This window comes from Taudactylus pleione, unplaced genomic scaffold (genome assembly GCF_031769625.1).
Source record: "Taudactylus pleione unplaced genomic scaffold, aTauple2 ptg000959l, whole genome shotgun sequence".
NCBI classification, from domain to species: domain Eukaryota; kingdom Metazoa; phylum Chordata; class Amphibia; order Anura; family Myobatrachidae; genus Taudactylus; species Taudactylus pleione.
In genome coordinates, this window is record NW_028285360.1 from 4,105,910 (window position 1) to 4,250,088 (window position 144,179).

A 144,179-nucleotide genomic window follows, 5' to 3' on the forward strand; every position below is an offset into this window, starting at 1 on the left:
AGTTCCCCATGCAATGGATTTCCATGTGACACGACTGGTAAAGAACGCTACCTTACCTATCCATACTGCAACCTCGTAAAGGAGACTATGGATAGAAGGATTGAAGCTTGCCTGAAATCTATATACTCTCTTACAGCAGCTATTACTCGTCCTGCCAGGGTTACGGCCTGGGTGGCAAAAGTCATTGAGAGTTGGGCAGAGGCTCCTAGAAGATACATTTCCCTCTGATGCTTCAAGGGAACAGCTGTACTACACATCTCACACTAGAGATACAGCCGCCTATTTAGGAGAGTTGGCTTTTAATACTGGTCTCCTAGCTTCCAAGGCATCTGTTACTTTCATGGTAGCCCGCCGTATTGTTTGGCTTCGCTCATGGAAGGAAGATTTGGTCTCTAAAAAGGCTTTGGGGTCTCTGCCTTATTCTGAGGAGTGTTACAAGTCGCCAGTGTGATTTGTCACATTCCAACACTTCGTTTATCTCTCTTACCACTTCCGCCTGCCGTGCGGGAAATGTGTCAACTGTTGCTAGGCAATCGGGACGCTGGCTGACATCACGTATTACTGGGAACACAGGATGATTGTTCGTGGCTCTGATTGGTTCTTCACATTTTTTTATGCCTAGCAGCGTCCTCACTGTTTACCAGCTATAGCGTCACCAACACGTATTTTCCTGTTCCTGTTGTACCAGCCACATCACGGCTCACCTAGCCGCACCACGATCATTCCAGGCCGCAGCAAAAACTACCGGCTTTACCAGCCACATCACCGCTCACCTAGCCGCACCACGATCATTCCAGGCCGTAGCAAAAACTACCAGCTGTACAGCTGCATCACGGTCACTCCAGGCCGCATTCATATTACCAGCTGTACCAGCCGCATCAATGCTCACCTATTCGCACCAATGTCACTCCAGGCCGCATCTAAACCACCGGCTGTACCAGCCACAAATACGGCTCAGTCGCACCACGGTCATTCTAGGCCGCATCAATATTACCGACTATGAGCCACATTACGGCTCACCAAGCCACATCATTCACTCCATCACAGCGGACTAAATCGTATCGCGGCATTAGCCGCATTCCAGCTCTCATCACCATCTCCTGACTCCTAAGTGCACCTAGGCATTACCATCAATACCTGTTCACCTATTACTCCTTTTTATTTTGTGTCACGTTAACCCTGGTCTTCCTAGGACATCTGTGTAAACCTCTGCTACCCCGAGTTGAAGTCGAGGTGGCCACCTAAGTACCGGTGGATGTATTCAGTTCTAAGGGAATAGTTGGTGGCTGTTATTGGCAGAAGATCTCGCTTTTAAGGTTCCAAGGATTTACAGAGAATTTTAGGAGACCGTAACAGGGAGATCCTGTTTGCCCAGAGTTGGACAAAATTGTGACTACCTTGGCAGCTTCCAAGACAGCGTTCTTGCCCTCTGCATCTACTACGAAGCTTCGGATGTCATCCTTTCAGCTCCAAGGAAAAGTGTAAGGTCCGTCCATTCCACGGCAGTCTGCATCCACTAAGGCCTCCAAGCCTAGGACCAAGCAGACCTGGGCTACTAGACATCCACCTACCAAATCTGAGGACTCCCAGTTCTGGCGACAGACCACCTCCGATGCCTAGGTAAAAGTGGTCTCCTGAGGGGTTTCCCACCCCCCTCCCTCGCAGTTCTTTTGCACAGGACCCAAGCAAATTCCTGCTCCTCCAGAAGCCCTAAAACATAAGAGTGGCTGCGCGGTCAAATCATATTACAAAGAGAATAGATTCCAATAAATGTAATTTATTGAATAAAAAAATATAAATCTTCACAAAATTGTAAAATTATGATACATGAACATAAACAAAATTAAATACATCTCTCTATAATGAGGATATAGTGAATTGCGTGCTGTATTTAGAAAAAAATAAAACACAAAAAAACAATAGATTAAGAAGAATAATTCATATAAAACTGATCATATTCTCAATATTGAGCTGGAAAATGAAGGCAACAAATGTTGCAATCGTAATTTGTTCATATGAAAGAAGTGCAAATTGCACTATGTAGTAGTTCCACACTCTCTGTAGCCAGATGTGTTGTTTAAATAGGGGACATGTTGAATAGAATGTGGAGATTCAATTTCTTGTTGTGGAGAATGATTGATTATATTTTAGGTACCTGGTATATTTGCAGCCAAAATCACGAGATTCATATTCACTGCAAAACTGGACTACCAGCTCCAGGTACCTATAATATAATATAATCATAATCATGCAGGGGACTGGTCTCTCAATCCAGAAGTCTTTCAGCTACTGATGGACAAATGGGGTCTACTGGACGTGGACCTCATGGCCTCAGGACACAACCACAAGCTTCCAGTGTATGGGGCCAGGATGAGGAACCCCGATGCAGCCTTCGTGGATGCATTATCTGTGAGGTGGACCTATGTGGTGTACCTCTTTCCTCCAGTCTCCCTTCTGCTTTGGGTTCTTCGGAAGTTCAAGCAAGAGGGGGCACGGTCCTGTTGGTAGCTCCGGCTTGGCCCAAACACCATTGGCACTCCAATTTTTCAGAGTCTCTCCATAGACTTTCCTCTACAACCAGACCTGTTGTCTCAGGGTCCCTGTCTACGTCTGGACCTGGCCTGTCTGTCTTTGATGGCTTGGGTCTTGAGACATCCCTCCCAGACCATGCTCAGAGCGTGTAAACCGGCCTCTGCCAGGATTTTTCTCAGGGTGTGGCATACATATTTCTAGTGGTGTGCTACTAGAAACTATGACCCTCAGGTTTTTAGGGATTCTAGAATACTTGCCTTTCTTCAAGCTGGATTGGATCTCTGACTCTGCTAGCCTCTCTGGTTCCAGCGCAGAATTGCTCCTCTCTGATGGTCACACCTTCCTGCAAGGTGTTCTACAAATAAAACCTCCCTTTGTCCCTCCTGTGGCACCGTGGGATTTGTCTGTGGTTCTCCACACACTTCAGTAGATATCAAATGGCTCACTGCAAAGACTGTTTGTTCTGGCTATAGAATCTGCCCGTAGGGTATCTCATTTAAAGGCGCTTTCCTGTCTCTCCCCATTTCTAATTTTCATCCGGACAACTATGCAAGGCGGCCACGTGATCACCTGTCCACACCTTTCTTAGGTACTATGCCTTTTATACATTTGCCTCTCAGGATGCTTCCTTCAGGCGCCGGGTTCTATCAGCTCAGGAGCGTCCCCGTCCTTGAACAACTGCTTTGGGACATCCCCATTGTGTCCCTGTGGAGCCCTATGTACCCTGAAGAAGAAAAGGAGAGTTATGGTAAAACGTACCCTTGTTAACTCTTTCTTCAAAGTCCATAGGGTCCACAGGGCACTCGCCCTGATGTACCTGGCCTCTATGGGTTTTTCTCTTGGTCACTTGTTTCCTTCTCTGTGTGAGTGTGATTCTTCAGTGTACCAGTCTTCCTTCTCTCCTATCCTGCTCCTGCCTTGGGCTTGTTAACAAAACTGAGTTGCCCTCAGGCTGTGAGCGGGGTACAGGGGGAAGGACCGGAGCATCTTGGGATAGAATAAAGATTTGCTGTTGGTGTCCGGTCTTCCAAGTACCACCTACACCCCATTGTCTCCCTGTGGACCATATGGTCTTCGAAGATAGAGAGTTAACAAGGGTAAATTTTACCATAACTCTCTCTTTATTTTATTGATTTTGTCAGAACATCTAAAATGACAGAGCAAATAACAATACAACAGTAAGTGCACAGAGAAACTACGTTATCATGCAAAATAACAATACTAATAGTATTAATGGGGTGCACCTCTTCTTATTTGCTATAGAAGAGAATGCCAAAAAGTGAGAAACTTCTTTAACTGCTTTCCAAAAATCTCTCTCTCGTGATTCCCCTACACTAGCGAAACAACATTCCCTACGGTACTTTAGACACAAATATATTTACTACTGCTCAACTTTTAGAATTGAAAGTATATAAATCAATGTGTCCAGTGGTTAAAAGTATTAAATGTTTTTTGTTTCGTTTTTTTCACTTTGTCCATTATTTTTGCAGGGAGTCATAAAACAATAATCACTAGGAATTACTCCGCTGGTAAGTATTGCGGTCACGTTGCAAAAGGGGACATGTTTACTATCTGTGTAATCAGCTGCATTGGCTCCGGCAGCTTACTTCCAGTGGACAATCTGAGCAACCATAGGCTTGCTTAAATGGTTGATGGTCTTTGTATGCAAGCAGTGGATCACAGATGCCACCGTTGGGAGTCTCTCCTGGCAGCTGCAGCAATGGCATATTTTGCAGTACCATTACATATGGATACGCAGGGCGATAGGATTAGAGTTCACCTCTGAATTAGGCTCTATGTATGGAATCTCAAATGTAAGACCTCAAAATGTAATATAATGTACATGAGACAAATCTAAATGAAGAATACAGAATGAATGACGCAGTGATGTAAAAAACAACTCAGGAAAAGGACCTTTGGAGTTATAAGTCAGGGGATATAAAGGTAAGAATTAATGGGGTAAGCATCTATAGTTAAAAGAGAATATTAAATTAAAAACAACCCCTGACCTGCAAAAACCACAGCACCCAAATGAAAAATACACGAAATAAATGCAGAATAAGTGCGTCTGCAGGTTCATTTCTGCCATGAAATTCAATGTTTTAAAATGTTTACAGCAAAACAGGTTATTCTGTTCTTGTGGAGGGCAGTGATCCATGTTGGCAAAGGACTACCGGTGACGGGCATTATCATAGTGTGGAGAAGGGAATTAGACAAGCAGGATAGTACAGTCTTCTTCAATAGCACAGAGTAGTGTTTTGGGACTCCTGTAAAACTGATGAGGAAGATTAAGGCCCGTATTCAATTTGAAGCGTTAAGTCCGGATCTGCGTTAAGTTACCGCTGATGACTTCATTATCGCCTGTTTTGGTTTTACCCCTATTCAATATGAAAGACTTTCCGCCTAGGCAGAAAGTCAATGCAATGTAATAGGCGGTAAAGTATCGCCTATGAATGGCAGGTGGAAAAAAGTGCAGAATTGGGGTTTTGGGGTGCAACGTTTCGGGAACCCCCGTGCAGCCTTCAGACAGTCCCCCAAAGGTAATCTGTGTCAAAAAAAAAATTGAAATTGAATACGGGGTAAAGCGTGCACGCGCGCGATACTTTAACGCCTACAAAACAGGCGAAGTCGGCGATAAGTCCAGGACTGCGTTAACTTAACGCGGCTCGGCTCAAATTGAATACGGCTCTAAGTGCTTCTGGAATAGGTGAAATGTGCATGTATTTTTGCTAATTTTTCCTTGCTCCACATAGATGTGTGCAGGAAACTTAACAAAGGTTTTTTACAGTACTAAGCAGTAATGTGTGCAGCTGGACATGGTGACTGCACATTGCCGAAAATTAAAACCCCCTAAGTGTATTCATCTGCTGTGTTTATTTTAGTTTTAATGCATACACCAATACAGTACATGCTCTTTTTTATGCTTACGACTTTAATATTCCTGATGTATAAATTACATGTTTTCATATGTCCTTAGTTGCTAAACAAATCTGCTCTGGCAGCATGCTGCTCATAGTGCTAGAGTTTTCAACTTCCAATGTAGGACACACCGCTGAGTGGCAATAGATACGCCCATAGGTGGAGCAAGACACACCCCCTCGGAAGCGCAAAAGTAGGTAAGTATGGTTTTAATTAATATTTGGTTTAAACCATTGGCAGCTCCAGAGGTGGGGCTGCAGTACAGTCCAAAATTCAAATAGTGGAGTGATACCAACTGCCATTGAGTCCCAGCCAGTGATGTTTGGCAGCAGTTGGGGTGACAGTTGGTGTGTCTCCCCTATTTGAATTTTGGACCACACTGCAGCCCACCTCTGGTGCCGCCACTGGTTCAAACTGCGTTGACCGTATACAGGAGTGAAATAAAAATATTTACAGAATTTTATTTCATGCTCCAACACAGTCCTTAGACTAAATAAAAGTGAGGATGTAACCTTAATGAAGTTCTAACTCAAATACCAATTCCTGTAGTATGATGCAATTTGCTTTCTCAAAATAACAGTATTCAGGTAGCATGGCATATAACTGCAAATATCCACTGATCACCACATGTTTTGCTCAAAATAAAATGTCTATATATACTGTGCATTTACAAGACAGGAAATGTTACCTTTTTCTTATATCAGCAATTTTGGAAATGCAACATAGGGTAGTTACTAGTCAGAAGCCTTTTATAATATTTTTGGTTGGAAAGTGTTAAATCGTGAGTGAAGTTCTCACTGTTCATATAATATTTATCTTGCCTAGTACAGAGTTGTGAATATGTGATGTGAATCCTTCCTTATCTGGCCCATCAATTATTTACCTGCCAGGTAAGGAAGATCTGCTCACAAATATACTTGCTATTTCGCCTGCTTATATTTCCAAGACTTATGTAATTTAATGTATACTATGCAGATAAATAACCATCTTTGTGTCTTCATTTTAGTTTTCCAAGACTTATCCCAGATGTTACACTGAAAATCTTTAATGAAGTACGTGATTTCCACAATGATCTTCACTCATTCTAATAAAGCCATAAGAATCCCATAGATACTTCATAGGCTGTGGGAAGAGTGAAAGTGAAATGCACTCATTATATACACTGACTAAAAGATGTAGGGGTAAAATGACTAAACATTGGATTTTCAGGGATTGAAAACTGATGGGTATCGCAGCAGACTGACAGTGGGTTCTAGGTCCAAAATACAACACTTACCTAAGGTCGTTGTGACCTACCATTGATCCCTATCACCTCCCACACTCTGACCAATCAGAGTGCTCCCATTCATTTCATGGCAGTGTCTGCTAGTGACTTGTCATTAGCTATGGGCTTTCTATGGGGCCCATTTATTAATGATCATGTTTTAGACTTGATAATTAAACTTACTTAAGAAATTCTGTAGCTATTGGATATATTAAAGATCACATGCAGGACAGGGGCTCCGATAGTAACCTATTCCAGTGATGTGTAAAGTGATCGCCGATGCGATCACTTTACTTTGGGCCTCATTCAGAGATGGACGCTAATGCAGCTGCGAAAATATGCTAATGTCTGCAAAAATCACCAGAGCATAGAGATGCCCACTGCTGCCTTCGTACCTGCGTGCGACGAAGTATACCTGTGTAAATAGCAGTAACATCGCTGCACATCGGCGGCCATCTTACCCCAGCATCAAGTCTGACCAGCTGCAGCCTTGGGAGCTATCCTGACACACAGAGCTGCGTATGCACTCTCAGTGGCTAATTTACACTTTGGATGCAGCTGCTGCATATACATGTTACTAACTTGGACGCCTCCTCCAAGCATAATGCTGCGATTTGTCGAATGTGTTACAACACCAGTGAGGGATGGTAAATGTGTTACTACAGAGGTGAAGAAGTGAAATGTGTTAGTACACAGGTGAGGGAGGGGATGCATTACTATACAGGTGAAGGATTAATGTGTTAATAGACTGGAGAGATGGAAATGGAAACAATATCCAAGATCTACCCGGGTGAAACCAGGTACATCAGCTAGTGTACCAATAATTCTCATAGTAATGACTACAGTACTTATCAGTACACAATCATAAATACTTAGCGGTTCACAATTATACCTGGTTACTTAAGCATGGAACGATATAGTCCCATGGATTCCTATATAGTCTCGATATGATTTGGCTCAATTAAAGTTCTCCTTAAATGATGAACCTTCTCTCACAGTCCAGGACATATAGACGTGTGCAGATGCCGGCACAAGGGGTGCCGCTCAGGCACTTCCCCCTCCACTGGCTCATGGGAGGGTAGTCCATAACCCGGCAGAGGAGAAAGTGCCAAAGCAGCACCCCTTGTGCCGATGTCTATGCTGCCCTATGCCAGTACACAATGTAATGTAACATAACTGATAAAGTAGCTTTACTATTTTCAACCCTGGTTGTTTTGGGGATCGTGGTGTGCACAGATGAGCCCTTATTTGGATGTATGGATACATAAGCTCTGTATTTACATAGTTGCAGTGCTGTTATATGTATTAGGAGCAATGGGCCTGATTCAGTACGGATCGCAACTGCGATTGCAATAGCAATTACGCATGCAGTCTCACTGCGAAGATATACTAATCCTCTGCGAACGCTATCCCGTCACAGCACAACATAAGGACACCCACCTTACCTTACACACATCCGTAATACTTAGCAAGACTGTTAAACAATCAATAACATCCAGTGGCGGAACTCCCGGAGACAATGGAGTCATTTGCTGGCGGTCGCACCCCTGCACCCTCCATTTGCCGGGCGCCCGCTGAGTGTGTTACCAGCGGGCGCCCGGCTCCTATCCTCCTGGCGGTAGCCGGAGGACGGAGCTCCCTCCTTCTTCCGGGTCCCGCAGTGTACTATGGGAGTGACGTCATAACGTCACTCCCATAGTGCCGAGGAGCGGACGCCGGGGACGGAGTTCAGGAGTGAGCTCCGTCTTCCGGGTCCTGCAGTGCACTATGGGAGTGACGTAATGACGTCACTCCCATAGTGCCGAGGAGCAGACACCAGGGATGGACGGCAGCAGCACTGGAGCGGGGATAAAGGTAAGTGTCTGTTTGTTTTTTTTGTGTGTGCGCGCGCGGTGGGGGCCATCACTACTGGGGGCAACTACAGGGGCCTCACTACTGGGGGTAACTACAGGGGCCTCACTACTGGGGGTAACTACAGGGGCCTCACTACTGGGGGCAACTACAGGGGCCTCACTACTGGGGGCAACTACAGGGGCCTCACTACTGGGGGCAACTACAGGGGCCTCACTACTGGGGGCAACTACAGGGGCTCACTACTGGGGGCAACTACAGGGGCCTCACTACTGGGGGTAGCTACAGGGGCCTCACTACTGGGGGCAACTACAGGGGCCTACTACTGGGGGCAACTACAGGGGCCTATGCAAAAAAAGAGGGATTCAAACAAACGCGATCCAAATTAAATGGTGCAGCACTGGAACTCTGGTGATTATCACAAATTACTCCAACAATAGTAAAACAAAAAGAAATGTTCCTATGCGCTCCAAATGGGAATAACTTTTACAGAATGTTCGCAGTATTCATGAAAAAAGAAATCCAAAGCAATGAAGCACTTATAATGTCACTGTGCAAACAATCCACTGATACATATAGATGGCCAAAATGTCCAACTGTGAAAACATGTAAATCCAAATCCTCAAAAAGTAATCAGTCACCGTAGGTCTTTTTACTCCAGTAATTTTCGTGTATATTCCTTAAAGGTGGTTTCTCTTTAATGTGGTGACATGTAAGATAAGAAAGAGAATTGCCACCATAGCATAAAATCTTTTTAAATTTTATTAGAATATACAAAGTAGACAAATGGAAGCGTACCTTTTATGACCTTTTGAGAAAGGTACACATTTAACACATATAGGGGTATTATTGTGCTCCCCCTGTAGAGCGTTACCTTTCCTGGTCAGCGTGCGCTTCCCAATATAAAATCACCTAGGTGTTTGTATATTCTAATAAAATTTAAAAAGATTTTATGCTTTGCCACTGATCATTGGTAACAATACATTAATTTGGTTGCACAATAGTGTGTTTGCAGTTATAATACATGCTCTATATGCAAAGCAGCTTGGAAAGAGTTAAACTGCAGTGACATGATACACAGGGGCCTATTTATCATACCTAAACTTTCTCTGGAGGTAATTAGGTTTAGAACTCGAATGTTCTACCTAATTACCGGAGGAATTGATCATTCCTCCTCTCCATAACTATCCCGAAAAGCTGTAATTTTTGCGATGACAGCTTTTCATGAAATAGATAGTTATCCCTGTCTACTCTAATTTACCGCAGCTGGAATCTGTGCTGTACATGCGCTGTTACATCTGTAAAAGCAGCGAATGCGCAGCACTACCTACAGCTGCGGTAATTTTGTGTGCCCCCCCACAACCCCCTCTCCCATCTCCGCTCACCTCCCCCCAGTCCCCGACTTACCTGCCCGCGTAGCAGCCGCCGTCCGCTACGCTGACACATGTTCTACCAGCAGAACACAGTACAGTTTAGAAAGAAGAAAAAAAAAATTTTTTTTTTTCTAAACTTTATTGCTTTCTGTTGGGAGAACACAATGTCAGAGCAGCCACAGGAGCCAGAGGAGGGGACGGAGGAAGACGCCGGGGGACCTGCCCAGCTGAAAGCAGGTAAGTGTTACCTACTATACGCCACCTTACAGTGGCGTATGGTAACACCATCAAATTCCGAAAAGACATAATTTTCGGAATTTGATGAATACCATAATTTCCACACCTGACAGGGTCCCAGTGCAATATGGGATGTCACCTTACCGGAGGACATCACTGAAGCCCGGACCATGCAGGTAAGTGTAATTAGAGGAGAGGGGGGGTCGCGGGGAGGGAAGGGGTGGGTCCGTGATCGTGGGGGTGGGGCTTGGCAACAGCGGTGGTGCTTAGTGCTGGGGGGTAGCAGCGGCGGCCGGTCGGCGCATGTGCAGGGCACTAGGCACTGTATTTTTTGCGAAAATCCCGTGATAAGTGTGCGGAGGGAATTGGCAGGGACAGAGCTTTATCGCAAGCTCTGTCCCTGCAAGGGATTTGTAGTAAATCCCTGTAATATTGCCTGAATTCGCAATGCAAATTTACTGCAATCTGCATTACCAATGGGGATTGTAGTAAATAGAGCCCTTAACCAGGAGATATTAGTGATATCTCCTGTGTTGAGTGTCTTCATGAATACTAAAATAATGTTAATTAAGGAAAATGTCCTTAAAAACTTTATTTTAGTGTTGATGAATAGGCCCCACAGTATTAAGTTTAGACAGTGTGTCCCCTGATAGTATTGTATACTGGTACTAAGGATACTAAGCCCAGTTGTAGAGTGAAACTGGCAGTAAAGTAGAAGGATTCTCATTACTTACCGCTCTCATTCCTCCGTCGGCTCCTGTCAGCGTCTTGACATCCCGCTCCAGCAGCTACGCGCACACTGGCGGGCATGGCTCTGCTCCTCTACTTCGGCGGTAATATCTGTGGGCCGATCACGCGGGACAGCGAAAGCGTTGTGGTAAGGGTTGCCCATCCACTCCAGCGAGTCAGGTGCCTCGAAACAGCGGCTGACTGGAAGTAGCCAGAGCTCACTCCACTGCACAGAGCTGCAGCATCAGTTTAGCTATGTGTTAGGGAGGGTGGGGGGGGATATGGGCATCCGCCACTGTAACTACGATCGTTCAGATATATCCAGGTGTAAGTGGGGAGCACACCAGTGTCCCAGGCAGCATCTCCCATCACTTAGAACAGGACAGAAAAAAAGCTTTCTCTGGAGGAGCGCACTACACAATCAAAAATATTTATTGCACAATTTCTCTCACTAAATCAATGAAACTTTCAGGCAGTGGCTTCCCCTCCTGTTCAGGGCAATCTGGGATGACTGAAGATTTTCTTTCCAATTGGATGCTTGGTCTGGCTGTGGCACTACAAGTTTCTTTAATGCAGTTTGTCTCGCTGGGCACTGTCTTTTGCATGTAGCTCGTCTCCCATACAAGTTTCTTATTTCATGCTTCCACAACCTTATGTATCATTTTATAGCAAATTGTTTTTTATTGAATAATATCAAATCAATACAGACATAAGTGAATGCAAACAAAGGAGAGAAAACATTTTCTAAATTAATAATCTGGAATGAATTTACAGAATATAATTTCGATCAAATCCTAGAAAAAACAAAATTCCTGGTCATAGTAAAAGAAAAAACTCTATAATTGAAAATAGAAATATTGAATATTGGGACATTAATGAGAGACTGTAATATTTTGGGGGAGAGACAGAACAAATGGGTAGAAGGGGGGGAGGCGAAGATACAAAAGCATCCAAAGAGAGAGAGAGAGAGAGAGAGAGAGAGAAAAAAAAAAAAAGGGAGGAATATAAGAAAGAGGAGAGAAAAGAAAAAGAGTTGCTGTATGATTGGAGTATAAACCAAAAATGAGGCTACTACAATTTTTTAATGGGTATATTGGCTCCGTTAGGTCACATAGGGCCTAATCAGGAGATATATATAATTTATACAGGTGTAGGTTGGCTAGAGAGAATGTTTCTATAGGACACAGAGTCCTTAAAGTCCATCCAGCAGGACCAAGTAACCCTAAAGGATTCGTAATCGCCATCCTTATGTATCATTTTGTTGCTGAGTGTCTGCTTAGCTCCACACTCCTGCTGGCACACCTTCCCATGTTGTTGTCGAAGCTGGATTATTGGCTGAGACAAGATCAGTTTAAAATTGAATCGCAACGATGCCATCTTGCGACTGGCCGCAATACGCCATCTTGGAAATGAGATCGCAAGACGCCATTTTGCGAATGGCCGCTCAAGCGCATTTGAGATAAATTCACATTTAAGTACATATGGCGATATTACTATTAGCACCATGCGATTGCATCTTTCACCATTCCTCATATACACATTAATACGCACAATTGCGCTGTTAACTAGTCGAATATTAGCGAATGCATAAGATCCTATATGAAAACGCTGTTTTAGCTTTATGCGCATGCATCTGCTCCAAGTTAACTAGCGTCTTTATATCAAACCCCGCATACTCACACATTACATATCCACACTCCCCCACCTGTACTAACACCCCAGGAGCACACTCCCCCACCATACTAACACCCCAGGAGCACACTCCCCCACCTGTACTAACAACCCAGGAGCACACTCCCCCACCTGTACTAACACCCCAGGAGCACACTCCCCATCTGTTCTAACACCCCAGGAGCACACTCCCCCACCTGTACTAACACCCCAGCAGCACACTCCCCCACCATACTAACACCCCAGGAGCACACTCCCCCACCATACTAACACCCCAGCAGCACACTCCCCCACCATACTAACACCCCAGGAGCACACTCCCCCACCTGTACTAACACCCCAGCAGCACACTCCCCCACCATACTAACACCCCAGGAGCACACTCCTCCACCATACTAACACCCCAGGAGCACACTCCCCCACCTGTACTAACACCCCAGGAGCACACTCCCCACCTGTACTAACACCCCAGGAGCACACTCCCCACCTGTACTAAAACCCAAGCAACACACTCCTCCACCTGTACTAACCCCAGCAGCACACTCCCCCACCTGTACTAACACCCCAGCAGCACACTCCCCCACCTGTACTAACACCCCAGCAGCACACTCCCCCACCTGTACTAACACCCCAGCAGCACACTCCCCCACCTGTACTAACACCCCAGGAGCACACTCCCCCACCTGTACTAACACCCCAGCAGCACACTCCCCCACCTGTACTAACACCCCAGCAGCACACTCCCCCACCTGTACTGACACCCCAGCAGCACACTCCCCCACCTGTACTAACACCCCAGCAGCACACTCCCCCACCTGTACTAACCCCCCAGCAGCACACTCCCCCACCATACTAACCCCCCAGCAGCACACTCCCCCACCATACTAACACCCCAGCAGCACACTCCCCCACCTGTACTAACACCCCAGGCCCACACTCCACCACCTGTACTAACACCCCAGCAGCACACTCCCCCACCATACTGTCGAAGCTGGATAATTGGCAAGATCAGTTTAAAATTGTATCGCAGCGACGCCATCTTGCGACTGGCCGCAAGACGCCATCTTGGAAATGAGATCGCAAGACGCCATTTTGTGAATGGACGCCCAAGTGCCATTTTAGATAAACTCACACTTTAGTACATGTGGCGATATTACTATTAGCATCATGTGATTGCATCTTACACCATTTCTCATACACACATTAACACGCACAATTGCGCAGTTGACATGTCGCATATTAGCGAATACATAAGATCTTTTATGAAAATGCCGAATATTAGCTTCATGCACACGCATCTGCCCCAAGTTAACTAGCGTCTTTACATCACACCGCACAAACTCACACATTACATATCCACATACAAGGTTCCATAAGCTTTAAGGTATAAGATTTAAGTTTGTTCATTTAGTATAAATGCTGTGAAATAAAGATTATTTGGTAACTAAGGTTTTATACATGATAAGTAAGCCGTATTTGGTATTGTACTGATGCGTACTCTTTCAACAGAATTCCGGTATTATCGGTGTGGAGATCGCATCATGCATTCTCAACTTATGGACCGCAGAGACTTCAAGCAACATGTATATTATATGAACAACTGTTAGGATGTTGCATGAGGCGGGAAACCAGAGACCCCCAGTTGTTGGAGGCTGGGTTGGGTCTATTTGAATCAGCCTGTTAAATGCTCTGTAACAGATGCATTCCCCCTTGGGAACCAATGGCATCAGCAACAATCTTCTCTATTGTGTTGTCTATTTCTGGGGGGTATAAATATGTGTGCTCCAACACTGGGTCTTAGTCTTCGTGCTGAATGCTGATTGATGAGGGGTTTCTTGCTGATGCCTAACATCTGGTCCGGAAGCGCTGCGTATGTATACTGTACTTGGGTCTGTATAATTCCTTTGCGCTGAATTGTGTCTGGATAAATAGCGTGTAACTGACTGTACTTTTACTTGAATAATACTTTGTGCTTTGGAACCACAGATTCTAGGTCTGAAGTCTTTACTGTGTGACTGCGTACGCAAATTAGCGTCATCCTTAGAAGGTATAGGCAGCATATTAGAACGTATAGGAAGGAGTGTATAAAGGTTCTAATTCAGTATCGTTAGTTGGGGGCTCGTAGTGAAGTCACTTACCTACTCACATGGCACATACGGTTATCGATATCTCAGCAAAGGGTGGAGTGGCCACATGCAGGGTTTACCTGCAACCGCTTTGTGCTGAAAGATCGCTAACTGTTTTCGTGTGAGCGAAGGAAGCTGACTAGAATCCAGGGACTAGAGAGGAAAAAGTTTGTTTTCCTTTGTTGATAGAACCTAATGTTTAAAGGGGTGCCACAGTATTGAGCACGCGGCTGAGTCTGTTTTGCACACAGTAAAGATGCACTTTTGCGTACGCAGCTAAAAAGTTGTCATACGGTTGTGTGGTAGTCGCATTATTGTGTATGCGACTGGTCGCACAATAGCGTATACGTACTTCCGGTTGTGCTGCCACGTGTTTAAATAAAGCCGTTGAGGTTTACATTTTTCAACTGATATCAATATCTGGGTTAACGTGTACTTTTCTGCGCAGGAAAAAGTATGTAACAGTGAGTATTTGTTGGACAAGGTTAAGGGTATCGTATGATCCTTAAGGGCTAGGTGCAAGGGTTAGTCTAGCTGCTCGGTAAGCAGCTTACCGTTCTATACACAGTAGCAGGTGTACATGTTGTCTTTGTTGTAGAAAGGTGCGTGGAAGTAGCCTACTTAAACTTCCATAGGTGTGGAAGTTGCCTTACTAAATCTTATCCGGGTGTGGAAGTTGCCTTTTTCAAATCTTATCCAGGTGTGTGGGCGCTGCCTTTTAAATCGTCCACAGGTAAGTGAAAGTATCTTGATTGTCTTTCACCAGTTTAAATCTTTATTGAAAAGCATAGGATTTGTCTCAGAATGGGAGCAGCACAAACGGTAGAGATGTTAGACAATGATGTGCTGCTAATGGAAGCGCCGATTGGATCGGCCCGTCGTATTATGCATACTAAGTATGGTACTTATGCGATAAGGTATTGTGATGTATGGTTTAAAATGACGATGAAGAGTGTTAGACCGTTTCCCAGAATTGGTAGTTTTGATAAAAATGTACTAGATAATGTTCGGGATCACATCATTCTGATGCGCTCCCGAGAGAAAAAGGTCAAATGTTATGAATGTTTAAAATTGTGGTAGCATGAAGGGGATGCGTGGCTTAAAAATGCGCAAGCGACGCAAACTAGTGTTGTGAGCGCATTGCCAGAGAATACATCCGCGATGCTAAATAGCAATGCGGGCGAGCCGCAAAATGGCGCGCACGTGCAGCAAGGTAGCGTTGTGGAGAGTATTGCCAGCAGTTCACGCTCACCTCTCCCACATTATGTGGATGGAGGTGCAAGTACAGTTATCAAAAATACCCATAAAAATGTAACAAGCAATTTGTACCCTCTCTTAAGCAACCATAAGGAAAATGCTTATGATGTGGATGATGAGCCTATTGTAATGTCTGCCATTTCCCATGCTGTGCAAATGATAGATGCTGCATCACCACAATCACGAGTGGTGCCGCCATCTCCATTGGTAACAGCAAAGGAAGTGCTAACACCCTCTGCACCCGTAGAGGAAGTTGTTAATACCATACATAGCAGCAACAGATTAAACCCCCAGCCAGGTAACAAGGTCAAAGGTAGCAGCACTACCGGTCTGCATCCCATTCAGACAATAACTGTTCCGATTGGAAATGCAGATGCGAACGGTGTAGTGCCCACGAGAGAAGTAGTAATGCATTGTCCTTGGACAAGAGCAGAACTAAATTCCATCATAAATGATTTCCCCGATCCCAAAAAGGAACTAGCCAAATGTCAAAGATTTTTGAGGAATTTGGGTAGTTCTCATGAACCAAATTATAAAGATTGGCGTGTGGTATTAAGGGCCTGTCTACCACGCAACACCGATGTGACAAAATTTATCACGGACTGTGTATTGGATGGTGATGTTCCCTTAACAGATCAAGTAAACCAAGGTAACATTTCCCGCATTGTAACTCAACTAGGTAAATATTTTCCAGTAGTAGTTACCTGGAACAAAATTTTCACCATTAAGCAAAAGGAGAGTGAATCTGCAGAAAATTATTGTGACCGGGCTCTGCAAGCTATCACCCAGTACACTGGGTTAGAAGATATTAAAGATAGCACTCACCACAGGGGAATGATAGTCACGGTACTCACGGACGGTCTGAAAGACGACTTAAAGACTCATGTTCAGACCTCACAACCTGGCTGGAGGGGACTCACAATAGATACACTCATAGAATCTGCCATAGAACATGATAAAAATATCACAAAGAAGAGAGAGACCCAGAGCGAAAAACTAATGGCTGTCAGTATCCATGCTCTGGAAGGAATGACAATAACATCACAGCCAACTGACACACCTGCACCCACACACACACCTGCACCTGAACAGTTACACGTCCTCACCAATCCCACACCACAGCAAACACATCCTTACCCCACATATCATACACAACCACAGGCCTCATACTACCCACAAACTTCATACCTCCCACATAACTATACTGGATCAGAACCTCTATACACCCCTTCCTATACCTTCTAATGTCCTGCCTATACCTTCTAATATCCTGCCTATACCTTCTGAGGATGACGCTAATTTGCGTACGCAGTCATACCATAAATAAAGACTTAGACGTGGAATCTGTGGTTCCAAAGCACAAGTGTTATTCAGATAAAAGTTCAGACAGTTAGTTACACGCAATTGATCTAGACACAATTTAGGCACAAAAGGAAATTATACAGACCCAAGTACAGTATACATACGCAGCGCTTCCGGACCCGGAGATAGCCATCAGCAAGAGACCCCTAGTCATACAGCGTTCTGCACGAAGACTAAGAACCAGCGTTCGAGCACACATATTCATACCCCCCTCAGAATAAACAGGACAATAGGGAAGTTTGTTGCTGATGTCATTGGTTCCCAGGGGAGAAGCATCTGTTACAGCACATTTAACAGGCTGGTTCAAATAGACTCTCCCTGCCTCTAACAGCTGGGGCTCTTCCTCTTCACGCCCCCTGCAACATTCTAACAGTTGTTCATGAACTATACATTTTGTTGCTTGTAGGCTCTGCGATCCATAACTTTAGTTCGCATGATGTGACCTCCCCACCGATAACACCGGAATACTGTAAAAAGAGTAGGCATCAGTACAAGACCAAACACGACTTGTTTAGCATGTGTAATACCTTAGTTATCAAATACCTTTATTTCTCAGCATTTAAACTAACTGAACCAACTTAAATCATACACTTTAACGCTTATTGAACCTTATGTGTGAATATGTAATGTGTGGGTATTCAGGGTTTGATATAAGGATGCTAGTTAACTTGGGGCAGATACGTGTGCATAAAACAGCGGTTTCATACAAAGTCCTATGCATTCGCTAATATGCGACTAGTTAACAGCGCAATTGTGCGTATTAATGTGTGTATGAGAAATGGTGAAAAATGCAATCGCATGGTGCTAATAGTATCATCGCCACATGTACTAAAATGTGAGTTTATCTAAAATGGCGCTTAGGCGGCCATTTGCAAAATGGCGTCTTGCAATCTCATTTTCAAGATGGCGTCTTGCGGCCAGTCGCAAGATGGCGTCGTCGCGGTTAAATTTTAAACAACTTGTCTCAGCCAATTATTCAGCTTCGACAGACCACCCTTTGATAGCAAACAACATGCTATAACAATCTGCTATTAGAATTTAATTTAGGCTTACATTTACATATTATTTGGTGTTATTATGGGATGGCACAAGGTGGTTCTTAATCCATCAATAATGTGTCTCTGAGTGGGGACATAAAACTACTATTATACGCACACCGCGGATCTTGGAAGATCATGTGAAATTTGTGTGAATGCACCAGTCTTATAAAAGCAGTCTTGAAGGGGAATTGAGACTTTACATTTTCTGAGGTGTTCTTTGAATAACATTTCAATAATACATTCTATGCAAGTCTAAATATAATACATTGAATAATGGTGTTTCCTAGCTCACGGTTGTAATGCAGTTCTGTATTTACCTCGGTATTCATACTGGCCACCATCATGATTTCATTCTTTCGTTTTACTCTATTTCTACATTTTCCACACTTCAACACAATAGGAACACACCGGACACATATGCCAATTATTATGATGACAACTAGTATAAGGATTAAGAACTTGCCTATGCTGGCGATCATTTCAAGGACCCATTCCCCTAGACCTGAGAACCATTTCACTGGGTTCAGCCATGTCACCCATCCTTCTATATTTTCCCCTACTTCAGCCACTGAAGCATTATGGTTCTTGCGAAATTCCCACTTTAGCTGCAGAATTTCATTCATCTTCCGGTCTATCACCTCTTTGGGGTCGCTGGTATCATTGGTGACATAGGTGCAACATTTTACTACAAATTGGGTGGCCAATGTTACACAATACCCTCCAGTAACAGCAGTTAAATAATTCATCACTAGACTGTGTTGTACCAGTTCTTTCTTGTACGCTTGCAATTCTCTCCCTGTATACCTGAATGTGTCATCGTACATCTCGGTGATATTATCTATCAATTTGGCAAGTTCCTGGATGTATCTAAAATTTAATGTACCCCGAGCGATCCTGGAGGGGTCCAATGCAACTAGAACTTGAAAGCCAGTTGTCTCACTAATTAACTGAGTGGCTTTATGTATATCACCAGGTACCATATTTCTTTTGCCTCTGTGTTCATATTGTGTGTGAAGATATGGTGACGGTGTATTTTTATGTATACCCAGCATTTCAACATGTGTGAGGGTCATAACTTCTGGGACTACTCTTCCCAGGTAACACAAACCTTCGGATCTCGGGGAGAGCCATTTATAAGCTTTTCTTCCACAGATGAAATATACATTATCAGGGAGAACATAAGCAATGGTATGCATCATTATCATTAAGCACATTTCCCTTGCAAACAATCCTATTTCTGGTTCTTCCATCTGGTACATGCAAGTTTCTGGCTGTATTATTTTAGCACAATAACCATTTGGCACCTTACCAATAATTTCTTTGGTGGAACTCAATGTATACGATACCTAAAATATTTCCCACCAGACTTAATGGAGCGTAACAGATCATGGTTTATGGACTCATTATCAGCTCTTTGTGAGAAGGTCATCTGCTGATTATTCCCCATCACTTCCCAACTCCCGGGTTTATTGGGGTTGGTTATGTTTAAACACAAAAGTGATCTATCTACTTGGAATTGATAGAGTTTGAAATGAGCTGGTTTGGATAAGAGGAATTTTCCATCCAATGTTTTCCCTTTTTGTAATTCTAAAATTTCCGTGATATTCAGCGGAAATGGCACCAACCCTACATTATGCTGTCCCTGTGGCACATGTGAACACACCCAGCAATCAGTTTGATTTAACACCTTGCCTACCATACTATGATAATCCTCTAGAGGATACCCACCCCAGTACGAATTATATTTAGGTTGGCACCGTTCGATACAGTTCTCATCAACTAGGGACCCACAAAGCTCACAAATACAGGAATCTTCAGACGATAAACCTCCACACCTTCCCCGAGTATCCGGAATGACAGCTCTCTTAACAATAACAGTACTAAGATTGGTCAGACACTCCTCTGATTGGCATTGTACTCCTCCTGATTCCACTCCATCGGCACTGCCATCAGCTCCCGTTTACTCAATCGGTCCCCCGTCACAGACACTGGATATCCCCGGACTGATCAGGATGGTGAACACTCTAAAAGAGAATATGAAAATGAACACAGCAGGCCCGTCCATTGTCACAATAAGAAAAACCTGGTGCGCACCAGTATGCTCTCACCAACTTGCACATACCCTATTTACCCAGATGAGTCAGACCGTGTGCTGCCTCAGCCAGGCTGGGGTAATATGCCTTGGGGGCTACTGGCTTACCATGTCCATCCCTCCAGAGTCCAGAGGACTCTTGCCCACATCCCTTGGACTTCCAAATGGATTTTTCCTGAATTGAACACAAATTTTGCATCTCAATTAATTTCTGCATATCAGTAGTTTGAAATGACATAATTGTTTCAGTTGGAGAAAACATTTTTAACCCTGCTGCCCATTTTGCAGCTTCATCAGCTCTGTTGTTGCCCAGTGACACCGGGTCATCCTCACATGTGTGGGCTTTTCATTTAATTACTGCCACTGCTTTGGGCAGTTGGATTGCTTCTAAAAGATGTTTTATGTGTCGGGAATGTGCAACTGGTGTGCCTGCTGCTGTCATAAAATTTCTCAGACGCCATAGAGCCCCAAAATCGTGCACCACCCCGAACGCATACCTCGAGTCAGTGTAAATGTTAGCAGATTTGCCTGCTGCCAGTTCACATGCTCTAGTCAGTGCTACTAACTCTGCCACCTGGGCTGAGTGAGGAGGACCGAGAGGTTTAGCTTCTATGATGTCTGTGTCATTTACAACAGCATAGCCTGTACATAATTCACCTGTGTCTGTTTGTCTATGACAACTCCCATCCGTATAAAAAGTCACATCCACATTCTCTAAAGGTGTGTCATGTATGTCAGCTCTAGCAGTAAAGGTCTGATTCAGATATGTCATACAATCGTGCGTATCATTATGTCTGCCGAACTCACCTCCCGCCAGCAACTCCACTCCTTCCACCCTTTGTACATCATGTTGTACATATGGTAGGTATGTTGCTGGATTCATCGTACTGCAACGTTTAACAGTAATATTTGCAGGAGCGATTAGAGCTAGTTCCCATTTGGTGAACCAAGCCGAGGAGACGTGTCTGGTTTGAGCTGAGTTCAACAGAGCAGATACAGTATGGGGAGTGTAGACAATCATATCATGGCCCAATACTATGTCCTCACTTTTAGTCACCAATAGAGCGGTAGCTGCTATACTTCTCAAACAGGTGGGGAGTTATCTTGCTTCCATTTCCAATTTGGCACTGTAGTATGCTACAGGCCTACTGGCATCACCATGTTTTTGTGTAAGGACACCTGCAGCACAACCATCGGCTTCCGTACAATACAAATCAAAAGGTTTTTCATAATCAGGTATTCCCAATGCAGGAGCTCTTGTAAGACTATCCTTAAGATTAAGAAAAGCCTGTTCTGATTCCTCTGTGTGTGTATGACACGATCGGGCTTTGAGGAAGAGACTAATTCCTGTAAAGGTAAGGCCAAAATAGAAAAACCTGGTATCCACATTCTACAATATCCACACATTCCCAAGAAGTTACGAAGCTGTTGATTCTGCGGCAGTGTCATGTTTGTATGGCCTGGATTCTATCTGTTGTGAGGTGTCGTAACCCCTGGGTTAGGCAGTGTCCCAAATATTTTACTCTGGATTGGCACAGCTGTAGTTTGCCCTTAGCCACCTTGTGTCCTGTTTGTGAGAGATGAAGTAACAAAAGTTTAGTATCATTCAAACATGACATAAACGAGTCAGAACATAGCAATAAATCATCCACATATTGAATTAGAACACATCCATTGGCAGGTTGAAAAGATTGTAAACAGTTGTGCAATGCCTGGGAGAAGATACTGGGGCTGTCTATGAAACCTTGGGGTAATCGTGTCCATGTGTATTGTAAACCTCTTTATGTAAATGCGAATAGATACTGACAGTCAGGATGGAGAGGCACAGAGAAGAAAGCAGAACAGAGGCCAATGACAGTGAAATGGGTTGCATTTGGTGGGATCTGCATCAAAATGACAGCTGGATTTGGCACTACAGGGAATTGGCTCTCTACTACCTTATTAACACCTCTAAGGTCTTGTACCAGCCTATAACCCCTCCCACCACTCTTCTTTACCGGGAAGATGGGACTGTTGGCTACACTAGCTGTACGGACTAAAATTCCCTGTTGTAATAATCGCTCAATTATTGGAAAAAACCCTAATTCTACCTCCTGTTTTAGTGGGTACTGGGGAATTTTTGGAGCTTGCCTTCCGTTTTTTAAATTTACCATTACTGGACTTACGTTTGCCATTAATCCAGTGTCCTGTCCATCTTTAGTCCAAAGGGAATCTGGAATTAGGGACAACATTTCATCTACCTGTGATGGAGTTTCTTTTAAAACTGTAGAGTGATACATTATCCTTTGAGGAGTGTCTAACATATCCCGCACCTCGTATACACCTCGTCTCTGGGATATCTAAAAATACACCATCAAGGGTGCAATATATAACACACCCCATCTTACATAAGTCTCTGCCCAGTAGGTTAGTAGGAGCCGCAGCAGCCAGGAGAAAAGAATGCCTGGTATGCAATGGCCCAATAGTAACCTCTGTGGACTTTGTTAAAGGATAATGGTCCACTTTACCTGTTACACCCATTGTTGGTACTGTCTCGTTGGTCACCTGCAAATTAACGGGAGATTTTATCACCGAACTAGTCGCCCCTGTGTCTACAAGAAAAGGATATTCAGTACCAGCTACATCAACCATCATGACCGGTTCTTCCCTAGTACTTCCCGTTAACCTGACCATCTGTAGACTACAGGTATGACCTGACCCCTAGCGTTGGCTACCATTCTCCAATAAAGCATTTACGGCTACAATTGGAGCTGGTGCCTGCTGAACATTTGCTGGCCTCTGTGCATATCCCTTATGGGGATATATAGGTCTTTCCTGATGTGGGATCCCTTCTCCTTTTACTGTACAGTTTCTACTTAAGTGTCCTGTTTGTTTACAGTTAGAACATGTTCGTGTTTCGGGTGAAGACATGTGGTGTTGTGAGGTTTACGCAGAGGGTAAAGGTGGTGGATATGGGTAAGGATAGGGAGGGTAAGGGTATTGTGGGGGATAAGAAGTTGGTGGATAGCCTGGGACCTGTGGTTGCATCGGGTTAGTGGGATAGAGTTGTGTTTGTTGTTGAGTGGGGTTAGTGAGAGCACATACTTGTTCAGACGTGAGTGTGTGTGCAAGTGTGTCTGTTGGCTGTGATGTTACCGTCATTCCCTCCAGAGCTTGTATACTGACAGCCATTAGCTTTTTGCTCTGGGCTTCTCTCTTTTTGGAGATGTTTTTATCATGTTCAGTGGCGGTTTCTATGAGGGTATCTATTGTGAGTCCCCGCCAGCCAGGCTGTGAGGTCTGAACCCGAGTTTTTAAACTTTCAGACCGTCCACAAGTACTGTGACTATCATCCCCCGGTGGTGAGTGCTATCTTTAATATCCTCTATCCCAGTGTACTGGGTGATAACTTGCAGAGCCCGATTGCAATAATCTTCTGCAGTCTCACTCTCTTTCTGCTTAATGGTGAAAATTTTGTTCCAGTTAACTACTACTGGAAAATATATACCCAATTGAGTTACAATGCGGGAAATGATACCTTGGTTTACTTGGTCTGATAAGGGAACGTCACCATCCAATACACAATCCGTGATAAATTTTGTCACGTCGGTATTGTGTGGCAGACAGGCCCTTAACACCACACGCCAATCTTTATTAATGGGTTCATGTGAACTACCCAAATTTCTCAAAAATCTTTAACATTTGGCTAATTCCTTTTTGGGATCGGGGAAATCATTTATGATGGAATTTAGTTCTGCTCTTGTCCAAGGACAATGCATTACTACTTCCCTCGTGGGCACTATACCGTTTGCATCTGCATTTCCATTTGGAACAGTTATTGTCCGAATGGGATGCAGACCGGTAGCAGCGCTGCTACCTTTGACCTGATTACCTGGCTGGGGGTTTAGTCTGCTGCTGCTACGTATGGTATGAACAACTTCCTCTACAGGTGCAGAGGGCATTAACACTTCCCTTGCTGTTACCGATGGAGATGGAGGCACCACTCGTGATTGTGGTGATGCAGCATCTATCATCTGCACAGCATGGGAAATGGCAGACATTACAATAGGCTCATCATCCGTATCATGAACATTTTCTTTATAGTTGCTTAAGAGAGGGTACAAGTTGCTTGTTACATTTTTATGGGTATTTTTGGTAACTGTACTTGCACCTCCATCCACATAAGGTGGGGGAGATGAGCGTGAACTGCTGGCAATACTCTCCACGACGCTACCTTGCCGCACGTGCGCGCCATTTTGCGGGTCGCCCGTATTGCAATTCAGCGTCGCGGATGTATTTTCTGGCAATGTGCTCACGACGCTAGTTTGCGTCGTATGCACATTTTTAAGCCACGCATCCCCTTCATGCCGCCACAGTTTTAAACATTCAAAATATTTAACCTTTTTCTCTCGGGAGCGCATCAAACTGATGTGATCCCGGACATTGTCTAACACATTTTTATCAAAACTACCAATTCTGGGAAAGGGTCTAACACTCTTCCTCGTCATAGTAAACCATAAATCACAATACCTTATTGCATAAGTACCGTACTTGGAAAGCATGATACGACGGGCTGATCCGATCGGCGCCTCCATTAGCAGCACATCATTGCCTATCAACTCTACTGTTTGCGTGGCTCCCATTCTGAGACAACTCCTACGCTTTTCAATAAAGATTTAAACCGGTGAAAGACAATCAACACACTTTCACTTACCTGTGGACGATTTAAGTCAGCGGCGCCCACACACCTGGATAAGATTTAGTAAGGCAACTTCTACACCTGGATAAGATTTGAAAAAGGCAACTTCCACACCCGGATAAGATTTAGTAAGGCAACTTCCACACCTATGGAAGCTTAAGTAGGCTACTTCCACGCACCTTTCTACAACAAAGACAACATGTACACCTGCTACTGTGTATAGAACGGTAAAGCTGCTTACCGAGCGGCTAGACTAACCCTTGCACCTAGCCCTTAAAAACCATACGATACCCTTAACTTTGTTCAACAAATATTCACTGTTACACACTTTTTTCCTGCGCAGAAAAATACACGTTAACCCAGATATTGGTAATAGAAAAAAAAATTTAAACCTCAATGGCTTTGTTCAAACACCTGGTAGCACAACCGGAAGTACGTATACGCTATTGTGCGACCAGTCGCATACACAATAATGCGACTACCACACAACCGTATAATGGCTTTTTAACTGTGTACGCAAAAATGCGTCTTTGCTATGCGCAAACCTGTGACTTAGCCATGTACTCAGTACTGCGACACCCCTTTAAACATAAGGTTCTATCAACAGAGGAAAACAAACTTTTTCCTCTCTTGTCCCTGGATTCTAGTCAGCTTCCTTGATTCACATGGAGACGGATAGCGATCTTTCAGCACAAAGCGGTTGCAGGCAAACCCTGCATGTGGCCACTCCACCCTTTGCTGAAATATCGATAAATGTATGTAACGTGTGAGTAGGTAAGTGACTTCACTACGAGCCCCCATCTAACAATACTGGATCAGAAGCTCTATACACACCTTCCTATACCCCTAAATATCCTGCCTATACCTTCTAATATCCTTCCTATACCTTCTTAGGATGACGCTAATTTGCGTGCGCAGTCATACCATAAATTAAGACTTAGACGTGGAATCTGTGGTTCCAAAGCACAAGTGTTATTCAGGTAAAAGTTCAGACAGTTACACGCAATTGATCTAGACACAATTTAGGCGCAAAAGGAAATTATACAGACCCAAGTACAGTATACATACGCAGCGCTTCCGGACCCGGAGTTAGGCATCAGCAAGAGACCCCTAGTCATACAGCCTTCAGCACGAAGACTAAGAACCAGCGTTCAAGCACACATATTTATACCCCCCCAGAATAAACAGGACAATAGGGAAGTCTGTTGCTGATGTCATTGGTTCCCAGGGGAGACGCATCTGTTACAGCACATTTAACAGGCTGGTTCAAATAGACTCTCCCTGCCTCTAACAGCTGGGGATCTTCCTCTTCACGCCCCCTGCGACATTCTAACAGTTGTTCATGAACTATACATTTTGTTGCTTGTAGGCTCTGCGATCCATAACTTTAGTTTGCATGATGCGACCTCCCCACCGATAACACCGGAATACTGTAAAAAGAGTAGGCATCAGTACAAGACCAAATACGACTTGTTTAGCATGTATAATACCTTAGTTATCAAATACCTTTATTTCTCAGCATTTAAACTAACTGAACCAACTTAAATCATACACTTTAAAGCTTATTGAACCTTATGTGTGAATATGTAATTTGTGGGTATTCAGGGTTTGATATAAGGACGCTAGTTAACTTGGGGCAGATACGTGTGCATAAAACTAATAAAACAGCGGTTTCATACAAAGTCCTATGCATTCGCTAATATGCGACTAGTTAACAGCGCAATTGTGCGTATTAATGTGTGTATGACAAATGGTGAAAAATGCAATCGCATGGTGCTAATAGTATCATCACCACATGTACTAAAATGTGAGTTTATCTAAAATGGCGCTTAGGCGGCCATTCGCAAAATGGCGTCTTGCGATCTCATTTTCAAGATGGCGTCTTGCGGCCCGTCGCAAGATGGTGTCGCCGCGGTTAAATTTTAAACTGAACTTGTCTCAGCCAATTATTCAGCTTCGACACACAATACCCTCATTCTTCATATCCTTACCCATACCCACCATCTTTTCCTCTTGCTCAACTCCCACAACTATCCTTTCATCCACCTCGTTCAAAAATTTGTTTTAATTGTCACCAAGTGGGACACATAAGTAAGAACTGCAAAGTGAAGAACACCACACATGAACACGAGTTTCCCATGGGTTCATAGGCAACCCCAGTATCTTCCCCCAGGCCTTATATTACTGTTTACAATCTTTTCAACCTGCCAATGGATCTGTTCTAATATAAAATGGGGACGATTTATTGTTGTATTTAGGTCATGTTTAAATGATATTAAACTGTTGTGCTTTGTCTCTCACTCACAGGACACAAGGTTGCTAAGGATAAACGGCAGCCATGCCAGGCTAAGGTCGAATACTCGGAATATTATCCAACCCAGTGGCCCAGGCATTATTTAGAGCAGTAGCTATTAATAACAAGATTTAATTGCAGGAACCTGTATGCAGATACTATAACCCTAGAATTATTTAAAAAAAATTATAGGGGGACTCATTTTATAGGTGACGTTTCCAAAAACATGTGTAAGGTGATGGGTAATAACACTAAGATTATCCCAGACTGTCTTTTCCTTTAATTGCCCCCCCCTTTGAGATACTGTTCTAACAGGCAGCCTCATGTGAAAATATGATAATGAGGTTACTGTGCAGGGTCTCACGAAGATGAATGAATTGAAAGTGTTATTAACTAATATGTCTAATGCAAACTGTCATGATGTCAAACCTGGAGAATTTGTTATGATCTAAAAAATTTATTTCGCTCAGGTTGTTTGACCGATCGGTGGAAAGGTCCATATCTGACGATACCACATCCTCAAAGGGTGGCCGGGGAAGATACGTGGGTCCATTTCACTCACTATAGGGAGGTTAACCAACCGGTATAGATACAAGGCGAAGACGAGGCCGATAACGTGGACCTGTCGATTGCGAGCTTGTGCCGGAAGGATTAAAAAGGTGACGGTGAGATACCTGAGCTAAAGAAATGTGTAGATCAGTGCTTCCAGCAATGGAGTGGTCTGCTGTGGTCATCCTAGCTCTTTCTTCCAGAGTTTCTGTCGTGATCTGTTTGGGGATACCCAGTTTCTGTGATGGGGGACCTATAAAGGAAATGTGAGCTGATGGCAGTGCTGATGGAGTGGAGTCAGGAGGAGGAGTGCTATACCAAATCAGGGGAGTGTCTGACCAATCTTAGTATTGTAATTGTTATGTTATTTGGGAAGAATACTTCCAGAAGTTATGACCCTCACACATGTTGAAATGCTTGGTATACATAAAAACACACCGTCACCATATCTTCACATGCAATATGAACACAGAGGCAAAAGAAATATGATACCAGCGACCCCAAGGAGGTGATAGACCAAAAGATGGATGAAATTCTGCAGCTAAAATGGGAGTTTCGTAAGAACTATAACGCTTCAGTGGCTGAAGTAGGGGAGAAGATAGAAGGATGGGTTTCATGGCTGAACCCAGTGAAATGGTTCTAAGGTCTAGGGGAATGGGTCCAGGAAGTGATCGCCAGCATAGGCAAATTCTTGATCCTTATACTAATTGTCATCATAATGATTGGCATATGTGTCCGGTGTGTTCCTATTGTGTTGAAGTGTGGAACGTGTAAAAATAGAGTAAAATGAAAGAACGAAACTATGATGGTGGTCAGTAATGACAATATGAATACCGAGGTAAATATAGAACTGCATTAGAACCCTGAACTAGGAAATACCATGATTTAATGTATTATATTTAGACGTGCATAGAATGTATTATTGAAATGTATTTTTTTAACACCCCAGATAATGTAAAGTCTCAATTCCCCTTCAAGACTGCCTTTATAAGACTGGTGCATCCCCACACCTGTCACATGATCTTCCAAGATCCGCGGTGTGCGTATAATAGTAGTTTTATGTCCCCACCCAGGGACACATTATTGATGGATTAAGAACCACCTTGTGCCATCCCATAATAAAACTAAATAGTATATAAATGTAAGCCTAAATTATATTTTAAAATCAGATTGTGATAGCATGTTGTTCGCTATCAAAGGGTGGACTGTCGAAGCTGGATTTTTGGCTGAGACAAGATCAGTTTAAAATTGAATCGCAGTGACGCCATCTTGCGACTGGCCGCAAGACGCCATCTTGGAAATGAGATCGCAAGATGCCATTTTGCGAATGGCCGCCCAAGCACCATTTTAGATAAATTCACATTTAAATACATATGGCGATATTACTATTAGCACCATGCGATTGCATCTTTCACATTCCTCATATACACATTAATACGCACAATTGCGCTGTTAACTAGTCGCATATTAGTGAATGCATAAGATCCTATATGAAAACGCTGTTTATTAGCTTTATGCGCACGCATCTGCTCCAAGTTAACTAGCATCTTTATATCAAACCCCGCATACTCACACATTACATATCCACATACAAGGTTCCATAAGCTTTATGGGATAAGATTTAAGTTTGTTCATTTAGTATAAATGCTGTGAAATAAAGATTATTTGGTAACTAAGGTTTTATACATGATAAGTAAGCCGTGTTTGGTTTTGTACTGATGCGTACTCTTTCAACAGAATTCCGGTATTATCGGTGTGAAGATCGCATCATGCATTCTCAACTTATGGACCGCAGAGACTTCAAGCAACAAAATGTATATTATATGAACAACTGTTAGGATGTTGCATGAGGCGGGAAACCAGAGACCCCCAGTTGTTGGAGGCTGGGTTGGGTCTATTTGAATCAGCCTGTTAAATGCTCTGTAACAGATGCATTCCCCCTTGGGAACCAATGGCATCAGCAACAAACTTCTCTATTGTGTTGTCTATTTCTGGGGGGTATAAATATGTGTGCTCCAACACTGGTTCTTAGTCTTCGTGCTGAATGCTGATTGACGAGGGGTTTCTTGCTGATGCCTAACATCTGGTCCGGAAGCGCTGCGCTGTACTTGGGTCTGTATAATTCCTTTGCGCCGAATTGTGTCTGGATCAATAGCGTGTAACTGACTGTACTTTTACTTGAATAATACTTTGTGCTTTGGAACCACAGATTCTAGGTCTGAAGTTCTAATTCAGTATCGTTATTGTACTCTCTCCTGCAGTGACATCCCCCAACTTTTAAAATATCTCCTCCCCTGGCTTCACACTTATCTATCCTGCAAACTCCTGATACTTATCTCACTTTGGGGCTTATTCCTCAAACCTAAAGTTTTGTTTTTTAGGTAATATTTTACATATTTAAGTAACAGTAGTATTCATTAAAAGACTTAATGCAGGAGATATGACTAATATCTCCTCATTAAGACAGTCTCCGTTAATTTCCACACTCCCCATACTTTAGTATGGATATGTAGATATTATGCAATTCATCAAGTTCCGAAAAAGCATTTTTTTCAGAACTTGTGAGTGATGCTATATGCCACTCCGAGGTGGCGTACAGCAGCCGATACCATACACAAGCTGCCGTATACACGGCAGATTGTGCAGCAGTGGGATCAATTCAGATCCCTCCCAGCTGTTACTTAGCTTCTTGCGGCTGCCGGCTCCTCCAAAAGTCTGCCCTCTGTCTTCTGTTGCAGCAGCCTGATTGGTGCTGGGGACCCGGAGCCTTCCCGGCGTCATTAGGCAGAGTGACTGTAGAATTGGATGGCCAGGAGGGAGCAGACACAAGGGGTGAGCGTTCAGGGAGGGGGAGGGAGCACACACCAGAGGATAGGATGCGGAGAAGACATTTGAGAAAGGATGCGCCGTGGGTGAGGAGCAGGCACCGCGGGAGAGGCTATGGGGAGGGAACAGTCAGGCATCGGGGGAGAAACTATGGGGAGGGAACAGCCAGGCATCGGGGGAGAAACTATGGGGAGGGAACAGCCAGGCATCAGGGGAGAGGCTATGGGGAGGGAACAGCCAGGCATCGGGGGAGAGGCTATGGGGAGGGAGCAGGCACTGGGGGAGAAGATAAACTGCGGGGAGGAAGCAGGCACATGGGGAACTCGTAGCCGCTACTCAGGGACAGGATGCGCTGCAGGAAGGGAGCCGGTACTGGAAGAGAGGATGTGCTGCGGGAAGGAAGCAAGCACCTGGGGAACCCGTAGCCGGTACTGGGGGACAGGATGAGCTGCAGAGTGAGAGCTGGTACTGGGTGAGATGTGCTGCGGGGAGCAAGCAGGCACCTGGGGAACCCATAGCTGATACTGGGGGACAGGTTGAGCTGCAGGGAGAGAGCCGGTACCAGGGGCGAGGATACACTGCAGGGAGGGAGCAGGTACCGGGTGAAAGGATGTGCTGTGGGGAGGGAGCAGGTACCTCAGGAGAGAATGCGCTAAAGGGAGGGAGCAGATACTGAAGGAGAGGATAGAGAGGATACACCAGGGGAGAGAAGATGCGGGAGGGAGCATGGACTCTGAAGAGGATATGGAGGAAGCAGGGGTAATATCTTGCACTTACGAGAAGCTGTCTCCACAAAAAGAGTAGCTTTTTGGAAGTGATCATTTTGTGATGATGAATGCCTCCGAAATTTGCTATGAACTCGATGCAAGTTCAAAACATAATTATCACATTATAATTTTTTCTCATGATGAATATGCCCCTCACTCTGTAACCAGGGTGGGGAGGTGGGGTAGTCCCAGGTAGCTGCAATTTGGACACTGGGAGGCGATACATCGCAATTGCAATTAAAATTGGTACCTGTAATGTGCCAGTAAATATAAGAATGTCTCATCTATTTTTACCACATATTATTAACTGCACACCCACCACCCGAAGGGGGTGTGGGCAGGGCCGGTTCTAGACATTGTGGAGCTCAGGGAGAAAGTTTCCATTTGCGCCCTCCCCAAAACAAAAAAGTTATTACAGCTTTTAGAAAAGAGGCGTGTCCTTGCGGAACACCCCAATTCATCACACTTTGAGGTGTGCCCAGCACTTATGGAGGTGTAAGGTGCTACAGGTGTATATGGATGTTGCTGAGCCTGCCTCCATTACTATTACCAGCAGCAGTTACACCCCCCTTACACCAGTATCAACACTCCTTCCCCATACACCAGCAGCAGTTACACACACCCCACCTTAACAACACCCCACTCCCTTACCAACACCCCAACAGCACACTCCCCCCCTTACCAACACCCCAGCAGCACACACCCCCTCCCCTTACCAACACCCCAGCAGCACACACCCCCTCCCCTTACCAACACCCGAGCAGCACACACCCCCTCCCCTTACCAACACCCCAGCAGCACACTCCCCTACCATACTAACACCCCAGCAGCACACTCCCCAACCTGTACTAATACCCCGGGCTCACACTCCCCCACCTGTACTAACACCCCAGGAGCACACTCCCTCACCTGTACTAACACCCCAGGCTCACACTCCCCCACCTATACTAACACCCGAGGAGCACACTCCCCCACCATACTAACACCCCAGGAGAACACTCCCCCACCATACTAACACCCCAGGAGCACACTCCCCCACCATTCTAACACCCCAGGAGCACACTCCCCCACCTGTACTAACACCCCAGGAGCACACTCCCCCACCTGTACTAACACCCCAGGAGCACACTCCCCCACCTGTACTAACACCCCAGGAGCACACTCCCCCACCATACTAACACGCCAGAAGCACACTCCCCCACCATACTAACACCCCAGGAGCACACTCCCCCACCATTCTAACACGCCAGAAGCACACTCCCCCACCATACTAACACGCCAGAAGCACACTCCCCCACCATACTAACACCCCAGGAGCACACTCCCCCACCATACTAACACCCCAGGAGCACATTCCCCCACCTGTACTAACACCCCAGGAGCACACTCCCCCACCATACTAACACTCCAGCAGCACACTCCCCCACCTGTACTAACACTCCAGCAGCACACTCCCCCACCTGGACTAACACTCCAGCAGCACACTCCCCCACCTGGACTAACACTCCAGCAGCACACTCCCCCACCTGTACTAACACTCCAGCAGCACACTCCCCCACCTGTACTAACACTCCAGCAGCACACTCCCCCACCTGTACTAACATCCCAGCAGCACACTCCCCCACCTGTACTAACACCCCAGGAGCACACTCCCCCACCTGTACTAACACCCCAGGAGCACACTCCCCCACCTGTACTAACACTCCAGGAGCACACTCCCCACCTGTATTAACACTCCAGGAGCACACTCCCCACCTGTACTAACACCCCAGCAGCACACTCCCCCACCTGTACTAACACCCCAGCAGCACACTCCCCCACCTGTACTAACACCCCAGCAGCACACTCCCCCACCTGTACTAACACCCCAGCAGCACACTCCCCCACCTGTACTAACACCCCAGCAGCACACTCCCCCACCTGTACTAACACCCCAGCAGCACACTCCCCCACCTGTACTAACACCCCAGCAGCACACTCCCCCCACCTGTACTAACACCCCAGCAGCACACTCCCCCCACCTGTACTAACACCCCAGCAGCACACTCCCCCACCATACTAATACCCCAGGAGCACACTCCCCCCACCATACTGTCGAAGCTGGATAATTGGCTGAGACAAGATCAGTTTAAAATTGGATCGCAGCGACGCCACCTTGCAACTGGCTGCAAGACACCATCTTGGAAATGAGATCGCAAGACACCATTTTGTGAATGGCCGCCCAAGCACCATTTTAGATATACTCACACTTTAGTACATGTGGCGATATTACTATTAGCATCATGCGATTGCATCTTACACCATTTCTCATACACACAATATGCACAATTTTGCAGTTAACTAGTCGCATATTAGCAAATACATAAGATCCTGTATGAGAACGCCGAATATTAGCTTCATGCATACGCATCTGCCCCAAGTTAACTAGCATCTTTACATCAAACCCCACATACTCACACATTACATATCCACATACAAGTTTCCATAAGCTTTAAGGTATACGATTCAAGTATGCACATTTATTATAATTGCTAGGAAATAAAGATTATTTCGTAACTAAGGTTTTATACGTGATAAGTAAGCCATGTTTGGTATTGTTCTGATGCGTACTCTCTCAACAGTATTACGGTAATATCGATGGAGAGATCGCAACATGCATTCTCAACTTATGGACTGCAGAGACTTCAAGCAACAAAATGTACATTATATGACCAACTGTTAGGATTTGCATGAGGCGGGAAACCAGAGACCACCAGTTGTTAGAGGCTGGACTGTGTCTATTTGAACCAACCTGTTAAATGCCTTGTAACATATGCCCTCTCCTTTAGGACCAATGGTATTAGCAACAAACTTCTCTATTGTGTTGTTTATTTCTGGGGGGTATAAATATGTGTGCTCTGACCCTGGGTTCCTGGTCTTTGTGCTGAATGCTGATTGACGAGGGGTTTCTTGCAGATGCCTACATCTGGTCCAGAGTGCTGCGTATGTATAACTGTACTTGGGTCTGTATAATTCCTTTGCGCCAAATTGTACTTATAACTAGCGTGTAACTGACTGTACTTTTACTTGAATAATACTTTTTGCTTTGGAACCACAGGTTCTAGGTCTGGAGTCTTTATTTACTGTATAACAGCGTACGCAAAATAGCGTCATCCTTAAAGGTTTATAGGCAGGATATCAGAAGGTATAGGCAGGGGTGTATAGAGGTTCAAAGGCAGTATCGTTAATACTAACACCCCAGGAGCACACTCGCCCACCTGTACTTACACCCCAGGAGCACATTCCCCCACCATACTAATACCCAAGCAGCACACTCCCCCACCTGTACTAACACCCCAGCAGCACACTCCCCCACCTGTACTAACACCCCAGCAGCACACTCCCCCACCATACTAACACCCCAGCAGCACACTCCCCCACCATACTAACACCCCAGCAGCACACTCCCCCACCATACTAACCCCCCAGCAGCACACTCCCCCACCATACTAACACCCCAGCAGCACACTCCCCCACCTGTACTAACACCCCAGGCCCACACTCCACCACCTGTACTAACACCCCAGCAGCACACTCCCCCACCTGTACTAACACCCCAGCAGCACACTCCCCCACCATACTAACACCCCAGCAGCACACTCCCCCACCATACTAACACCCCAGCAGCACACTCCCCCACCATACTAACACCCCAGCAGCACACTCCCCCATCATACTAACACCCCAGGAGCACACTCCCCCACCTGTACTAACACCCCAGGCTCACACTCCCCCACCATACTAACACCCTAGGAGCACACTCCCCCACCATACTAATACCCCAGGAGCACACTCCCCCACCTGTACTAATCCCCCACCATACTAACACCCCAGGAGCACACTCCCCCACCTGTACTAACACCCCAGGAGCACACTTCCCCACCTGTACTAACACCCCAGCAGCACACTCTCCCACCATACTAACACCCCAGCAGCACACTCCCCCACCTCTACTAACACCCCAGGAGCACACTCCCCCACCTGTACTAACACCCCAGGAGCACACCCCAGCACCACCAGCACACTCCCCCATCATACTAACACCCCAGCAGCACACTCCTCCACCTGTACTGACACCCCAGGAGCACACTCCCCCACCTGTACTAACACCCCAGCAGCACACTCCTCCACCTGTACTAACACCCCAGCAGCACACTCCTCCACCTGTACTAACACCCCAGCAGCACACTCCTCCACCTGTACTAACACCCCAGGAGCACACTTCCCCACCTGTACTAACACCCCAGCAGCACACTCCCCCACCTGTACTAACACCCCAGCTGCACACTCCCCCACCTGTACTAACACCCCAGCAGCACACTCTCCCACCATACTAACACCCCAGCAGCACACTCCCCCACCTGTACTAACATCCCAGGAGCACACTCCCCCACCTGTACTACCACCCCAGCAGCACACTCCCCCACCTGTACTACCACCCCAGGCTCACCCTCCCCCTGTACTAACACCCCAGCAGCACACTCCCCCACCTGTACTAACACCCCAACAGCACACTCCCCCACCTGTACTAACACCCCAGGCGCACACTCCCCCACCTGTACTAACACCCCAGCAGCACACTCCCCCACCTGTACTAACACCCCAGAAGCACACTCTCCCACCATACTAACATCCCAGCAGCACACTCCCCCACCTGTACTAACATCCCAGCAGCACACTCCCCCACCTGTACTAACATCCCAGCAGCACACTCCCCCACCTGTACTAACACCCGAGGAGCACACTCCCCCACCTGTACTAACATCCCAGCAGCACACTCCCCCACCTGTACTAACACCCCAGGAGCACACTCCCCCACCTGTACTAACACCCCAGCAGCACACTCCCCCACCTGTACTAACACCCCAGCAGCACACTCCCCCACCTGTACTAACACCCCAGCAGCACACTCCCCCACCTGTACTAACATCCCAGCTCCACCAGCACACTCCCCCACCTGTACTAACACCCCAGCAGCACACTCCCCCACCTGTACTAACACCCCAGCAGCACACTCCCCCACCTGTACTAACATCCCAGCTCCACCAGCACACTCCCCCACCTGTACTAACATCCCAGCAGCACACTCTCCCACCATACTAACACCCCAGCAGCACACTCCCCCACCTGTACTAACACCCCAGGAGCACACTCCTCCACCTGTGCTTACACCCCAGGAGCACACCCCAGCACCACCAGCACACTCCCCCATCATACTAACACCCCAGGAGAACACTCCCCCACCTGTACTAACACCCCAGCAGCAGACTCCTCCACCTGTACTAATACCCCAGGAGCACACTCCCCCACCTGTACTAACACCCCAGCAGCACACCCCAGCACCGCCAGCACACTCCCCCATCATACTAACACCCCAGGAGAACACTCCCCCACCTGTACTAACACCCCAGCAGCAGACTCCTCCACCTGTTCTAACACCCCAGGAGCACACCCCAGCACCACCAGCACACTCCCCCATCATACTAACACCCCAGGAGAACACTCCCCCACCTGTACTAACACCCCAGCAGCAGACTCCTCCACCTGTACTAACACCCCAGGAGCACACTTCCCCACCTGTACTAACACCCCAGGAGCACACCCCAGCACCACCAGCACACTCCCCCATCATACTAACACCCCAGCAGCACACTCCTCCACCTGTACTAACACCCCAGCAGCACACTCCTCCACCTGTACTGACACCTCAGGAGCACACTCCCCCACCTGTACTAACACCCCAGCAGCACACTCCTCCACCTGTACTAACACCCCAGCAGCACACTCCTCCACCTGTACTAACACCCCAGCAGCACACTCCTCCACCTGTACTAACACCCCAGGAGCACACTCCAGCACCACCAGCACACTCCCCCATCATACTAACATTCCCAGGAGCAGTGCCAGATTAATGTCCACATGGGCCTGGAGCTGAAATTTATGAAGGGCCTAATGTGTGTCGCCAGGGAGTGTGACCAGTGTTGTGTGGGTGTGGTCTACACAGGTGTTGTGGCCTGTGCTCCTGAGTGCCGCCTTAGTTTGCCTCATGTATGTATATCTTATATATATATATATATATATATATATATATAATGTATATATACACACACAGTATATACGCACACATGGTGGAAGCTAGGCTTTCTGTCACCTGAGGCAAAGACTCAGCTTGGCATCCCCACCCATTGGATAGTAGTCACTTCACTGCTTGAATACAGACGTCAGCATTGTAATTGTAATCTAATACCTCTTTTCCACTGCCCAAAATACCTTGGTTATTGCCGTGTCAACCCGGGCAGCGGCTCAGAGGAAAAGGGTCCTAGGAGGCTGTAATCTCTCTCTGCCCAGTGACAGCTGTCACAGACAGCCTCCCAAATGACTGCCCCCACCAGGAAGGACCCCCTCCCCTGGTGCCCGGTTCGCTCCGGTCCGGCATTCAGGGTGGAGTTTCCGGGACTTAGTGATGACGTCATCGCCAAGCGCCAGCACAGCACCCGGGTGCAGTGTGAACGAAATCGACCAGGTCAACGCCGTAATGGAGAAGGGGTAAATCCCGCATCTGACCCGGCTTGGAACCGTGTTCCAAATCCCGTGTCAGACCCAGGATTTTTGTTGGAAAAGGGGCATAAGTTCCTAGTGCATAACCAGAACTACTTCTGCTAATAGAGTACAAATTTAGAGGGATATGCTTAAAAATAAACTAATATAACACTAAGGGGTCTATTTACTAAGCTGTGTTAGGAGATAAAGTGAAGTGTGATAAGGTACCAGCCAATCAGCTCCTAACTGCCATGTCACAGGTTGTGTTTGAAAAATGGCAGGTAGGAGCTGGTTGTCTGGTACCTTATCACCGTTCACTTTATCTCCTAACACAGCTTAGTAAATAGACCCCTAAATAGGTAAATTATGAGTAGTTTATCAAATGATGTAGGGGCTTACTTTTCAAATAATATTTGGAGGATATTCCCCGAATACACTAGTTTTTGGGAACTACCCCAAACTATTAAGGATCCCTTGAATGTATGAGGGTTCTTCGATTTCCGACAGCAGCTGCAGCCCCCATATGTTTCTATGGGGCTGTGAAGCTGTCAGATGAACCTTTCACATTTCGGAGCTTGCCCCGATAGGATAACGGCATCTCCAGATGGCGTTATCCTATAGTAGCCTATGGCCAAAAATTACAGGGAGAGGCCACCTCAGAAATGGCCTCCGCACATGCGTGGTCTGCTGACAGTGCATGCGCAGGACGTCCCGGATATAGAAGGGAAATTATTCATTTTGCGATCATTTCCCTTCTTTACACATCTCAGGGACGAGCTCCTTTTGGAGCCCCTGTTCCTGCAGGTGATTTTTTTGTACATTTGGGGGAAAGTTCATTTCTTATTGCCGCAAATAGTGGCGATAAGAAATTCTAATTATTGGGTCTGAAACCTGATATGCCCCATAGAAATAATTGTAGATCTTATAGTTAAATAAAAATTAGAAATGTATGTTGTGATGGCCTGATACTGGTATACAAATTACACACTTACGACACAACATATAAGATTCATACAAAATAGTCAAATTAAAAAAATTAAAATATAGTTAAAAAAAGGAAAAGTCCACACACTCAGCCACTCAATAGGATTAGGCAGTGTAGACAGTGCTTAGAAGCTCCTGTAGGACCCTGTTAGTGAATTATACCCTTCTCACAGGTCCCTAATGTATATGTAAAGTGCTCTGTAACTCTGGGCCTGATTCAGAGCCGCTCGTTCGTTCCGAGCGATGTTCGCACATCTGCGCATGCGTATGGGTTGTAATACGCATGCGCGAACCAGTCAGTGCTGTCGGAAATCGTGTGCTCGCAAAATAGCGAATGCCTGCTAATTTGAGTGACAGGGTGAGGCATATGTGGGTGGTAACAGGGGAAGGTGCTTGAAAACGGGGAGTGGAATTCCGAACGCAGGCGTGCCAAAAGGTCAAAACGGGCGTTTTAAGGGTGTGCATAATTAACAAAGCAGCGTCATCGACCACATCAGTTGGTTGTCTTTTAGTCTGAACTGCTCGCATGATTGCGGTAGGAAAATGCAACCACAAGAATAGCGAGCAGTTCATACGCCTTTCGATGTACTCGATTAATCTTATACATAGCGGAGATGACGTATGATGCGAGCGGCCAGGGGGCGTTTTTAACAAAATAACAACCGCATGTTTTGTTCGCTCGTTCAGACATGGAGGCGTCAACAGACCGCAAAGAGCGAACAGTCACTTTAAATAGCCAGCCCCTTTTTCTGAACGAGCGAGCGCAAATAGCGTCCGGCTCTGAATCAGGCCCTCTGGCCCTGATTCAGACCCGGACGCTCTGACAGAACGCTCGCTCTGAATCAGGGCCGGCCTTCTTGTTTTTTAGAGCGGCCTCCTGGCTGCTCGCATAGCTGTGGGTGACCACCCACAGCTATAGCGAGCGGCCAGGAAGATGGTCGCGATGGTCAAGACCATTGCGACCATCGGGCTTGTGACGAGACCCTTGTGGTAGGGTCTCATTCATCGCAAGCCCCAGAGAGCTTTTGGCTCTAACAGAGCCGGAAGCTCTCCACTGACATCACTCGTGATGTCAGTGGGGCCGCCCCCAAATGGCAAGCATTCCCTCGGGAACGCCTCCATTTGGGCAGCCACCCCCCATGGCCCACCCACCAAACGGGGGAGTATTCACTCAACATCGACAGCTCGCCCCCTTTGGTGCGAGACCTGGAGTGACGGATTACCCATCGCTAGCCAGGTCTCGCGCATGTGCACGACGGAGCCAGCTCCGTCGTGCGCATGCGCTGTGGGCCACCATCGACCCGCTGCCATTTTCCCGGTGACCAGCGCATCCTCTATAGACTCTGGGCGCACTCTAGTGCCCAGAGTCTATAACTCCGGCACTGGCCGCGCACAGCTCAGTGCGCTGCCGGACAGAGAGGAGGGGACCCATGTCGGAGACTGCACACAGGCCCCCTCCTCTCTAGAAACGCCCCTGGGTCCAGGTCACCACCCCCACTCGGTCTCCCAAACGCCACAGTATGGGACTGTGAGTGACCACGCAGGACTTGTTCTGCACATGCAGACACCCACAAACATCCTAGATGTACATAAACCAATGGGACTCTGTATATCTCTGAATGTTCTTAAAAACACAATATGCTGCCTGTATTACAGACAACTACAAGGAATACAACGAAGTACAGTAAGTAAAAATCGGTTGTACCACTGACTCACCCCTCCTGGGTTGCAGAGTTACTGTACAATGCTGTACTTGGTCCAGGCTCCAGGAACTGCTGCTCCCAGATGGTTTTGCCAGAAAAAAACCAGGGGACCAGGGGGCTCCCACACTAGTGGCACATTTTCCAGGAGACCAGGGGAGGAGCTTAGCGAGACCAAGGCATAGCAGCACACTGAGGACACAGTGTCGTATGCCGGAGGCGGAGCTTACTGTGGCCAGGGGGCGGAGCTTACCTCGATAAGTGGGTGGAGCTTAGAGTGACAAGGTGGCTCCCCCGCTGTGGGAAAGGACTTCGGAAAGGCCAGGGACGGATCTTAGGGCAACCAGGAGGCAGCGTTTACCGCGACCAGGTGGCTCCTACACTAATGACACAAGTTTGGGGGCGGGGCTTAGCGCGAGTAGGGGGCGGGGCTTTGGTGGTCAATGCAGGGGGGGGGTATGGAGTGGACGATGTCTTTGCCGGTCTGGAGGATAATGTGCTGGGCTGCTGGTGGTGACAGGAAAAACTGTTTCTGTCACCACTGTTACTGTGCACTGCAGGGGATCCTGTGTGGGCCTATTTTCATGGGAGGCTTGGAGCTGAAGCTCCACCCGCCCCATTGTTAATCCGGCCCTGCCCAGGAGAACACTCCCCCAGCATACTAGCACCACCAGCACACTCCCCCCCCCCCCCTTACCAACACCACCAGCACACTCCTCCCCTTACCAACACCATGAAATCTAAAAAAAAAAAAAAAAAAGCCTGAAAATGACAGGGAGGCTCAACAGCGCCCTCTAGGGGCCGGCGCTCCGGGATGACGGCTTTGTTAGCCCGTCCCTAGAACCGTCCCTGGGTGTGGGAATGGCTCTAGTGCTATCAGCAAAGGTCTCATTATCACTAGGTTAAGCCCGCATCTTTTTTTCTTTCTGCAGGCTTTCCTATGGATTATAGCCCTGTGTTGACCAACCTTGTGTCGGTTGGCACTTTGGTGGTGCATCCCGCACTGACTTTCCTCAGTGCTATATTTCCACCAGCTCTTACTGGTACAGCCTAATCCTGGTTAATAGAAAATTGGGGGGACATCACACTTTTGATTTTATCATTACCACCCTAAACTTAAAGCCCTAGGGTTGTTATCATATGGGGGGAGTCCCCAAGCCGTTTTCTTTTTTCATCATTTTGCTGTCGTGATCCTGACAAATTTTTCCTATATTCTCCTATGTTTTACCTCTGCAGTGTTTGTTCCAGCTAGCGCTGAGGTCCGCTCGCGCTGTGACTGCACAACACTCGGATGACGCAGAGGTCCACCTGCACTGCACATCATTCCTGCTTTCGCTCTCAGTGTGGGTGCAGCCATGTTGGATTCAGTCACCTGACTCTCCTCCACCACTCATTCTGCTCCCAGACCAGCTGATCACAGCATCCAATCGCTGGGGAGCCACCCCTATTAATTCCATTTCCTGTCTGGCCTCTGTTGCCAGTACAACGTCGCTTCTGCTGTAGTTACACTTCTGTGCTAAGCTCCCAGGTACACATCTGAACGGTTCCCGTCCGTAACATTCCAGTTCCAAATCTGTTTATCAGGTCTCCAATTCCATCTAGTGCTCCACTCTGGTTTTACTACAGAGACTTGTTCATAACCACCTCCGTCGGTCCCAACCGTTATATCTACAATCATCGGTCCCAGCGGATATCTCCAATCATTGGTTCCAAACCGATCCAGTTCTTCAATTCACTAACATCGGTTCCAACCTGATTGTCTCCAAACATCGGTTCCAATTCGATCCTGCTTCATCAATTCTATATAATTGATTCTACAACATCGGTTCTAATCCGATCCTGTATCATCAATTCCATATCTTCGATTCTACTACATCGGTTCCTAACCGATTCTACCACTACAGTTCCAGTCTAATAAAGCTGTTCCCTACTGTCCTCACCTTTGGGCTCATGACCTCCAGCAGTTCCACTGTCTCCTATTTTCCCTCATTGCATGAGGAAGTCCTGGCTTAAGTCACCCAGATTCAATCATGCCTTCCTAGGCTCCCACGCCTGTTCCAACCAACTCCAACCCCCAGGCGTGCCATTTGCATTTTTAATTTAAAAAAAACATGAACAGATGTTAGGGATCTGTGCAGTGTTTTCTACAAACACAACTGCCAGAGACAGATTGATTTTTGTGTGTGAAATTGTGGTGAGTCCTAAACTGGCCGCTTAGTAAATCTGGGGTTGTATATAGATTTATTGGGGAAAAATCGGGTTGGTGATTTCTATTTTAAAATGTGGTGTGTCAGGGAGATTGTGGCAGTTTCCAATCTCAATAGGGAAACCAAGCAATCATGCTAAAATTTCCACCCAACGCTTGGTATAGTAAATATGGGCCTGTTGCAGTCGTATGCTATGCAGATGTTTTTGCAGTTGTGTGATAATCGGCAATATGCACATGTATCTATGTTGCAGGGCACATGTGTCAAGGTAATTACCGTAGTCGCTCGCAGTGACTGTTTACACACAGTGTGATTGACAGGCCAGAAGCATTTGGGGCAGGTAATGGGGAGTGGCAGCAAAAACGCATGTTGGGGCATGTTACTGGTTTCAAGGCATGTTGCTGCCTGCATCTGCGATCCTGTACGCAGGAAACATGGCTCCGGCGTCTCACTTCCGACACCCTTTCTGCGGGACCAAAGACTTACTCAGGACTGCGATGATCAAATGATCTGCGACCAGTGCTGCTTCTGTGTACACAGATGTTTGGATTTGCAAAGTCGCAGGTAGATGTCTCAATACAAACCCCGTTGGTGGTGACATTTGCATATTTTCGCATAGCAACTGCATACACAGACACAGCTGCAATGTCATTACTCTGAATCATAACCAAAATATAGATCCAGAGGGAGGATGACAATACCTTAAAATGAAACAAAGGCAACAAAATGCACAACACAATATCTGTTTTCATGGCTGTTACAAAGTATAGATAAGACAGGTAGGAAAATAATATTAATTAGATCAAGATAGGATGTACAGAAGTGGTATATATTTTGGATAATGTACCACATAACAATACTTCCCAACTGTCCCACTTTTGGTGGGATAGCCCCGAATTTTGAAGGGCATACTGTGGATGTAGGTGCCTTTACAGTGTGTGGCAAAAAAAGTGGGATATTTCTTTAAAAATGCCCACCAAGCATGCCATGCCCACACCCCATCCCACTGCCAACACTTCCACGGTGTGCACTACTAGAAATTATAAGGATATTATATATGGGCCTGATTCAGAGCCGTTCGCTATTTGTGGTCGTTCGTTCAAAAACAAGGGGTGGCTATTCAAATGATCCGTTCGCAAATTGCAGTCTGTTCCCACCTCTAAGTCTGAACGAGCGAGCAAAACATACGCTCGTTTATTTGATAAAAACGCCCCCTGGCCACACGCACCATACGTCATGTCCGCTATTTATTAGATTAATCGAGTACATCGTACAGCGTATGAACTGCTCGCTATTCTTGTGGTTGGTGTTTTCAACCGCTATTTTGCGAGCAGTTCTGAGTTAAAAAAAACCAAGTGACGTGGTCAATGACGCTGCTGTATTAATTATGCACTCCCTTAAAACGCCCGTTTTGAACTTTAAGCACGCCTGCGTTCGGATCTCCACTCCCCGTTTTCAAGCACCTTCCCCTGTTACCACCCACATACGCCTCATTCTGTCACTCAAAATAGCAGGCCCTCGCTATATTGCGTACCAACGATTTTCGGCCGCACTGACTGGTTCGCGCATGCGTACTAAAAACCGTACGCATGCGCAGATGTGCGAACATCGCTCGGAACGAGCGTACTGCCGCTAGCGAGTGGCTCTGAATGAGGGCCTATGTCACTTAGGAATTGCATGAGGCTGAAGACTGAGATCACATATCTCTAAAGCTAGGTACACACTGGAGAGATATGCAATTTCGTAACGACATATCACCTACATCGCATAATGTGTACGCATGATTAGGCGCTCCCACGGTCGCTAGCGACGGTCGCCATGTTTGATGAGCTGCACATCAGACCTAGCTATATCGCTAGTGGCCAATGCATTGTTAATGAATAACGTAACGGTGATCGCTATGTCGTTGATTAAAGTCGTCCGGTGTGGACGCACAATCACTGACGGGCAATCGTTCCACTGTCAGAACGAACGCCTGAAGCACCATTGTGTACGTAGCTTAAGGACACGTCTAATATCTGTAATAATTTGCAGTACAGGTTGTTTGTTATAATGCACATAATGAACACTGAAGTGATGACATCAGATCTCAGTGTCTACAGTTATTATGGGAGTCTATACATATAGGGCCTGATTCAGACCCGCTCGCGAGCGCTAAGCGCTCACAAGCGGGTCGATGTTGGGCCAGTGCGCATGCGCACAACGGACCCGGCTCCGGAAGTACGCATGCGCGAGACCCATATAGCGACGGGCAAGTTGCTACAAAGGGGGCGTGCTGTCGATGGTAAGTGACAGCACGCCCCCTTTGGTGGGCGTGCCAGGGGGCGTGGTTGGCCAGAAAGGAGGTGTTCCCATGGGAACACCTACCGTCTGGGGCCGACCCCACTGACATCACAAGTGATGTCAGTGGGAGTGCTTTTGGCTCTGATACAGCCAAAAGCACTCCAGGGCTTGCGGCAGACTAGACCCTACCACAAGGGTCTCGTTGCAAGCCCGATGGTCGCGATGGTCAAGACCATCGCGACCATCTTTTTGGCCGCTCGCTATAGCTGTGGGTGGTCATCCACAGCTATGCGAGCGGGCCAGGAGGCCGCTCTAAAAAAAGAGAGGGAGGGCACTGATTCAGAGCGAGTGCTCTGAAAGAGCGTCCGGCTCTGAATCAGGCCCACATTGTATTAGTATGTATCAGTTTCACTTAGGCACTGAATGTATAAATATAAAATGCACATCAGAAGTGTGTTATGATGAATTATTATGGTAACTTGATTAGATGCTTGAAATGCTCTTTAAAGACAAAACACATCAGCTGTATATCCACCACAGTATCGAGTGAATATTATATTGCAGCAGAAATGAACCTTTGTGACACTGATTAATATAATTTACAGTGAGACTGCAGCAACTGAGTGATTAGTGTGGCTCAGTAGAATGGAACTGCATGGAGATAACAATGTGAGTGGTTAATATGGTTATATGGAATCCAGGATACACTGACACACCTGTGAGTGTACAGATTGAGGTTGAAACCTCTTATCAGCAAGGCAATATGCCTGTAAAGCTGGGTACACACTTACATAACCCAGCAGCAGACCAGCCGTCGTGCCGATCGAGCAGCCAACTTACCAATCTGTCGCTCGATATGTCTGGTCAGACATCACAACTGTGTGGGCATTTAAATTATTTGCCTGCCCAGTTGTGATGTCAGTGTCGACTGTCCTTGCAGCCAGTGTTCGGGCGGTCGGAGAGTCACCCACACACAAATACTGATGCTGTGCTCGGGGCCGACCTGATGTCTGTGAACTACGTCATTCACAGACATATCGGGTGTACACACCCACTGATGCACTAGCGATATATTTTCAATGTCTGAAACTAACGCTATATCGACAAGTGTGTACCCATCGTAAGATTGGAGGCCAGTTTTGATCTAAGGGCCTGATTCACTACGGAACGCAACTGCGAATGCATCAGTGCAATAGTGATTACGCATGCAGTTCAACTGCAATAGTATGCTAATTCATTGTGATCGTAATGCCATACGCAGCACTACATAAGGACACCCACCTTACTGTACACATGCGTAATGTTTAGCAAGACTATGAAACTACAGGTACAATCGAGTACCATCGCAGCCTCACGCACACTTGCACAAGCCCTGACCTTACTCAGAAATTGCTAACTTCCACGCACACTATCAGTCCTCAGGCTGCGTAGGATCATTTATGCACGCCTGCGTTCGCCCGACCACCCCTCATCACCACCCACAAATGACACTTCCTATCAATGACTCTGCAAATGGTCTGCGTAGTCACTGCAATCGCAATGGCTAGTTCGCACACGCGCACTGCTATCCATGCGCAGTGCCCAACAATTGGCCAATTGCGTGCGTCATCTCAGTTGCATACGGTGGTGAATCAGGCCCTATCTCCAGTTTTTGGATGTAGCTGATGAGCTCATTTTAGATCAGATGCAAGTTTCGATTCTACACAAGCTACAAGTTTGAACTTACATGGGACTAGCCGTTCCCTAAGTGCCTTTGAACCCCAAGACAATAGTTGAATAGTTGAAATCATTTTATTAACCCATCATATGAACTGGTTATAAGAGCCATTCTACTTATTTCACCATGAAGTAATACCCTCGATTTGATATATATATATATATATTTTTGGTAAAGTAGTTTCATTTATTCTAATAATGTATTTTTGTAAGCCAATCCTTTGTGCTGTGAGTTATTTATCAGATACAGCAAGTTTCCTAATATTCTTGTTGTGCTTCTTTTCTTAATTAGATGTTTGTGTCTATTATGTTTTATCTTAAAATCAATATAGTTTATTATTCAGGTTAATGCTTAAAGTAAATTGTGTGTGTGTGTGTGCGTGTGTGTTTGGTAAGGTCAGTCATTTTATTTAACAAGAATAAAAACAAAATCTAGAAGCAACCTGCGCCCCAAGGACTGCTGCTCAGTCCATCCTCAGGAGCACCATTCCTTCTATTATACAGAAAAAATACGTATGGTATTAACGTTTCCGTTTTGGTCCGTTTGCGTTCCAAGAGCCGGAAGTGATGTAGATCACTAACAGCCTGAATCGGAAGTTGTAGCGATCCTCCGTGTTCTCCGCAATAGATGTCTGGATGGCTCTTGCAAACCGGAAGTGATGTGTATGTAGTAGCCGCAAACCGGAAGTCACGTGTATTCACGAGGGATCCAGTATTGATGTCCACAATCGTTGTTGGCGCCGATTTGGGACTTTTGCTTATAGGACCAGCGTGGCTACCTTGAAAACATGGATTGGATTTTTCAATACAGAGTCCGCTTTTTATATTTATGTGTGTATTTTATTAGTTTTGTTTTTGGGTTTATGTATAAACGGTGGGAGATTTCAATGTGTAAGAATTTTATGTGATGGACAAGTAATGTTAAGTATATGGTGGCTTGAGTTGTTACATGCCGTGTTTTAGTGATCACACATGATTGATTCACTTTGGATCCCACTTCCTGTTTGTACTGAGAGGTATATATAGGTGTGGAGATCCTGGTAGTCCTAGTACACCCTGAGGAAGGACTTTAGAGTCAGAAACGCGTTGGATTGGTATTTATCCCTGCGTTTTTTTAAATCTTGAGTGTCAGGTGTCCGCAACATTCCGGGTGGAGTGGCCCTGTACCTAAGCTGGATATTTTCTCAATCTATGGGATAACCCTTTTTGCTTTTTGTATGAAGAGGCATACTTATTTTATATGAATTTTTTGGGATCCAAAACTTCTTTTTAGTCGGTTGTTTGGACAATAAACAATATTGATTTTATTGAAGTGGACATTTTTTTCCGAGATATACAAGGATGCCATTTAGACGAACGGAGGAGTACTGATTTCGGGGTGTAAAGATACCTTTTGGGGAACGGTTAGACCTGATTCCAGGTGAGTCTATTCCCAGAAGGGAACAAGCCCTGAATATCACCAATAAGGTTGTGACCAGATTAGTGGAATATATAAAGATACCTTTATGTGAGGTGAGTGGTCTTTATCTGTTTGACTGACCATCGAAAAAAATCATCTATATCTGGAGTATAATTATATGTTATCTTTTCTCCCTATTTGAGATCATTGAGTCATCCAGGAGAGAAGACGAGACATATATGGGGACAGCGCTCTTTGGACCACTCACATTGTGTTTTTTCAGTAATTTTATTTGCCTTATCTTGGTATCTTTGCAAACTGTGCACAACATACACAGATTGATATAAAAGTTTGATTGGGGCTGTTGGTACTTTACCAGTTCTTAGAATATACTCACTAATATACAGGCTAATATACACCCGCCCAAGGTGTGCTGCTCTGCACTGCATACAGTACATCAATTTAAGCAAATATTAAAATAGTGAGGAATCCACTGTCTCTATGTTGGATGGACCCTGAATGCAATTTGTTCTGTATTTGGGGCTCTCAGCAAGAGTGACGATGTTGCCCCGAATACTATTGGGCAACATCATCCCGATTTTTTATCACTTATGAAAGTTTATGGCTGCTATTCAGCATTTTTTTTATGCAGGGACAGCTGTTGCGTTTAACACGCTGTCCCTGCGATGTTGCAGAAGACATTGTTTTCGGAATCCAAAAAAATGACCTTCTGTTTCTTCTACTGCGCATGCTTATGCTGCGTACACCGACTGTAAGTCCAACTCCAGCCTGTCAAAACTGTCTAAATTGATTGAAATGTGTACACAGGCTTTATATTAGTTTGTATACATTTATATTAGAGAAGAGTGATTTGGATTTCTTGGAATCCGAATACACCCGAACATTGGGAATCTGAGTAGATCCGAGCGGTGGCTCAAATCTTTCTGCCTGACTTGGATTCCACTTCGAGGAAAACGTCATCCTTGCAGTGTTGGATTTTTGCAGGTTTTGGACTCATATATATAAGGCTCGCAGACTGCGCTATTTCCTTGTTAAGCACGCTGCTGTATGCTGTGCTTAACTCTGCTGTATAGGCTGTGCTGTTGTGTATAACTATAGGAGGGTGCACGCTGCTGTGCTGTAGTCAATGTATATTTTATAGGGGGTCAGGGCCGCCATCAGGGGAGGACTGCCGGGCACTGACAGGCTCGGCCAGGGCGCCGCTCCTACCAACGTGCAGAACCCGCCCGTGCCGACTACTATCCCCTATTCCCTATTTCTCCTACCACCCACCCGCTGTCGCTGCTGCTGCCGCCATGTTTATGGCTGGCTGTGGGAGGCAGGCAGAGAGGATACTCCCCGGCTCTGTGCTGCTAGCTATAACACAATTGGGCAGCTGGGTAGCTCGCTTCCCTGAGCTCCTCTTAGTAATATGGACAGGAGCGCATGTCACATCAGGGCAGGCTGCTGCGCAAGAGAAAGACGCCATCATAACACAAGATCCGTCCTCAGGACAGAACGGGAGACCAGAGACCGTCGCAAAGTAAAGAAGGTACGTTTTCTGGGGGTTGAGCCTGGTGATTATTGAAGGAGGGAGAGAGCTGTGGTGTGATTATTGAAGGGGGAACGACTTGCAGTGAGGAGATTACTGAAGGGGGGAGCTACGAGGTGATTACTGTAGGGGGGGAGCTGTGAGGTGAACACTATAGAGGAGAGCTTTGAGGTGATTACTGAAGGGGGAGATGTGAGGTGATTACTTTAGGGGGAGCTGTGAGGTGATTACTGTAGGGGGAGCTGTGAGGTGATTACTGTAGGGGGGAGCTGTGAGGTGATTACTGTAGGGGGGAGCTGTGAGGTGATTACTGTAGGGGGGAGCTGTGAGGTGATTACTGTAGGGGGGAGCTGTGAAGTGATTACTGTAGGTGGGACTGTCTGTGGGATTGCTTTGAGGTGATTACTAAAGGGGGAGCTGTTAGGTGATTGTTGAAGGGGGGACTATCTATGAGGTGATTACTGAAGAGCGGGGTGCTGTGAGGTGATTACTGAAGGGGGCTGTTGTGAGGTGTTTATTGAAGGTGGGATTGCTGTGAGGTGATTACTGTAAGATGGTCAACTCCACTGGCTCAAGATATTTTTAATATGCCTTCATTTTCTAGATGTGCTCTGTATAATGGGGGCTGGGGGGCCCTGCCTATTTTGTCAGTGCCGGGCCCCACAATTTCTGATGGCAGACCTGTAGGGGGTGTTCACTGCTTTATCATGTGCTGTACTCTGCTGTATAGGCTGTGTCCAGTGTCCACACTCACAAGTGGCTGTGCTGCTTAGTCAATGTATATAGGGGGTACACGCTGTTGTATGCTGTACTGTAACTGCTGTATTGGCTGTGCTATGTCCATCAGTAAGACATTCATGTGCACTGCACATGTAATCCCTGTGACTCCAGTCCATGCTGTTCGACTAGACCTCCGCCTGCAACCAGTGGTGTATCTACAATGGGTGCAGTGTGTGCGTGGCACATGAGTGCCCGGTCCCAGGGGGGCCTCGCACAGCACACCCTGCACCAATACTATTTTAAACTTGCAGCGGGTGTCAGCGCTGCTCAGAACACCGGAAAATGTCCGCCGCTGCCATTTTTCCGGTGTTCTGCACATGCGCACTAGACTCCGGGCATACGCTAGTACCCAGAGTTTACTGTGCATGCACAGAATGCCGGAAAATACCCGCCGCAGCCACTTTCCCGGCATTCTGCACATGTGCAGTAGACTCCTGGCACACTCTAGTGCCCGGAGTCGACTAATGCTCCAGTGCCTGGCCAGCCGCGTCAGTCGGCTGCCAGCCACCGGGAAGAGAGGAGGGGGCCCCGCACGGGGAATGCACACGGGTCCCCTCCTCTCTTAAAACGCCCCTGCCTACAACATGAAAAAATTAAATAATTGTATTGTTTGTACTGTTTCATGTGCTTTGTTTTGCTCACGTGCATATATAAGCCCTGTGGCTCCAGTCCACGCAAGAATACAGCTGTGCCATAAAACAAAAATGCTAATTGTATTGTTTGTACTGTTTTGTGCTCTTTGTTTTGCTGACACGCACATATAAGCCCTGTGACTCCAGTCCACACAGGAATATAGCTGTTTGTACTGTTTGGTGCACATTGTTTTGTGCACATGCATATATAAGCCACGCAGTGATCTGCAATTTGAAAAATGGATAACGTTCCAGTTATGATGACGACGCTAGTCCTTCAACGTCATCTACTAAAGCTGATGCTCAAGGGCATAGGGTCTAAGTCAGGGCATCTAAAATAAAAAAAAACAATATACAGTGCTAAAGAAAAAAACACATCTAATAAAGGGAAAGTGTGGGGCAGAAAAACATAAAATTGCCAACATGCCATTTACCACACGCAGTGGCAAGGACAGACTGAGGCCTTGGCCTTTAGTTATGAGTGGTGGTTCTGTAAGTGTCAGTCAGGCATCTTCCTTTGCCTCTTGTGAAAATGCAAGACCTTATCACTCCACTGGGGTCTATTTACTAAGCCTTAAATGGAGATAAAGTGAACGAAGATAATGTACCAGCCAATCAGCTCCTAACTGCCATGTCACAGGCTGTGTTTGAAAAATGACAGTTAGGAGCTGGTTGGCTGGCACCTTATCACCGTCGACTTTATCACCACCCCAAGGCTTAGTAAATAGAAGAGGTGTAAAAAAGATGAAAACCACTAAGGCAGTAGGACAAACTATGCGTTCAGAAACAGAAATGTCTCAAATCACTGAGGAGAGTCTAAGGGGTATATTTACTAAAGTGAGAGTTTTTAGAAGTGGAGTTGTTGCCCATAGCAACCAATCAGAGTCTAGCTATTATCTTCTAGAAGGTGCTAATTGAATTAAGTAGAGTCTGATTGGTTGCTATGGGCAACATCTCCACTTCTAAAAACTCTCACTTGAGTAAATTTACCCCTAAGTGTGTCCATGAGTGCGATATGTGAGTCTGACCATTCTGATACTGTTGTACTCACAGAGAAGCCACCTTTCACCCTTTCTCCTCCCTTTGCAAATATGGGGATGAGCAGTACAAATATAGTTGATGACATACAAATTGAGGATGCCACCGAGTAAGTGCAAGGGGATGAGGGGGATATTTGTGGTGCTGACGCCGGCGCTAATGAGGATGTTGAGGATTAGGATGTTGTTTGTGTAAGTCAGGCACCAGTGGAAGAAGCTCTTGGGCATGATAAGAAGAATGCCATTGTCATGCCTGGGCATAAGACCCACAACTGCACCTCTTATGTGTGGAATTATTTTTACCCAAATCCTAACAATTGTCAAGCCATCTGTAGCGTTTGTAAAACCACGATAAGTAGAGGTAGGGACGTTAACCATCTAGAAACCTTCTCCCTGTTACGTCATTTGCGGCAAACTCATGAAATGTTATCGACAACATCAGAAACTGGTGCTAAAAAAATAACAATAAGAAGTCCAGCATCAGCTAGCTCCCTTCTGTCAAGTTCAACTAGATCCCAGCACCTGCAATCTCTACCGCCAACACCTTCATTCTCAATATCCACAGTAATGAATGGAGGTAATCATGCATCCAATTTGTTATGGCTTAGTGACTCCTTCCCTATCCAGGATTCTTCAGAAGAATCCTTCAGCACTAGGCCTGCTACTGGATCTTAATCCTAGAAGGGGACCAAGAAGACTAGTTTAAAACGACAATTGACGGTGAAAATATCCTTTGCAAGGGAAAGCAAGTATGACAGCTCTCACCCAGTCACAAAATTGATAATTTAAAACAATATTGTGAGCTGTGAGGTGGACAAAATTGACTGAAAGTGAGTGAAAATTAATGTTATTGAAGTTAATAATACTCTTGGAACAAAAAAAAGGCAAAAATGATGTGATTTTAGCAATTTTTTAAAATTTTTTGTAAAAAAATCCAAAACCAAAACCAGTCACGGCGGTTTGTCAAAACCAATACTGGCCAACGAATTAGAACCAAATCCAGCAAAATGTGTACTGCGCATATCTCTAATTTATATTTATGTGCTTTTATGATGGGAAATTTCCCTCTGTCCCTGCAGTTTTTGGGATTATTAAGGATTTTCTTCATATAATGCCATTCTGAGATATACAGTAAAGATTTTTTGTGAAATGTAACAATTTTTTGCTTTCCTGAATAGCAAAAAGCGTTAAATCACTGTAGAGAGCAATGGATTGCTCCCTACAGTGCGATACTCTGCGATATGGGAAGCAATGGAGAAGATAATTACGTTATCTTCTCCATTAACCCATTGCTTATTAGTGGAAATACTTAATAAATGCGGAAATTATAGTTACCACATTTTTTAAGTAAAAAATTGCTGAATAGACCCCTTAGTGAGTACAAACAAAACATTTCTCAATGGTCACTATTCTGAGGTCCAATTAAGCTCCATTTAACTTCCAGTAAATGCAGGGCAGGTCAGCTTGCTATAGGTGTTGTGTAAGGACCCTGGAGTAAAATCTCTCGACTCCACAAAAAAGGCAAACCCTTATTCTAAAATTAAAATACATATGAAAGTAATACATGGGTATTTTTTATTAAGATATTGGTAATGTATGGGAGCAAATGACATTTGCTTCTAAACACTCTGAGCATTTTATATCAAGCATTGCATTTTAAATACGATACATCCTGTCACTTACCACATGCATAGCAGCATTTATTAAAGCTGTACACATGTACAATCGTGTGAAAACCACAAAGGACAGCTCTTTCATACAAGGACTTCCGGATAAATGACCCAGGACTCCTTCTGTACATGCAAAGGGATCCTAGTGGAACCATCTTGGGGAATTATCTGAAAAGAAGCCCATAAGTTTCTTTGCCAATCGGGTGCAATCCTTGGAAATTTTGCTTTCCTGGAGCTTGATACATAAGGGAAATGCACTCAAACCACAAAAACTGCAGTTTGCGGAGGTTTGACCACAGTTTAGTGTTAGTACATCCTGCCATGGAAAACAGATGGAAACGGTCGTTCAGACAAGTTGGTTAATTAAACCAACTTGTGTGAGCTTCTGTTTTTGTCCATTTTCCAGCATTTGGAAGCAAACGGCTAATTGTCATTTACTCCCATACATTACCAGATTTTTTTTTTTTTTTACAACCAGCCAACAAATTGGATGGTTGGAAAGATAATCTTTAGGTGTGTGGCCAGCTAAAATAATGGTACTATTTTAAGAAGTGATCAGAATAGTGTGAACAGGTAAGTGAAGTGCAAAATGATTTACTGCATTATACTTGATTCCTTATAAAACAGTTTATAACAGTTTATAAGTTTATCATTTCAGAACAGTTTTGATGTGTTAGGAAAATTAAACACTGTGCAGTCCCTTAATGTTCACAAGATACCACAATATTTTCAGTGGTTGTCTTTAATGGGAGAAAATACCGTAGTGATTTCAAGGGGGCATCTGATTATTCTGAAAATGAGATGATTGGTTTGTTCTGGGCATAGTTCCAGTCCAGTTGACAGATGATCAGTTTGCAGCACTGGTATTGTCTAGGTGGAATTATGTTAACTGAAGTGGATGAGCACTAAATGAAAATGTTTAGACTGTAGGTTAACTTGGTTTAGGTCTGGAAGAACCACAAATTTAGTCAAAGGTGAAAAGGGGCAGCAAGAGCTATTTTTGCAATACTGCCAGAGGAAGGTAGGATAATGGATTACATCGACCATAATAAATTGCAGAATAGCTTTGTGAAAGGAAGTCGAGGGTTACTGAGCAACTTCACATTGTGCAAAAACAAAGCAATTCACTGATTCGTCACATGCTTATGCTGAAATTGTGTCATCAAATTACGCTACTGTGAATTTGGGATGCAGAGTAAGGATGCAGGAGAGAAATGACAGAGGACCAATGCACAAGGTTTGCACAATGCTGCATTCACACAGAATGGATCTGCTTTTCTTCTGCAATGTAACAAAAGAGATTTTGCAGCTGGCACTCGTTCTCTGGTGGGTATTAAAAGGGGGGCGGCAAATGAATTCTGGTCTGCAGCCCCCTCTCTTGTTCTCGTTTACCTCCTCCTCCTCCTCTCTCCACACCCAGGGACTGGCCAGGAAGGAGTGAATAGCATGCTCCCTACTACACAAGAGGAGGGAGGATGAATCCTTATAGGGTGGGTGTGTGTGTGTGTGGCTTGTCCTCCTTGCCTGCCACTCCTATCCTCCCCCTCTCATACACAAAACACACAATAGACCAACACAAAGAGGACATAAGGTTGAATGCTCCTCCTCTCCCATATAGCATGTATATTTGTAGGGTGGCATCACTAAACATGGTCCTGTAACCCATCAGGCCTTTTCTCTACAGGGACAATGCAGAATATCCTAGGCTAAGGAGCTGACATTTTTAGGATTTGCCTATCAGATGAGGATTCTCTACACCAAAGCCTGCTATTTGTAGGATCACAATCCATCCACTATGGGCAAATGCACTGGGAGATGTACCTTGGTTGGGATCTGCTGCCTGCAGCTGGTGAGTTAAAACAATAACTGGTGTGATGGGATTCTGGGAACCATTGACAGGATTAACACATCATTCCTACATTTACACTAATGATGCTGCAAGTGACTTCATCCTATTATATCCATATTCTCACTGATCATATTGTAAGGTCCTCTGCTAATTATCATTGTATATGTAAAGTCCCCCTCTAAATCTGATTTTACATTTGGATTACAGACTTAGTGTCCAGTTTTCCAATTTATTATTATTATTAGTAATATTATTATGAGAACTCTGAAAACAATACTTATGCTAGGAATGTGGTTGCATACTGTTGTCACGTGTAACATATTGTATGTAAATAGGAATATCCATATTCACTCATAGATAATGGGGTAATTATGCTGTATATTTTATTTGTGTATTTCAGTATTTCTAACACATTTATTGAAAATGTTTTTACATTTTCTTTCACATATACAGTACTAATTGTCAAGCAGTGAGACAACTCCAGGCAACTTAAAGTATTGTACACAATTATATTTAAATTGCTATCTAATTAAACAGAATTCATAAGGAATGGAGCCAAATGTATTATTTCAGTCAAACATGCTCTTCCTAAACTATTTAAACCTTGATTACAATGTTCTATCTAGAGGGTAATGGAAGGGGTTATGTAAACCAACTCTAGTGGATGAGTTTTTATGTTTTACAGTTTCAGGCAGACATTGTTTTAAATATTCCAAGTGGATGTACAGTATATAAGTAGAGCTATTGCAGCAGGTTTTATTACCTTGAATAATAGTATTTGAAGTTCACCAACAGCTGCAATTTGAAAAGAAAAGTTATCTGCACTATATAACACAATAATAATATATTGATATATTGTTACTATGCAACATTGTGTAATGTTAGTGGAAGTGTCTGAATTGTATGATTTTAGTAGACTTATGAAATAGATACCATGTACACCGGCAGATTAATACTACTATGAGTACTGGACTGTGCTCAAGCAACTAACCCCACTTACAAACTTTTTACATTACTGATCACTCGCTGAAACAGTCTAAAATATTATTCCATACATAACAATGTACAGTATTAATTTTTATTAAAGTATAGCACGTCCCAAAGCAAACCAAGTTCTTTACCCTGAACTAGCTTTACTGTCCACCATGATAATCCTTGCTGCACTGACTCTGAGAGGTAAATTTACTAAAGTGAGAGTTTATAGAAGTGAGTTTTAAATGTGATGTTGCCCATAGCAACCAATCAGGTGCTAATTAAATGTTAAGTAGAATCTGATTGGTTGCTATAGGCAACATCACTTTTAAAACTCACTTCTAAAAACTCTCACTTTAGTAAATTTACCGCTAAATGTGTAAAGTTAGGGCACCTGCATAATACCCAAACAACAGTATTATTATCTTCCATTGGGAGAAAGCTAATGGTGATGTAGAATTTATGTTTACTGTATGTTGTTTTTTTTTTGTGTATCCCCTGTAAAATATATATTATAAGGTACTACATGAAAATAAGATGGTTTCTCTGTATATCCGCATATGAGTGAGAACTTTAATATTTCTGATTCCTGTAAGGTAAAATAAAATATCCATTGGCAGTAACAGAACTGTGACACCTAGTGGCCTAATTCTAAGTAAAAATTAGCCATAACATACTGTATGAACATGGCATTTCCCCAACAGCATCACTCAATATAAACTTCCTTATATGCCGTAACAATCCAGTGCTGGTATTTCCTGTGAAATAATGGTGATATTATCAGTGCAGGAAATTGTCATCTAGTTGGCTGGACTAGATCCACCAATCTGGCCACCTTAATGAGGCAAAGTTGTTGCAGGGCATCAGAGATAGCCTTAGCCAAAGACCCAGACTCATGTAAACCATTGGGGAATGTTTGCACATAATGTCACTGCTTTACTTAGCATTTTAGTGCATGCTATTTATAATATATATATATAATATATATAAGTTTTTGAGAAATATATATATATAAGCGAGAAATATCTGTCTGTCTGTCTGTTTGTCCTTTATGCACAGACATAGGACCTCATTTAGAGTCGGTCGTAATTGGCCGCTTGGTCGTACGCCTAACGACCGAGAAACTGAAAAAGGAAGCAATCGCACGGCTGGTCGGTCGCAACCAAAGTGACGCCCTTACGTGAACAATGCACCTCCTCTAGCTAGTGAGTGATAGCAGTTAGTGATCGAGTCAGTCGTTGTCAGTCGCTGTATGTTAATTTTCTTCTGATGGTTGCGGCCGCTTGTGTTGTGTGCAAATTACACCAAAAATTTACCAAAAACCGGATAGAATAAGCCATCCCCATGAAATGTATTTATTCTTATTATTCGCTAATGCAAACGCAACTGAATCAATTACAAGCCAATTAGCAGTGTTATTAGCTTCAACAAACGATTATTAGCTGCTTGCATTGTGTGGCACAAAATAGAAACATCAAACATAACATCAGTCACATTTGATAGTATCGATTGTACTCTGGGGCTTGAGAGAGCACATACCCAACATCAAGCTGTACGATCAGCCAGGCCTCTAACCTGCTCGCAGAGTGATGTTTTACTACTTCCGGCCTTCTATGTCGGTCGTAGCAGGAAATTTATGTACGCCCCTGAAACGCCCTGAAAACGGTGAGGAACGCCTGCATTTTTAGACCACCACCCGCGTCAACACACACAAACGGCCTTTCATGTCAATCAACTCTCGGAAGCCACTTCCTGCTCGTAAGCTGTACGATCGACAGCATTTTGGATCGCAAGGTCTCGTACGCACATGCGCACAACTAACTGTACGCATGTGTGGTTTGGAAACATTGGATGCGTACGACCGAGCGGCTGCTTATGATCGACTCTGAATGAGGTCCATAGTCTTGAACCTAGCTCCACCAAATTTGTCATGGTAGTGTAGTTTGACCAGGATTAGGTTTTTGCCTAGGTTTGAACTTCATAAGGGCTACACACTGTCACACAATCCTTAAAAATGGGGACACTCTTAAGATGGCGACACACCAGGACGATATAGTTTCAACCAGCCAACTAGTTGGCTTATTGGAATGATAATCGTCTAGTGTCTGGGAGCAAATTATAATCAAGGGTTTGCTCACACACGCTGAAAAACATCCAGAAATGGTCCTTCCAACTAGTTGGTGAAAATCAAACATGTTTGATTTTCACCAACTAATTATTCTAGTGTAGGGGGAACTTTCCATTACATGAGTTACAGGGCTGGCTCCAGTGGAAATTGACAGCCAAAAACCTGTGCAAAAGGTACAAAATTATCCATTTAAGCTCACAAGCTGAGCAAGTGTGAAACTTTATGACTCATGCAAGTTCATATTAAATCCAGAGTAAAGGTGCGTACACACTTGCCGATATTTTGAATGATATTGTTATCGTTCAATCGTTCACGCTATCGGCCAGTGTGAATGCTAAAAACGACCAGTGATGCATGCTCCCACTGGTCGTTTACGATATCCCCAGTCGGCTGTACAAGTAGCCCAATCTGGGGATATATTAAAACTCTGGCGCAAGACAGGGAGTACGATAGGGGAGGAAGTATGCCTATATATATATATATGGTTAGCACAGCCTCACACCACTCACAGCATAGCCTCACAGCACTGAGGTCATGGGTTCGATCCCCACCACGGCTCTACCTGTGTGGAGTTTGTATATTCTCCCTGTGCTTGCGTGGGTTTCCTCCCAGACTCCAAAAATATACTGGTAAGTTAATTGTCTCCCAACAAAAATTAACCCTAGTGTGTATGTGAGGCAGGGACTGATGTGAATGGCCAAATATTATCTATATAGCGCTATGGAATATGCATGCCCTATATATATATATATATATATATATATATATATATATATATATATATATATTATAAGTAAGCAAGTTGAAAGGAGAGCGCACTCATGATTATGTGAAAAATAACAATTTTACTTATAACATTTGCTCACGTACATCAAAGTTTAAAACATTAAACTCCAAAATAGACGGTCCTCTGGATCCTGGTGTAATCGACAGGCCACGCTGCAGACAGCAATTCAGCGGACCGCCGCCGGTTCTGGGAATACCGGATGATGTCACACGTCCGCGTCATTAAGCCATGGCTGAATTGATTTACGTGAGCAAATGTTACAAGTTAAATTGTTATTTCTCACATAATCACGAGTGCGCTCTCCTTTCAACTTGCTGACCTCTAGAATCTATCGCTCCGTGGCTTGGAGCTGGGATGCAGCTGCGCTACATTTATACCTGAACAGATAATTTCTGGACATTTCAATCAAACGACTTCATGCGCATTATTAGGTTTTCTTCCTTATTTATATATATATATATATATATATAACCTTTAAAGAAAGGGGTGCACTCACCAGTCTTCTAAAAAAGTCCTTTATTCCAACATTTAAAAGTAAATACAGGATCAACGTTTTGTCTTGACAAAGGTCCATGGTTGGGACCGAAACGTTGATCCTGTATTTACTTTTAAATGTTGGAATAAAGGACTTTTTAGAAGACTGCTGAGTGCACCCCTTTCTTTAAAGGTTATACAAAGGACCTGAAGGTCCCTTTTGGGCAGCTACCCCAGCACTCTTGGACTACAAAAACGTGATTGTGGACATACTTTGACTATATATATATATATATATATATATATATATATATATATATAATGACAAGGTGAAAAGCCACTCCAGGATTTTTTGGCAAAAAGAGTAAATACTTATTTCAACGTTTCAAGGCTTTCTCAGCCCCGTCATCAGGAATACAAAAAAAAAAAAAATATAAAATGAATTATCTTTTAATTTAACTGTGCCAGGAACATCCTATATAAATTAAGAAGAATGAGATTTATGAAGTATCATTTAATTCTAATACTGTCAAAAATATGGCCGCTGACATTGAAATGAATAAATAATTACAAAATAATTACAAAAGTTATTTCTGCGTTCAAGTTAACACCTTCTAGTTTGATGGTTTAACAACTATTGTGGCTTAAACCTTTGTGGTTACTGCACTTTAAAATGTATTATGTTTATTGATTGTATTTGTTCTAATGCTGCTTTTATTGTTTGTTGTGTGATGGCCAAATTATTATCCGCAACTGCAAAAGCGACACTAGAACAGCTATAATTGCACACGCATCTATTAAAATATACCCTTTTTCTTTTTTAATCTGGGTATATAGTGATCTACACTGGATTTTACATTAAAAAAACTTGACTATTAAGACATCTATCTCTAATATTTTGATGATAATATCTTTCTGTGTGACTATTCTGACATTGAACTAAAATCACTATACAATGATAAGGAGTATGTACACATTATTAACATACTGCAAAGTATAAAGATACACCTATAGGTGCACATCCACAGTGTTGTAATCGTACAGTCGTTCCCCATCTCCTGTAGTGCCTACAGTGAATGATATGTCGTTCAGTGTAGGCACCCTCCCTCATCCCTGAACATGGTCAATCTGTCGTTATTGGCAGATTGACCAGCATGTTCAGGTGATGATTGCTGTCGGAAACAACCAGCGAGAGTGGGCATCGCTGGTCATTTCCGACATTTTAGCGCACGATTTATGCACGATTAATGAGCGATTGAACGATATCGATCTTGTTATTGTTCAATCACTAATTAATATATCCTAGTGGATGTGCGCATGAATGAACTCATTGCTTTGTTTAATGATCTTGAATGTTTACACAAACAATATGCTTCACTGAATAATAATAACAATAATAATAACAATAAGCACGTCACATTTATTTCATGCTTTCTCTGACTTCCCCTTTTAATGGCTTATGAAAAATGAACTCTGTGAGGCTGGTCTACTGACTTGTTGTGGGAATTCTCATGCTCTGTAATACTGACATTCCCAGTCTGTCTCTGACCTTTAGCTTTTGCCCTTTCTCAAATTCCTTATCCTTCTTATGTCTGATCCTGGAAATGAATAGGGTCCCTTCACAAGATTAAATCTACACACTTATGGGTCTAATCAATGCACTCTTCCTATATTCTTTTAGTTAATACATTTTATTTCATACAAGCTAATAGATTGCTTGAGAATAAGTCTCATATAATACGTTTAATGAGTCTTTCCCATAGAGCGCTAACTGTCTTTCCTGGGAAATGCCAGTTTCTGGGTTGTGGAGCAGCAGTGTGTGAGTATGCCTGTCTCTGCATAAACCGTACATACATATGTGCACTGTGCAGTGCTGATAAAGATCCACAACATTTGAGCTTATAATAGGGAGCACATAAGGGCTGCTTCATGAAAGAAATTATTCCTAGAACTAATACATGATATAAAAATATAGCTGATAAACAATAAATACAAACAAAACTTGCCAAAGATTATATTTTGTTTTTTAAATTGTTCGTAATTAAATAACATCCATTTAAAGCCATGAGCAAACAGTCACCATGGGGCCTATTCATCAACACTAAAATAACGTTTTTAAGGACATTTTCCTTAATTAACGTTATTTTAATATTCATGAAGAAACTTAGCAAGGATATATCAGTGTTATCTCCTGTGCTAAGTCCCCCTGCGTTAATTTCCACACTATGGAAATTATGGTATTCATCAAATTCCGAAAATTATGTATTTTCGGAATTTGATGTAGTTACTATACGCCACTGTGATGTGGCGAATAGCAGGTAACACTTACCTGCTTACAGCTGTGCAGGTCCCCCGATGTCTCCCTCCGGCGCTCTGGTGTGTCCTCTGGCTCCGTCTGCTATGCGGTCATGTGTTCTACCAGCAGAACACAATAAAGTTTAGGAAAAAAAAAATGTATATATATATTTTTTTCTAAACAGTACTGTGTGCTGCTGGGAGACCACATGGCAGCATAGCAGACAGAGCCAGAGGCTGCTGCGCGGGCAGGTAAGTGCTGGATGGGGGAGAGGTGAGTGGAGGGGGGAGGGGGGGCAGGTGAGCGGAGGGGACACACAAACTTACCGCATCTGTAGGCAGTGCTGCGCATGCGCTGATTTTACAGATGTAACAGCGCATGCTCAGCACTGCCTACAGATGCGATAAGTTAAGCTGGCCACACATCTAAAGATTATCTGTCCAACCAGCCAACTAGTTCATTGGTTGGAATGAAAATCTGGCAAGGAATGAAAGCAAATGACAATCAGCAATTTGCTCCCAAATGCCGGAAAATGGACAAAAACTGTTGTTTGAACAAATTGTTTAGATGAAACATATAACAAACTTGTCTGACTACCATTTTCATCTGTTTTCTGGCATTTAGGAGCAAAATTGCTGATCATCAGTTACTCCCATTCCTTACCAGATTTTCATTCCAACCAATCAACAAGTTGGCTGGTTGGATGTAAGTTGGTCTAGTGTGTGGCCAGCTTTAGAGCAGGCAGGGATAACTATCTATTTCCTGAAAAGCTGTCATCGCAAAAATAACAGCTTTTCGGAATAGATAGTTATAGGGAGGAGGAATGATGAATTCCTCCGGTAATTAGGTAGAACTCCATGCGAGTTCTACACCTAATTACCTCCAGGGAAAGTTTAGTTATGATGAATAGGCCCCCATGTGTCTTAAATGTTTGTTAATGTATTTAGGGCTAAATACTGGACACTTCCACCCACAAAATAATTACCATCATCCTTTCCACAGCCAGGAGAAATATTGGGGGCCAATACCAAGGACCATTGCAGTTTGTGAGAATTCACTTTGCCTGATTTGTAAACCATGCAAGCCTAGTACCCTGCTGAGTTGTACTGTGATAGTTTCTATATAAAGGGCAACAAATATGGTGTAATAGCATTACTGCCTCACAGCACTGAGCTCGTGGGTTCAATTCCCACTATGGCCCTAACTGTGTGAAGTTTGTATATTCTCCCTGTGCTTGGGTGGGTTTCCTCTGGGTACTCTCTGTAAAAGTGCTGCAGAGTATGTGTGCGCTATATAAATAACTGGTAATAAATACATCTAGACACTGCTTGAACTAAGACATGGCTCCATCCACTCGGAACGTGTGACAGAGATACTGCCTGCACTGAGTCATAAGGCCCCATTTTATTACAATCCTTATTACCACCTGCATATTTTGTTTAGTAACACAATGATACTAATGAATATGCTGTTGGTATTTAACATTACTTATCCCTCCGGCGAGGTACAGCAACATCCGCCTTCCTCGTCTGCATCATCCGCTCTGCTACTGACTACTGCTGCCAGCGACAGACTGTTCCATCATGCAAAATAGCCCGTCTGCATATGCGCATTACACTTTCACCTGGCAGGGACTCTGCAATGCCTGGAAGGGTTCACTGAAGCTGGAAAGGCTGTCGCTGGGTCCTCATTGCTGCATACTTGCCTACTCTGCCGGCAGTCGCGGGAGGCTCCAGTATTTTTCAGGTAACCCCCGCACCCTCGAAAGAGTAGGTAGATCTTCTGCATCCCGCCCACTTCCTAGTGAAGAAATTTGTGGGTCTGTAGGGAGGGGGCGGGGCTAAATGACGCTAATCGCATCATTTAGCCCTGCGGTCTTTTCCTGTAAAGGGGTGGGGCCTAATGACGGCTATAGTCTGGCCCCGCCTCCCGAAGCTGAGAGCAGCTCTCCTCTCCAGTCTGCTCCTGGAAAAGATTCTTAAACAGTCGGTAAGTATGCATGGGCGTAATTACCATCAGGCCCGCTGAGAGCCGCGGCGGGCTCGGGTAATAGGGGCATGGCCTAATCGCGGGAGGCGTGGCCACGCTCCCTTCTCAAAAGAAAAAAGCTGCGCATCGCTGAGCGCTGGGGTGGGGGGTGCTTTGGGCCCCCTCAGCCCTGCACTAAAACAGGGGGGGGGCGCGATCAGTGTGATTGCTCCCCCCCACAGGCATAGGAGACTGCTGTGGCTGCTGTGTGCTGGGCTGCTGTGAGGGAGGGGGAGCGGCGCCGGACCCGGGCCCCTGCCAGGCCCCTCAGGAAGCCCAGGCCCCGGTAATCTGTACTCACTCCCCCCCCTCTCGGCGCCCCTGATTAACATAGGTGCAAGGCGTGCAGCTCCTATGGGGCCCAATAGGGGGGGGGCATCTATTTTGTCAAAGTTCCATGTGTTATATACATTTTTCACCATTGGATGGTACATAGGAGCCCTTACAAACTTTTTTCTATGGGGCCTTCAAATACAGGTTAAATCTCCCATATCCAAAATGCTTGGGACCAGGGGTATTTTGGATATGGGAATGTTCCGTATTTTGGAATATTTGCATATTATAATGAGAGATATTGGGAATAGGACCCAAATATACACACAGAGTGCATTTATGTGTTATATGCACCTTATACACACAGCCTGAAGGTAATTTTTATACAATATTTTTAATAATTTTGTGGCTCAAACAAAGTTTGTGTACATACATGAAATTCTATTTTGTTTCATATACACCTTATACACAGAGCCTGAAGGCCATTTTATACAATATTTGTAATAATTTTGTGCCTTAAACAAAGTTTGTGTACACTGAACCATCAAAAAGCCAAGTTTTCATATCTCAGTCATGCCAAAAAAAATCTCCTGTGTTAGCTTCTAACAGTGCCAAAAATCTTCTTTTCACAAGACAGCAGGGTATTTTCACTAAAGTGCTGATTTTTAGAATTGGAGATGTTTCCCATAGCAACCAGGCAGATTCTAGTTATTATCTTCTTGAAGGTGCTAGATAAATGTTAAGTAGAATCTAATTGGTTGCTATGGGCAACATCTCCACTTCTAAAAACCTGCACTTAGGTAAATATTTCCCAACTAGTTTGACAGAGGCCGGGATGTACTAACCTTGCGGTGTACATCCCGCCAGTCACCGCAACCTTGCTAATCGCATATGTACTAACATATGCGATTAGTATTGCAAAGGACAGCTCTTGTGAGAAGAGCTTCCCTTTGCAAAGCAGCCGACGCCGGGTGAGGGGGTCTCCGTGGGACTCCGCCCCTCCTAGCCCTTGGAACTTCCTGCTGGTGACCTGTGCAGGAAGTCCCGGGCTCCTCCTCTTCCTCCTTGCACCCGGAAGATTAGGAGCGGAAGGAGGCGGAGGACCCAGGAGGAGCACGGGTCGGCGATCAGGAGACTAAGGTGAGTGGGGGCCAGTGCTGGTTGACTGCGGGGCAGCGGCGAAGCGTCGGGTGCGGGGTGCGGTGAGAATCACATAGGCTTCTATAGGGTAACACCAGGTTTTTGTGGCGTTATCCTCTGCACCGATAATAGGGCGGCCAGGGCTTAGTACATATGAAAATGCGTAAAAAACACTGAAAACTGGGTTTTTACCACATTTTTCCTTTAGTACATCCTGTCCAGAGTCTGTCTTCATATCAGATTAGGTCAGTCTTCTGTAGGGGCCAATCTGTGTGGGGTTTTTTTTCTGTGGGGCCAAGTGTGTTTTTTTTTTTTCTGTGGGGGCCAATGTGTGTTTTTTTGTTTTCCTGTGGGGGATAATTTGTGTTTTGTGTTTTTGCCTGTGGGGGCCTATAGGTGTGGGGGTTGTTCCCTGTAGGTATGTTTGATTCTCTTGTAGTGTTTATTTAAAAAAATTATGCCACAGAAGTTTTTTTGTTAATAAAAGTATTAATTATGGATATCGGGCCTGATTCAGAGTAGTACGCAAACCTGATGGCATGTTGTTAGAAGATCAGTGCATGCACAGGATCTGTACTGCTCATGCGCCGGGCTTCTGCTTCGAGATCTCTCACAATTCCACCGCACGGGGGCAGGGCTGGCCTGCGTGCCAAAAAACGGTGGCATTGCGTCCACATTTTCTGGGAATGCCAAGGCAACAGTCTGCGCCTTTTAACGCACACCTCCTGGCCTCTGCAACGGAGTTGCGAGGGCCAATCTGAGTAACCTCAGGGTCAGAGCCGTAACTAGACTTTTTGGTGCCCTGTGCCAGAGAGAGCATTGGCACCTCCCCCCCCCATTTTTTAAATAGGGACATAAGATAGTGCACCTTACAAAAGGGCCATGGCCTCATGGGAAAGAGATAGGGGAGGCCGGGAGATGCTGGGGATAAAAGAGAAGAGAAAGCTACAAATGAGGATGATAATAAACAGGAAAAGTGACAGGCCCAAACAGCGCCCCCTGCCCTGCGGTGCCCTGTGCCATGGCACTGGTCGCACTACCCTAGTTACGACCCTGCTCAGGTTTACTCAGGTGGCCGATGGTCTTGTAGATGATCCACTGCTGTGTCTAAAGCTCGGCACATACCTAACAGATATATCTGCAGATCATGGTTGTTCATACACAAACCATCTTCTGTCATCTGGCCACAGCTTCAACCCCTTCCTACGGCCTCCACTGCAAGTGTACGGGCCATTGGCTGACCACCCGTACACACAGCACGATGTGCCAATATATCTGCAGATATATTGGGCATCAGCTGTGCAGCCCAGCCGACACAATATGTCTGTGAACACACTGGCGGACGGGCACACGATATATTGGACGATCAATTGATCTGCCAGTGTGTACCCAGCTTTAGGATGCAGCACTCGGATCTGCGTTGCAGGCAGGAGGTGTCTTTTTCGCTCAGACGCCTCCCGTTACATTAGTATATTGTACGGAATTGCATAGCCGCTTCCCTGCGGCTGTGCAATACCGTACAACTCTGAATCTGGCCCATACATCTCGGGGTGCTAGTAGACCTGGGGCCCAGCCCTGACTAAAAGCATGATTCTGATTTGAACGTAATGCAAATGCAACTGAGGATGCCTGCTGCAAACAGAGGGCCTGATTTATCAACGATTTGCTAAAACTTGTTGCGTATGATAAATGGTGCTCCAGCCAATCAGCTCCCAACTGTAATTTTTCAAACAGAAGACAGTTAGGAGCTGATTGGCTGGAGCACCAGAATCATAAGCAACGAGTTTTATCACTCGTTGTGAGTTATATTGCTAGTTGATAAGTAAGGCCCAGAATGTGAACTGCGTAATCGCACGCAATGAAGCTGCGAAAATATGTTTAATGACTGTCACAGCTCAGCCAGCATAGAGACGCCCACTACTGCTTTCTCATATCCGTAATACCTTGCAGTCCTGCGTATACATCGGTACCTTCACGCACAGTTACAGCAGGTCTGACCCGTCGCAGAAACTGCAAGTCTCGTCACACGCGGTGAGTACTCAAGCTGCGTAGGCAAACGCAAAGGCTAGTTTACGCACGCCCATGCAACGGCATTTAAACGGAAAGACACGCCTGCGTTTCTCTAACCACTCCCCCGTAACCACCCCCAAATGCTCACAGCCCGTGAATCACTCTGCGATGGATTCCTCTTTGCGTCCGTAATCGCATTGAGATAGCTGCGCATGGGTAGTAGTGCGGTGCATACGCATGCGCAGTGGCTAATAATCACACGCTCTGTGTACGCAGTTGCAATTGTGATCCATGCTGAATCAGGCTCTGAATCCTAACATGACTATACATCCATATTCTTAGGCGTATGCATCTTAGCGAATGCACCGCCCACTGCTCTGTGTGTGCTGTCTGCACGGACACATGGCACCATCCACTCAATGCATGTGTTTGTTTCTGACAGAGACACTGGGCCTGATTCAGAGCCGCTCGTAAGCGGCCGCTCGTTCGTTCCGAGCGATGTTTGCACAACTGCGCATGCGTACGGATCGTAATACGCATGCGCGAACCAGTGAGTGCGGCCGAAAATTGTTTGTTCGCTAAATAGCGAATGCCTTGCATTTTGAGTGACAGGAGGAGGCGTATGTGGGTGGTAACAGGGGAAGGTGCTTGAAAACGGGGAGTGGAGATCCGAACGCAGGCGTGCTTAAAGGTCAAAACGGGCGTTTTATGGGTGTGTATAATTAATACAGCAGCGTCATTGACCACGTCACTGGGTTATTTTATAGTCAGAACTGCTCACAAGATTGCGGTAGGAAAAACCAACCACAAGAATAGCGAGCAGTTCATACGCTGGTCGATGTACTCGATTAATCTAATAAATAGCGGACATGACGTAGGATGCGAGCGGCCAGGGGCGTAGTTTTCAAAAAAACGACCGCATGTTTGGTTCGCTCGTTCAGACCTAGAGTCGTGAACAGACCGCAAAGAGCGAACGGTTCATTTGAATAGTTACCCCTTTTTTCTGAACGAGCGAGCGCAAATAGCGTCCGGCTCTGAATGAGGTCCTCTGCCTGCATAGTAGAGGTTGTGGCTGTCTTCTAAATTGTGGGGAACAAAAATACTTTTTGAGTGCAATTTTACTTTAGGTCCCAAAATTGAAGGTAAAATGTAACTTTCCACAGCTTACTCAGCTGGTTGGTGGTCCGGCACCGTCCACCATTGCGACTGATGGTCACGATGGCTATCCCAGCCTGCGCCTTCGGCAGTGCTGGGATTGCAAATGCAGCAGGGGGTCTCATGCATCTCCTGCTGCATTTGCATATTTACAAGAATGGAATTGCAAAGCTTCCTGCCTACAGCTTTGCAATTCTGGGGGTCATTCAGACCCGCTCGAGAGCGGCAGTACGCTCGCAAGCGGGTCGATGTTCCCCCACTGCGCATGCGCACGACGGAGGGAGCTCCGTTGTGCGCATGCGCGAGACCCGGCGAGCGACGGGCTCTCCATCGCTCCGGGTCTCGCACCAAAGGGGGCGTGCTGTCGATGTTGATTGACAGCACGCCCCCTTTGGTGGGCGTGCCAGGGGCGTGCCAGCCAGACGGAGGCGTTCCCATGGGAACGCCTACCGTCTCAAGCCGGCCCCACTGACATCACAAGTGATGTCAGTGGGAGTGATTTTGGCTCTGATAGAGCCAAAATCACTCCAAGGCTTGCGGCAGCGAGACCCTACCGCAGAGACCATCAAGACCATCGCGACCATCATCATGGACGCTCGCTATAGCTGTGGGTGGTAACCCACAGCTATGCAAGCGTCCATGAGGACGCTCCTAAAACAGGTAGGAGGGCCCTGATTCAGAGCGAGCGCTCTGGTCAGAGCGTTCAGCTCTGAATCAGGCCCTCTGTCCCAAGCTGAATCATCCCCCAAGTACCAAAATTTTTAGCCAAAAATAAGAGTTTTGCAGAACTTCCAACTGCTCTGAGATGGTGAAAATGTTTAGCCGCTTTTGACTATAGAGAATTTGCATGTGCGAAAAGCCGCAGCTAATAGAATAGCGTAATACACATTTTGTGCAAAAAGTTCGCACCAGTGAAAACTCTTTGCACAACCGTGGCTTATAGAAGCTAATTAAATATGGCCCTTAGTGGTCTATTCAGCAAGAAACATTTTACTTAAATAAATATCGTCAAATGTTTCCGCATTATTTAAATATCCCAGATATGCAGGAACTGGTTATCGGAAAAGATAAGGCAATTATTTACTCAGTTAAAGCCCATCTCCTACATCATTACATCATCGCACTATAGAGAGCAAATCATTGTCTATTCTAGTAGCAGGAAAACGTTAAAAAAATCCTTAAAGGCTTACTTTATACATTGCCATCTGAGAATGGCATTATGCAAGGAAATCCTTATTTCTGCCGAAAACGTCTAGGGACAGATGGATCTCCTCCAATTAGTCCCTGAAGCCCCGACCACTGGGCCTGATTTAGAGCCGGACGCTCTGACCAGAGCGCTCGCTCTGAATCAGGGCCCTCCTCCATGAAAATGGAGCGTCTTCCTGGACGCTCGTATAGCTGTGGGTGACCACCCACAGCTATAGCGAGCGTCCATGATGATGGTCGCAATGGTCAAAGACCAACGCGACCATCGGGCTTGCGACGGAGACCCTGCGGTAGGGTCTCGCTGCCTCAAGCCCTGGAGTGATTTTGGCTCTATCAGAGCCAAAATCACTCCCACTAACATCACTAGTGATGTCAGTGGGGCCGGCTTCAGACGGTAGGCGTTCCCATGGGAACGCCTCCGTCTTGCAGCCACGCCCCCGGCACGCCCACCAAAGGGGGCGTGCTGTCAATCAACATCGACAGCACGCCCCCTTTGGTGCGAGACCCGGAGCAACAGCTTGGCTGTCGCAGTCCGGGTCTCGCGCATGCGCACGACGGAGCTCCCTCCGTCGTGCGCATGCGCAGTGGGGCAACGTCGACCCGTTTGCGAGCGTCCTTTGCTCGCGAATGGGTCTGAATGACCCCCACTCTCCACCCCTAATTCGGTAATGACACAGCCAGTGTTCCAAGTTCCAAGCAGTGTAATTAATTACACAGCTTTGCAAAAAAAAAAAATATATATATATATATAGGCAGAGTCTCCACTGTCATACTCCGTGTCTTGCTCCATAGTTTTAATATAAAAACTGTGTTTGTATACATGTGTGCCTCCCCAGCCATTGACCTCACCGCACGTCACTGATATATATATATATATATATTTATATTGTTATGTTCTGGGTTGTTTGTGGACCCGGGGTGGTAGCAGGAGCGATCAAAGAAGCGGATTTGAATAAAAAACTAGGTTTTTTAATAAGTGCTTGAGTAGACATAAGATATGGCAGTAAATAAAAGTCCAGGAATATATAAATGTGCACAAGAGTTCTGTGGTGGGAGTAATTGGTTAATGTCCAAGTAGAAACAATTAGAGCTGTCCAGGTGTGCAGGTAGTGAGACTGAAAATAATCAACCAGGTATGCAGGTAGTGATGCAGGAAAATAATAGCCAGGTATGCAGGTAGTGAACTAAGGCAAATGAGCAGGATGTCAGCAGGCTCAGGCACTCAGGTATGGGCAAGGGTGATGGAGGAAGCGGGGCAGTCCAGCAGAAGCTAGGAGCTGACAGGCAGACTGGCAGACAGCGAATTCACAGGAACAGGATAAGCACGGAGAACTCCCTCTCAGCTAGGCTGAGATACACGTTGCACTGGCAAAGAAGGAAGGCACTGACCCTTCCTAAATACCCCATGCCGTGCTGTTACTGGCCGGAGGGAACATGTGACTCACCAGGATTGGCCAGCCGCATCACATGGCCAGAAGGCAAGATGGCGGCGCCCATGCCAAACGGAACGGAGATGCTGCCAGGCCTTACCAGCGCAGAGTGACAACAGGCCCGCACAACAACACGCGCAGCCAAAGCCCCCCGCCAGACACCAGCTCCGCCATCAGACAGCATGCACCACAACGACCTCACGGGTAACACCCGCCTAGCGCCATGCTGAAATACCCTGGCCGTGACAGTACCCCCCCTTTTGGGGTGGCCTCAGGACACTCACCAGGCTTCTCCGGATGGGCAGAATGGAATCTCCTGATGAGCGTGGGAGCGTGGACATCACGAGCATCGGTCCAGCAACGTTCTTCTGGACCGTAACCTTTCCAGTCCAGCAAATACTGTAGATGACCTCTGTGCAGACGAGAGTCCAAGACCTGGGCGACCTCAAACTCAACTCCTCTCTCCGTCTGGACTCAAGGAGAAGCAGGTAGAGCATTATGGAACTTAGGCCCTCATTCAGAGCCGTACGCTCTGAGCAGAGCGCACGCTCTGAATGAGGGCCGCCCTCCATAATTATGGAGCGTCCTCCTGGATGCTCGTATAGCTGTGGGTCACCACCCACAGCCTATACGAGCATGCAGTTTGATGGCCGCGATGGTCTTGACCATCGCCACTGCGAGCCGGAGCCTGCGGTTGAGTTTTTCAACTGCAAGGCCCGGAGTGATTTTGGCTCTATCAGAGCCCAAATCACTCCCACTGACATCACTAGTGATGTCAGTGGGCCAGCTTCTGACGGTAGGCGTTCCCTTGGGAACGCCCCCGTCAGGGAGGCACGCCCACCAAAGGGGGCGTGCTGTCAATCAACATCGACAGCACGCCCCCTTTGATCAGACACAACGAGAGAAGGAAAGTCCTTCGCTCGTCGCGTCTGGCACATGCGCACGACGGGGCTCCCGCCGTCGTGCGCATGCGCAGTGCACAACATCGACCCACTTGCGAGCGGACAGCCGCTTGCGAGTGGGTCTGAATCAGGCCCTTATTCAGGACCAGGGGCTTTAATAAGGAAACATGGAAGGAATTAGGAATTTTTAGGTATGGGGGTAACTGTAAACGGTAGGCCACTGGATTAATGACTTCTGTTATGGTGAAGGGACCGATGAAGCGGGGTGCAAATTTCATAGAAGGAACTCTTAGACGAAGGTTCCGAGTAGACAACCAGACCTGGTTTCCTACTTGCATGCGTGGAACTATTCTACGCTTCTTATCGGCCTGGGTCTTATAGCGAGAGGATGCCTTCAACAAATCAGACCGTACTTGAGTCCAGATGGCAGCAAAATTCCGCACCATGTCCTCCACGGCCGGAACATCAAAAACAGGCAGGCTTCGGAATTCGGGAACACGAGGATGAAGGCCATAAACAACCTGAAATGGCGTTTGGTTAGTTGACGAGTGGTAGGAAGCATTGTGTGCAAACTCGGCCCATGGCAACAAGACAGCCCAATTGTCCTGGTAAGATGACATAAAAATTCTTAAGAAAGTCTCTAGATCTTGATTAACTCTCTCGGTGGAGCCGTTGCTTTGCGGATGGTAGGCCGTGGAAAAGTTTAACTTCACTTGAAGAACAGAACACAAAGCCCTCCAGAATTTTGCAGTAAACTGCACACCACGGTCAGAGACAATTTCAGCAGGAAGGCCATGTAGACGAAACACATATGTGTTGGACAAACAATTGTGCCAGGTCAGGGGCAGAAGGTAACTTCTTCAATGGTATATAGTGGACCATCTTAGAGAATCGGTCTATTACAACCCAGATAGTGTTGAAGCCTTGAGAGACTGGCAGGTCTGTGACGAAATCCATGGAGAGATGCGTCCATGGATGTGATGGAGTAGGCAGGGGCGCCGAGAGGGGGGGGGAGCGGGTACAGATTACCCGGGCCCGGGCTTCCTGAGGGGCCCGGTGGGGGCCCGGGTCCAACGCCGCCCGCCCCCTCCCTCACAGCAGCCCAGCACACAGCGTGTACTGAGCTGCAGTTGGAGACTGTTCGTGGCTGCTGAGCAGCAGCCACAGCAGTCTCCTATGCCTGTGCGGGGGAGCGATCACACTGATCGCGCCCCCCCTGGCTTTGCGCCGGGCTGAGGGGGCTCAGAGCGCCCCCTCCCCGGCGCGCAGCGCCACTTTGCGTCACTGCAAATCTCTTTTATTTCTTTTTTTTCCGGCAAGGGGGTGTGGCCACGCCTCCCGAGATTAGCCCACGCCCCCTATTACCGGGGCCTGCCTTGGTTCTTGGCGGCCCTGGGAGTAGGTAGTGGAAGCAATTCCCCAGCTGGAGCTTGTCGTGATGATTTATGCTGGGCACAGAAGGAGCAGGAAGAGATGAACTCCATTATATCTGCCTTCATAGAAGGCCACCAATAGTGTCTTTTCAGGAACTCCAAGGTCTTCCGAGTGCCTGAGTGCCCTGCGAAGCGAGAGGAATGTGCCCAAGTGAGAAGCCGCTTCCTTAATTCCGGGGCCACAAATGATTTTCCCGTAGGAGGCTGAAGCTGTAATGCGGCGAAGACTCTTGATTCCAAGACAGGGGTATTGCTTTGATTTTCAGATTGATCATCACAGAGGAGAGATCTCGATAGGGCATCAGCCTTCTGATTAAGTGCTCCAGTCCGGAAGGTCAGGGTGAACTGAAACCTGGCAAAGAATATTGCCCAGTGGGCTAAACGAGGACTCACACATTGAAGGTTTTTGAGAAATATTAGATTTCTATGGTCCGTAAATACAGTAAATGGGAACTTAGCACCTTCTAGTAAATATCTCCATTCCTTCATTACCAACTTTACAGCTAGTAGCTCTTGCTCACCTATGGCGTAGTTCCTTTCGGCAGGTGAAAATTTTTTAGAAAAGAACCCACAAGGATGGACTCTGTTGTTCTCATAACGTTGAGACAAGACTGCTCCCACAGCTTCAGATGATGCATCTACTTCCAACAAAAAAGGCCTGTCCAGATCTGGTTGTCGAAGGCCTGTTTTAGAAGATGAAAGGCAGACTCTGCCTCAGGTGACCATTGGGAAGGATTAGCACCTTTGCGGGTCAAAGCTGTAATGGGAGCCAGCAATGTAGAAAATCCCTTGATGAAGCGTCTATAATAATTGGCGAAACCCAACAATCTCTGGATGTCTTTCAGTGTCTGAGGTCGGGTCCAATCCAGAATTGCTTGTACCTTCTTGGAGTCCATTTCCAAACTGGAGCCAGAAATAACGTAGCCGAGAAAAGGTACACTGGGCACACCAAAGACGCACTTCTCCAGTTTGCAGTAAAGGTGGTTTTCTCTCAAACGGGTCAAAACTTCTTTAACATGTTCTTGATGTTTAGCCACAGAGGGTGAAAAAATCAGTATGTCATCCGGATAGACAACAACCAAAACATATAACAGATCCCGGAAAATCTCATTAATGAAACTCTGAAAGACAGCAGGGGCGTTGCACAATCCAAAGGCATTACTAAATATTCGAAATGTCCATCTCTGGTATTAAAAGCGGTCTTCCATTCATCGCCAGCTCGGATACGAATGAGGTTGTAAGCCCCTCTCAGATCTAATTTAGAAAAAATGACAGAGCCCTTGACCCTATAAAACAACTCAGTAATCAGGGGAAGAGGGTATCAATTCTTTACAGTAATGTCATTAAGGCCTCGATAATCGATACTTGGTCTTAGACCACCGTCCTTCTTGCCAACGAAGAAAAACCCAGCTCCGGAAGGTGACGTAGAGGGGCGAATGAACCCCTTTGCCAGGTTATCCCGGATGTACTCGGTCATGGCTTGAGTCTCAGGCAAGGACAGCGGATAGGTACGACCACGAGGTGGTGTCTTATCAGGTATCAATTGGACAGTCCCATTCCCTATGAGGAGGTAAGGTATTTGCTCACTGCTCAGAGAACACGTCGGCGAACATCTGATATTCCTTGGGAATGGCAGAAGAAACTAATGGAACTGTCTTTCTTACAGGTCGAATTTTTGGAAGACAGGATTTCTGACAGTCCATACCCCATGACAGAATCTGCATAGAACTCCAATCAATCCTGGGATTATGTTGACGCAACCAGGGTAGACCAAGAACAATATCACCAGAAATTTTAAGGACTCAGAATGAAGTGCCCCAATTCGGACCAATACTGGTTGAGTCTCCTTGGTGACTATCCCGTTAGTTAGAGGGCGTCCGTCTATAGAGATCAGAGAGATGGCATGGTTGAGAGACGAACAGGGAATCTGAAATTTATCTATGAAACTAGACGTTATGAAATTTCCGGCTGCTCCCGAGTCAAGTAGAGCAGTAGCAAAGACAGGTTTGGGTTTAAGATCCAACGCTAGGGTAATCGTGAAATCTTTAATTTTTGGAGACGGGCTCATAACTCCTAACTTGATGTCTCCAGGGTCAGTTAGGATTTAGGAGATCAGCAGGTGACCGGACTCTCCGCAGTACAGACAGAGGTTCTTTTGCATTCTTCTCTGACGTTCTTCTTTGGAGAGGTGTGTATGTTTCACCTGCATAGGCTCCTCTTCAATAGGAGAAGGAATGGGACGGGTAGAAATGGAGGGGGCAAATTACCTTGCCGGTCAGTTCTGTGTTTTTCAGCCTGACGTTCCCTGAAGCTTAGGTCAACTTTGATACACAACGAAATCATGTCGTTCAGATTAGTAGGAAGCTCTCGAGTGACTAGATCATCATTTAGTCGGTCTGACAACCCATGCCAGAAGGCCGAGGTGAGGGCTTCCTCATTCCATTTGAGCTCTGATGCTAAAATTTTAAATTGCACGGCATATTGACTGACAGGACGGACCCCTTGTCTCAGCGTCATGATGTTTGATGATGCTGATACAGTACGCCCAGGTTCATCGAAAATCCTCCTGAAAGATGACACAAAGTCTGCGTAATTATCCAGCAGCGGATCTGAGCGCTCCCAGAGTGGGGAAGTCCATTCTAAGGCCTGGCCGGATAACAGAGAGACTATATAAGCCACTTTAGTTCTTGCAGTTAGAAAGTTGTCAGGCTGCAGGGTAAAATGTATGTCACACTGGTTTAGGGTTGCCATCAAATTTACTTGGTAAAGGAAGATGTAAGCGGGGAGATGATCTGCCTCCTGTATTCCCAGACGCTGATGCGGATGTAGATGCTGGTACTACAGGGGTAGAAAAGGAAGTTTGCAAACTATCCTGTCGCTTGGACATCTCTTGCAGAAATTGAGCCATCTGATGCTGCATGTTTTCCAGATTTTCTAAACGACCAGAAATGCACCGGAACAAATCCACTCCTGACTCCTGATCCGTGGCCGGCTCCATGGGGCCAGTGCAAACTGTTATGTTCTGGGTTGTTTGTGGACCCGGGGTGGTAGCAGGAGCGATCACAGAAGCGGATTTGAATAAAAAACTAGGTTTATATATAAATGTGCACAAGAGTTCTGTGGTGGGAGTAATTGGTTAATGTCCAAGTAGAAACAATTAGAGCTGTCCAGGTGTGCAGGTAGTGAGACTGAAAATAATCAACCAGGTATTCAGGTAGTGATGCAGGAAAATAATAGCCAGGTATGCAGGTAGTGAACTAAGGCAAATGAGCAGGATGTCAGCAGGCTCAGGCACTCAGGTATGGGCAAGGGTGATGGAGGAAGAGGGGCAGTCCAGCGGAAGCTAGGAGCTGACAGGCAGACTGGCAGACAGCGAATTCACAGGAACAGGATAAGCACAGAGAACTCCCTCTCAGCTAGGCTGAGATACACGTTGCACTGGCAAAGAAGGAAGGCACTGACCCTTCCTAAATACCCCATGCCATGCTGTTACTGGCCGGAGGGAACATGTGACTCACCAGGATTGGTCAGCCGCATCACATGGCCAGAAGGCAAGATGGCGGCGCCCATGCCAAATGGAACAGAGACGCCGCCAGGCCTTACCAGCGCAGAGTGACAACAGGCCCGCACAACAACGCGCGCAGCCAAAGCCCTCCGCCAGACACCAGCTCCGCCACCAGACAGCCCGCGCCACAATGACCTCACAGGTAACACCCGCCTAGCGCCATGCTGAAATACCCTGGCCGCTGTCCCCCGGTCATCAGGAGCTATAGCCAGGGTCTATCCCTTCCAAGGCTGTAACTATGGGGGGCTAAGGGGGCACGTGACCCAGATGCTGGACTTGAAGGGGTGCCGGGGAGAGGCTGCCGGGAGCTAGGTTGCTGCTCGTGTGGGTTTGGAGCCGCATTCCGGCCTTGAGAGGCACAGAGACACTGTCAGTCTAATGTGTCTGCCAGTGGCAAGCCAGTCAGTGCTCGCAGACCGGCAGCCAATCAGCAGAGGCTACTGGTGCGTGAGCTCCAATTGGTTCGCGAGCGGAGCCACTTTACAATGACGGCAGTACTGACAGTTCCCCAGCGTGTGGCAGCCCCGTCCCGCGCCACCCCGAGCTCACCCACCTCATGGCCCTGGCAGGTAAGAGAAGGGAGATTTTTGCCTTACTGTGGCTTAATGTAAAAGAGGCCTTACTGTGGCATAATGTGTAAGGAGCATTACTGTGGCATAATGTGTAAGGGGCCTTTCTGTGGCATAATGTAAATGGGGCCTTGCTGTGGCATAATGTGTAAGGGGCATTACTGTGGCATAATGTATATGGGGCATTACTGTGGCATAAATGTATAAGGGGCATTACTGTGGTATAATGTATAAGGGGCATTACTGTGGCTTAATGTATAAGGGGCATTACTGTGGCATAATGTTTTGTAAGGGGCATTACTGTGACATAATGTGTTGCAAGGTGCATTACTGTGGCATAATGTGTTATATGGGTCATTAATGTGTGGCATAATGTGTTATAAGGGGCATTACTGTGTCACAAAACCATATCCCTTTTCATCCTCTATGTTTTTTTTTTTTTTTTTTAGGGGGGCGCCAAATTATGACTTCGCCCCGGGTGACAAAAATCCTAGTTTCGGCCCTTATCCCTTCTGCTGCACCTGCCCCCACCTGTAACCCCTGCGGCCGCTGCTGTGGTTAACCCTCACACTCCCCCCCCCAGTGGTTTAACTGTTCCGTGTAGGGCCCTTTCCACATTTGTCCCCCAGCTTTTAGGTGTCCGTCCCTGCTGCGGCAGCACATCTCCTTGTCGCGGCTGTGGGTAATGCTCCCTCCTGCCCCCCCTAGTCTGGAACTATCATGCGGCGGGCCCCGCTGCCCCTCCCCCTGCAGCCGTTTGTGTCAGTGCCGCCCCCAACATTTGTATGTTGTAGTCCTGAGGAAGGGGATACGTTCCCCGAAACGTAAATTCCAACGTAAAAAATGGAATAAAGACCCATTTTTGCAGTGGCGTAACTTCATCCCAGGTGCCCGGAGGCAAGATAAATGTTAGTGCCCCCCCCACCCCCAAAATTAAAGTGCCTCCAGTAGTGGTCCCCCTATGCAGTGCCCCAGTAGTAAGGCCCCTGTAGTCCTCCCAATAGTAAGGCCCCTGTAGTGCCCCCATATGATGCCCCCAGTAATAATGCCGCTGTAGTGCCCCCATATGATGCCCCCAGTAGTAAGGCCCCTGTAATGCCCCCTGTAGTGCCCCCATATGATGCGCCAGTAGTAAGCCCCCTGTAATAAGCCCCCTGTAGTAAGCCCCCTGTAATGCCCTCAGTAGTGCCCCCAGTATTAAGCCCCCTGTAGTGCCCCCAGTAATGCCCCCAGTAGTAATCCCCCTGTAGTGCCCCCAGTATTAAGCTCCCTGCAGTGCCCCAGTAGTAAGCCCCACTGCATTTTTGGGGTTCACTGTTTTGAAGCCTCTGAGTGCCGCCTCGTGCTTTTAGATGTATTGTGGGGGGTGCAGACCCCTAAGGAAGGCACCAGAGCCAGTCATTTGCCGGTATTGTGTGGGAGGAGTGCCGGGACATTGTTGATATATATATATATATATATATATATATATAATCAATAGTCAATTATGCGCACTTCCATATAGTGCTGCTCAATCCAGAAACTCCTTGCCACCAGAGCAGAAATATTCTGAAATAAATGGATACAGTTGAGCGCACTCAGTGATAAGCTAAAACACGCTCTTTACTTTTGTGAATATCCACTTTAAAGTTTAAAACAGCAAGCACAACATTTGCTTATAGTTTGATTTCAATGTGAATTATGCATGTTATTACCAGTCAATAAGATAACAATGAACTGATTGATATGGGTATTTAAACTGATGCTGGGGGAAGAGAACCACACCTCCAGATTAAGTAATTGAGTGACGAAACATGATGAGGTATGGCTTGTGATGTGGATGCTATAACAAGATCTGCCTGTGTCCAGAGCCAATGTTACTCATGGAAGAGGTCCCATTCCTGGAGCTGCTGCTATCTGCCAGGGAATGGGTGACTGCTGAAATTTCGTGCTTGCTGTTTTGAACTTTAAATTTATGTGGATATTTACACAAGTAAAGAGTGTATTTTACCTTATTAATGAGTGCGCTCTCCTGTGGCCATATTATATGTATATATGGAAGGTGGGAGAGAGGACAAGGCGCCTGATAGTGTAATAATTAAGATAATTAGTTGTAGACACACAACAGGTATCCCTCCTGTATGCGTACCAGACAGATAGTTTCTTGGTAGGTAAGTATTGTAAATGAAGTGTGGTCCGAATTCTCAGTGTAGTTCAGTGCTTCAGTGTTTTCTCCTTAGTAGAAAGACAATATTGTGCCTGTGGTAACTTCACATAGATCTAGGGTGTTAGGGGATTATTGGGGGGAAACTTATCCTTTTTGGAATAAGAAGATATCCACATATATTTTTAAAAAAATAGTGGAGAACATTTATTAAAATTACATCAATAGAGGAAGACACAAAAAATATATAATAAAATAGATAAAAGAGGAAGATCAAAATAAAAAATAAATTTTAACTGTGTATAAAAACAGCACTTATGGAATTTTGACAGTCCAAACTCAGTATAATAGTTAATTTTAGTCCATACAACAATGAGAGAAGGAGATCCCAACGTGTTTCATCCATTTTTTGGACTTCTTCAAGGGGAGCAGGAGAGTAGAGACCGCCCATACACACACAGCGGCAGCCGAGGGGAGGGGGATGGGACACGCCACCGACACGCCTCCCCGGCCTCCGGGTCCTGCCCCCCAGGACCCGAGGGCACAAGCAGATGATGGCCGTTCAGTGTGTATGAACGACCATCATCTGCGGATATATCTGTCAGGTGTGTACCCACCTTTAGTCAGTGGAAACTATCACAACTATCAGACATCACCGTCTCAACATATACTCGCAGGGTCAGTTAATCCCAATATTTCTCTTAATACCAACATAAGGAGACTGGTGACTAAAATAAATTTTGCTTACAAGGATTTTTACTCCAATGTGTAACTTTCTATGACAGATTACATTAAAGTGCCTGATTCTGATGTGGACGGTATTGCACAGCTGCAGGGAAGCAGATGAGCAATACCGTACAACTGAAATGCAACTGCAGCAGGAGGTGTCTGTAACAAATAGATGTCTGCTGCATGCCTCTGCGATCCGAGTGATGCGTCTAAAGACACAGCATCGGGTGGTCGCAGCCTTCAGCCAGTCTGGCCATCAGAACTGGTCAGCTGGGTCCAGGAAGTCTGCGTCCAACAGCGCAGACACAGGGCTCAGCAGGCCTACAAAATGGGGTAGACACCCTCCAAAAGCCGCAGCATGTCAATGATGCTGCAGATCCCAATACATCGCATTTGTATGTAAACCATCGGGTTTGTATACAGATCCAAATCAGGCCCAAAATCTACTATTGGAGTACTCTCAAACTATTTCTCCATTGGAAATGCATATATTATAAATGTGGTGTGCAATTTATCTAATGCACCAAGATTATAGGGGCTGTCTGCCTCAATATACCCCAGTACTCACAATTATTTATTATTTCTTTAATATATGTGTTATTTATGTTTTTATGTTGTACTGATTAAATACGGGATTTTACCCTTTTATTAGAAGTGTTCACCTCTCTTTTCATACTATTAATTAGCGTTATAATTATATATGGTAATTTGTCTTGAATATGACATACAAAACTATCAACAGAACCACCTGGTGATATTTCAGATAAGAAAAACACATGTATTGCAGGAGTGTACTTTGCAGTAAATGTATAATATCAAATATTTACAACAGTGCTGGGTGAGAAAGGATGCCAGGCGGGCGTAACCTCTATTATTCCTTCCACAATCCATGCTATGCATTTCTGGAGAACTGTCAAACACACTCTCCTGTCTCAGATAAGAGAGGCACTTTCCTCCTAATGTTACAGCTATAAATGGTTGAAAGGGAGAATGGAGGGCACATTTAGTTAAGTATAAATGTTTCAGTTATTTCATGTGTATTATACAGCTCAGTAATGCATAACCTTTTATGTATGGTCATTTCATATTACTTTGCAAGTGAACTGTGGGTGAAATAGTGAAGGTTAGAAATGAACTGACCACACCATAAAAGCACTTACATTTATTGCACAAACAGGAACACCAGCAAATGAGAGAACTAGCGATATTGGACAGGGCTGTTAATTACAAACAATATAGCAAAACAATGGTCTATGTACTCATATTAATGTAATTGATTACATTGGTGTATTCTTTATCAAAATTATTTTTTTAAACTATAGCTACATTTTACTTAAAATTGTAAGAATACTGTTCTTATATTTTTTTTATTATACTCCTGTAAGGGGCATATTTATTAATTTCAGGTTTTATATCTAATAAATATAATTTCTTATTGCCACTTACTGTGGCAAAAAAAAAAGTAAAGATTGCCCATATTTACCAATATCCAAGGACAGGTGTATTATAAGGACAGGGGCTCCGGCACAAGCCCATCACTGTGATTTATAAAAGCTAAGTACCGGTAATCATAGTAATCATTTTACTTTCATTTTCTGAACCCTGTTGTGTTACTGCACATGTGCAGACTACTGACCCTGAATGTGCATGCAAGGAGTGCCAAGAAAGTATCTGGATGATCCTCCTTCCGGAACTTTTTGCGTAAAATAGCCCATAAGCAGCAACGGTTAATGCCATCTGAAGATGGCGTTAGCTCCCGGGGCCAAGCTCCAGAATGCTACTGCTTTCTGATACCCCTTTCACGCAGGAAAATTAAATTCCCAGGTAATTCACTTTTACCCTGCAATTTGCTAAACAACCTGTTTTTTTTACCGTGTGAAAGGGTAACCCGGGACTTAAATCCCGGGTCTATGACCCTGCAAATAACCAGCATCGGAGACCTGTGAATTTAGTCCCGGGATGACCCTTTCACACAGGGAAAAATCCTGGGTTGTTTAGCAAATTACCAGGTAAAAGTGAATTACCTGGGATTTTCATTTTCAGTGTGAAAGGGGTATATGAAATTTCAGCTCTGCAGAAATAATTTTAATGGGATACATTTGCACCTTACAATCGCAATTCTCAGTGAAAAAGCTAATTTCTAGGCACTTATTCCTAATGTACAAACATTTTTGCATCATGACGACACTCCCGTAGTGCACTGTGGGACCTGGAAGCCGGAGCTCAGGAGTGAGCTCCGTCCTCCGGCTGCTGCTGGCTCCATGGGGGAGAGAAGGAGCCGGGCGCCCGCTGGTAACACACTCAGTGGGCACCCGGCAAATGGAGGGTGCAAGCGGTGCGACCGCACCCCCTGCACCCTCCGTAGTTACGCCACTGGAGGTGGAGCGCCGATCAGCGGCGCTCCTTCTCCATGCAGCTCCTTCTCAGCAGTGCCCGGAACGGCCGGGTGACAATGGAGCCAGGTGCCCCTTTCAGGGCTGGTGCCGGCAGCAAATGACTCCATTGTCTCCGGGAGTTCCGCCACTGTAGCTGCATACTAATATAAGTTATCTACCACTCACAAGTTGTCTATGATAAGATGATCATCAAGTGGTCTATTTATCATAGGCCCCTGCTTTGCTGCCGTATTTAACATTCTCTATTGTAGCTTACCTCAAGGATACAGAATGTTCCATCGCAATTTAAAAAAAGTAAACCATCCAAGAGATGGTCTACAAAACTATCCTCTGGCTTCTGCAATCTACAAAATTGCCTTTGCTGATAATCTAATGTACTCTGAATAAATTAGTGTGCAATGTGCATGCGTGGGCCGGTGAGACTGTACATATCCAGCAAAATGTGCCCTTGTTTCCATACTAGGCATGCATAAGCTGATAACACTGTCAGGCGATAAGGCTGAGCTTCTCCATACATCACGTTTGTGCAGTAACTCTACCTAGTATCACAGATGCTGGTTTGTACAGTAAGCATGTATAAATTATAACGGCATTCTAACAGGGCCGTAACTAGGGTTGTGCGACCTGTGCCATGATACAGGGCAGGGGGCGCTGTACGGGCCTGTCAATTTCCTGTTTATTATCATTCTCAGTTCTAGTCTCCTCGTCTTTTATCCCCAGCATCTCCTGGCCTCCCCTATCTCTTCCCTGGCCATTCCCCATCAGGCCATGGCCCTTTTTTGGTTGCGCATCTTATGTCCCTATTTGAAAAATTGGGGGTGGGCAATGCTCTTTCTGTCACAGGGCACCAAAAAGTCTATTTACAGCTCTGCATTTTAAAGGTGCCCATCCACTTGCCGATAATGCTGAGCGATTGCACGATTACGACATTGTAATCGTGCGATCGCTCACTTATCGGCTGCAAATCGGGCATTTAAATGTTTAAAACGACCAGCGATGCGTGCGCCTGCTGGTCGTTTCTGACATCTACTATTATCGCCCGAACATGACGGTGAAACTGACGACCGTCGTCAGGTTGCCCATGTTCGGGGATGATTGATGTGCATACACTGAACGTCTGAACATTCAGCGTATGCACCCCACTCCTGGTGGACGAGGGCACGATTACGACATCGTAATCGTGCCGTTGTCACTGCATCTACAAGTGGATGGGCAGCTTAAGAATGCTTAGCTCTTATCAGTTTGGTAAATTGATAACACTTTGCAATCCCCATAGCAAGCTGTGATACAGTGCAAACATGCAGGAACCTCAGTTTCCCTCTTATTAAATAGGGAGAAGCAGTGCTAATCCTTTTTCCAGCAAATACACAGGGCAAAAGTGTTATCACTGCTTGATAAATAGACCAATAAGGTGATTGTTTGAGAAGACTTAATTTTGAGAGTAGCACATTTTAGGAATCAGGGGCTGGTGTACTCATTTGTTCTGAAAAAACTCTTAAGCATCCATATACGCCTCCTTACACTTAGGGAAGAGGAACAGAGGATGATGGAGAGGGTGCATAAGTATTGGCTGAGTGCAGTAGGTGTATTATACAGATCACAACAAAGACTCATACGTGCCCGACAGGAGGAGTATAACTTGCGGATGCTCGACCACTGAAGAAAACGATACTCTGATGATGGTGATGATGATGACAATCGGATGGGCATAGTAGTGGCAGCAAGAGCAAAAAAATTATATATTTTTATTATTATTTCTTTTATGAAGCTAATGTCAGATTGTTTTTATTATTTATACGATTTTTTAAACATTTTATTTATTTACTGACATGGCGAAGTGATAAGTTCAGCCTTACCACTGCCAAGCAAGCGTAACACCGCACAACCATCCCGGTGAAGTTGCAAATTTGCCACCCTCATAAACTGTGGAAATAGAAGATTTTCTATCGCTGCTTAAAAATCCTTTGCTATCAGTGATTCTTATTAAATAGACGTTTCTAGTGTTGGAACCAGATTATTACCTTGCAAATATCAATTGGCTTATGTATTCTGTATATATTTTTGAATGTTGCATGCAGCACTCACTCTATTGTAGAAAAGTTGCTAATATATTTAAGGCCTATTTATCAAGTCCTGAAAAGCCCTATATATGGCTTCCAGGCAGGGGCGTACCTATAATGGGTGCAGGGTGTGCGGTGCACACGGGCCCCCAGGTCCAGGGGGGCCCGCACTGCACACCATGCACCCATACTTTGTTACACTTACTTCTCCGAAGTCCCGCGTCGGGTCTCCCACCGCTATTCAAACACTGGAAAATGGCCACCGCGGCCATTTTTATGCCGTTTTGCACATGTGCTGTGAGAAGATCGCCGGGAAAATGGCGGCCGCACCAGTGAGAGGAGGGGGCCCATGATGGGGGATGCACACGGGCCTCTTCCTCTCTCAAGACGCCCCTGCTTCCAGGTGCAGATTTTATAAATATCTATAACTTAAAAAAATATCACCTGAGATGGCCAATACCAATGATACTTGGAGACAGAGCCGTAACTTTACTTTTTGGTGCCCTGTGCCAGAAAGAGCATTGGCGCCCCCCTATTTTTTTAAATAGGGACATAATGCATCCAAAAAAGGTGCATAGCTTCATGGCTAAGGGCCAGGGAAGAGATAGGGGAGGCCAGGGGATGTTGGGGATGAAATAAGAGGAAGCTACAAGTGTGAATGATAATAAAAAGGAAAATTGACAGGTCCAAACAGCGCCCCCTTGTCCTGCGGTGCCCTGTGCGATGGCATTGGTTGCACTTCCCTAGTTACGGCCCTGCTTGGAGATGGCCAGGGCACTCACCCATTGATAAATAGACCCATTGAGCTCTCTATAAAAAATAGAAGCCTCTTCATTGCTAACTGCCAATACCAGGCTTTTCTACCTATAAATGTTTGGCCAACTAAATGCTCCACTAGATTGACCACTACAGCATACTTGCCTACTCTCCCGGGAGTCGCAGGAAGTTCCTGATTTTTTGGGTAACCCCCCGCACAACCAAAAAAGTAGGCAAATCTCCCGCATTCCCGCCCACTTCCTAGTGAAGTGGGCAGGATGTAGAGAGTTTCTGAGACTTTTTCGGGTCCGTATGGAGTAGGCGTGGCTAAATGGTGCGAATCATGACATCTAGCCCCGCCCCCTCCTTGTGGGCCTGCAAAATGTGAGCTTCCTGTAAAGGGGCAGGGACTAATGCCGTCCATTGTCTGGCCCCGCCCCCTGTAGATGAAAGAAGCAGGTCCTTTCCAGCTGCTCCCGGACTGCTGCCCTGCAAAGTCGGTAAGTATGCACTACAGTTGTAACCATTAAGTACTGTAGAACAGGGGTGGCCAAGTTCAGTCCTCAAGGACCCCTATTGGGTCATGCTTTCCGGATCTCCTAGCTGGTGCACAGGTGTATTCATTACTAACGCTTGGCATACACTGTCAATAAAAGGTCTGTCATAATGAAAGACATTTTATCTGACAGCCTGAAACCAGCATATATCTTGGCCATACACTGTGAGATATCACAGCCACTGTGGCCCATGGCCACTCTCTATGGTCCAGTCCAGTGTCCACCGTAATGTATTCAGGGGGAGATTTAATAAAGCTTGGAGAGAGATAAAATTGGAGATTTTGGGTCGCTATGGGTCTCGCACCAAAGGGGGCGTGCTGTCGATGGTGAGGACAGCACGCCCCCTGTGGTGGGCGTGCCAGGGGCATTGCTGCCCAGACGGAGGCGTTCCCATGGGAACGCCTACCGTCTGGGGCCGGCCCCACTGACATCACTAGTGATGTCAGTGGGAGTGCTTTTGGCTCTGATAGAGCCAAAAGCATTCCTGGGCTTGCAGCAGTGAGACCCTACCACAACTGTCTCGTCGCAAGCCCGATGGTCTTGACCATCGCGACCATCTTTTTGGCCGCTCGCAGAAGTTGTGGGTGGTCACCCACAGCTATGCGAGCGGCCAGGAGGCTGCTCCAATTTTAGGTGGGCCAGGAGGGCCCTGATTCAGAGCGAGCGTCCGGCTCTGAATCAGGCCCTGTGTTTGAAAAATTACAGCAGCTGATTGGTTGGTGTCATTTATCTCCAATTTTATCTCTCCAAGCTTTATTAAATCTTCCCCTCAGTTACTAACTGGCACATTTTGAAATACCTACAGGTTATCTGGGAAACATGGGCCACTAGGAGTCCTTGAGGACAGAACTTGGCCACCCCTGCTGTATAATGTTCACATGTGTAAAGTTTAGCACAGACTAGACACAACATACTTCCTTGTTGTAACCTGAAACTTTTGATTTAATACTTAGAGCTACCAAAAATAAAAAATAAAAACAAAGTTATATAAGGTAATGCCATATTCTGATGATGGAGGACATCTATATGACTATATGACTTTCTTGAGAATCACAGGAGAGTATAAATTTTGTTATCCTGATAATAGATGTTTTATTTATAGCTGCAAAATAGCGCATGTATATACGTTTGTTCATATTCCGACCCCTGTGGCCACCTAACTGCCCTGAGAGTCTGACCCTTTACCTCATGGATCTTTGTTTGTATTTTATGACAGGCAGCTGCAGTACAAAGACAAGTCTTTGATTTCCTCGGCTACCAGTGGGCTCCAATATTAGCTAATTTCCTGCACATTATGGCCGTCATCCTCGGGATATTTGGCACGCTACATTATAGGTCCAGGTACCTGATATTGGTAAGTAAAGCTGTTCAGTGCACATTTTCTACAAAGGTCTATTACCTGACTGAAGGAGAGTAATATGTCATACGAGTATCCCAGAACTCCCTTCCTTTATTGTAGTAATGTGACTATGGGCCTGTTCAGTGTAGGTTGGTAATGCAGCCACGCTCGCAATAGCGGTGCGGGAATATGCAAATGCTTTGTGCTCGATGGTGTGATGGAGTGTACAAGCATAGAGACATCCACTTTCAGGATGTGTGGTCCATGTATTTGCAACATCGGTCGTGCCATCAACGTTTGCCGTAGCCTAGGTTCTCTCTAGCTACTCTCCTCAAACCCAAATAAACATGGCCTCTGAAGCTGTGCATTTGCAATCGTGAATGCAGCAGCATTCCCAGACACGCCTGTGATACTCCCATAACACACCCACGAGACAGCCCCTTGCGATCACTTTAGGTCACCACCAAGTCTTCACCCTGAAATGCTCAGGGATCACAAATCCCTTCTTAAGGGTTAGGTATACCATACGCAACTGCGCACTGGATAAGACACATGGGTTCACACATGCACAGTAAGGGATTTCTGGACAATTCGCACATGTGCAGTAGCAAAACATTGGTCAACTGCATAAACTTTGGCACTGCGTCTATCTCTGAATCAGGCCATACTTGCCTACCTTTTGCTTCTATTCCCCAGGAGAATCCTGGGGAGGAGAAGCAGGTGGGCTGTGACGGGGGCAGGGCCTGATGGGTAGCGCCATTAAGCCCCACCCTATTTGCGGCAAATTGACACGATTGGCTTAAATTTAATTAGGGGGCTGTGCTAAATGACGCTATTCATGGAGAACCGCGTCATTAAGCTCCGCCACCCTACACGGGGACCCACGGTCGCCACGGAAATTCTCCCCATTCTGCCCACTTCACTAGGAAGTAGGCAGAATGAGGGAAAAGTGCCTACCCTTCCGGGGGTGCGGGGGGTTACCCGAAAAATGGGGAGCATCCCGCGAAAACCAGGAGGGTAGGCATGTATGAATCAGGCCCCATATGCCTCCAATCTTTTTAATGTGGAAAACAGATCAATCTGCCTGACTATACATACGCAGGCTCAGCTTGTATTTACAACAATTTACGATTGATAAACTATTTTGCCTGCAGTTTCAGACAAGTGTCATGATTATTGATTCCAATTGTAGTTTCAAGAAAATGACAACTATGAAGAATGATAAGAGGATATCATTTGCTTAAACTCACATTACATTGAAGCTACCTACTCACTGCTGATGTGTAGAGTCAGTCTAATCGCAAAATCAATCATGGAAGGCTAAAGGAGACTGATGGTTGTGTAAGAGCAACCAGATTACAAGGGGCCACATATAGGAGCTCATTCAGAGTCGGTCGTGAGCGCTGAGCGCTCACAACCGACTCGATGTTGCCCCACAGCGCATGCGCACGACGGAGCCGGCTCTGTTGTGCGCATGCGCGAGACCCAGCTAACGATGGAACGCTTGCTGATGACTGACGACAGTGGGGAATTGGTGATGACAGTGGGGAACTTCCTGCTCGAACAGAGCAGGAAGCTCCCTGGGGCTTACGAGTGCCCAGACCCTACCCTAGGGTCTGGTTGTAAGCCCCGATGGTCGCAATGGTCTTGACCATCGCGACCATCACCCATGTCGGTCGTTAGAGCTGTGGGTGTTAACCCACAGCTTAACGATCAACAAGGAGGTGGCCGTTCAGGATGCAAGCGGCCGCCCTGATTCAGAGCGACTGCTTGCATCTAACGACCGCCTCTGAATGAGGCCCATAGTCTTTACCCAACCAAATGTTCATTAAGTAACATTATTGGGCAGGCCTGATGCTTTTGGGACACCTACAAAGTGGTTTTGGACCAATTTTTGTTAGAAAAAAAAACTGTCATGCATGTGGCTCACATTTCTGTTAAACAGATTTCTGGAGTCATAGGTGTCTATTTATCCCGCATCGTCGCTGGGCATCACCGACGGTAACCATAGCTGCGGGTCTCCAGTGATAGCTTCCCCATGCAAAACATGTACCACTGGTTATCCTCCTATGCTATCTACATCTTAGTGTGCCTATCGCAAAGGTGGTCTACAGGAGAAAAAACTTTATTTTTAAATTAAAACATGCTATCCTTTGCTTATGTTACTAAAATAATTATTAGTTTTTTCTATATTGTAGTCTTTTTTTTTTAACAGAAATTTTAATTTTGTTAATGAAACTGCTACTGGAATTCCAATTCCAGGTCACACATGCGCGGAAGCACCCTACACTGCACTGCTAGGAGCAGCCATAGAAAATCTTTATTTTCTGCCAATATTGATAAATAGTCTCTTTAAGATCTGTTCAGACATAGGATAATGCAGTGGTTCTCAAACTCGGTCCTCAGGACCCCACACAGTTCACGTTTTCCAGATCACCAGGCAGGCACACAGGTGTATTCATTACTCGCTGACACAATTTAAAAGATCCACAGGTGGAACTAATTATTTCACTTGTGATTCTGTGAGGAGACCGGGAAAACATGCACTGTTTGCAGTCCTGAGGACCGAGTTTGAGGACCTGTGGGATAATGCACCACCTACTGGATTATGGAAATCAATGAGGCATTCATTGACCATATAAAGGCACGGGGCATTGGCAAAAACTGTGATGACTTCTATTATCCATTATACTGTGTGTTAATATTTGGTAAATAGTGTGCTACATGTTATATTGCACAACTTTTCCAGAAGACTTTTAAGTTTAACACATAACATAAAATATTGTGAATTGTGCAACAAGACATTCTCACCCAAAAGTAAAGTGGTATAAATTCTGTGCAGACTTAAGACAAATGTGTATGTTTTATTTCACAATACTGCAACCTTATCAGAGAAATATTGTCACTGTAAAATGTCTTCTACCTTTGGATATGTAATAATACAGTATTAGCACTTTCCTGTCTTAGCTGTATTATTTGTCATTGCAAGTTTGCTCGTAACTATGCTAATAGATTTTGTGAATTGTTTTTACAATTTGCATGCAGTATTCTGTGTGGCTGGCATTATGGGTGGCGTGGAATGCCTTCATAATCTGTTTCTACCTAGAAGTGGGACACTTATCACAGGTAAGACTATATTTTATATTTTATAAAGTCTTCTTTACTCTGTAACTCATTATGTCATTCTTGTATATATCAATATGATTATATTACTGTATGTCACTGTTAAGTCTGATGTAAGGCTTGCTACTCTCCAAATATAGCACTGTCCCTTCAACCACTCTACTGAACCTCAACTCATAAACAAATAAATCCTCTTTCTTCTTTTACCATACTTGCCTACTTTCCCAGACACCAGGGGCGCCACAACAAGTTAGGTTGGGGGGCCAAGATATAATTGCATTTTGGCACCCATAAGTCGCCCCCTAAGGGGCAGCTGGAGTAACCCACCACAGCACCTACCTGATGACAGAGATCAGTAAGACTGAGGGGTCTTTGCTTTTGCTGATTGGCTTGTGTGTGGACATCAATGCTCTCTCCCAGCCTCCTCACTCACAAACACAACGCTAGCACAGCACTACCACGCAGCTTCCGAAACACATGCAGCCAATAGTGTGTCCCTGTACAAACAAGTTATCCAACCAGTGCTGGGAGAGAAGAGCAGTTGCCCGCGTGCTGCTGGGAGTTGTAGTTTGGCGTAGGTTTAGGAGCTTATTGCTACTGTGAACTAGGACTACAGAGACCATCATGTAATGTACAACCGTCTGCTTTCCTAACTTTATTAAACCGGACAAAATCAATGAAAGGCAGTCTAATAATATAGCCTGTGCGGTATGTCCATACCTGCATCAGAGCCGGATTAAGACCCCATGGGGCCCTAGGTGAAATTCTAGCTTGGAGCCCCCTCCCCTCCAATTCGCCTCTGCCAAAATTATTTTTACAGACATATTAAATAACCCAACCCCACTCCTAATTTAAATCCCAGTGAAGTGCAGACATGTGCTGGGTAATGATGCAACATGATCAGGGTATATTACAGTGCACGGTGCAGTCCATGACCAGGGTCTTCCACCTATATATCATCCACACTACCCTCTTTGCAGCAATTAGCTTCACACAATCAGCCATAGACCAAACTAGTGGCCTCAACCCTATTAGGTGCGAGTATGCAAATGTGAGTTTGTTTCACGAAACTCGCAGATCTTAGAATTGCCAATTTCTGTGACTCGCAGAGAGAGTGTGCGACTTTTCTACAAAATGCAACCTTGGAGAAGTGCATGGAAAAGTAGGGAAATCTTCTTGGACCCCAATAAAGTGATAACTGAGATATCAGGACCATACTGAAGGCTGTTACGCCCATAAGCATAGTACTGGAGATTTTTAAATGGTGTCAATGGCTGATTTTTGCACTGTTTATTAATGGTTGAAAAAGGATAGCCAGAAAGTGTTTTTCAGCAAACTAAAGTCTTTACAGCATGTTGGGGTTCAAAAAAGGTCTGTATAGTAATTTTACAGTGTTTTATATACGTTTGTAAAAAGTTGGAACACGTTTACCTCTCATATGCAAGTTCACAAACCTGGCAGGGGGATGGGCAAGGCCGGAGAGCTAGCAGCTTTACTATCCATGTGGACATAGAGTGGGAACAGTAACCTGTGGCGAGCAAAGCGAGCCTGCGAGGGTACACTTTGGGCCTCATGTTCTGAATCTTGTTCCTCCCCCTGCTATTGCGGGTCACATGGTTGTGACGTCAGAGTTCCTTCAGCGTACTTCAATTTAGACCTAACTGTGCCCTGAAGTTCAGTCCCTACATGTAGCTGGCGCCTCTCTCAAATGTTGGGGGGAGGGAGGACGGACACTACAATTTTTTTTCATTTTTACTAATTATGTGTCACCAAATAGGACATGGGGGTTGTTGCCAGCCCATAACCGACACCGTTGCTAAGATGCAATACTGATTATCAGGAAACAAGTAATTTGGGCACGAGATCATCCTGGCTACAAGCTACTTCAATAGGTATCAACTGAGATTAAAGACTTGGAACATGGATTCTGTACTTTTTTTGGATTGAGGTTTATAATAATAATATAGCATTGTTATCATTAGCAGAAATAACATAAACTGTCAACGAGACAAGTCATACAATCATAAAAAAATCAATAATAATGTTCCTGCTAGGCTGTTTCAGTGTGGCACTGCGCCCTGCCTAAGTTAAAGTCACTGAAATGTGCCCTGAAGCAGCTGTCCCCACCCGCAGGCCGCAATGTCCCGCTGAGGGGAAAAGTTCAGGTGAAACAATCAACGGCAAGTAAATAGATGCCTTTTGTATGCACACTGCGAGGAGAGCATGGGGGAAGTCCATCATTTCTGTGAGTGCTTGGCACGCCCCCTACAGTGATGAAAAAGGCATTTTCAGGCGCGCTTCTTCGATGTGTGCAGGAGTGCCCTTCTGGAATAGCCGCCCTGCCTGCCATAGAATAAACACTAACATCTTAAATAAAAGCCTCCAAGCAGGGTACTATTTATATCAGCGATATCTGCATCAGTCCCTCCATAAAAAATCTCAGGATCCTTAATATTTGCAGGTACCCCCTGAAAATGTGTGTTTTCATTGGATCTACTGCAAATATTCAAGGGTGCGAGAAGGGGAGGGGGAGCGGGTACTATTTACCCAGGCCCGGGCTTGCCAGAGGGGGCCCGGGCCTGGCACAGCCCTCCCCCCGTTACTTCACAGCAGCCCAGCACACGCTGCTGTGTGCTGGGCTGCAGTGCGGGCAGCAGTCTGATATGCTTGTGGGGGGGAGCGATCAGACTGATCGCACCCGCCCTGGCTGTGAGCTAGGCTGAGGGGCTCACAGCGCCCCCTCCCCAGCGCACCGCGCTTCACATCGCTTCAAAAATGATTATTGACATTTTTTTTTAAGCCTGAGGGGAAGTGGCCTCTTCGGCTCAATTAAGCTACACCCCTTCACCTGGGCCCGGCGTGGCTCTCTGCGCTCCTGCAAATATTGTTTAATAAATATGCCCATGTGTGTTTATATATGTATACTAAGAACATTTTTGGAGCTTTCTAAGGATACACAGTGGAGTGAAGGATGAAGCTGTGTAGGGTTCCAACTCTACTTATACATTTTGAGGCCATGACATTTCTACAGCACATTACAGTGGGGAAGAAACAACGAAATAAAATAATTAGTAGTGACAAATATACGAAAATATTTTAAAATAGTTGCTGCCCCTCCTTTCCCGTGCGTCTTCCCTTATATGCACAACACAATTTGAAACCAATTATATTTATGGCTCAGTGTTAGCTCCTTTAGCTTTCTTGCTTATATATTTATATATATATATATATATATATATATATATATACACAGGTGCATAAATATTGGGACATTGACAGAATTTTAATATTTTGGCCTCTGTTCACCACCACATTGGCTTTGAAAAATAAACAAACAAGATGTGCTTTAACTGCAGACTTTCAGATTTAATTTGAGGGTAATTACATCCAAATCAGGTGAATGGTGTAGGAATTACAACGGTTTCTATATGTGCCTCCCACTTTTTAAGGGGCCAAAAGTAATGGGACAAACTAAATGGAGCATACACACGGTCAGATTTGTCAGACTTGTCAGATTTGTCAGATGAACGACTGAACGATTGGACGATTTGAACGATTTTGCCAAAGTTTTGAACGATTTGAACGATTGAACGATTTTTGACTGCATTAAAATGAATGGAATCGTCCAAGTCTGACTGCAAACCCATCAGATGTCAGATATCGTTATCTGACAAACGGGAACGCGCATCGTTGATCGTCCATCGTTCAGGCATGTCAGATATGAACGATTTTCCTTCAGATATGAACGACTGAACGATTTTTAAATCGTTATCGTTCATATCTGAAGGAAAAATCTGATCGTGTGTATGCACCATAACTTTCACTTTTTAATACTTTGTTGCAAATCCTTTGCAGGCAATTACAGCCTGAAGTCTGGAACACATAGACATCACCAGACGCTGGGTTTCATCCCTGGTGATGCTCTGCCAGGCCTCGTCAGGCTACATCTGATGTAGCCTGACGACGGGCAATAAAGCCCGAAACGTTGCTTGACAAGGTGATGTGAGTCTTTTTTTTTAACAAGTCCGCTGAGTGCCGCAAGTTGGAGCATGATATAAATTATTTTAATCATTCAATCATTCATATCTTTGACATGTGGGGCATGCATCGACGAACGATGTGCGTTCCCGCATGTCAGATAACGATCTCTGAAATCTGATGTGTTTGCAGTCAGATTTTAACGATTTCATTCATTTTAATACTGTCTGAAATCGTTCAATCGTTCATCGTTGATGAAATCGTTCAAATTGTTGTAAAAATCATTCAATCGTTCATCGTTCATCTGACAAATCTGACCATGTGTATGCACCATTAGTCCTTTTTAAAGTGACCATATGTCAGCCCTCTGTGTTTGCATGCAAGGACATAACTAGAACTTTGAGGGCCACATAGCAAGATCTTAAAATGACCCCCCCCACACTCCCCCGAGGTAAAAATAAACACATACATTGATTTTCCCCAACACAGAGCCCATTCAGGTTATGCCACACAATAATACCCCTTATACACATTATGCCACATAGTAGTAGTGCCCCATATAATACATTATTCCACACAATAGTAGTGCCCCTGCCACTTACACATTTTGGCCCCCCTAGCAACTCACATACCCGTGTCCCTCCAGCAGCCTCTCGCCTCCCCCTGTGTGCCACCAGCAGCCAGCAGGTGCAGATTTGGTGTCAGGCTAATTACAGCTGGCGCACCGGGTGGCAGCGGCAGACATGGTCTGACATCGCCGGTGCAATTTGAATCTAGCACCAGTCACGAACCAATCAGAGCTTGCGAATCAGCAGCCAATCAGGAGCCGTCACTGCTGATTGACTGCCAGTCCGCGAGCTCTGATTGCTTCGCGACCGGCGGCGCTGTCTCTCCATGTCTGCCGGCTGGTGCACCAGCTATATATATAGTGTATATACAGTGTATGGTGTAATTTATATCATAGCACAGCCCTCTTATTTCAGATATTATACACAGAAACCTCCCAGTGTATATATTTAAAACAGCAAAATTGGTACAATATAAACTCTTTCCCAATTCCATCCAAACTCTGCATCATAATCCACAGATGCTCACCATGATCCACGAAACCACACCATGATTTGGTCTGGCAAATCCTTTTCTGGTTTTACAAATTGGTACATTTGGGAGGTATGTATATCATATAGCCAGCCAAATCCCCACAATATATCAAATAGCCCTTGCTTTATATAAAGCATATATGTTTTTACACAATCCATTTCCCATAAAAAGTATCAAATCATACAGCACCCAACTGCCATTATTATTTTTATTTTACACACAGTCCATCTCTTCGTTCTGAATGTGGATAGTAAAAATGTCAACATGGACTTTAGGTCGACAACCAATATGTTGACATTCAAAAAGGTAGACATGGTTAAAATGTCAACATGTTAATACTGTCGAAATTTAACATGTCGACACCAGAATGCATATGGTTTCTTGTTGATTTTTAGGGTTAGGTTTAGGCTAAAATAAGCAAAAAACAACAACATATGTCGACATTCTGGTGTTGACACGTTAAATTACAACATTATGAACATGTTGACATTTTAACTATACATTCTATGTAATTTATTTTAACCATAAATTCTATGTCAACATTCTGACTGTTGACATTCACAACCGGTCGACATTCTGGTGTCGACATTCTGAATGTCGACTGTTCATACCACACCCTCTATGAGCAGAAAGGGGTTTAATATTGATGTTTGTACAATTACTATTAAGTTCTTTTATTTATATTACTTAACTCTTCATATTATATTCTGTTTACTATGCTAGTCAGAAGTAAATCTGTATTACCTACTATATGTTTCTAGCACAGGGACTTGATAATGAACTTTAACACCTCCCTGCATCGGTCATGGTGGATGGAGAATGGACCAGGGTGCCTGGTGACACCTGTACGAGCACCACCTTTGTCAATGGCTGATCATCATATGATAACAGTGACTGGGTGTCTCCTTGACTATCCTTATATTGAAGCTTTGAGCAGTGCACTACAAATCTTTCTGGCGGTGAGTATGCATGAAGATTTATGGGAATATAAAGTGCTGACTGGATTGCATGCTTTCAAGGAGTGGTCACAATTGGTATCTTTGTAAGTAAAATAATATTTAAATGGTAAAATAAGATAAAAAAAATCTTTCTTCAAGTTCCATGAGAACATGTGCTATAATTGGTCATTCTCAATCTCAAATCACTTTGATGAATTTGCTTGTATATGAATAAAGAAATTCTCAAAATATGTCCTCATGGGTGTACTTCAGGTGAGGTGTGGCCATTACACATGCAAGCAGACTTCCAATTTGTGACCTTCCCTGGCTGGTTTGTGTCTGACTGTTTGGAATAATATGTTACAGCCAGCAGGGCCAAAACTAGGGTTTTTGTCACCCGGGGCAAGACAGTAATTTGGCCCGCCCCCCCCCCCCCGCCAGGTAATTGCCCCCTGCAGCAGTACCCTCATAGTAATGCCCCATTCAGCAGTGCACCTATAGTAATGCCCCTGTACTAGTGGCCATATGGTAATGTCCCCATAATAATGCCCCTGTAGTGCCCATATGGTAATGCCCATGTAGTGCCCAAATAGTAATGCCCCCTAGTAATGACCCTGTAGAGCCCCCTGGTAATGCCACCTGTAGTGCCCACTGGTAATGCCCCTTTAGAGCCCCCTGGTAATGCCACTGTAGTCCCCCTGTAGAGCCCCCTGGTAATGCCACTGTAGTCCCCCTGTAGTGCCCCCTGGTAATGTCCCTGTAGTGCCCCCTGGTAATGCCCCTGTAGAGCCCCCTGGTAATGCCCATGTAGAGCCCCCTGGTAATGCCCCTGTAGTCTCCCCTGTTAATGCCCCCATAGTGCCACATACACACACGCACAAAAAAAAAATACCTTAAACCCCGCTCCTGTGACTGCCGCCGTTGGGTACGCCCGGCTGCTCCTCGGAACTATGGGAGAGACGTCACGATGTCTCTCCTATAGTGCCTGTGGGGAGAGCCGGAAGCTGGAGTTCAGGAGAGAACTCCAGCCTCCGGCTAGCACGGCGCCCGTGGGTAATAACAGCTCAGCAGGCGTCCGGTTTGGAGCCTCCCTGAAACGCCGGGCTGGAGGACACTGGCGCCGGTTGCAGCGGTGCACCCGGCGCACGTGCACCTCCAGCCCCACCCTAGTTGCGGCCCTGCAGCCAGACAGAGGGCCTGATTCAGATTTGGGAATAGAGTAAGAAAGAGCAAGTAACTACATACCTGGACATGCCACGCTGCAATACAAGGGGTCAAATACATATTTTTTTTTGCATATGGGGTAAATACTGGCTGATTTGCATGTAGCCCACAAATGATGGACAGCTTTATTTTTACACTGTTATTTAGATGTCAGTTTGGACACCCCCTCCCAAATCTAACTCTCTCTGCACATTCTACATCTGCCCCCACCTGCAGTGCAGCATGGTCTTACCAAGATGCACAGTTACTTGCTCTTTCTTACTCTGGGCCTGATTCATTACCGATCGCAACTACGATTAAGCACGCAATCGGCCGATTGTTGTGTTGTGCGCATGCAACGCAGTGTGCGTACGAGAAGGCTCCACTGCGTTCGGTACTCTATGTTACCGATGGTTTTGCAGACTTGCAAAGTATTACAGATGTGTATATGGTAAGGTGGGTGTCCCTATGTTTTGCTGCAACGGCATTGCGATTGCAATCATTAGCGTATTTTCACAGTGAGACTGTGTGCGTAATCGCAACTGCGATCCTTGCTGAATCAGGTCCTCTATTCCCAACTCTGAATCAGGCCCAGAGAGCTTTGCTGCAATTCTCTTACTCGGCAAAACAGATATAAGTTTACCATAGGCACATAGCTGAAAAAAACCCCATTATATTGAAAGAATATAAGGAAATGTTTACATTGATAACAGGAGGTGGGTCAATTGTTTTGTTGTTGTAGCATCACTTTTACAAAACATACATATTAAGTCCCAGGGATAAATTTACTAAAGTGCGGGTTTATAGAAGTGAGGGTGTTGCCCATAGTAACCAATCAGAATCTACTTATTTATCTAGCAGCGTCTAGAACAGGGGTGGCTAACCAGTCAGAGGCAAAGAGCCAAAAAATATCTGTAGTCAAGTTAAAGAGCCAATAACATGACGTCACCTGCGCAGTGCATAACTGGGAACGCTGGCCTCTGAAACGATCAGAGGCTTCTTTAGCCTCTGATCGCTTCAGAGGCCAGCATCCATAGTTGCAATGGGGGTCTGCAGGGGCCCGAGCCGCATCACATCAACAAAAGAGTTGCATGCATCTCAAGAGCCGCGGGTTGGCCACCGCTGGTCTAGGAGATAATAGCTAGAATCTGACTGATTGCTATAGGCAACATCTCCACTTCTATAAACCTGCACTTTAGTAAATATACCACCATCAAAATCACTGACACATTTCAGATGTGTGATAGATCATATATGTGCATCTAGTTCATTCGAAAACATCCCTCAGTGAATCAACCAACCTCCTTCCGGGAGGGGGGCAGCCAGATCGGCAAAACCAGGGGCAATGGCTGAGTGTTGTGGGCGGAGTGGGGGCATGGCCACATGCTCACATCATTTTGCCCCCGCCCCCGCTACACAATGCCGATAATCCCAGCATTGTGAAGCAGGGGGCTGTGCCAAAATGACGCGATTCGGCTGGAATCGCGTCACAGGCCCCCCCGCTTCCTGGGGATTTTTACTCATCGCAGGTTGGGACAGGAGGGGTCGGCAGCTTGCGGGAGACTTGCCTGCCTTCCCGTGAGGCCGAGAGCGGCACCCGATTTTCGGGAGGCTCCCGACCAAATCGGGAGGGTAGGCAAGTATGATTTATATATATATATATATATATATATATATATATATATATATACATATACAGTACAGGGCTATTTCTCTTATTTTCTTAATACTAATATATATATTAGTATTAAGAAAATAAGGCACTCAAAAGGGGCTTTAACATGAAACTTGACTTATGGAAAATATATTTTGGCCCATGGCAGTTAATGAGAGGTTCAGAAACTGAGGAGAGGGAGAGGGGGATTGGTTTTATTTACTGAATTATACATTATTCAGGTCCCAATCAGTTCATCTGTTTTATCTACAAATTGTGAAGTTGATGGATGAATCTTCTAACAGTGAAAAAAATGTTGTCATAATGTTGTGCATTTAATGTTTGTGTACATTAAATCATCAAAAAGAAAAGACGTCACTATCTCAGTCGCGCCCATAAAGTATATTAGAATATTTCGTATTTCGGAATATTTGGATATGGGAGACTCAACATGTATATATATTAAATATTAAATTTGTTATTTGAATATGCAGTAATGTACTTCTAGTATATTAATATTTTTAAGTAACATATTTCAAACCATATTTTCAGATACCATAACTATACCAGTCTTGTAGATATTTCATATTTGAAGATATATTTCCCCTGTGTGGTGTGGTATGATATCTCAATATTAATTATGTTGACACCATAATGTCAACAGTCACAATGTTGACACTCCTATTTTAGCCTAAACCTAGTTGCAGCCTAACCCTAAAGCTGGCCACACACTAGACCAACTTACATCCAACCAGCCAACATGTTGATTGGTTGAAATGAAAATCTGGTAACGGATGGGAGTAAATGATGATCAGCAATTTGCTCCTAAATGCCAGAAAACAGATGAAAATGGTCGGTCAGACAAGTTCATTAAATGTTTGATCTAAACAATTTGTTCAAACAACAGTTTCTGTCCATTTTCCGGCATTTGGGAGCAAATTGCTGATTGTCATTAGCTTTCATACCTTACCAGGTTTTCATTCCAACCAATCAGCTAGTTGGCTGGTTGGATGTAAGTTGGTCTAGTGTGTGGCCAGCTTAACACTAATTGCAGCCTAACCCTAACACTAATTGCAGCCTAACCCTAATTGCAGCCTAACCCTAACCCTAATTGCAGCCTAACCCTAACAGTAATTGCAGCCTAACCCTAACCCTAATTGCAGCCTAACCCTAACCCTAATTGCAGCCTAACCCTAACACTAATTGCAGCCTAACCCTAATTGCAGCCTAACCCTAACACTAATTGCAGCCTAACCCTAATTGCAGCCTAACGCTAACACTAGTTGCAGCCTAACCCTAATTGCAGCTTAACTCCATACTTACCTACCCCCCCCCCCCCCACACACCTACACACACACAACCATCAGGTGACGCTCCCAGTCACCCGGAAAGGTGGGCAAATCTCCCGGAGGCAGGAACCACCTGGCCATCCCAGTTCCCGAGTGAAGTGGGCGGTACAGACGGCCAATGGCGCAAGTTAGCATTGAATTGCATCATCCCAATGGCAGTAATAACGGCATTGTATAGTGGAGCAGGGCTACGATGACGCCCACCCCCCCAATGCCCAGATCCCTCCAGTGTCGACCTGGCTGTCCCCTCCTAGAGGAGGCAGCCAAAAGATCTAAAAGTATGCCTAATACTAATTGCAGCCTAACCCTAGTTGCAGCCTATCTCTAACGCTGCCCACACACTAGACCAACTTTCATCCAACCATCCAACTAGTTGATTGGTTGGAATGAAAATCTGGTAACGTATGGGAGTAACTGATGATCAACAATTTGCTCCTAAATGCCAGAAAACAGATGAAAATGGTCATTCAGACAAGTTTGTTAAATGTTTGATCTAAACAGTTTGTTCAAACAAGTTTTTGTCAATTTTCCGGCGTTTGGGAGCAAATTGCTGATTGTCATTTGCTTTCATACCTTACCAGATTTTCATTCCAACCAATCAACTAAATTGGATGGTTGGATGTAAGTTGGTCTAGTGTGTGGCCAGCTTAACGGTAATTGCAGTCTAACCATAACACTAATTGCAACCTAATCCTAATTGAAGCCTAACTCTAACACTAATTGCAGCCTAACATTAACACTAATTGCAGGCTAACCCTAATTGCAGCCTAACTCTAACACTAATTGCAGCCTAACAATAACACTAATTGCAGTCTAACCCTAATTGCAGCCTAACTCTAACCCTAATTGCAGCCTAACCATAACACTAAATGCAGTCTAACCGTAATTGCAGCCTAACTCTAACCCTAATTGCAGCCTAACCATAACACTAATTGCAGCCTAACAATAACACTAATTGCAGCCTAACCCTAATTGCAGCCTAACTCTAACACTAATTGTAGCCTAACCCTAGTTGCAGCTGAACCCTAACACTAATTGCAGCCTGACCCTAACTGCAGCCTAACCCTAACTGCAACCTAACCATAACACTAATTGGGGGGGATTCAATTCAGCGCGATGATGAATAGCTGCGGGAGGCAGCCCCCGCAGCTATTCAATTCAATGTGCTGTGTGCCTTGTCGGGAAGCAGGTAAGTCAGCGAATGCTGGTTCTCGCGACTTAACCTGGGTCTTAAAGCGTGGTAACAGGCATTCTCCAACTAAAGTGCCTGGCGCGTGGCTATTAGTTACACGCTAAGCCGGCAAACAGCTGCGTGCCCAGCACTTTTATCAGATTTCTCCTCGCATCCCCAGTGGGGTGCAAGAAGAAATCCTTTAGCTGCCCAAACAGCGCTGTGTATTGAATAGCAGCTCCCTCCCACGGCTATTCTACATCGCACTGAATTGAATTCCCCCCATTGCAGCCTAACCCTAGTTGCAGCCGAACCCTAACACTAATAGTAGCCTAACCATAGTTGCAGCCGAACCCTAACACTTATTGCAACCTAACCCTAGTTGCAGCCTAACTCTAACACTTATTGCAGCCTAACCCAACCCTAATTTCATGCAATGTCAACATTTCGAACATGTCAATTGAACATGTTGACATTATAGTGTCCACATTTTGAATGTTGACATCATTCTGACTACATTCCTCCCTGTGTATTATGCACATAAATCAAATATTTTTGTTTGTCAGATTGCAGATTGCTTTCTAATTCATGTACTTTTCCTTCCCATCCCCACCTTCTAAAGTATTTATATCCCACTATTCTTCTTTTCCGTTCACTCCTACTGTCAGCTCTTTGGTTTTGTGTATGCCTGTTACGTCAGCAAAGTTTTCATGGATGAAGAAGACAGCTGTGAGTATTACTTCTCATATTGCTTCACTGTTTAATACACAAAATATAAAGGGGGTAACATATAGTCTAGACCTATACAATGTATGCCATTCATTATTGAATCCAGTCATCTGAACTGCATTGTGCATCATACAAGAACAAAACTAGGGGCTGATTCTGAGTGCCACACAAAGTGACTGTAGCTGCAGGCAGCCGCGGAAATCGGATTTACTACTTTACGCTGACGCGAGAATCCATAGGACTAATCCAGGGTTTGTGCGTCTGCAAATGGGAAGCCGTGCCACACACTGCCAGAAACAGACTTCCCTTCCCAGCATGCACAATTCAGAATTGCACAGAACATTAGATCCACTCCCATAACAGAGCGCTTCCATGTGCGCACGTTGTGGCCACCCAGTTATCACCCTGAAACGCCCAATTTCATGGAAAGACAGATCCAGCCATGTTCCTTAAGACTCAGAATAGGACGGACATATCTAAAAATGCATACATTCGCATATGCGCATGCGCTGTATGTGACAAGTCGCTGAGATATGCCTGGCTCAGAATCAGCCTCTTAGTGGCTAGTTTGTGTGGAGCAGTAGCTTCTCATTACCAGTACATTTCTATAACAACTACATGCGTGTACTGACGTAAGTAGAGAGAACATTAAGCAAACCACATACAGGCGGTGGGATCTATGTACTAAGTCTTGGAGAGAGATAAAGTGGACGGAGATAAAGTACCAACCATTCAGCTCCTAACTGTCATTTTTCAAACCTGTAAAGTGACCGTTAGGAGCGGATTCGTTGGTACTTAATCTCCATCCACTTTATCTCTCTTCAAGGCTTACTACATAGATCCCTTAATCTAGTCATATTCTGTAATATGTCACTCATATGAGTGATAAGAAAAACTAGCACCAGAAATAGATCAAGATCATTCGGATCATTTTAGGTAATACATATACTGTGTGGAGTCACCTTATGACTAACAGGCTCCCAGATGATCCAGTCACAGCATGAGATTTGAAGAGCTGAATCTCCTCTTTGGCCACATACATGTGCAGCCACATTAACCCGGAATTTTTGTCGGTGTAACCAGGGATCAGACCCGGCTGGATTGCAGGGTTGAGCACGGGTCATTCCTGTGTCACCCTGCAGTGTAAACGGTGCGACCCAGGTCACGATAACCATGGCCGCGCTGCATGCCGCCTGATTGGCCAGCTCCAGTGGCGCTTGGAGATGACATCATCTCCTAGCATCCACTGCCGGAATGGAGCAGCGCACCCCACGCGCCCACCGTGCCTCCGTATTGCATCGGACTAAGGTAAGGGGGTCGCGGAGGGGGAGGGAGGGTAAGAAGCGATGCTCACCTGCGCCGGAGAGCCGAGTCAGTGCTGACCCGGCTCCGGTGTGAACGGTGCAACCCGGGCATAGCCTAGGTCGGTGCCACAGTGTAAAAGGGGGTCTGTCCCGCGTTGGAAACGTGTTCCAAATCCCGGGTCAGACCCGGGACTTTGGTGTAAAAGGGGTATTAAGGAATCAGTACTGTTTGACCATGTTACTCTGATATTGAGGCAGCTGTTCTGGCTGCAAAATGGGTCAGGAGACAATTATGGTGAATGAGTGTTAATAAATATATTTCCTTGTTGCCATTTACTACATTAGTGGTTTCTTTTTGGTAGCACTGTATATTAAATACAGGGCTTGTATGTTTTGGAGAATTGTTCATGGTATGTTCCCAGTTGTCATAGAAATCCCTATAACAACCACTATAATTTCTATTCACATATGAAATTCCATTAATGCCCTATGCATAGAATAGGACATTAATGAATAGAAGCCTATTTCACAGTTAGAGCTTTATCTGTTGCATTTTCTTTCCTCCAGAACCTTTTCTTTACTAAATGCTGTCCTATTGTAATGAATGGGCATCACACAGGGGTGTTTCTATAATGGGTGCAGGGAGTGCGGGACACACGGGCCCCTTGGTCCATACCGCACATCCTGCAGCCATATTTTTAATACTACTCCTCCGTTGGAGTCTGACATCAGCGCTGTCAAAATCGTCTGCAAAACGGCCACCGCAGCTATTTTCCCAGCGTTTTGCGCATGCGCCGTAGACTCTGGGCACACTCTAGTGCCCAGAGACTACCGGTCCACCGCTGCACTAGCCGGCCGCAGGAGACAGAGGAGGGGCAAAGTGCATGCATTTATGGGCGATTCATAGTTGTATGCATCTTAATCACAACTCTACTTGTGGCTGAATGAGGATAAGAGGGTGTTCGCATCAGTGGCAGATTTTACCTAGGAGCTGCAGCCCTCCCAGTAAAATCTGCTACCCGCAGGGACTGTCTAGCAGTGGCTTCCCATTGGAAGCTCGCTCTGCTAATCACAGCTGAACAGGCAGTCACAGGGGGATGTGTTTTCTCCCTCTGGGACTGCCAGTGCAGACTGCGATAGCAGAGCACACTTCTCATGAGAAGTCACTCCCCTACCACTCCCCTACTATTATTGCAGCCCTAACCAGCTTCTATGGGCTGTACCCGAAGCAGTCCCTAGAAGTTGACTAGTTTACTAATTTGTACGAATGCACGGGATTGCGATCCTACGCATGTGCACAATTACAGAACCCCCCCCAACAGACATGTAAGTAGCTGCCACTTGTTTACATGTAGCCTAAGTTGAGGGAGTGTCCTGGATGCAGGGCCGTATCTATAATGGGTGCAGGGTGTGCGGTGCAAATGGGCTCCCGGGTCCAGGGAGGCCCGCACCTCACACCTTGCAGCACCCATGCTTTGTAATACTTACCTCTCCGAAGTCCTGTGTTGGGTCTCCCAGTGTTGTTCAAATGCCGGAAAATGGCCGTCACGGCCATTTTTCTGGCGTTTTGCGCATGCGCTGTGATGGTCTCCTGGAAAATGGCGGCCACGCCATTTCCCCGGCAATCTGCGCACGCGCAATAGACCCTGGGCACACCGCGTCAGTCGGCTGCTGGCCACCGGAGTGAGAGGAGGGGGCCCATGACGGGTGATGCACACGGGCCTCCTCCTCTCTAAAGACGCCCCTGCCTGGATGTGTAAGCAGAATTTCAAGTCATGCAGCTGTGTGTACGCAAAGATCTGTCTGATTTGATATAGATCTCTAGTACCAGGTATAGGGCTGGTGCAAGTGCATCTTTATAATGATGGCGGCTATTTGAACAAGTGGATTCATAGGGATGGTGCAGGCATGTAACTTTGTATAAAAGGGAATATGCGCATTTAGCTCCATATATGCAGTGTGAGTGCAATTGCAGCCAACTTGTGTGCAACACTGAATCGCCTCATAGCTATTTAGTAGCTGCAAGCAGCCTTTGCAACCAACAGCACAACACAAAATAAATTATTATAGAAATACAGGGTAGTCCATAAGTGTGGAAAAGGAAATGAATAAGGAAATAGTAATCCAATGTCTACATTGGGTAACGTTGGTTGAAATAATCTGCAATAGCATGTGTGCTTCGTTCACTAGATATCAACACATTGTTTGTATTAGTGCCATTGGGCTCTATTTATTAACATTATTTTTACTAAAATAAAGTGAAAAAGGGTGTTTTCACGCCCTTTTCACATTATTTTAGTATCACCTACAGTTACTAAAGGGCAATTAGAGTAGAATTAGTAAAATTCTACTCCAACCCCTAAGCATTACTTATTTTTAGTAATCAGATCGCATTTCCCATAATTGTAACGGGAAATGTGATCTGACCAAAGTTACTAAAAATAAAATGTGAAAAAATACCGGGGAAAGCCCTGTGATAATAATGCCACCTGGAGGTGGCATTATCCAGGGTCTCCCCCGGTTACCGGACTACTGCTCCGCTATAATGGACAGAGCAGAGCCCGGAGCCGGCCCCAGTGATCAGCTGTGTGGTCTAAACAGACCACACACTGATTCACTGTAAATTTTGCGAAAATACAGTGATAAGGCTCCAGAGGGGATTCACAGGGACAGAGCTTTATCGCAAGTTCTGTCCCTGCAAAGGATTTGTAGTAAATCACTGTGATATTGCCTGAATTCGCAATGCGAATTCAGTCAGTAATATCACACTACAATCTGCAATGCGGATTGTAGTAAATAGAGCCCATTGTCATTAATATCACTACCTGCAAATGAAAACTCGGTTAAAATTCGAGAATGAATAAAGATACATTAAAACAAATAACACCATTGTTTTTCTCATGAAATTCTGCATCTGTTTGATATGTCCCATGACTACCTTCCCAATTAAAAAGTTAAAGTTGAATATAAGATGATTGACTTCAAGATGGCCGCCATACTGGTGACATACACTAAAAAGTTTTCCTCCACTCCAATATCATATGTGTAGACACTGGATTAATAATGCCGTACTCATTTCCTATTTATAAGGTTGTTTCCACACTTACGGACCACCCTTTATGTTATTTCTGTTGCATCAGCTGCTGAAAAACCATTTGTATATGGTGTAAATATTTCCAGACCACAATTTTGCTACATGTGGGTAAAGCACTGTGCAATATTAAAAATATGCTCACCCTAACTAGATTGTTTGCTGTATAGAAACATACATCCGAACATATGTAGTGGCTGTAGCGGGAGAATGGTATGCACTAGAATGGGTAGTGGTACTTGTCACAGGGGTGTGGTCATGTGTCACAGGGGCCTGCCCAGGGCTTCCGACACCTCCCTTGCAGTTGAATACTGTGTATGCCATCTCCAGATGAATGCCATGAATGTCTGCATTGTCCCTAATGGCCCTGCCAGTTGCGACAATGCAGTCCAGATCTAGAAGGTGAGATTGTCCTGCCGGAATTTAGACAGTTGGGAAGTATGGTAAAAAGTTCCTCTTTGACCAGGGCTGCTGAAAGAAAGTGGAGAGGGCAGGAACAAAGTAATCGGGTCTGGTTTCTCCACACATCTGCCAATGATGCATGTGACAATGCAGTGTTTTAATTGTAGGGGGCTTGCAAAGAGGCACAGCCGTGCCCCCAGCATTGTACTAGAGTCTGAAATTGCACACATGGTTGTCATGGTGTGTCTCTTAGTGCATATTTATATGCGCTCTGTAAAACATGCACATTTGCGTAATATCCCCCGAAAATACCCCATTTTTAATTGCACAAACAGCTCCATAGGGTTCTCTGGGGGCTTCCTGAGTTTGGTCCTGCTAGTCAGGGGCGCAGAGAGAGGAGGGCAAACAGGCTTATTGGAGGGGCCCGGCAGAGGCTCGGTTCAGCTGCTGAGGGTGACATTGGCTTCCCAGATTTGGCCACACCCTCAGTACTCGGGCCCAATTCAGCTTTTGACGGTCCTGTCATTAGCTAACACCATTGTAGCCTATGGACTGCTTTCTGCACAATTCCCTCCTTGTCAATGGCCGTGCGCACATGTGTGGACTGATGACCACACATGCATATTAGCCATCACTTTACTTTTACACATTGCAGGGAGGGTCTCCTCTCCGAGCCTCTGTCCTTGGATACATGTTTTAACACATTCGGGCAATACATAATTTTTTATTACCATGATAAGCTATTATCATTTAAGAGTCTAAAACCCAATAATTAATAAATATACCCCTTAGTAGCCTTTTTGTGTAGTTTGGCCCAGTGTAGCAAATTGTGTAGGCATTATTATTTACATTGGGCACAATAAACAGAAGAAACAATACTAAATATTAAAGCTTTTCCCCAGTATCTTTAATTCTCGTTTGCTCCTGAAACTTTTTAAAGGCTGCTAGTACCTAGTTTTATATTAGTTCACTTTTACCATGTAACATTTATAGCATAACATTTTAGGATTGTTATTAAAGCTGTACTACCACCTACATGTTATATTTATTAACCTCCTCTTTCCACTAGCCAGAGCCCCAGGGTCTGCTCCACACAGCCATTTTTTCCAAGACTCCTCAAGTACTGTAATACAGAATTGGAAAATCATTCTGTTCACCACTTTAAAATAGCTGTGGAAAGGGCTGTTAGCTGGAGGACCTATCAGACAGGGATGTGCAGTCAGGATAGGCAGAGCTTACAAAAATAATTAGAATAATGCAAAGATATTTATAAGCGGGGCCACACCACGGCCAATAAACTGCACAGAAAGAGAGCTAATAAAGGCATGCCTGAGTATGGGGGGCGTGCCTTGAGCACTGATGTGCACTTTGGATGTGTCATGTGACCAGGAAGTACACTGAACTGTTTAGAGATCGGAGCTCAAGTAACACACCCTGGGAACAACCTAACATAGCCCTGTTTTTGTCTAAGCTATGAGAACAATAACTGACCCTATCCAATATAGCAGTAAGGTCTGCCCCTGGGTGGCTAGGTAGGAGAGGTTAGTAAAATGTAACAGTGGTAGTGCAGCTGAAATTCATGCTAATATTGAAGGCCATCCTACAAAATTTAAAAAGGAAAAATATGGTAATTAGTAATAAATGTTTATTAATCACCCTCTTATTCTTTCATTCTGCAGTTGATTTCATTGGCTCCTATGATTCCTATGGATATCAGGCTCCCATGAAGACCTCACACCTACAGTTGCAGCCACTGTACAAGTGGGTCACAATACTTATGTCTGCCACGTACCTTGTCACTTGTGATGTTATCGTATGTCTTTCACATAGTTAATCACTATGAGATATCACATTTCTAATTTGTATAGTAAACCAACTCCATGATGGTGAACTACAGTATCATGTGAACAATAATATAGTTAGACATATTAATGTCACTAACACTGTCCCATGTCTTTTCTTCTGCAGGCCTGGCTAGATGTCTCCTGTGATTCTACATTCACTACACATCCTCTCGAGTCAAAGCCTTCCCGTATCTCTTCATATCTCATTTAGATTCTCCACTTATATTCCGGATCATTGGTCGAGATGCCTTAAAACACCAAACCACAGCAGTAGTGATGTTCAGAGATACCTGAACTGGTTGCACACATTTAATATTACAACAATGTTTGATTTCACTGATGGCATAGATTGGCAATAAAATGAGAGGTACTCCTGTGCCAGTAACACCGTGACTGTCAAAGTTTCAAACACTGATGATTGGAGGAGAGAGGAGACGAGCATGGCTGCCTCTGAGTTTGGATGAAAAATAATCTCTAAATTGTAATTCCAGTAATTAGTAAAAGCTGTTCATAGACTAGTATGAAGCAGGGACTTGACCTTATGTTTCATCTCTTTGACTTCTTATCCTTTTATAAAGAGCAATAGACTTTGTTTAAAAAATAAAAAAAAAATAAAAAATATATTAGGTGATGATTGCATGTTAAAAGTGACCAGCTTCCACCTACTAGCTTATTAAACTATTATAAAATACTAGTATAGTCAATTAATCACAGAAAATGTGTTGTACAGTCTACAAACTACATCTGTAGTTATGCCACTAGAGTGACAAACACATAAGAAAATACATCTGTGTGGTTTTATGTACATGTAATTGGAGCAGGCTAAAAATAATAGTTTGATTGTCCCTGCTCAGCAATGTAATAAGCCGATTATTACATATGTTCCATCAGGGGTGCTATTTTATCTAAAGGTCTGCTTTCATTTCCCACTACAATATACTGGGCTGAATTAAATGACCAATGTATTGGGTACTAATCACATCATGTAGCCCAGTGTTATTACAATTGAAAGCAACAGGCAAAAAGTAGCAGACCATAGTCTCACTTAGTATTACCTTCACATAAGAATATTAACTAGTGAATGTGAATTACTAGTACACATTGCTAATGTAATATTTATGATAACCCATAGACTCATTTGGAAAGTGAAATGGCAGGTGAGGGCAGTTTATAAGATAAACCAGGAAAGTATCTCCCCTGCCCTTGTCCACAAAGTCCCTGCCCTGAATATAAAAGGAATTTCTTAACTGGCCAAGTCAGAAACACAGATCCTATAAGTGTTTTATTATTACTGCAGTAACACAATCACAACATTGTGTTAATGATCTCCCTATGTCTGTAAGCCAGTGTTAGCTGCTCACTCCTCAGCAATTCTAGGCTGATGCAAAGTGAGTTTTACACCAGTTTTCACAGCGTAACTTGTGTGAACTCGCTCTACGCATGCTCACAAAGCGAACGCACACATATGCGCGTGCGCCTTACGACTGGAGAAGTGGAATGGGGGCAGGAAGGGGCGGTTAGGCATCGGCTGACTAGAGTAAAGCTGGCCACACATCTAAAGATTATCTGTCCAACCAGCCAACTAGTAGATTGGTTGGAATGAAAATCTGGTAAGGAATACAATCAGCAACTTGCTCCCAGACGCTGAAAAATGGACCAAAACTGTTGTATAAACAAATAGTTTAAATCAAACCTTTAACAAACTTGTCTGACGACCATTTTCATCTGTTTTCTGGCATTTAGGAGTAAATTTCTGACCATCATTTACTCCCATTCCTTACCAGATTTTCATTCCAACCAATCAACAAGTTGGCTGGTTGGATGTAAGTTGTTCTAGTGTGTGGCCAGCTTAAGAGTGTGTTTACACCAATGCGATCCATGAAGACCTGAAGAAACATACATAGATAATATTAGGAGGTGTATCTTTTGCCCCTGCTAGAGGACAGGAGCAAATACAAGCTGATGAGGGTGATGATATATGCTGCCGATATGGACACACCTTGATATGTGTACAGCTCTGCACATAAGGGGAAAATGTTTTATTCTTTTCATTGACACCTGTTTTCCAATCAACTTTGCATCAGTCCCACTCCCTACCCTGTCATTCCTAATACAAGTGCCAATGACCTCACCTGTGTTCAAATAGGGATATTCTGAGTATCTGCACTGTTAACAGTTCACAATGAATGCAGTTTATAAATAGTGCTCTAAGCCATGAACTCTGGGATTGGAGGAGGTAAGGCAGAGCTGGAACGTGCTCCTGCAACATTGTTTTAAATAGCAGGTACCCAATGGTGACTCTAAAGATCTCTTTTTTTTTTTACCATGCTCCGATTTACATTACTAATAGTTGCAAACAGTCCTTGGCCAAGGACAAGTTGTCATTCAAGTGTTGCTTGCCATTGCCAAGGACAACATATCTTGGCCAACAATAATCATCAAAGAACTACTGCCTAAACTAAAAGGAATATGATGATGCACTTAACTGAGTAGAAGAGCATAATAAAACTTAAAAAAAAAAATGACAAAAGTGACAATCTAAGTATGTAAACAGAAAAATCACCATTCTAAGGAAAAAGTTACCCAATAAACAAGTCAAATGTTTTTTTTATATTTTAGATGCATATCTTTGGGGCCACATCATTGCTGAAAAAACGAATAGTATTATACTTTACTGTATGTGCAGTATGTACGAATACTACAGCGATGAATATTTTATACCACAGCAACGAAAGCACTATAAATGGCGATGCTCTCAGACGGTCACTTTGTTCAAAACTGGGAGGGAATCTTGGGGGATTAGAGATTATTTTATGTGTTTACTGTGTTGTTTTTTTCTCTCTTGTTTTGAAATGTGCAAACCTACTACTGGCTTATTTGGATCAAGGGTTTATTATTTAGCCTTAATAGTACATAGAGTCACTGTTGCAACAGCTTTGAAGGACATTCAGGAAAATATTTTAATATTTAATATGAGCAGTTTGTATAGATATCTGCAGGAGAGCAATAGCACATATTCAGTTTACAAATCAATGCGTTCATTTCTTCCCATGTTTTGTTATTTTGTTACACGTGACATTTCTGTCATTGTATGAAGGGGCAGTTAGCATGGCGTGCACTGTAGCCATGATGTCATAATGTAATAGTGTGTGCACTGGGGATGGGACCAGGGGTGGACATAAAGGAAACCAATACACAGACCAATTAGAAAGTATTATTAAATGGGCTGAATAGGAAGGCACAAAATTTACACTGGTGTGATAGGGTAAATTGTGATATGTGCGACAGCTAATCTGGCAGTGTCACTATAATAACACCATAGCATCCATACATAAGCACAAAATGGGAATGAAGCAATGCCAGTGTCTGCTCTGTGCCTCTGTATGCATGTTATATTGTATATGTGTGAAGGGGATGTTTGTATTAATTTTAGTATGTGTACATGTAGTTGTGAAGTTTCACCATGTCTGCACTACATATGTCTCTCATGGGTACAGAGAGAGGTGGTGTACAACAGTACCTGGGTACCATAACCTCTGGTATACATGTGCATACACATTATAGTGCAACTGCAGAGAGATCCACAGCAATGCTACCTTATAAAGAGAGTTACAGGTCCTTCTGATTTCTGGGAATGGAGGAAAATGCTCCCTGGTCTAATTTAATGTATGTAAGGGATTTCTTTTATAATGTACCTCAGATTATGTCCATTTTTGTATATTTGAATTAAATAGTGTTTTGATTCTTTCCTTGCTTGTATCATTTTGTTGCTGAAATGTGACCAAAGTTAGGAATTTGGCACCTGCCAATTTAAAGACATATAGGGCCAAATGTAATAGGGTGAGAGTTTAGGACATGTGAGCTGTCATATTGGTCAAGTTTTATCTTCAAAATGGGAAAACATCTGGACAAGAGTTTAACTCATGAGTTTTATTAGTCTAAAAACATGCGGGTTTGCCTGTTCTCAGATTTTATTACATTGGGCGAGTTTAAACAGTGTCAGAGTTAACTGTGTGCAATATCTATTTATATTTATATATATATATAAAGTCATTTTTGACTTGAGGAGCCTGTGCAAACTCCAAATTTTTGTCTCCATAGTTCATAAACAGTCCCTAACAGTATATTTGTCCCCCCCAAAAAATGATATTTATATACACTAGTCATATTTGGCTTGAGGAGCCTGCACGTGCCAAGTGTCAAGCGTCTGTTTTTATCCTTTATTGCTCCTTTCGCTGATGTCACATTGAGATAATACATACCTCAGGTTCTTGCTAGGTGACTAAGCTATACAATAATGAAAACGCAATCCAAATTCATCCCGTAGTTTTTGCGTGATGCTGGAACGAACAGTCAGACAAACAAGCAAAAATTCTGGAAAAAAAAAATTGTCTCCATAGTTCATACACAGTCCCAATGAGTACATTTCTCAGAAAAAAAATTCTATGTACAGACACAACCATTACAACTTTATTATAAGTATAGATAAAAAAATGTAATCAAAGAAAGTAGACACCTATCTGTAATAACATACATCAGACCTTTAATGTCAGAAAAGTGTTACAAGCTAAGACAACAAATCTGATATAAAGGAGGAAGGAGCTGGGTTAATGCTTAAGACAGGGATCTTCAACTTTTAAGACACTGTGGGCCACATTAAAAATTGAACTATATATCAAAAACTGAACGTAGTCGGAGGGCCACTAAGCTATACGCCACACAGCAGCACAATCTTTATTCACCCGATTCACATTACACCACATAACAGAGGGCCTGATTCAGAGCCGCTCGTAAGCGGCCGCTCGTTCGCTCCGAGCGATGTTCGCACATCTGCGCATGCGTATGGGTCGTAATGCGCATGCGCCAACCAGTCAGTGCGGTCGGAAATCGAGCGCTCGCAAAATAGCGAGTGCCTGCTAATTTGAGTGACAGGATGAGGCGTTTGTGGGTGGTAACAGGGGAAGGTGCTTGAAAACGGGGTGTGGAGATCCGAACGCAGGCGTGCCAAACGGTCAAAACGGGCGTTTTAAGGGTTTGCATAATTAACAAAGCCGCGTCATCGGCCACGTCACTTGGTTGTCTCTTAGCCTGAACTGTTCGCATGATTGCGGTAGGAAAATCCTACCACAAGCACTGCGAGCAGTTCAGACGCCTTTCGATGTACTCGATTAATCTAATAAATAGTGAAGATGACGTAGGATGCGAGCGGCCAGGGGGCGTCTTTACAAAAAAGTGAGCGCATGTTTCGTTCGCTCGCTCATAGAGGCGTCAACAGTCCGCAAAGAGCGAGCGCTCAATTTAAATAGCCGGCCCCTTTTTCTGAACGAGCGAGCGCAAATAGCGTCCGGCTCTGAATCAGGCCCAGTGTCCCTTATTCATGTATGACACACAGCCCCTTTTACACGATGCCCACAGTAGTAGTGCCCCTAATACACATAATGCCCACAGTAGTAGTGCCCCTTATACAATGCCCACAGCAGTAGTGCCCCTTTCACATAATGCCCACAGCAGTAGTGCCCCTTATGCAGTGCCCACAGCAGTAGTGCCCCTTATGCAATGCCCACTGTGGTGGTGCCCCTTATGCAATGCCCCCAGTAGTGGTGCCCCTTATGCAATGCCCACTGTGGTGGTGCCCCTTATGCAATGCCCCCAGTAGTGGTGCCCCTTCTCCAGTGCCCAGTAGTGCCCTTATGCAGAGCCCACAGTAGTGGTACCCCTTATGCAGTGCCCACAGTAGTAATGCCCTTTATGCAATGCCCCCAGTAGTGGTGCCCCCAGGAGTGGTGACCCTTATGCAGTGCCCCCTGTAGTAGTGCCCCAAATAGTAATGCCCCCTAGTAGTAGTGCCCCTTTAGTGAAGCCGCTTACACACACAAAAAAACCCTAATACTTACCTTAAACCCCGCTCCTGCGTCCGCTGCTGTCTGGTATGCCTGGCTGCTCCTCTGAATTATGGGGGAGCCGGTACCCAGAGCTCAGGAGTGAGCTCCAGCCTCCGGTAGCCACTGGTTCGGTGAGAGAGCGGACCTCCGGGAAAATGGAGCCCGTGGGCCACAGGTTGAAGACCTCTGGCTTAAGACATACTTGCGTACTCTCCTGGGACAACCGGGAGCCTCCCAAAATTGTGTGCCACTCCCGGCCCCCCGCAAGAGAAGGCAAGTCTCCTGGAATGGTCGCCAACCCCCGCCCCTGTGCCCGCACCCACTTAGCGAGCAAAAAATGGGGGGGATGACATGATTCGTGCTGAATTGCGTCATCGTGCAGTAAAGTGACAGCTATCTATATCGCTTTTCTTATACTTCACGTGCGTGGTCACCACAATAACTGCCAGGGGAGGAGCATGGAAGATGCTGGGGAGGGAACAGAAAATCCTTAAGACTATTGAAAAATAATAAACAGTGCTATAAATCTGTAATCAACAGATGGTTCCAAGAATGATTACAGTTACATTATTTAATAAAAAAGTTTTGATATCAACAATATATAAAAAAAACACATGCAATTCACATCAGATATCGCCTAAATTGTTCAGTGAGCATGAGTACATAAAAAAATATTGCAACATTAATATGCCTTAAAAACAATTATAAATGAAACGTATATATTCATTCCATATTGGAGCCAGGCTAGAAAAAGCTAAGCTATTCAGAGCGTGGTAAATTGGTTCAGAACGCAGTACCCATTGACTGGAAGACAGGCAGACATGAGCAGACACGGGTAAAGGGAAACCGAGGTGTAAGGCGAGAAAGAAAGACAGAGGTGCACATACAAAAAATAGAGACCGACAAAGTAGGAAAACTTAGAGACAGACACAGATAGGGGAAAGAAAGAAACAGACACGTAAAGAGGAGACAGAAGTACACAGATGCAAGGAAGGGACAGATGGCCTGATTCAGACCCGCTCGCTATCTGCGTATGTTCACTAGTTGCGAGCGGCCACTTTGTCTGAGCGTACGCCCAATTGCACAGGCAGAGCCACCCATCAGCACACGTCATCTCCAGGAAGTGTCATAAAACATTGGTACATCGAGCACCATCGGATGCTAACGCAGTGCATGAGGTTGCTTTACCCTACCGCAAGCAATGCGAGGAAATCAGTGTAAACAAATAGCAAGTGACGTGTACTATGATGCTGCCTGTTAATTATGCACGCCTCTAAAACGGCGTTGAAACACTCAGGCACGCCTGCGTTCGCATCTCCAACCCCCCATTATTAGTGTCCTGCCCCTGTTACCACCCACAAACGGCCTCTCCTGTAACTCATTACCCTGGGCTGCCTTTGCTGGGCGAGCGAGAGGGTTGCGATTGCAGTGTGTAGCTCGTGCACGCGCAGAATGAAGCGTGCGCATGCGTGTATGCCGAACATCGGGCCGCTTGCGAACGCACAGCGCGAGCGAGTGGCTCTGAATCAGGCCCAGAGACACACTAGAGAGAGACAGAGACAGATGGACTAGCACAGACAGGGGAAGGGCAGTGAAGATGGGAAGTATTTAGGAAAAAGGCTGAGAAGCTTAGGGCCATATTCAATTTGAGGCGAAAAGTCAGAGGTCGGACTTTTCGCCATCATCGCCGTTTTTTCTGGGATAAAGTATCGGCGCGTACCCGCTTTATTCCAGTATTCAATTAGGATCCGGTGAAAACGGGACCCGGCAGAAAGATAAGTATCGAAAAGTCCTGGGAATTTTCGGGAAATCATCCTGGCCCCCCCTAAAGATGTCCTGACATGGGGGATCACTATGGGTACCCCTGATTTGGCCTGCTGAAGGTAGTCAGGGTTTTTAAATAGCTGCGGCAGGTGCATAAATGCGCCTGTGAAGAAAGGGTGAAGAATAGCATTTATCTTTTTTTGGGGGGGGGAAATAACTATGGCCATCAAATTTGGGGTACATGAAAATGGGTGCAAGCATATTTTTAAGTCCCTAAAATGATTTAAAAAAAATCTTCAAAAATGCACCTGCCGCTACAAGCCGCATTCTAGAAAACACCTGCCGCATACAAATGGGGCCCCCCCCCCAGGATCGATTTAACTAGTTTAGAAGTTTGTCCACCAATATTTTTTTTTCCCAAAAAATTTAAGTACCTTTTTGGGGGTGTTCAAAGAATTATTTTTTTTTTTTACACAGAATACTTTAATACTTTACACAGAATACTTTACTTTAAGTCTTTTTTTACAAAAACTGCAGGCTATTTTTTTGAAGCCTGCACCACTAAACCCCAATTCTGCACTTTTTTTCGCCATGTATAAAATGGTGAAAACTTATCCCTGTTTTTAACAAAGACTTAAAAGTCTTTGAAACTGAAAATGGGGATAAGTGAAATAGGCAAATATTACGTCATCAGAGATAAAATATTGCCGATAAATGGACTTTTCGCCTCAAATTGAATATGGCCCTAAGAGAGAGGTTGACAGGGGAGGCAGAAGGACTGGTGCAGACAGTAGAAGGAGAGAGACAGGCACAAATAGGGAAAGGGAAGGGAAGTCGGCATAGACACTGGAAGTAAAGAGGCTGGCAAATACAGGGTAGGGAAAAGAGGCAGACAGGGACACTAAGGGGGCTGGTGCAGTCAGGCTGGGAGGGGAAGAGCAGAGATGTTGGAACGGGTAGGGAGAGTGATTAGCATAGACAGGGAAATCAGAGAGGAGCCAGTTCACAGACGAATGAGAGACTCTGTTGCAGAAAGGGACAGAGCAGAGAGGCTGGCACAGACGGAGACTGGCAAAGAGTTGGGGAAGGCAGGGATAGGCAGAGAGGCTGGGACAGACATGGATAGTAAGAGAGACTGGTGCATACACGGACAGGAAGAGAGGCTTGTGCAGGCAGGTGGAAGGCTACCACATATTTTACAGAAGGCAAGAAAGAATGATACAGGCAGAGTAAGAAAAGAGGAAGACATACTTTGCCTTCAGTCTTTGGACCTGATTCAGACCCGCTCGCTAGATGCGTTCGCTCGCTAGATGCGTATGCAAATTCTGTAAGGCAGGCGATCGCATGGCAAGGCATTAGCATGCCCACTATGTCTTAGCGTGCGATCTCATTGTGTATGCAGACACCTACCAGCCTGTCTTAAGACACTCACTTGCGCACACGTCTTATACAGGAAGTGTATACAACCATCAGTAACATCGGATGCGATCGCAGCGCTTGTGGTTGATCATACCCTTCCGCAAACACTGCGAGTGAATACTACAAAGTGACGTGTACAATGACGCTTCCTTTTAATTATGCATGCCTCTGAAAAGGCGTTAAGATACTCAAGCACGCCTGTGTTCGCATCTCCACTCCCCCGTTACTAGGGGCCAGCCCGTCACCACCCGCAAATGGCATCTCCTGTCACTCATTCTGCCGGGCAGTCTATGCGGCTAACAACTAAGGCTCCCCGGTATACCTACGATCAGGTTGGCGGCTGTTGGGACTCCAGTGTCGTTATCTAAACTGGCGTCGGAATTTCGACGCCTATGTTTAGTCCCGGGTGGGGATTTCCACAGCTGGCATCCCGTCCGTTGGTAAAATGACTGTATCCCCTCTATCTAACTCATGGTTGGGTTAGTGGAACACACACATACTGTATATGCACACGCACACACACACACATATATATATTATATATATATATACACACACACACACACACAGAGCGAGAAGGAATGGCGGCAGTCAGCAACTTCAGAAATATGCTCATTTATTCTGACATCGCCATTCTTTCTTGCTGTATGTTGGAGTTGCTATTTCCTAGGAAGGCACCAGCGCAATTAAGGAACTTGTATAAAGTGAGTGCTGGGAATTTGGTTTACAAATGTATGCGTATATATATATATATATATATATATATACAAACGGACCTGCAGCACTCTCTCAAAAGATCACACTGTGTGATCTTTTGAGAGAGTGCCGCCGGTCCGTTTGTATATTGGAGCCCACTGGAGTGGAGCTTCTCTGGAAGGCACCCACATGTTTGCTATAGTACATGGGAGTGCCACCCGTACTGGTGTATGTATATATATATATACATACACATACACACACACACACACACATATATCTTTGTCCACAACTTTCCTTAGCATGTGTTTTAAAGTTTTATTAAACCTCTCCACTAACCCATCGGTCTGGGGATGGTACACAGAGGTTCTTAATTGGTCAATTTTAAACAGGCGGCATAACTCCTTCATGATTTTTTACATAAACGGGGTACCTTGGTCAGTTAGGATCTCCTTAGGTATTCCCAACCTGCTAAAGACATGGACTAAGGACCTCATTCAGAGTCGGTCGTTGCGGCTGCACGGTCGTAAGGTAAAAGGGGCCGGATATGCAAATGAAGCGCTCGCAAGTTGCGTCGTTAAGATGGGATCGTTAGCTAGACGAGTGAGGGGAGGATGCGGCCGTAAGACTAAAAATATGCCCCCTTCTCGTTCCCATTACACGTCATCTCCGGGCATATAAGGATTAATCGAGACCATCGGGAACCATACCCTCTCTTAAGCACTACGATCAAGTCAGTGTAAAAACCTCCCATGTCACATGTGCCATGACACTACTTAGTTAATTATGCACTCCCATAAAATGCCGTTTGCATAGTCAGGCACGCCTGCGTTCGGATCTTCACTCCCCCGTTCACAAGCACCTTCCCCTGTTACCACCCACAAATGCCTCATCCTGTCACTCAAACTAACGACCTGGCCAAGTTGAAGGAGAGAGCAATTTCTGATCGTAATAGCTAGTTTGCGCACGCGCATTGCGAATTTTATGCATGCGCAGTTTAGCGAACATCGGTGGAGTACGACTGTGCGGCTGCAACGACCAACTCTGAATGAGGTCCTAATTCTCTAGCAATGGTCTTGGTTGACGTATTGCGTAATGGTTTCACTTCCGGGTACCTGGTAGCGTAATCCATTATCACCAGAATATATTGATGGCCCCGGGCAGATTTCATTAATGACCCTACCAAATCCATAGCTATTCTTTCAAACAGAACCTCAATAATGGGTAACGGAACCAGGGGACTTTTGAAATGTGGCCTTGGAGCATGATACTGACATTCAGGGCAGGAGGCACAATAGTCAGATACCTCTTTATGGACCCCGGGCCAAAAAAACCTCTGCACAATTCGCTCAGTAGTTTTCTCTACCGCTAGGTGGCCTGCAGTTATATGATCATGGGCCAGATCGAACACTGTTCTTCTGTATACTATGGGAACTATTAATTGTTCCAAAATATCTTCCCCCTTCTTAGTAACCTGATACAACAAATCCTGACATACTGCCATGTGAGGATATGACAAAGGACTATTGGGGTCTATGGGTTTACCATTGAACACCTTGACATTCTCCCTGGCTTTTACCAGAGTAGGGTCATTTAACTGCTCCACAGCAAAGACCTCTCTTCTGACCTCTAAATCAGGCAGACAATCAACTGGCTCAACAACATTACCCACCTCAGCGGGAGGTACATCACTTGGCGAGCCACCATCACGCTCCATTCTCTAGTTCGCCAATCATACTAGAAATAGGGAACATCTCTGACTGCTACTACGTCAGTAACCCTCTCAAACGAGTCAGGGTAATTTACCTCTGTGCAAAATCGACTTTCCCACAACTTCCAGAAGTGAGCAAAGTCTCTCCCCAACATTGCATCATACATTAAGCCCTGTACCAAACCCACAGAGACTATCGCGGAAGCACATGGTGTTTCTATGTTCACTTCTGCAGTAACATAATACCGGGTATCCCCATGTATGCAGGTCACACCAACAGTTTTCCCCTTACGCTTCAAGGGGTTCACCAGTTCAGCTTTCATAAGTGTAACCAGGCTACCAGAATCTAACAGAGCCTCTACTCGGTTGCCTTCTACAGTGAGTATACACATGTGCTTATCTGTCTCAACCTGCCGGTCAGCAGTATAGGCTGGTTGTGCAAAGAAAGACATCCTACGGTCGACATGAGCAGTATCACATTGCATAGGTTCAGAGGTAAGCGAACAATTAGATGCAATATGGCCAAAACCACCACATCGGAAACATTGAATTACATTAATATCTAGTCTTTTACGAGGTAGGAACCTTCCTGGCCCGGCTGGCCCATCTCCAGGTTCCACACCCCCCGTCTTGAGTACATTCCACCGCCCAGCACCCTTCTCCCCTGGAACAGTCTTACCAGTGTCAATGGGAGTTTGCTGACGCGCCATTGGGGCTCAGTGGGTCACACTCATCAGCTCCTCAGCCTCCACATACCTCTCCACCAGTTTGACTAGCTGGTCTGCGGACTTAGGGTCTGCATGGCTCACCGACTTGCGCAGAGACGCAGGTAGCGATCGTAGATACCAGTCCATCATGACTCTTTCCAAAATCTATGGTCCTGTCAGTGTCTCGGGATGCAGCCATTTTGTGGTTAGATGGACGAGGTCATGCATCTGTGAGCGTGGAGGTTTTTCCATTTGGAATTCCCAGTGGTGGACTTGTTGTGCCCGAACAAATGAGGTGACTCCCAAGCGGGTTAGGATTTCCCGTTTTAACTTTGCATAGTCATTGGCATCATCCAGGCATAAATCATAGTAGGCCTTTTGTGGCTCTCCAGACAGGAAGGGTGCCACAAGACTTGCCCACTGCTCTTTAGGCCACTTCTCTCATTCGGCGGTTCTTTCAAAGGCCATAAGGTATGCCTCCACATCATCACACTGGGTCATCTTTTGCAGAAAGTTACTGTCCCGTATGGTGAGAGTGTTAGTTAGAAGAGCAGGGGAAGCATCTCCAGACCGGACTATAAGCTGTTGTACCACCCTTTTTATGGCCTGGCTGTTTTCCGCTATGGCCTGGTGGGTTTCCTCGATGGTGACTTGTTGTTGCCTCTGGGCTGCCTCCAAGGCCAATAGTTGCACCTGGGTGGATTCCTGCTGAGCACTGGTAGCTTCTTGCTGAATATTGTTCGTTTCCTGCTGAGCCCTGGTAGCGTCTTGCTGAGCTGCCGTAGCTTGGAACAAGGCTTTAACAATGTCCTCCATATTGTCCTGGGGTGTAGGTTGGAAGCAGAATCTGGCTTCCCTAAGTATCTGCAGACGCCACCTCTATGGACTTCAAAGGACACAACTTTGTCCACACTGACGAATTGGTGTCTGTGCCTTTAAATTTTTCCTTGCTGCAATTTCAGTGTGTGATTGCCCGCATTCTCCACCAAATATGACACAGTCGGGATAGGGGTCCCTCTCCTGGGGTAGATGGACTCCCTCTCTACACACACAGCAGCCGTAGAAACAGGATACAAGTCAGGGGTTCACGTACATACTGGTCGGCGCCAGTCTTTATTGTGCCAAATGAATATAAACATAAACAAAACATAAACATAAGTCCTAGCCCGGCTGGGCACTAGCTACTCTGCAGATTCCCTCTCTATAATAATGGTAGGACCTATTGCCCCTACCATTAACACGTGCACAGTACTTACAAGGATTATCACCAAGTGTCTCTGAACAGGCTAGTCTGCCTGCTCTCCCAGGCGTGAGACTCCAGGTGTGAGACCCTCAGCCACAAACAAACCATGCTTATATTAGCCATTTCCTGCTGCAAGCCCTAATGAACCTGTTACCAGGTTGAAAGGCCCAAAACCTGGAGTGGCCTGTGGATGGAGCCCTCCCTCTCCTCACATCCACACCCCCAGGACCCAAACCAAGCTGATACTCTGGTCTGCTTACAAAATAGACTTCTCCTGGGGTTTTTTAGAACACATAGGCCAAAAACCTAGGACAGATGTACCTGCCAATGACCACTTTACCAGTGCTTCTATCACAATATATATATATATATATATATATGATACCAATATAGGCGGGACTCTGGAAACTGTAGTTATGATATATATAAAAGTCCTTTAATATGCCTATTAGGCATATTAAAGGACTTTTATATATATCATAACTACAGTCTCCAGAGTGCCGCCTATATTGGTATCATGTGGATGGGTCTTCAGCCCTAGGAGGGCACCGGAGCATTTGTTTGTATCGACCGGAGTGCCGGATACATTTGGATTTATATATATATATATATATATATATATATATGGGATGTAGTTTGTAAGCCGATGGTCTAAATGCCGACTGCCGGCTTCCAGACTTTCTAATCCTAGCGTGGTAATAATGACAGGCGTCAAAAACTCGACGCCTGTCATTAACCAGATGCCGGAAGACCGACGCCCGGCATACTGAACGAAGGTAAGCCGGGCGCGGGCAGCTGCCGGGGGGAGGGTTAGGTTTAGGGCTCCCGAGGGGACTTAGGGTTAGGCACCCCCCCGGAGTGTTAGGTTTAGGCTAGGGGAGGGGGGATTAGGGTTAGGCACCCCCCGGGGAGAGGTTAGAGTTAGACACCCCCCTGTGGGACTTAGGTTTAGGCAGCGGGGAAGGGGGGGTTAAGTTTAGGCACTTAGAGGGGGAATTAGGGTTAGCCACTTGGGGGGAGGTTAGGGCTAGGCACCCCTAAGGAAGGGTTAGGGGGTAGAATTAGGTTAGCGAATCCTACCTTAGGGACGATCTGGATTTTCACCCTTGCCGGGCTGCCGCTGTTGGGATTTGAACCGCCGGCCATGCGTCCTGTGGTAATACCTACTACACCCATATATATATATATATATATATATATATAAATGACAATAACAGTTACTTACCTGGCCTGTGGGAGACTTTATACACTTTCAGGTGGACACCTAAAGAGGAGGACTTGTAGTGTGGGGGTGGGGGAGATCGGGGGTGCCACGAGAGAAGGGGGGTCAGGGGTGCCTAAAGAGAGGGGGAATCAGGGTTAAATAGTAGGTATTGCAGACCCATTTTTTCTGTCCCTGAATCCTCGGGGGCCCCCTAACCCTCGGGGCTTGGTACTGGTGTCCCCTTTGTCACCAGGCCTGTATGTATGTATATGCAATGTCCGTAACAAATAAAGTATCTTGGGGTAGACAACCACCTTAATTACATTAATTTGACCTAAACATGATAACCGCAGAGAGATCCAACCGTATTTTACTAAGGAATGGGCAAAAATGTAACTTAACTAGGTCAGAGTGTCATGGGTAAGAAACACCCACATATACTTAATCCGACTGGGCTACCAAACAAGCGGGAAAGCATGCATCAAGCTCACCATAATAGAGAAAGGGGCATTTATATTTATTTACCACAACGGACATGCAATAGTTAATTTTGAAGTTGGACAGTAACGTAAACCTCTAAATCTCCTCTCAGAGACACTGGGCAGTCGTCAGCATAAAGCTTAGCAATAGTAAAAGTTTCTGTTCACAAGGCCCAGTCTGCACACCGCTTATATCGAGATTCTTCCGGATTGCCCTAGTCAAGGTCTCCATACCATAAATACCATATAAATACCAGAGTAGACAGGGACATTACTGAAAATAATAATCTAGAAGTGCTGGATGTGAGAATTTTCTTTCAATAAAAAAACAATGTGTAATACAGTATAACGCCGGATGGAGTAATAAAATAGCAACATAAAAAAACAGCTTAATCGCTATTTCTACATCAACAACATATGAAAATAAATTGTCCATATGGAGGCTAATATTGAGATTAATAGATTTAATTGTTAGTAAGTAATTATCCACATAAATAGTCCTGATATTAGTGGGTTAGTTGTAACAGTACTGCTTACTTACAAATCCATTCCAGAGTCCATTAGGACAGTAATATTGTTGGAGTATTGGTGCATATGTCCAGCACATTTACCAGAGCAAAAGTCCTCTGTGTGAAGCAATGCAGGATGCAAATTCCTTCCAGCGCCTGGTAAAAGTCCTCTATAAAGCAGCTCAACTGAAGGTATGGTATTATACTACCTCCACACAGGGCAATAAAGCCAGCTGCTTCATTGTAAAATGGTCTATAGAAGATCCCTTGACGCGTTTCCCTGCCTCTACAATAGTCAGCGGCTTTCTCAGAACAAACCCGCTGAACTGTTATCGATCCGCCCATAGATTTCAATGGAATTTACAGCGACTCCGCCTTCATTCGTGAAATACTGTACTTAGTGTACAGTACTATGTGCATGGGCTCAGGAATTTAGTTTTTTTATTTGGAAAAGAATGCTTACTGGAGAAGAGGACAGACCGGCGGCAGGGAGTAGGTAAGTATGTAGTGAGAGTGTGGGTGAGTGAGTGTATGTGCGGCTGAGTGAGTGTCTGTCTCATGTTTTTTTTTTATATTTTTTCCACAGTGGTGGTTCTACAAATTCTACAATGCTGGTACCTGTAGTCCAACTGTAAAAACAATATTAACCCTTTATTACTACCATTACTCCTGCATCCACCACCTCCAGGGATGCAGGGAAGAGTTGATGTTTGGTAGGGGCTGACCAGTTTAAGGCTTTGTCAGTAAGACCCCATGCTGTGTGCCTTCCTGCTGTGTCATTGCCACTTTGGCTAGTTCAGCCTGGTGCTGGTTAATGGAAAATAGGGGGAACCCCACGTTGGTTTCTCCCCCAAATTTCCAAGACCAGACTAAAATGTCCGGGACTGGTTATGGATTTAACTGTTTAGGACCTTTTAGCCCTAAGAAGCATGCGCAGATCAGATCAGATCTCGGTCTTGAGGTCGATTTTTATTCGATTTTCATTACAACTGTTAGTAAATGAAGGATCCTGTAGTTTTGACTTTAGTAAATCTCCAAATTGCAAAATCGAATGAAAATCAACTACAAATACACCAAAAACCCAAAATCGACCTTTAGTAAATGTACCCCCATGTCCCTAGTTTGGTGCATAAAGGTTTACAAAGGTAAATTATTAATTAATTAATGAATGTTCCCTTCACTAGAAGACTATTGACCTCATTCAGAGTCGGTTGTAAGCGGCCGCTCGGTTGTACGCCTAACGATCGAGAATCAGAAAAAAAAACAATTGCACGGCCGGGCGATCGCAACCAAAGTGACGCCCATACATGAACAAAGCACCTCCTCTAGCTAACGAGTGATAGCAGCTAGCGATCGAGTCAGTCGTTGTCAGTCGCTGTATGTTAATTTTCTTCTGCTGGTTGCGGCCGCTTGTGTTGTGTGCAAATTACACCAAAAATTAACAAAAAAACGCATAGAATAAGCCATCCCCATAAAATTATTTATTCTTATTATTCGCTAATGCAAACGCAACTGAATCAATTACAAGCCAAATAGCAGTGTTATTAGCTACAACAAACGATTATTAGCTACTTGCATTGTGTGGCACAAAATAGAAACATCAGACATAACATCAGTCACATTCGATAGTATCGATTGTACTCTGGGGCTTGAGAGAGCACATACCCAACCTCAAGCTGGACGATCAGCCAGGCCTCTAACCTGCTCGCAGAGTGATGTTTTACTACTTCCGGCCTTCTATGTCGGTCGTAGCAGGTAATTTATGTACGCCCCTAAAACGCCCTGAAAACGGTGAGGCACCCCTGCGTTTTCAGACCACCACCCCCGTCAACAACCACAAATGGCCTTTCATGTCAATCAACTCCCGGAAGCCACTTCCTGCTCGTAAGGCGACGGTCGACAGCATTTTGGATCGCAAGGTCTCATATGCACATGCAAACAGCTAACCGTACGCATGCGTACTTTGGAAACATCGGATGCGTACGACCGAGCGGCCGCTTACGACCGACTCTGAATGAGGTCCTATATCTCTAAAATGTGAGAAGTGACATCAGATAAATGAAGTCCTTTTGGAAAAAAAAAAAGTATTGCTACCCCCTTAGCTTTTCCTTCAGTATTGTTACTCGCAAACATACAGGGAGAGGCAGAATTACACAGGTTATGACCAGCACACTTTTGTATGAAGACTACGGGCCAAATGTAATAGGGTGAGAGTTTAGAAAATGCGTCACATTTTTAAACTCAACCAATGTAATAAAGTCACAGAACATGCAAACTCGCATGTTTTTCGGACTCAAAAAACTCTCAAGATTTAAACTCTCATCCAGGTGTTTTCTGTATTGAAAATACAACTCGATCAATGTATTAGTGTGAGGGTTTTACTGCTAAACTCTCACATTTTCTAAACTCTCACCCTATTACATTTGGCCCTACATCTGCCTTTGCTGCAGAAAATGAGCGAAGAGCTAGGAATCTCTTTTGAGGGATATTCAGTCCTTCAGCTGATGTAAAGAATCTTTAATTTATCAGCAGGCATGACCTGAGGGAATAAGAATTACAATAAACCAATCAAAACCAGGTGAATGAATCTGAAAAGTATCAAACGAATACTGTGTCACCCCTTTCTGTCTGCCCTGCTCCTTTAGACTGTAAGATCTCACAAGCAGGGCCCTGTTCCCTCAGGTGCTTTTCCTTCCCTAACTTTTACCATCATCTCCTTCTCACTGCCAACAACGGCACCTAACCCTTGGGTTATGCCGCCCAGGCCCGCTGAGAACCGCAGCGGGCCCGGGTAATAGGGGGCGTGGCCTAATCACGGGAGGCGTGGCCATGCCCCCTTCCCGAAAAAAAAAGACTTGCGGCACCGCGCGCTGGGGAGGGGGGCGCTCTGGGCCCCCTCAGCCCTGCTCAAAGCTAGGGGGGGCGCGATCAGTGTGATCGCTCCCCCTCACAGGCATAGGAGACTGCTCGTGGCTGCTGCTCAGCAGCCACGAGCAGTCTCCACTGCAGCTCAGCACACGCTGTGAGGGAGGGGGAGCAGCGTCGGACCCGGGCCCCCGCCGGGCCCCTCAGGAAGCCCGGGCCCCGGTAATCTGTACCCGCTCCCCCCCCTCTCGGCGCCTCTGATGCCGTCCTATTGATTATTTGGGTATTATGACTGCTGATTCAAAAATGTTTATGAATCTTGTCCATGTCCTGAAATGTTCATAGTATAAGTCACTTTTTCCTTGTTTTGTACATACAGTTTCTGTTTTCTTTTGTACATTGTAAGGAACTGCAGACCCATTGTGGTGCAATATAAATAAAGGATGATAATAATAATAACCATTGAAGGGGTAGGATGGGGAAAGGGAAGAAACACAATGTAAAGAAGAGGAACTAGATGAACAAAAACATCTGAAATGTAGCAGAAATCACATCATATAACTGTATGGGAATAGTGATAGTCTGAAGACTTCCAGGCAACTGCTGCCCTGAACAACATGGGTGGGTAAGTCTGCTCATGATCAAGAAACACATATGCATCAACCTGGGGGTAAATGTTACATATCAAGAAATATGTAACATCGACATAACCAGAAAATATAAATGCAGACATAAAAACACTAACAGGATCTTAAATGACAATTGGACCTAAACAAGGTAGATGAATAATCTTAACAAATTATCTAAGCAGGCGTCTCAAGGCCGCTAACTATCAACAACAGTAACACTTCACCGCCTTCATCAGACAACGGAAAGGAGAGGCTTCGGAGGAGGCATGTACAGGGCATATAAAAAAAACACTGGACTTATTTGGTCAAGTCCATAGAAGAAGAGGTAGGGGTACTTCCCCACTGTGCACCACCACTCCTGCCAAAGAGGAGGAGGAGTGGGGTCTACAGATGTGTCCTCACTTACTGGTTGTCCATTCTCTATATGGCACAAGACACCCAGCACAACTGAGACGATTCAAGATGAGAAGCTTGTGATATTTTTCTTACAATTTTGTGTCTTAGTCACATCATGCAGCAAAACATACACCCATGGTGTACCAGAGGTGTAGGCTGCGACTTTAATGGTAAAGGAATTAGTTTCACACATAACACTGGCGGCCATGTTCAGTCAGACATTCATCAGGTACCAAGTGTGTGGCCAATGGTGCACCAATTGTGCGACCAGTGTGGGGCATGGAGGGCCAACTGGGGGAATGCAGTGGTAAGGGCCCATTCTTAAGGGGTGTGACCAGCCTCCAGAGGGGGTGAGGCCAGCCACCACAGAGGCTTGGCTAACCATTAAGAAGTGCATGGTCTGGGTCCCTTTATAAATATATATATTAAATAATGATAGTGCATGCATGATAATGTACCAGATTGATAACTACAATGCATTGTAATGAATACACCATAATCCTGGGAGGTATAATGTAACATATGCACAGTCTGGAACAGACCCCTAGAGGAGAGAGTTGTCCCTCAGGCAATGGGGCCCACTGGCGATCTCCCCTGTTCCCCTGTGGGTCAGTCCAACCCTGTGTGAGTCTTTGTACGCATATCAGCAAATTCACGCCGCAGCCAGTGGGCATCTCATGACCATCGGCCTGGCATTAGAATAAAGACACAGTAGCAACTGTGACAATAGGCGCAGCTGCTACTGCAATAGCATCCACCTCTGAATTACCCCCATGATGTGTACGTGCAACAGCACCTACCTAGCATATATTCAAATAAGAAAATCTGTATTAGCAGCATATTTTCAAACCAACACAAGATGTCACTGATGAGCAAAGTTCAGATACAAGAGAAAAAGCAAAGAGAGGCATTTACAACTATAAAAACAGTGTGAGATATTGCACGTTTGCATGCCATAAGACATACTTACTGCTTTTGCTGCACCCTCCTCTGGTGCTCAGAAAGGTTAAAAGGGGGAAGAACATAGGGCCTGATTCAGAGATGGACACTAATGCAATTTTCACGCAGATCGAGCGACTGTTTGCCATTGCGCATGCACCGCACTGCGCGTGCACTGCACACACAGAGGAATATAACACTAATGCTGGGCATACACTATACAATTATCTGTCAGATATCTGTCCAATCTGGCTGGTTGGAATGAAAACCTGGTAATGTATGGGAGCCAATGACAATCAACCATTTCCTCACAAACACTGAAAAACAGACAAAAATGGTCATCCAGACAAATTGGTTAAATCAAATGAATTTAACTAATCATTTTTGCCCATTTTCCAGTGTATGGTCTATTGTCATGAGCTCTGCCAGCGTGAATGGCTGCAGAGAGATGAGGGCCAAGGCTGCCAGAAGAAGGAGCTTTGAAGCAGCCTATCACTGCTGTGCACTGTGTTGTGCCTTTCCCTCTGCAGTGTAGGCTAAAGGGGACCCTTGATTCATGCACACCTGAAGATCTCACTGTGCGGATCCTACTCACACTACAACTTAGGTGAGTCTCTCTATCTCTTGCTCTCAATCTCCTTCGTCTCTCTCTATCTCTCTCTATGCTCCTATTGTGTTTGTGTGTTGAAAAGACAGAAATATAAAAAATAGATTACATTTATATTAAAAGCACTGTAATCACTTGACTTGTGGCAAAAAACTCCCCCCCCCCCACAAGATGCAACAAATTGCAATGAACATAAACTCCCCCCATAGATCCCCTCTTCCTCTCCCACATGCAGAGAGGTACTGATCATCAATCCCCCAACTCTGCATTTGGAGTGCAGAGATCAGCAAATAGTGCTCTTAGGCAAATTTCAGTTGCACTCCTTGTACTTCAGTTTTACTTAAAATGCGTAGCAATGGCAATCTTGGGCTCAAAAATGTCAGTGATGCCACCATATATGGTCAGAAGCAGTTTTAAAACCCATTTAAACTGACCTCAAACAACATCTGTCGGGTTGGGTTCGCGATCCCGGCGCTGATAATGCTGGCGGTCAGAATACCTCTGAGCATCACTCAGCGATCATTATTCAGCTCCCGTTCCCTGTGCCTGTAACACTGTGACACCCTGCGCGCATACAGCGGGCAGCACTGGCTGACGTAAGACTCTGTGTGGTTGATTCAAATGTTCTGCCGGCAGCTTTTTTTTTTTTTTTTTTAAGACTCTCGACCGAGCAATTCAATTGTTGCTCCGTCAGGGCGCGATAGCCGCCGGCATTTCTGCTAGCACCCTCAGGATGGTGTGAGCAGAAATGTGTGAGAAACCCCCTAACCAAAACTTTAGACGGGTTTAGCCATTTTACACAGCTAAACCCGGTGCGAAGAGGGCTATAATTAGTGAGCACCCAGAACAATTGAATTGCAACACTGGGTGCTCATTAATTATCGCGGCTAAAAAAACAGAATCCCGGCCCGATCCTGCAAGAAGCACCTGGAATGTGAGTAGATGCTGCTCACAGAGCTTATGTGCTCTGAGTGTTCCCTCAGCTGCCAGTGTGTGATGCCAGAGTGCTCCCAGTGTGTGGTGGGAGCATTCTTGCGGTGCCACTGTGTTTGTTGGCACCCATCTGTTTGGTGACAGGGTGCTTCCAGTGTTCACTGGGTACCCTCTTTGTAGTACTAGTGTGTGGTGGGATACTACTGTGCAGTGCCAGGGTGGTGCCATTGTGTTTTTAGACACTTCTTTGTGGTGGGGCCCTTCTGTGTCGTGCCTGGGTGCTGCAAGTGTTTGCTGGGACCCTACTGTACAGTGCCAATGTTTGCTGAAACAAGTTTGTGCAGTGCCAGGGTGCTGCCAGTGTGTGTTGGATACCTTCTGTCCAATGCCAGTGAAAACCCCTACCACCCTCTTTGCCCCCCAGTACGACAGCTGCTGTCTACCCTTGACTCCTCCTTACCCCCAGCACAGCCATGCCCCTTGCCCTCCAGCTCTGTCGCAACTGCTGTTTGTACATTCCCCCTCCCTAACCCCTTCTCTGTATGCCCTTATTCCCCTCTACAACCATTTCTACCCCATCTTCTCCCTGCCTTTACCCCCAGCTCTACCCCAACTGCTGCTTGCCCTTAACTCCCTCTACCCCAGGGGTCAGGGAACTTTTTTACCTTTTACCCCAAAATATATTTAGATACGCCGACGTTACCCCCTTGATTTGAAAGGAAGGAAATCATATAGTAGTGCCCTCATAGTTATGCCCCCATATAATGCCCCTGTAGTAGTGCCCCATATAATGCCCCTGTAGTTGTGTCCCCATATAATGCCCCTGTAGTAGTGCCCCCATATAATGCTTCTGTACTAGTGCCCCCATATAATGCTTCTGTACTAGTGCCCCCATGTAATGCCCCTGTAGTGCCGCTTGTACAAAAAAAACCACTTACCTTAATCCCCGCTCCTGCATCCGCCGCTGTCCTGTCCGCCCGGCTGCTCCTTGGAATATGGGAGAGACGTCATGACATCTCTCCCATAGTGCGCATGGAGAGAGCAGGAAGCTGGAGTTCAGAAGAGAACTCCAGCCTCCGGATAGCGCGGCGCTGCAGGGAAGGAACCGGGCGCCCGCTGGTAATAACATCTCAGCGGGCGTCCGGCTTAGAGCCTCCCTGCAGCACAGCTGGGCATGCATATGAATCATTTTAGATTATAGAATGATTCATATGCATGCCCGGCTGTCCGTCCATTACCCCCAGGAATTTCATTTTTACCCCATGTGGGGTAATTTACCCCTGTTCACTGACCACTGCTCTACTCCAACTGCTACCTCCCCCTGCACTGTCCCAACTGCTGCCTGTCCTCACCCTCCCATAATATGTAACGGGACCCTGAAACAGTGGCGTAGGACCCTAATTTGTCAAAGAGAGGGGACCCACACATTTTTTCATTCACCGCTATGTTATATTATTGAAGGACAACATGAAATGCAATGTTTACCATTTACTTCCCTTGTATATTTGGTCAGTGCTTCCGATTTGCTCTATAGGAGGGAGAAGTACTTATCCTAATGTATCAGCTGCAAACATACAGAATCTGCAACAGTTGGGGTTAAAAACTGCACTATAATGTCAAATATAGGTTATATAAGTAAGATCAGCACATTTTGTCCTTTGAAGCTTGTGAATATAAAAAAATTATAAAATTAGGTAGCTATATTTCTTTTTAAGTGGCCTAACATTTAAGTCTCAGTTGGTGGCAAAAGTGCAGAAAATGCATCTTAAATTAATTTCACACTATCAAAATCTGTAAAGCGTTTAGGGGCCTAGGTGACCCTCGGCCATTACTTTAAATTTACATACCAGCACTTTCTTTACTCACATCAACTTCTGAGCTTTTTAAATTATAAGTGGAATGTTCATTGCCTATAACATTTGGCACAACAATTTAGGTGGACACTATGTATTTGCGGTGGACTTGTGTGGCCCATTCCCCACTCCCATACCTGGCCACACCCCCTAACCACCCTCCCCTAATCATGGTGCCCCCCCTTTCATTTTTTTCTGGATCCATCCACCACTGATACAGTGTATATATAATACGTGTGTATGTATATATATTACTTTTCATATATACATATATATTATGTATATGGTAATTATGTATATTGACTTTATATGCACATATTTACTTTATAATATATAGTAATAATATATACAGTACAGTATTGCAGTGTCATATATATATATATATATATATATATATATATATATTCATTCAAGGTCCGGCACTCCAGATCTCAATGTAGCCTTGGCAATGTAAGGTGCAGCACTCGGCGCAATTATAGGAATAGACAAACAGATATGATCAACGTTTAAGAGTTAGTAACACTATTGTCAGCATTCTGTTGATAGTGTTACTAACACTGAAACGTTGATCATATCCATTTGTCTATGCCTGTTATTGCACACCAAGTGCCGCACCTTACTACTGCTTTTTTAGATAGATATATATATATATATATATATATATATATATATATATTAGGGGTGTGCACCGGCCACTTTTCGTGTTTTGTGTTTTGGTTTTGGATCTGGATCTTTCTTCGTGTTTTGGATCTGGATTGGTTTTGCCAAAACCACCCTTCCGTGTTTTGGGTTCTGGGTTTTGTGTTTTGGATCTGTATTTTTTTGAAAAAAAGCATAAAAACAGCTAAAATCACAGAATTTGTAGGTTTTTCTGCTCCTATGCTATTATTAACCTCAATAACCTTAATTTCCACTCATTTCCAGTCTATTCTGAACACCTCACAATAGTGTTTTTATGTCCAAAAGGTTGCACCGAGGTAGCTGGATGACTATGCTAAGCGACACGAGTGGGCGGCACAAACACGTGACCCATCTAGGCGTGAAACTGCAGCGGCAGACAGGATGGCAGTTTGAAAAACTAGGCCCCAAACTGTACATAATGCAAAGAAAAAAAAGAGGTGCAAGATGGAATTGTCCTTGGGCCCTCCCACCCACCCTTATGTTGTATAAACAGGACATGCACACTTTAACAAACCAATCATTTCAGTGCCAGGGTCTGCCACACAACTGTGGCTGAAATGATTGGTTCGTTTGGGCCCCCACAAAACAAGCTGGCAATTAATGTGTCCCTGCACAAACTGGCTCTACGGAGGCAAGATGTCATCCTCATCCTCCTCATCCACCGATTCCTCACCCTCTTCAGTGTGTACATCCTCATCCTCACAAAGTATTAACTCGTCCCCACTTGAATCCACCACCACAGGTCCCTCTGTACCTTCTGGAGGCTGGTCTCCCTGGAAGAGCTGATAATTCATTTTGATGAACATCATCTTCTCCACATTCTGTGGAAGCAACCTCCTACGCCTTTCGCTGACAAGGTTCCCGGCTGCACTAAACACTCTTTCGGAGTACACACTGGAGGGGGGGCAACTCAGGTAAAATAGAGCCAGTTTGTACAGGGGCCTCCAAATTGCCTCTTTTTCCTGCCAGTACAGGTATGGACTGTCTGACATGCCTACTTGGATGCTGTCACCGATGTAATCCTCCACCATTCTGTCAATGGTGACAGTATCATATGCAGTGACAGTAGACATGTCAGAAATTGTTGCCAGGTCCTTCAGTCCGGACCAGATGTCCAAACTTGGTCCTGCCTGCCCTGCATCACCGCCAGCGGGTTGCTTATGATACCTAAGTTTTTTCCTGGCAGCCCCAGTTGCGGGAGAAAATGAAGAAGGAGCCGTTGACGTGTCACGTTCCGCTTCAGCTGACAGTGTGTTCACCAGCAGGTCTTTGCACCTCTGCAGGCTTGTGTCGGCCAGAAAGAGAGACACCACATAGGCTTTAAACCTAGGATCGAGCACAGTGGCCAAAATGTAGTGGTCTGATTTCAACAGATTGACCACCCTGGAATCCTGGCAAAGCGAATGAAGGGCTTCATCCACAAGTCCCACATGCCGAGCGGAATCGCTCCGTCTTAGCTCCTCCTTCACTTTCTCCAGCTGCTTCTGCAAAAGCCTGATGAGGGGAATGACCTGACTCAAGCTGGCAGTGTCTGAACTGACTTCACGTGTGGCAAGTTCGAAGGGCTGGAGAACCTTGCACAACACGGAAATCATTCTCCACTGCGCTTGAGTCAGGTGCATACCCCCTCCTTTGCCTATGTCATAGGTGGATGTATAGGCTTGTATGGCCTTTTGCTGCTCCTCCATCCTCTGAAGCATATAGAGGGTTGAGTTCCACCGCGTCACAACCTCTTGCTTCAGGTGATGGCGGGGCAGGTTCAAGAGTGTTTGCTGGCGCTCCAGTCTTCGGCACGCAATCGCTGAATGGCGAAAGTGGCCAGAAATGTTTCGGGCCACCCAAAGCGTCTCCTGCACGCCCCTGTCGCTTTTCAGAAAATTCTGCACCACCAAGTTTATTGTGTGAGCAAAACATGGGACGTGCTGGAATTTGCCCAGATGTAATGCCCGCACAATATTGGTGGCGTTGTCAGATATCACAAATCCCCAGGAGAGTCTAAGTGGGGTAAGCCACTGGGCGATGATTTCCCTCAGTTTCTCTAAGAGGTTGTCGGCGGTGTGCCTCTTACTGAAACCGGTGATACACAGCGTAGCCTGCCTTGTAACGAGCTGGCGTTTCTGAGATGCTGCTACTGGTGACGCTGCTGCTGTTGCTGCGTAAGGTGATACATCTACCCAGTGGGCTGTCACAGTCATATAGTCCTTAGTCTGCCCTGTTCCACTTGTCCACATGTCCGTGGTTAAGTGGACATTGTGTACAACGGCATTTTTCAGGACACTGAGGACACTTTTTCTGACGTTTCTGTACAGTCTCGGTATCGCCTGCCTAGTGAAGTGGAATCTAGACGGGATTTGGAACCGGGGACACACTACCTCCATCAATTGTCTAAATCCCACTGCACTAATGGCGGATACCGGACGCACGTCTAACACCAACATAGCAGTCAAGGCCTCAGTTATACGTTTTGCTTCAGGATGACTGCTGTCGTACTTCATCCTCCTCGCTAAGGACTGTTGGAGGGTCAATTGTTTAGTAAAAGTAGTGGTGTTCCTACTTCCTCTCTGGGATGATGAACGACTCCCAGCAGCAGCAACAGCAGCAGCAGTAGGCGTAGCAATGCAGGATCCTCCAGAGGAATCCCGGATAGGAGAGTCAGTCATGCCAGTGACATGGCCTGCAGGACTACTTCCGATCCTGACTAAGGAGGAAATTGACGAGGAGGGATTTGACGGTGTGGTTTGCAGGCGCTTGGATACAACAGGACAACGGGATTTAGGTGTCCCTGGACAGCTTACGGTCTTAGCCAAAGTTTCTGAACTTGACAGTAACTTTTTATGAACGCGCTGCAGGTGCCGTATAAGGGAGGATGTTCCTAGGTGGTTGACGTCCCTACCCCTACTTATTTCACCTTTACATATGGTACATATGGCAAGACAGTTGTTGTCCGGATTTGGATAGAAATATTGCCAGACCAAAGAGGTGGAATGTTTGGTCTTCTGCCCAGGCATGACCGTGATGGGCTTTTTCATCCCACGGACAACAACTGTCTCCCCCGGAGCCTGATTTAAACAAACCACATCACCATCAGAATCCTCCTCGCCAACTTCCTCCTCAGCGCCAGCTACACCAGTATCCTCATCCTGTTGTACTTCAACAGTGACATCTTCAATTTGCATATCAGCAAGTGGACTGTGGGTGCTGCTTTCAGCACTTGCAGGGGGCGTGCAAATGGTGGAAAGAGCCACCTCTTCCCGTCCAGTGCTGGGAAGGTCAGGCATCACAACCACCACCACACTTGGACTCTCCTTGGGGATTTGTGATATCTTCTTAGAAAGCACAGTTCTTCGCTGTGCTTTTGCCAGCTTAACTCTTTTGATTTTTTTAGTGGGAGGAGGGCTTACATCGTCATGTGAAGCTGAACCACTAGTCATGAACATACTAGGGATTGACCTTAGCCGTTCCTTGCCACTCCGTGTCGTAAATGGCATATTGGCAAGTTTACGTTTCTCTTCAGCTGATTTAAATGTCTTTTTCAAGGTCATTTTCCTGAACTTTGCCATTTGGGATTGTATGTGCCCTCTACTATGACATTGGGCATCGGCCTTGGCAGACGACGTTGATGGCATATTGTCTATGTCATGACTAGTGGCAGCAGCTTCAGCACTAGGAGGAAGTGGTTCTTGATCTTTCTCTATTTTATTTTTATCGGAGAAAGTTTGGTCCTCCATTTATGTTATATCAATTTGATATATACGTGCGGCTAAACACAGAAAATAATTTTTTTTTTGGTTTGGACTGGAGTGTACTTTGGGGGTTACAGCACCCTTTAACGGTCAAGCCAGCCGGCCCTTTACTTATGACACAGGCGCACGCTTGGCACTACTTTGTTGATGCACGTGCGGCTACTGCGCACACAATTCACAAACACAGAAAATAATTTTTTTTTTGGTTTGGACTGGAGTGTACTTTCGGGGGTTACAGCACCCTTAACGGTCAAGCCAGCCGGCCCTTTACTTATGACACAGGCGCACGCTTGGCACTACTTTGTTGATGCACGTGCGGCTACTGCGCACACAATTCACAAACACAGAAAATAATTTTTTTTTTGGTTTGGACTGGAGTGTACTTTCGGGGGTTACAGCACCCTTTAACGGTCAAGCCAGCCGGCCCTTTACTTATGACACAGGCGCACGCTTGGCACTACTTTGTTGATGCACGTGCGGCTACTGCGCACACAATTCACAAACACAGAAAATAATTTTTTTTTTGGTTTGGACTGGAGTGTACTTTGGGGGTTACAGCACCCTTTAACGGTCAAGCCAGCCGGCCCTTTACTTATGACACAGGCGCACGCTTGGCACTACTTTGTTGATGCACGTGCGGCTACTGCGCACACAATTCACAAACACAGAAAATAATTTTTTTTTTGGTTTGGACTGGAGTGTACTTTCGGGGGTTACAGCACCCTTTAACGGTCAAGCCAGCCGGCCCTTTACTTATGACGCAGGCGCACGCTTGGCACTACTTTGTTGATGCATGTGCGGCTACTGCGCACACAATTCACAAACACAGAAAATAATTTTTTTTTTGGTTTGGACTGGAGTGTACTTTGGGGGTTACAGCACCCTTTAACGGTCAAGCCAGCCGGCCCTTTACTTATGACACAGGCGCACGCTTGGCACTACTTTGTTGATGCACGTGCGGCTACTCCGCACACAATTCACAAACACAGAAAATAATTTTTTTTTTGGTTTGGACTGGAGTGTACTTTTGGGGGTTACAGCACCCTTAACGGTCAAGCCAGCCGGCCCTTTACTTATGACACAGGCGCACGCTTGGCACTACTTTGTTGATGCACGTGCGGCTACTGCGCACACAATTCACAAACACAGAAAATAATTTTTTTTTTGGTTTGGACTGGAGTGTACTTTCGGGGGTTACAGCACCCTTAACGGTCAAGCCAGCCGGCCCTTTACTTATGACACAGGCGCACGCTTGGCACTACTTTGTTGATGCACGTGCGGCTACTGCGCACACAATTCACAAACACAGAAAATAATTTTTTTTTTGGTTTGGACTGGAGTGTACTTTGGGGGTTACAGCACCCTTTAACGGTCAAGCCAGCCGGCCCTTTACTTATGACACAGGCGCACGCTTGGCACTACTTTGTTGATGCACGTGCGGCTACTGCGCACACAGTTCACAAACACAGAAAATAATTTTTTTTTTGGTTTGGACTGGAGTGTACTTTGGGGGTTACAGCACCCTTTAACGGTCAAGCCAGCCGGCCCTTTACTTATGACACAGGCGCACGCTTGGCACTACTTTGTTGATGCACGTACGGCTACTGCGCACACAAATCACAAACACAGAAAATATATTTTTTTTTGGTTTGGACTGGAGTGTACTTTGGGGGTTACAGCACCCTTTAACGGTCAAGCCAGCCGGCCCTTTACTTATGACACAGGCGCACGCTTGGCACTACTTTGTTGATGCACGTGCGGCTACTGCGCACACAATTCACAAACACAGAAAATATATTATTTTTTTAGCACTTGGGGGGAGCACCCCTGATGGACAGAGCAACCCCTGGACAACACTACAGCACCCCTTTAGGACTGGGACACTGCACAGGACTTTGGAGTGGACACAGCCCCTATGGAGAACTGACTGCACAACACAGTCCAGCCAGCCCCTATGGACTTTGAAGTAGTGGACACAGCCCCTATTAACAACAGCAGCACAGCACAACACAGCCAGCCCCTATGGACTTTGAAGTAGTGGACAACAGCAGCACTACACTACACTACACAGCCCTAACTCCCACCCTCCCTCTTCACTGTCCACAGCCGAGTGAGAAAATGGCGCCGACGCGGGTACCTTATATAGGATCCAAAACCCGCGAGACTCGGAAGGCGGGATGATGACATTTTGCCTCGATTTCAGATCCGAGTCAGGCGGGAAAAGTCGAGCCTGACTCGGATCGGACTCGGATCGGGGGGGCTCGGGGGGGTTCGGATTTCAGAAATCCGAACCCGCTCACCCCTAATATATATATATATATATATATATATATATATCTCAAACGATGGCAGTTACTTTTCTGGCAAAGCTCTTGATTTTGAGAGGACAGCATCCTGCCCCGTCGCCAGGCTCAGGCCATTGACAGACTCTGCCCCTCAATAGACTCCACCCCCATTAGGGCTGCTTCCAGAAATTTCCCGGGCTGGTTTTTTGACCCAATCCGCCCCTGCTCATAGTGTCTACGGTCTTTACAGATGACAAACCACAATCAGATTCTTGTAAATCGTACTCACTCTATAATGATTGGTTATGTGCATTAGACATTAATTTGTAGTCCCGATGTCATAGGTACAGCTAGGACACGTCCCCTGACATATTACGCTTTGGGACGTGACCACATGTCACACTTCTGTTTCTCATGTTACGCTGGGGGCGAGCCCAGCACTTCGGCAGCTGATGGGCTGCCCCTCCAGCCTTCCTGCTTTGAATGGAGGCTGCGCATATCCGCGTGGCATCTATTCACCTTCACTGGAAGTCAGTGTCCCCCAACCTCCTGACCGCCGGCAGAACACTGCAGCCCGGATGTGGGACAGCGCCCGAAAATGGTGACTGTGCCACTGAAATCGGGACGGTTGGGAGGTATGCGATGTCTGTTAGTATCTTATGAGTTGGATGACAAATTATTTACCAGACTAAGGGGCTGATTCAGCATTGCACGCATGTCATACTTGCCTACTTTTGAAAAAGCATTTCAGGAAGATTATGAAAGCAACACCTATCAGCGCGGTGGTAAAGTGGGCATGTTCGGCTAGATCTGAGAGGCGTGTCATAATATAGTTTTTCATTCAAATGTAAATGATCCCTAAAGCAGTTAATAAGATCTACTTGTTGATAAAAACACACTGATACTTTTCAGAAAATGCATGTAGCCATAGGGATCATTGGCCCTCATTCAGAGCCGCTCGTTAGCGGCAGTACGCTCGTTCCGAGCGATGTTTGCACATCTGCGCATGCGTACGGTTTTTAGTACGCATGCGCGAACCAGTCAGTGCGGCCAAAAATCGTTTGTACGCTATATAGCGAGTGCCTGCTATTTTGAGTGACAGAATGAGGCGTATGTGGGTGGTAACAGGGGAAGGTGCTTGAAAATGGGGAGTGGAGATCCGAACGCAGGCGTGCTTAAAGGTCAAAACGGGCGTATTATGGGTGTGCATAATTAATTCAGCAGCGTCATTGACCACGTCACTGGGTTATTTTATAGCCAGAACTGCTCGCAAATTTGTGGTAGCAAACACCAACCACAAGAATAGCGAGCAGTTCATACGCTGGTCGATGTACTCGATTAATCTAATAAATAGCGGACATGACGTAGGATGCGAGCGGCCAGGGGGCGTTTTTAACAAATAAACGAGCGTATGTTTTGCTCGCTCGTTCAGACTTAGAGGCGTGAACAGACTACAATTTGCGAACGGATCATTTGAATAGCCACCCCTTGTTTTTGAACGAACGACCGCAAATAGCGAACGGCTCTGAATCAGGCCCATTGTGCCTTATAACCAAAGCAGGGACAAGATACTAATGATCCCATTTGAATATATATATTTCTGTGTTTTTTCTTATATAACAGCTACATAATGGGGGTAAGGTGCAAACAGGGAGATTACTAGACTCTTTAGGAAGTCAGGGAGATTGCTATTTCAGGGAGTCAAGTGGGAGAGTTGGCAAGTATGATGCAAGTGCAATGCTAAACGCAGATTCCCGATTATCGGGAATCTCTGCATGTGCGCGGGACCCATTCTGCAAGCATCCTGAGAGGCAAAGGTATCAAAGGCATAGAACCTTAGAAATGTCTGGACAGAAGACAACTTGGTACCTTACACAGCTGAACAGCACCATGGTGAACTGCCCATTGAGGGACCCACAGACCGAGTAGAATGAGCATTAACAGGAGCCAGAACAGGCAGGCCATCCTCCGTGTAAACCTCTGAGACAGTCATACAAAGCCATCTAGCCAATGTTTGCTTATTGGCTGGCCATCCCTTCTTGTGAAATCTATAGAGCAGGAATAAGGATTCTGATTTCCGAAGGGAACTGGTACGGTCCACATAAATCCTGAGGATGCATACCACATCCAAGGAGGCCTCACCTGCCGAGAGGTCTGGTGACTGAAAGGTCGGGACTATAATTTCCTCAGGTGGAAACTAGAAACAACTTTAGGAAGGAACTCAGGGCGAGTATGAAGCACAGCCCTGTCCTAGTGAACTATCAGGAAGGGGGAGCGACAGGAGAGCACCCCCAACTCTGACACTCTCCTGGCAGATGCTATTGCCAGAAAAGTTTTAGCTGTTAACCGCTTAAGGTCTATTGAAGCTAGTGGTTCAAATGGAGGACCTCGGAGGGCCCGCAGAACTACTGCCAAATCCTAAGGAGCCACTGTAGGCACAAAGGGAGGTTGAATCCGGAGGACACCCTGGAGGAATGTGCGAATATCCGGAAGTGGAGCAATTCTACGTTGGAACCATACAGACAGTGCAGAGATATGCACTTTCAGCGAGGCCAGGCAGAGTCCGAGGTTCAATCCAGCTTGAAGGAAGGCCAGGACTCTAGAAATCCGAAACACCTGGGGGTCGTAATTCCTAGGACGACACCACTGGAAATACGTATTCCAACCTCTGTGGTAGATCCTAGCAGAAGCCGGCTTACGCGCTCTAAGCATCGTGTTGACAACAGAGCAAGAGAATCCTTTGGACCTTAGGAGGGATGTCTCAAGAGCCACGCCGTCAAAGACATACGATCCAGGTCCTGTTGAAGGCAAGGACCCTGAGACAGCAGGTCCGTACGTTGAGGCAGTAGGAACGGAGTGTCGATGGAGATACTCAAAAGATCTGAGTACCAATGACATCTGGGCCAAGCTGGAGCCACCAGTAGGACAGTGCCTCCATCTTGTTTAAACTTCCGAAGAACTCAAGGAAGAAGGGAGACTGGAGGAAACAGGTACACAAACTGGAATTTCCACTGCACTGACAGAGCGTCCACCAAAGTTGCCTCGCCATCTCTTCTTCTGGACCCGTACACTGGTAACTTGTTATTGTGTAGGGAGGCCATGAGGTCTCCCTCTGGGAGGCCCCATTTGTTCACTAGGAGTTGAAACACCTCTTGTGAAGAGACCATTCCCCTGGATGTACGTTGTGATGGCTGAGGAAGTCCGCTTCCCAATTGAGAACTCCCACAATGAACACTGCCAAAATGGCCGGGAGGTGACACTCTGCCTATGTCAGAATGCGTGACACTTCTGTCATTGCTGCCCGACTTCGAGTGCCTCCTTGATGGTTGATGTAAGCTACCGTGTTGGCGTTGTCAGACTGAACCTGCAGTGATTTTCTGGACAGTATATGTTTGGCCATCTCGAGGGCCCTGTACATGGCCCGAAGTTCCAATATGTTGATTGG

General features: G+C 45.4%; 1 protein-coding gene across 2 annotated transcripts; it reads left to right on the top strand.

Moving 5' to 3' along the window:
* Positions 1–55,675: 55,675 nt before the first annotated feature.
* Positions 55,676–113,892, top strand: NKAIN1 (sodium/potassium transporting ATPase interacting 1). Of its 2 annotated transcripts, XM_088459994.1 has the most exons (7): positions 55,676–55,954; positions 88,180–88,317; positions 91,348–91,428; positions 97,266–97,463; positions 103,488–103,548; positions 110,025–110,106; positions 110,314–113,892. In XM_088459994.1, exons 1-7 carry the CDS (start codon positions 55,901–55,903, stop codon positions 110,321–110,323), a joined length of 624 nt encoding a protein of 207 aa, XP_088316120.1. In that variant the 5' UTR covers positions 55,676–55,900; the 3' UTR covers positions 110,324–113,892. The 2 variants fall into 2 exon arrangements, with proteins under 2 accessions (XP_088316120.1, XP_088316121.1); XM_088459995.1 differs by lacking the exons at positions 103,488–103,548; positions 110,314–113,892 and having other exon boundaries at positions 110,025–110,107.
* Positions 113,893–144,179: the final 30,287 nt, after the last annotated feature.

Coding starts and splice junctions, on each gene's coding strand:
- NKAIN1 (XM_088459994.1), top strand. CDS start 55,901: ATGGGCAAATGCACTGGGAGATGTACCTTGGTTGGGATCTGCTGCCTG. Junction 55,955..88,179: donor GGATCTGCTGCCTGCAGCTG/GTGAGTTAAAAC, acceptor ATTTTATGACAG/GCAGCTGCAGTACAAAGACA. Junction 88,318..91,347: donor GGTCCAGGTACCTGATATTG/GTAAGTAAAGCT, acceptor ATTTGCATGCAG/TATTCTGTGTGGCTGGCATT.